Raw genomic sequence first — 125,890 nt, 5'->3', positions numbered from 1 at the left:
GAAAAAAAGTCTCATTCTGTGCTAGATACAAGTTTTAATAAAATTGCTAAAGTTGCTGTAAATGGAATAATTTGTAAGATATTATTAGTAAAAAAAAAGTGGAATGAACGTATATTACTAATTAAAAATTAGAGTAAAAGTACAATTTATAATAAGTAAATATAAGAGAAAATGTAGGATGTGCATGTTCTAGTTCAAAAAAAGAAGTGAAACTCTTTTTCATAGACAAATAAAAATGGATATGTGAGACTCTTTTACCTGGACGTAGAGAATATATATTAATTCAATATATGAGTATAATTAAAATAATACTTTAATAATTAAATTAACTCCACAGTATTATTTTTTGTTATAATTTATAAATTTTAAAATTGTTTCACATGACAAACACTCAACACAACTCATTAAGTCATTATTTATATGTATATCATTATGACTCGTAAATAATTATTCCACTTCACCATAATTAATTCATGTCAATAGTACTATACTATTTATGCAAGTTGAACCAATGGGTGGACTGTGGAGTATGATCTACAAATAATGGCTGCGCACGCCGCCGGTAATTAGCGGCGGCAATGATACTGCCGGTAATTAGCGCTGGCAGTGGTGCCGCCGGCAACTTTAACCGGCCGCCGATGTCGGACCTTAGCTTGACGATTACCGGCGGCCTACTGTCGTCGCCGCTAATTCTATAATTTCATTTTTAATTATTCATTTATTTATTTATATATACAAGTATTTCCGTATTTATACACTATTTCAAATCTTAGACGAACTTTCCAGTGGGTCACCATTTTAGTTGTGCTTTAAGTCAAGCACGCTTAACTACATAGAGTAGTAAAGAAACAAAAAATTTATTGTTATCGGAAATTAAATTTGAATCGTGAAGAAAAAGATAAAATGGTACCTTAACTTCTCAGAAGTGAGAAGAAGTCTGTAAGATTCCGCGCGCAAATTGCTCTATTTTCTCGGGAGCTCAACAAAGGGCAAACAATTTTAAGAGTGATGAAAAGTTTAGAATTATTTGAGATGCAAAATTAAGTCAACGGCTGAAGGTCGCCCCACTCCCACACCCACTCTTCCTATAAAACACAACTAATTAAGCAATTTCATTATTTCATGATTGAACATTTCAAAGTCCTCTATAATTTTTTACTAGTACGCACATCCGTGCGATGCGCGGCGAATATCGAAATTAAACAGCATGTTTAAATAAATAAGTATAAAAATTAAATAGAATTAAAGTATAAATATTAAATAAAATTAAAATATAAATAAATGCAAAATATATTTTAAAAATAAAATAAAATAAAATAATCCACATCAGTTACTCAATAAAATTTCGAATTTAAAACATAAATTTTCAGCTCGATACAAAGTGTAAAATAATTATAGTTATTAAATAATTTCAAATCATTGGGTAAAATTAACATTACACATTATTATTATAGAGTATTACATGTCATAACGGAAAAAAAAAAATCATACGCAGACAAAAATAAAAAGTTGTAAAATTTTAACGAAGAGAGAGCAAATGAAATATTATAAAGTTTTCAGAACTTATTCGTTTTAAATTCATTTGTGATTATTTTTATACCATATTAAATATTTTCTCACAAAATTAAATTTAAGAAGTAGATTAAATATTTATTTATTAAATAAATTTGACGATTTTTAGAAAATAGTTAAATTATATATAAAAATAAAGATAAAGATTGGTGGGAGAAAAGAGAGAAAAAAAGAAGGAAAAAATTAGAGGCGAAAAACTCCACTTTTATATATTATATAGATGAGAGAATCTTGTGTGAGGTCGCCTTAAATACTCCATACGTTTCATTATAAATGTTTTGTTTCTTTGAACACGATTATTTAGGAATAGATTAATTAGAAAAAGAGCTCAACAAATTGATATAAACTGATTTACATGCAATTAACCCTTCTTAAAACTCGTGTAATCGCAGAAAAGTATCACAATGTTTGGGAATTGGGAGGGGATGTTCATGACTAATATATGCATATACTCCCTCCGTCCCACGAGTCTTGACAAATTTAGTTTGGGCACGGGAATTAAGGAATTGTAGATTAGTATTTTAAGTGTGTAGATAATCTATTTAATATATTAAAGGATTACATGTTGAAGAGCTCACAATCATTATCTATCCTAGGTGGCACTCTAGAATGCTTATATTTCTAATTTTCTAAATCCTTCATATTTCATGCCTCTAAAATCCAAAAAATCCCAAAAAAATATAAACAAAATATAATCATAACCGTTACTTTTTATACATTTAATATCAATAACTATTTTCTTCAAATTTATCATAGAAAGTCAAATGTTTATATAATGCAATACTTTTTATACATTTAATATCAATAACTATTTTCTTCAAATTTATCATAGAAAGTCAAATGTTTACATAATGCAATGTAATTAATGGTTGGAATAAAAAGTAAACTACACCATATACTATTTTCAAAAATCTCTATTCTCCTTCATTCTCATTTTTTCATAAGTCATGGTATCTCTTATCCACAATAATTTTTAATCAAACTCCGTCATGACTAAAGACTATATAAATACTTGTGTAATATCTCATCCTTTATATATTTGCACCATCAATTTAATTTGATCAATTAGTCAAATTAGATTAAAATTTTGATTAAAAAAAACTATTTATTTGGCCAACTAATTAACTAATTAGTCAAATTGTCTTATTGTAAAGAAGATGTTTAGTTGGCCAATAAATAGTTATATTTAAAATAGATCAAATAATTAAGTTTTGTTATTTATTATACAATCAAATCAACCAACTACAATACGAATTAATTATTATTGCTTTTTTTTAGATCTAAATATGTTACTTTGTTTAACTAGATTAACCAATAACCGGATTGAAAAATTCAATTATTTGAAGTAGGTTCGAGTGAAATTTAGTTTGACTTAAATGTGAAAACTCTAAATGTTAGTTATCTAATTCAATTTTAAAAGAATGACAAGTTTACCACAGTACTAGCATTGAGAAACCTGAAAATTCTAATCTATTTAATATATTAAAGGATTACACGTTGAAGAGCTCACAATCATTCTCTATCCTAGGTGGCACCCTAGAATGCTTATATTTCTAATTTTCTAAATCCTTTCATATTTCATGCCTCTTAAATCCAAAATATCCCAAAAAAATATAAACAAAATATAATCATAACCGTTACTTTTTATACATTTAATATCAATAACTATTTTCTTCAAATTTATCATAGAAAGTCAAATGTTTATATAATGCAATACTTTTTATACATTTAATATCAATAACTATTTTCTTCAAATTTATCATAGAAAGTCAAATGTTTATATAATGCAATGTAATTAATGGTTGGAATAAAAAGTAAACTACACCATATACTATTTTCAAAAATCTCTATTCTCCTCCATTCTCATTTTTTCATAAGTCATAGTATCTCTTATCCACATTAATTTTTAATCAAACTCCATCATGACTAAAGACTATATAAATACTTGTGTAATATCTCATCCTTTATATATTTGCACCATCAATTTAATTTGATCAATTAGTCAAATTAGATTAAAATTTTGATTAAAAAAACTATTTATTTGGCCAACTAATTAATTAATTAGTCAAATTGTCTTATTGTAAAGAAGATGTTTAGTTGGCCAATAAATAGTTATATTTAAAATAGATCAAATAATTAAGTTTTGTTATTTATTATACAATCAAATCAACCAACTACAATACGAATTAATTATTATTGCTTTTTTTAGATCTAAATATGTTACTTTGTTTAACTAGATTAACCAATAACCGGATTGAAAAATTCAATTATTTGAAGTAGGTTCGAGTGAAATTTAGTTTGACTTAAATGTGAAAACTCTAAATGTTAGTTATCTAATTCAATTTTAAAAGAATGACAAGTTTACCACAGTACTGGCATTGAGAAACCTGAAAATTCTAATTGTCTGTTAAACATAAGATGATTTTCTACATACTAATATTAATATATAAAATAAATTAAAATATAGTAAATTTTTTCTTGATATATTTAAAACTAATTTATTTTAATATGCTTGCATAAGTTTTTTATTTATTCAACGTTGCAAAATTATCTTTTGTATTAAATTAATGATAATATAATGACCAATTGATTTGTAAGCATTTCTGCTAGGTATATAATTTTTTATAGCTCTAGACGAGATGAGTCTCAAAATTAACTTTTGATCTTTCAAACTCTAGATTAGATAATCTTAAAAATTCATAGGTGATCTATCAAACTTCATACGAGATGTACTTAGAAGTAGATTTTGCTCCAAACAATGTGATGCTCATAAGTTAGAAGTGGTTCGCGAAACTCCAAACGAGATAATACTTATAACTAAATTTCGATCCTTTAAGCTTCAAATGAGATACTCAGCTACGGTCTTCAAACTCCAAATGAGTGATGCTTATAACTCAATTCCGATCTATCAAACTATAGACAAGATGATGGTTACAAGTCTGTTATAGTTTTTCAAGCTCCACACGAGATGATGCTCACAAGTCAGGTTTTATCTTTCAAGTTGAAGATGAGATGATACTCATAAGCCAAATCTCATATAACAAGCTTCAGATAAGATAATAATTATAAGTTCGACGTACAAAAATCAAATGTGATATTTCAAGTTACAGACAAGATAATGCTCAAAAGTTTTGTAAGGTTCGAATGAGACGATGTTCGTATATAAGATGGTTTTCCTATATCCGATTAACAATAAATAGATGTGTCAATCCTTCATCATATTCTATGTTAAATTTACCTAAATATTTTCTTATTTTTCTAAAATCTCCAACCTCAATTTTTATGTTATTTCATCACATAAAAATTTATATAAAAAGACAATCTGTTTTAATTCTCAACAAAAAATTAACATATAACTGACAAAAATTGTTAAGATTATTATAGTTTGAACAGTACTAACAATTTATTTTAGTTAAATAAAAATAAAATTTAAAAATAATTAATATAAAAACCATTTTATATGCTATAATGAAAAATAATGTACAAAGTTTCCCGTCGAAATTCGACGGGTTACACACTAGTAAAGTATAAAAATGATAAACTAGTAGATGAAATGTGATAAAGTAAGAGAGATAAGGTGATAAAGTAGGAGAGAGAATACAATAGTTGTTAGTACGTGCCAAGACTCGTGGGAGGGCCCAAAAAGGAATACGTGTCCAGATTCGTGAGACGAATGGAGTATTTCATTAATCCCAACTCAATTCTTGACATGTTTCAATTCTCAAATTTCTTAATTTATTCATTCCTATATACCATCCATCCCGTGTGTGTTTTTCAAACTCAATTTTATCTATTTCTATACTCTGAGTTTGAATCTTTCTATGCAGTAGTTAGAGATTCCCTTAAAAACTAATTCGAGAAACTTCTTCTTCCATTCTTCTTTCCAATTTTATCGATATATGAAGCCTCATTGACTTAAAAGAGGCATCTCAAAAGCTACAGTCAATTTTGTGGGATTCTTGGTTTCATCCATTTCAGCACGCAGCTGTAGTACCAAGAGCATTTTCTGTTGTACTTCGTGGGATTCTTGGTTTCACTATCCAGGTAATAAACTATTTTCTTACCGCGTTTTCCAATTTTTTTGCGATGACGAACTTGAATTTGGAAATTATGTTGCTATGCAGTTTAAGAAGATTTACTTCGAATTCTTTATATGGAATACAACACAAGATTAAATAACATAAAAATAGTTGATTTTCTTGCTTGTTGGCGCTGCCCAGATTTTGGTAAAAGATTTTCATCGTCAACAAATTATTTGATTGGGTTTGGCGGGTAAATTTTATCTAAATCTCATCACAACGAGCTTCGATGTTTATTTATATCTTTTTTTTAACTCAAAGGGAGAGATTTTATTACTAGTTCTAGTCTCAAACATATAGTATAACAGCACTCACAAATTATCTAAATATGTTTGAATGTATAAATATAATTGTTATAATAATTAGATATTTATCACAATAACAACTCGAACATTTTTAAGCAACATTAGTAATAAGTAGAATAAATGACAAAAGATTACAACTTCGCGTAGCCATGATTCATTTTAAAAAATAATTTTAGTACAAGTTTCCTTTTAAACTCGTATGGTAATACACACTAATTATCCAAACTCATTACGAAGTTTGTAATATAAGTACGATTTTCTTGGTATATTATGTGAAGAGTTGGTCTCATGTATGGTGCGGACGGATCCTTCTCGCCCATATAGCATAACCCGATTCGAACCCGCCTAGTTTTTTCTGCCCAATTTTTTTAAAACGAGGGCTTGTTTTTTTTTTTTTACTTAAATTTGTCCCAATTAAAAACTTTGTAAATTCACAACTAAGGAATTTCATGGTCATGAATGAGAGTAAACTTGTAATGCTGACCATTTCTTATCCTTTTATCTTAATGATTATTATTTTTATAATATAATAAGAAATACTCACTTCCCCATATTTATGCATATGTTTCATTTTTGGTATGTCCCTCAAATTTATGCATACTCTATTTTTTGAACACTATTCCACACATAATTTTTACAATTTTACCCTTGTAACTTACACTATTTACGCACAATCTACTTAATAATACTCTCAATGTGGAACCTTTTTTCCACTATCAATACTTACAAACAACTTTTTATTAAAACCCATGTCGTGATCAACCATGCATATTTATAGGGGACGAAATGGAGTAGTATTTCATTACCCCTTCTATCGACGTGTGGTTTAAGGGTACGAGTTCTCATAATTGGTTGGGAAATGTGTATAAAGTGGATAAAGGAACTCATCCAAATGAAATGTAGATCAGGATTGTCCACCAAAATTGATGTGTTGAACAATTGAATTTTTTTTTATATAAATATTGAATGTGAATAAGATTCAAAACACAAGGGGTTAGTTTAGACTACAAATTTTATGGACAGACTTCAAATCTGTATGTATTTACCCGCAGGATGGAGGAGGCGTTGACATTGATAGCTCAAAGTTCTGGTGCTGTGTACAACGGTACAAAAGACCTTGCGCGGTACATAAAGGGTGAGCGCGAACACGGCAAGAAATTGGAACGACGAATAAGTCAGCTGATTCCAAATTTGGAGTTCTTACTGTCAGAGAAAAACAGAATTGATCAATCCTTGAGAGCTTCAGTCTCCACAGAGAAATCCGATTTTTACCAAGTGATGATGGCAGAAATCGGCGTCATCGATAAGGACTGTATCGAGCTCCTCAGCAAGTACACGAAGCTCACCAAAAACGAACTAAGCCCAACAACTTCGAGCTTGAGCATTGAAATGCTCAACGATGTGAAATCGAATCTGCTGACGCTCAAATTCCGCAAGCTGGCGAAGCTGAGCCGAGACGTGGCCAAGCTGAACAAGCGTGCATTGGAGGCTGCCGTAAAATTGAAACCGAATCAGCAGAATCTGGATGAAGATACTTATGTTCTCCCCGTTTTTGATGAATACGTCGATGATATTATGTATCACCTGTTTGAGGATGAGGGATGCAACTGTGTTGGGATCCTCGGCTGTGAAGGAGCAGGGAAAACAACCGTGCTGAAAAAGCTGTATAATCGGCTGCTTTCCGGCGACGAGGTGGATCATGATCATATCATCTGGATAGATAATTACCCTGAGACAGATGAAGAAGGTTTGGAGAAATTGCAGAATGAGATGATGGAGCAGCTGGAGATACCTCATGAGGGCTCCAAGAGTAGAGTTAGGAATGCAAACACAATCTCCGCATTTCTGTGTGACAAGAGATATGTGTTGCTCATGGATCACGTCTCCAAATTCATCGATTTGGAGGACCTCGGAGTGAAACAAAACCACAAGTATAAGAAGGTGGTGGTTTGTTCATCGGAGAAGGAGGTGCTGCGCAAGATGACGGAGCACAACGTGGAGATACGGAGGCTGGACGAGGGCGAGGGGATGGAGCTGTTCCAGAAAATCTGCGGGCAGCTGAATTTCCGGAAACGTTATGTCGCCTCGATGATCATTAACTGCTGCGAAGGGATACCGCTGCTGATTCACCTTGTGGCTGTTGAGCTCAAGGACAAGAAAGATGATTACTCGTGGGTTTGTATGCTGCAGAGCTTGCAGTCCAAGCCCAAGTCTGCTGAATTGATCAGCCTAGGGCCTTATGCCAAGGTTTATCAGATCAAATACAAAGGGCTGACAGAAGATACCAAGAAGTGCTTGCTTTACAGTGCATTGTTTCCGCTTCAGCACAAAATCCACACAGATTATCTTGTGGAATGTTGGATTGCCGAGGGGTTCATTGTTAAAGAAGTAGACCAGAAAGTAAGGATTGGTAGGGAGCTTGGACAGGTGATTCTGGACAAGCTAACAGATGCTTACCTGCTGCAATGGTGTTCTGGTAAAAAGTGGGTCATGATGCGACCGACTTTCAGGAGGGTTGCCTTGCTGCTGGACTATCTCGCTGTGGAAAAATACATGAATTGGGTGCCATCCAAGGTTCGCAAGCCCAATAAGGCAGCTTGGGCAACGGTCACAAGGATGTCGTTGATAGGTTGCAAGATGGAGCTGCCAAAGAGTCCAAGATGCCGCAACATCTACACCTTGCTGCTGCAGTCCCTCAAGCAGGAGGCGGAGTGCCTTCCTGATTCGTTTTTTACTCACATGGAGAGTCTTCAAGTGCTGGATTTGAATAATACGGGGATAAAGGCGCTGCCAGGGTCAATCGGCAAGCTGGTGAACCTCAAAAGTCTGTACCTGAATGGATGCCTTGGCATTGTTGCTCTTCCGCCTGAAGCTGCTAGTCTTGAGAGGCTTGAGTTCCTCGACATCTCTGGAACTTCAATTTCTACTCTGCCGAAAGAGATAAGGCACATGGTTAACATGAGATGCTTGAGGGCTTCCCACAAGGTGATAATCCCAGAAGGTATCATCAGCAACTTGAGAAATCTTGAAGAGCTGAGCATAGTTACAGACTTTGATTTCCAAGGTGAGAATGGGATTTCTGCGGCTGAGAGACTGGCGGAGGAACTGGCTAGCTTGGAGCATTTAAACACTCTATGCTTCAACTTCCCAAATGTGAGCAGCCTTGAAACATTTGTCACTCATAGCAAGGCCTTGAACAATAAAAGAACATTTTGGGAAACTCAGACTTTCCGATCCTTCAAAATTATTGTTGGTCGTCATGAGCCACCACGACGCTCTCAGGAACCAGAGTTCTCAGGGATGCTAGATGAGAGATGGTTGAGATATTCCACCAATGAGGGATTTGCCCCATCTTGCCGTGCGCTACTGAAGCAGGCCAGTGCTTTAGAGATAATAGGCCATGATGGTCTCATGACCTTCACCGGCAGCCAATTCGACTTGGATCAGGTGAAAGTCTGCGTGATTGAACACTGCAACCGTTTGGAAAATATCGTGGACTGGTGGTACATAACCAGTGAGAATCGAGAAAGTTTGCTTTCCAACTTGGAGAAGCTTTACTTGTATGATCTTGAGATGCTGAAATGCATTTGGGACGGGCCCGTTCTTCGCAAAAGTCTTGTTAACTTGACAACCATAACAGTAGATGGCTGCCCCAAGCTAACAAAGATTCTTGATCCTGCATTGGCTCAGTCTCTGGTGAAACTAGAGTATCTCAAAGTGGAGAACTGTTGTCAAATTTCAAAGATCGTAGAGGGGCGTGATGAACCTTCTAAGATACTAAAAAGTTTGAAGAGGATTGAAGTGTCAAACTTGCCAGAGCTGGAATGCATATGTGAGAATCCTTCTTCAATAAGCTGTAAATCACTGAAATCCATCATTGTCAAGAGGTGCAGCAAGTTGAGAGATCTGTCTTTGGCTCACACAAATGCCAGAAAGCGACCATCAATCCACTGTGAAGAGAGTTGGTGGAACACAATATCTTCAGATGATCAACTGAAGCTTCGTGTTTGTTTCTTAAAGGAAGAGTCCGTTGAAGCCGGAGCCCAATCAAGACGAGGAGAAGCATTGACCGGTGCCAGTGGGAGGCCAAAGTCAAGTTCAGAAATGAATATAGATTATGAAGTATTGAGGGATGATCTCATCACACTGGAAACTAGTGATGATGATGAGATGATGTATGATAGACCTATTCATGACATCATTTGGAAACCAGAGTCAAGTTCAGAAGAACTTAGAAGGTTTCGGAAACCAAAGTCAAGTTCAGAAAAACCTAGTAGAAGGTTTCGGAAACCAAAGTCAAGCTCAGAAAAACCTAGTAGAAGGTTGGAGGAGAAATACGAGATTGAAGAATGGCCTTTTGGTACTTTGAGTGGTGATGATGATCAGCCTTCTGCTGGTGCAAGCTCGCCAGAAGTCGAGCTGCAGAAGGAAAATGTTGCCGCCACTCCTGTAGAAAATCAAGGAAGCGAACCAATATCGACTTCAGAAAGTATGCTGGTGCCTGATGCGGTGGTTCCAAAGACTTTCCCAGTCGACTCAAGCTCTTCTTCCCTTTCAATATTCGAAATCAAAGATATCTTGGCGAAGACCAGTGAAGCAAAGATTCCCAGAGAAATTCGGGAAGTGGATGAACCGAGGACTTTGACAGATGCAAAGTACTCTGGCGAGCAACGAGAAACTGAACCTACTTCATCAAATGCAAAAAGAAGTATGCATCACGAGGAGATTATTGCAAGCCCTATTTATTTTCAAGAGGAGGGACATTATGTGGTTGTTCTAAAGGATAACAAGCAACTGCGGCTCGAATTCAATAACCAGAGTTTCTCCATTGCTGATCATCCATATGCGGTGAATCCTATGCTAAGTTTGGTAGAAAAAGACTTGCACGAGCTACCTGAGAAGCCAAACTACCCAAATTCGTTGATTTTACTCCTACAGAGAAACAAGCGTCTAAGCCTCATTCATCGATCATTCTTCAACACAATGCCAGATTTGAGTTTTCTGGACATGTCCGATACCAAGATCAGGAACTTACCTACTTCGCTCTTCGAGCTCTCGAAGCTTAAAGTGTTGCTGTTGAGAAACTGCATTTGTCTCGAAAAGCTTCCCCCTGAAGTAAGAAAACTCAGCAGTATGGAGGCGTTGGATCTTTCGGGTAGTGAACTTTATGAACTTCCTGATGAAATCAGTGAGCTTACAAGTCTGAGGAGCATGCAGCTGTCTTTTTATGGACCTGATGATGAAAGTGAATACGAAGATTTGCCATCTCGATTGGTTTCTCCCAGTTTTTTATCAGAGCTCAAAGCAGTTGAAGCACTAAGCGTTAGCGTGCACCCTGAAGATCAACGATGGACAGAATCAGTTGCAGGCATATTAAAGGATATCAGCAGGTTAGAGAGGTTGAGTTATCTTCACTTCTACTTTCCTCAAGTAGAAACGTTTGAGAGTTTCATTCAAACGAGCCCTTCGTGGAAGAAGCAGAGCTTAAGGAAGTTTGAATTTACTGTCGGCCAAAATGTGAAGCGAATTGCCTCTCGAGTCCCAGATGAAGTGGAATCTTTGTTCAGTCAAGAAGAGAGATGCTTGAGGTATGTCAATGGCGATAAGGTGTCGCCATTGATTCAATCTGTACTCACTCATGTCACGTCGTTCTACTTGGATCATCACACTGAAGCCAGAAGCTTGTCTGAATTCGATAATTCTAACTTTGATGGATTGAAATTCTGTCTCGTGAGAGAGTGTCCGAAAATGCTGGCGATTTTGGACGAGGAAAATGCAGGAAGTGCATTTCCATGTCTAGAATATTTGGGAATCTACTTTCTTTGGGAGCTGAAGCAAGTTTGGAAGCCGGCCCCACAAGCGGGGCGAGTGAAGAGAATCTTTAAGACGGCCACGCCTTTGAGAAGCTTTGAAGCTCTTAGGTATCTTACAATCAGCACATGTCCTAAGCTATGCTTCATACTTCAGGAATCCATGCTTCAGTGTTTTGCCAATCTAGAGGAGCTTGTTGTTGAAGACTGCGAGCACGTGGAGAAAATAATTAAAGAGGAAAACAAGAAGGCGAAGTGCGAAAACGTCCTCCTTCCCCGTTTAAGGAAGCTCGTTCTTCGCTATCTGCCCGAGCTGGTTGGTCTTGGATGTGGCATTCGTTTGCCCAAAGAAGAAATCAGTGTTTATGGTTGTCCTAAGTTGATTCCCAACTCTTAGCTTGTGATGTAGTTTTTTGGTTCCTGATACTTTTAGTGTATTATTATTGTTGATTTTCAATGTATCTGTATATGCAAGTTTTTATCAACGTGATCAAATTCAAGAATTTCTTGCATTTATCATTAATGTCCGACCCTCAAACTATGCAACAACAACAAAAATCCTGACTTTACAACATTTTTTTTGGTTGCATGAGCTGAAATAACTTTTGGTAACCAGCAAAGATGAGAAGTTGATTTTAAAAGTATAAAAGTTGAGCCTCATTAAAATCTATCCTTACAAAAATCCAATGGAAAAAAACATTAGAACAGAGAAAAAATTGTGTTACTATTAGAAACTCCAAACAACAGGAAAACCAAAAGCATCCCAGAGAAAAACACTAAACAAAGTGCAAATGACTTGGACAGTTATGGTGACAATGAATCGCCACTTAATTGGTAAGACGTTTCCCCTGTAATTATTAGATTGGGGTTCGAGTCACCACAGAGAGGAAATAGAGAACCATTAAAAATAAAGGAAAAAGGTGCTGGAAACGCCCGAGCCTACATGGGAGCGGATCCTCTACTGTGCTTAGAAACATAACACGAGATGTTGTGCAACCAACCGCGTCGTTGCAGTTAGGAATCCATCAAGCTCATTGTGGGAAGCCGATAAATGAAATTGACAACATCTCTGCTGCATCAGAAAGGGCCTAAAACATAAGATTCATTAAGATCACAGTAATGGAATCTGAGACTTTCTGATTTAGAAATCAACATCTAGTTTTCTCTCCTTTGAGAAAATAATCTATACCTATTATAAAAGAGCCTTATTTTACAAAATTTGATTTGCCTAATATGTCCCTATTTCTTAATCTATTTTAAGGACAAATTTTGATTTGCCTAATATGTCCCTATTTCTTAATCTATTTTGAGGACAATAGTGTAATATCATATTATTATTATTATTATTATTATCTTTTTTATTTAGTTGATTATTGTCATAATAATGAACATAAAAGAATTCAACTCCAATCCCAATTCTAAACAAGTTCGATTTTATCTATATTTATCACATATAAATCTATTATTTAAATCCAAGACTTATTATTTTTTTTAAACAAATTTACTATATAAATTCAATAAATTTATAAAGAAAAACTAAACGAAGTATGTTATTAAGTCCTACTAAAATCTAAATCTATATACACAAAAAGATTCGAAAAATACATAAACACATTGAGGAAATATTTTTTAGTTACATAAATAATATCAAATAATAGTATTAATTGTTATCCTTCTACGAAAATAAAATTAGTAAAGTTAAATTACATAAATAATTTGATTTGATAAAAAGGCAAAAACATGGGTGAGACTGATCGAGTGTATGGATGAGCGGGGTCTGGGCGCAGGTCGCGGGTTTCAGGCCAATTGAAAAATACGGATAATTCAAAGTAATTATTGTTGTGATAAAAAAAATAATTTTTTTTTCCGCGATGATTGTCATTTTTATCCACGAGAACTCGTACTTTTCATTTATTTGGTCAAGTAATTATTATCGTAAGATAAGGTAACCATTGATATGAAGAAATGTAATGTTTCAATAAATATCATAATATATATAAAAAAAAGCAAAAAAATATTGCTGCAACTAAGAATTGAACCAACGAGAGATGATAGATGAAGGAGCGTACCACTGAGCTAACAAATGTTATTTGTAGAGTAGCAAATACTTTTTATTTATTCGCTCCTGGTGAGAACCAGTCTCATGTAAGACCAACTCATATAGAAAAGTTACACATCAATATAAAGGATATTTCATTTAATTCTATTCATCTAATTAATTCGCAATTTGGATTTGAAGTTTTTATACTGACTTCTAGGGTGTTAATTTAAGTTCTATTTTTATTCCTACAAAAATTCTATTATTATTACTATAGATATGATTTTAATTTAATACATTCGTATATATTAAAAGTTTTGAATATGATTACATTACTATATATTAAAAGAAAAAATAATTTAAACCCTCAAAATAAAGATTTAAAAAAATGTAAATACTTAAGGATATGATTATTAATATATAGGATAACATATCTTCAAAATGTGCACTTAAAAAATTATTATGGATAAATAATATTTCTCTAATTTTGACGTAGATACCATTGGAAGAAGATATGGAAAATAATGCATTAATTAGTTTGACATACAATAATGCACGACTATTATGATATATTAAAAAATTACTTTAAGCAAGATTTGTACATTAATTCATCAAGTAATCGTACTAATTTTTTTGTTCAACTTTCAACTTTCAAATTAAATTAATTCATTAGTTTGACAATTTTTTTTATGTGGAGTTATGTATTCATTTATAGCCTACATACCTAATTCTTTCAAAATAATTAAGAGCATCTATAAATATTACTCTTAGGAGGCCCTTGCTACCTTATAGATCCATCAAATTATAAAAATATGCATAGCATTTGTTAGGAATGAGACTTTGGGAAGAAGACATAATTTTGATAGTGTAAGGGGGGGTTTACTATCGAGGGTTAACTTAATAGGGAAAGATAGCATATACTCCCTCCGTCCCGGTCAAGACGATACATTTGTTTTTCGGCACGGAATTTAAGGAGTTGTATATTAGTGTTTTAAGTGTGTAATAATAAAGTGATAAAGTAGGAGAAAGAATGTAATAAAGTGATAAAATAAGAAAGATAATGTAATAAAGTGATAAAATAAGAAAGAGAATGTAATAAAGTGACAAAGTAGGAAAGAGAAGGTAATAAGAGAATACTTAATTAGTGTTAATTAAGTGTTTAAAATTCCTTATTTTTGCCAAATATAGAAATGTATCATCTTCGCTGGGATGGCCTGAAAAGGAATATGTAGCATCTTGGGCGGGACAGAGGGAGTATATGTTAACTCATTATTTATTAAGATGAATTCAAATTTTAAGATATCTCGATACCCTTGATAATTTCTATAGTTTAAGATAACCGGCTTGAGTCTTATCCAATTGAAAAGGGATTGGAGAAATCCCATTAATAAGGATAAAAATTCTCAATTATGTATATATATTTTAAATCATGAAAAGTAAATGCATCTTAAATTATCTACAAATATTAAAATAACCATTTTACTTAAGCAAATATTGATTCTAATAACAAAAATAAAAACATAATAATGCTAACCACTACTACCCAAAATGCTCTTTTATAAATATATATTTTTTGAACTTTTACAAAACAAAATTTTGAAAATTTGATAGATTTTATAAAATTAGTTTTTACAAAGTTATATTTGTAAAAACAAATCAAAAACCTTCCATCACGTTTAATCAAGTGTTAATGGTGTGAAACGTACAAAATTTGGATAGTATGGCTACAACTTAATTTGTTCACATTTACTCTATGGACAATTTTGTCTAAAGTGTTAAGCAAAATGATTATTTAAAGGTATTGACACAAAAGAAAAATGGGACATAATAATAGCTAGCCATAATAACAATTAGTAATTATAGTAATTATAGCTAGCCATAATAACAATTAGTTTTACGATTTAGAAATATTTAATTGGATTAGTGGGACTATATAAGATGATAGTAAAACAACTTTTTTTGTCTTGTAATTAGAAAAATATAATATGTGCATTTTCTTCGTCTAATCTTACTTAATTATATTAATTATATTATAATATATTATCATTATAACCACAAAACAATTTTGATGGTCAAAATTCTACACATGTATATGATTTTATTTTATTTTTTATTTATTTCTTTCTACCTTCTTGCAAACATTTACTGTATTAAACTTAATAATCAATAATTAATAGTATTATAATATTTTTATCTTTAAATATATTATTATTTTTAATAAAGAGGTAATACGTGCAACGCACGTAAACTCTGCTAGTATGATGAAATTACCCAAACATGTTTCAAATTTTACTGCTAATTTAAAAAAGGAGCTACCATAAATTAGAGGCTAACTGTTAACAACTCAGATATGGACTTAGGTAAACAAATTAGATTCAACTAGCAGATTACAGTCATGAATGATCATATTTCTATTAGGTTCAAATTTAAACCTTTTCATCTTCAAAACACCAAAAAGGGAAAGAAATCAACATCTAAGTTTCTCTCCTTTGAGCAAATAATATGATGAAATCACACCTAACAGATTTCAAATTTTATTGCTAATTTCAACAAGGAGCTGTCCATAAATCAGATATAGACTTAGATAGGTTAAGACTAACATCAAATTACAGTCATGAATTAGTGATCATATTTTTATTTAGGTTCAAAATTTAAACCTGTGATTTCTAAAGCAAGATGCTCAACATCAAGAATTTGTAGCAGAACAGTAGTACTAACCTTTTACTTGCCATCAATCAACAATCTCTGTCAAGATAAATGTCACTAATGAGAGGATATCGAACTATCCACCGGAAGGGATGACGATGCGTCTGTGTTTAGTGGAGTGTTGGTGTTCTTTGGCTTATGAGAAACAGGCTCTATGCCGTGTGATGATGATGATGATGATGATGGTGATTCCGGCAAGTCTTGATGGTCTTGATTAACCGAATCTATGTTTTTCTCATTTCTTGGCACTACTTCACCATTAGAAACACTGGCATTTGATGCCACAAGATCAGTTGATCTTCCATGTGAAGACGACTCTCCTTCGTGATAGACTCCATTGGCCGATGTTTGTTCCAAAAGAAACTTGCAATGAGGAAGGAAACGTTGTTTTTCTTCCTCTGGCAACTGAAGTGCAATCCACCAACTCTCTTGACACCCAACCGTTTCCAACTTCTCCGCGTTTCTCAAACTCAAATGAATATCTCTCAATATGTTGCAACTTGCTATGACAATTGTCATCAGTGACTTCCAGTTCATGGAGCCAGTCTTGCATATGCTTCTCAGCATTGGCAAGTTTACCAGTTCGACAGTCTTCACCTTGTTTATGATATAAGATAGATCAACATGCTCTGGTATATTGCGGATTTCTTCATTGATGATCTCCACAACCTTGGAGCAATTCTCAACCTTTATATATTCTAAGCTTGAAAGAGCTCTCACTAGTTCATGATTGAAAACCGTAGTTAATTCCGTGCAACCGAACAATGTAAGATCCTTCAAGTTTGCAAGGCTTCCTGAGGAAATAGGCCCTCTCCAAATAGAGTCCAGTTTTTGAAGATCAAATAAATGCAGTTTCTCCAAACACTGAAGTACAGCACAGTCTGTTTCTTCCATGATTTCCGTCTGCATCTCATCGATTTTACGGCCATCCACAAGATTCGTCATATTTGCACAACGTCCAACCACACAAACTTTCAATGTTCCAGCATTTTTTAAGTCGAATTCACTCAAGCTCTCTACAGCAGAGTGACCAACGAATTCAAATGAGGAGGCTTGTCTTAGCACTTCTTTCACCGAGGAAATTTCTTCAATCTTGGAGAATCTCAACCGTCTTTCTGGTGAGACTCGAGAGATTTCTAAACCATATGGAAGTTTCATCTCACAACAACCAACAGAAATATTGAAGGACCTTAAAGTATTTGGACCCCAGTGTGTCTCTGTATTCAGCAGTGATCGGCTCTCAGCAGCGAATTTTTCAAGACTACTCACTTTTGGGAAGTGAAAATTAAGAGTACTCAGCTTTTCCAAACTTGCAAGCTCGATGACTATGTGATCAGCAATATCATTCCAGCCTCGACTACAGCAGCCTGCCTCAATGGTCAGCTCTTCCAGCTGATGAAGACTACTGATCATATCAAGAGGAATCCTCATTGCCACCTCTGTAGAAGCCACATCGCGTCTGCACTCCGTTTTGCTAAATGAGATTCGCAAACACCTCAATTTAGCCATTTCACTCATTCCATCTGGCAATGAACGGATTGAAGTTCTCCGAATATCAAGGAGTTCGAGCTCCTTCAACATTTTTACTCCCGGTGGTAACGCCTCAAGTAGAGGACAACCATTCAGATATAAACATCTTAGCTTAACCAAGAAAGAGATAGAATTTGGAAGAGATTCTATCTTTGTGTTGTGCAGGTCCAAAATGAGAAGCATATTCATTTCGCGAAAGCACTCATCTTCAAATGACACCAAGCCACGATTGTGTTGCATCAACAATGTTGAGATGTTGTCACATTTTAGATCATTTGGTAGATTGGACTTACTACCTATCAACTGCATCCTCTCACGTGGGCCATCGTTTTCACCTACACATTCTTGCTGAGCAGCCACTTTTCTGAAGAATTCTGGCATCTTAACATGCTTGTCCGAGTGATTTTCCACAAGATATCGATCTGTTAGCTCCCTCAACGTTGTTGCTCCACGATCTCGTGCACTTCTAAGTAGTGGATCGACTTCGAGAAAGCGCTCAGCATTCCAACATTCCACAAGATAATCTTTGTATATTTTGTAGTTACTTTTGAACAAGGCCACAAAAAGCAGACACTTCTTGCAACTGTCGTCTAACTTATCATATGCTAGCTTGTAAGCATGTCCGACGCCTTGCAAATTCTGCAATTTGGCTTTAGTTTCGGATTGCAAAAGGCTCTTCACATCACTCCACTCCTCTTCATTTCTCTGCCCTTTTAAATGATAAGCTACCAACTTGATCACCAATGGCAGCCCTCCACACGACCTTACTATGCACTTAGCAAAGAATTCAATGCGCGTGTCATCGATTGTACCACAAATTTGTTTGAAGAGGCCGAACGCCTCATTCTCCGACAGCGGCTGGATTTCAACATGCTCATCAATCATCGGTGCGATAACTTTCCTGTTACTTGATGCGACCACAACTTTGCCATGTTTGTGGCCTTTAAGAATCCCCACTTCGTCTAAATTGATGGTTGATGAGACTTGATCGATCAACAGAATGTATTTCTTATCCCAAAGGAACTTCGAAATCATTTCTGCATTTTGCTCTGCACTTTTTGCTTTCTCTAGCTTCAGTCTCCCCATGATCTCATCTTGAATCAGGTCTTTTGCATCCCGTTGTTTATCACAATCTATCCAAATGACATACTCAAACTTCATCTTCATTGATGAATTTTTGAGTTGATTATTCAACGTTTTGAGGATAGTTGTTTTTCCTACTCCAATGGCCCCCAAGATACCCATTGATCTGATGCCGTCTTCACTGAGATACCTCAAGATTCTTTCAACATATCCAGTGGACGAAGGAAGATCAATATCGTCGTGCTTCACTTGAACCGACTCAATCTTCTTGTCGCGCAACACATCCTCTTGCTTCATTTTCTCAGTGACCTCTGAGATGTCAGCAAGCAGCTCACTTATCTTTCTACTGAGCTTTGCAAGCTTGAAGAACTTGCGCGTCAAGATGATTGGCTTTCTCTCCTGCAGAGCCTTGATCACGTCTGTTGCACTTGAGACGTCGTGAGCCTCAAAATTCGGGAGATCATTGTGGCAGAGTCGTCGGTAGTTATTGATGTACTTGAAAGATCTTTTCTCCAAGACTTCAAACTGCGTGATCCTAACATTGTATAGATCACTTCTTTCTTTAGACACACTTTCTTCAAGTGTTTGATCAATTTGGCGCTTCCTAGAATAAAAGTTAGCCAACTCTGCAACGATCTTTGTTAAATTGTCTTCTAATTTTTTAACATATTTTGCCTTGCCCTTCATGTATGAAACCCCGTCTTTAACAGGCTGGTACAACGTTTGCAAAATTTGCCACACCATCCTAATAAAATAGATGTTAGCTTGTGAGATTCCATCGATCATTGATAGACACAACACAAGAAATGAATGTAGATAAAGTTTTGCAAATGTACATAAACCTAGTACTTTAGATTCTATCGACAACACATATGTTACAAGATTGTACTATTTGGAACCACAAAATCTATGAAAACTATATTTGATATGAGTTTGAGAGTAAAATTCTCACAGCTAAATGGCGCTAATAATCTTCATTGATTACTAAGATCATTTTACTGGTCAAAACTTGCAAGATAGGGTCAAATATTCAAATTCAAGTCTATGATATATCAAAAGATAAAAGATACTATGCAAAACTAATAAGAGAGAAAAAAAAAATAGCTTGTGACTTCTTACTTTTAATAAAATTATACTTTTAATATGCATATCAAATTTAAAATCATGATACGAGCTTTAATTTGATATATTTTACGGTAAATATTTGATTTAAAATATAAAAAGTTATTATTTATTTAAAAATTAAAATTTTTAAAAAATCTCTTTCCTCTCTCATATTTTTTTGAACAAATCTAATTTTTTTTATATATTTTTATTAGTTAACTATTCTTTTGCCTTTTCATAATATCAATTTTTATTATTATGAATTTTTCTTTATTTTTATATTCAATTCAAATATAATAGGCCCAGTCTAAAATTAGAAATAATTAGGGACTTCTTGATTCTTATTTTATTTTTATTTTATTTTATTTTAAAAAAATAAAAAGTTACAAAAAATAATTATAAAGTGGACAATACAATAAAATAATTATTTTTCGTAAAATAAAATCCTTTCTTAAAATAAAAAATAAAAGTGGATACACTATAAAAAAAAGTTTCTATTAGTGACATGAGGCTTGGTAGCTAATATTCGTGTCACAAAAATTAGTGGCGTTTGAAAGTGTAATTATTAGTGATTTGCTACATCAACAAATGTCACTAATTTTTATGACATGCATAATAGCCACCAAACCTCATGTCACTAATGAAAAATTTTTTTGTAGTGATAATTTTTCTTAAAATAAAATCCTTACAAAAAATAAATATTTTTCGTAAAATAATTATTTTTACTAAAATGAGATAAGGGAAGCCAAGGTAATTAACCAAAATTAGGGATGTACTTAAAAGCTTAAAATTGTGTGGATCACACCATTTATCTATCAAAAAGTGAGTTTCTTAATCCCCGTACAGAAAAGAACTGAGCCTATTGGACTGTGACGAATGGAGTATTATAGAATATTGTTTCATTGATGTTTACAGATCTTAGAGTGTAACAGATCTCGACTCATTAGACCGCTTTACAGAAGATTTTCTGGCTCATTAACCATTTTATAATCAGACTCTTCAGGATAATAGCAGAATATCCAAATATTTCAACCAAAAATAATAAGGCTTGGAAATTTCACATCACATTCTACTACTCTAACTGTAACTGACATAGATGAAACCAGTAAAGTATCTCGATTATATCAGCTTAATTTCTTACCTAATTAAACAAAATAAAAGATAAAAAAGCATATTTGAAAATAGATGGTTACAGCAGCATGAATTCCTAAAAATACTATTCCAAATGCTTAACAAAATAAAACAAGGTTGTGTATATAATGTGTACTGAAGAAACGAAAACTTATTTGGTTTCGGAAAATAAATCGAATCATGAAGAAAAAGATAAAATGATACCTTAACTTCTCAGAACTAAGAAGGAAGTCTTTCAGATTCCGCGCGCAAAAGGCCCTATTTTTGATTTATTTCGACAGAGAGAGCATTTTCAGGAGTGATGAAAAGTTTTACTAGGATTTTTTGAGATGCAAAGTTGAGTCAATGGGCGAAGGTCGCTCTCCACAGTCCACAGTCCACACCCACCACCCATTTTTATTTATCCATCCCAATTTGTTTTTATTTTTTTAAAAAAAATACAAGAAAACAATTTCATTAATTCAGGAATGAATATTTCAAAGTCATATTCATATATTCCTTATTCCTTAAGCACTACAAAAAAAAAAAAATTGAATGATCGGCGGTAATTCCCGCAGCTAAAAATGAGGCGGCAGCCGGCAATGGAATTAGCGGCGTTGTTTCGCAGCCGGCAATTATCTCGTCGGAGATGTGATTTCCGACGGCAAAATGAAGCCGCCGGCGATTACCGGCGGCCACTACCGCCAGTAAACGTTGTCGGCCAAGTCGGGTGGTTGGCCGGACTTTTACCGGCTGCGCACGCCGCCGGCAACTTTGACCGCCGATGTCGGACCTTGGCCGGACGATTACCGGCGGCCTACTGCCGTCGCCGCTAATTCTATAATTTCATTTTTAATTATTTATTTATTTATATTCACAAATATTTCCGTATTTATACAGTATTTCAAATCTTAGACGAACTTTCCAGTGGGTCACCATTTTAATTGTGCTTTAGGTCAAGCACGCTTAACTACATAGAGTAGCGAAGAAACAAAAAATTACTCCTTGTTATCGGAAATTAAAATTTGAATCGTGAAGAAAAAGATAAAATGGTACCTTAACTTCTCACTGCGCGCAAAATGCTCTATTTTCTCGGTAGCTCAACAAAGGGCAAACAATTTAAAGAGTGATGAAAAGTTTAGAATTATTTGAGATGCAAAATTAAGTCAACGGCTGAAGGTCGCCCCACTCCCACACCCACTATTCCTATAAAACACAACTAATTAAGCAATTTCATTATTTCATGATTGAACATTTCAAAGTCCTCTATAATTTTTTACTAGTACGTACATCCGTGCGATGCGCGGTGAACATCAAAATTAAACAGCATGTTTAAATAAATAAGTATAAAAATTAAATAGAATTAAAGTATAAATATGAAATAAAATTAAAATATAAATAAATGCAAAATATATTTTAAAAATAAAATAAAATAATCCACATCAGTTACTCAATAAAATTTCGAATTTAAAAACATAAATTTTCAGCTGGATACAAAGTGTAAAATAATTATAGTTATTAAATAATTTTAAATCATTGGGTAAAATTAACATTACACATTATTATTATAGAGTATTACATGTCATAAAGGAAAAAAAAAATCATACACAGACAAAAATAAAAAGTTGTAAAAGTTTAAGGAAGAGAGAGAAAATGAAATATTATAAAGTTTTCATAACTTATTCGTTTTAAATTCATTTGTGATTATTTTTATACCATATTAAATATTTTCTCACAAAATTAAATTTAAGATGTAGGTTAAATATTTATTCATTAAATAAATTTGACGATTTTTAGAAAATAATTAAATTATATATAAAAATAAAGATAAAAATTGGTGAGAGAAGAGAGAGAAAAAAGAAGGAAAAATTAGAGGCGAAAAACTCCACTTTTATATATTATATAGGTGAGAGAATCTTGTGTGAGATCGTCTTAAATACTCCATGCGTTTCATTATAAATGTTTTGTTTCTTTGAACACGATTATTTAGGAATAGATTAATTAGATTATTGGTGTTGTATATATAGAGTTGAAAATGTGACGTGGAATTAACACTTCTTTAGATTAATTTTTTCTATTAAGGGTAATAAGATATCTGAAATGAGACAACACAGAAGGGAAAATAAGACACTTGAAGTGGAAGATATTGTTGAAAATTGTGATTAGTTTAAATATAAAAAAATGATAATGGTTTGAAATCATATTAGAATACAGGATACAGCTAATTACTGTTTCTTTTTTTCTTTTTTTGAGTTTGCAGTCGCACCCACTAATTATTGTTGATTAAAAGGTACAATATAATTGTTTAAAGTTTTTTTTTTTTTTTTTTTTTTGAGGAAATTATAATTGTTTAAAGCTACTCATAGTAAGTATTTGTTTAGAACGACTATAAAAGCTGCCAGGTCAACGGTCGGAATCATGAAGAAATAGTCAATTTATTTTTGTTTATATCTTTTCGCATTGATCATTTATTAATTTCTATAAGGCTTAATTAGAATTCAGCTTTTAAATTTTAAAAAGGAAAAGATTGTGGAAAAAAGAGCTCAGCAAATTGATATAAACCGGTTTACATGCAATTAACCCTTCTTAAAACTCGTGTAGTCGCAGAAAAAGTATCACAATGTTTGGGAACGGGAGGGGATGTTCATGACTAATATATGCATATACTCCCTCCGTCCCACGAATCTTTACACATTTGGTTTCGGCACGGGAATTAAGAAATTGTATATTAGTGTTTTAAGTGTGTAGGACCGTAGGTAATAATTAAAGTATAAAAATGATAAACTAGTAGATGAAATGTGATAAAGTAAGAGAGACAAGGTAGCAGCTGGAGCTCCTTGAGCAGAGGCAGCAGGCCTAGTGATGGTAGTTCCTCGCATCCACAATCTGTAATGGAAATTTTTACTATATTGTTGATGGATGAGATCCACTGAGGAAACTCAGAACCCCTGTAGCCTCTTAAATCAAGAACTTCGAGTTGTTGATTTGGCTGTAAAAGTTCCAGAACTTCATCATCATCACCATCGTCACTTTGGCTCCAGGACAGTTCCAAACGTTGAAGTCTTTTACTGTCTAGCTTTGCATCTCGGGCTTCAATAACTTCCATCACGTTCTCAAGATTTCTGATCTCCAATCTTCCCTAGAGCTGATTTAATGGCCCAAATTCTCGTAATCCAGCAGAATCACGATCCTTTCCCAAAACAAACAGTGGCATTGAGCTAAGAGATGTGAGAGAGCCAATCCCAGATGGAATGTAAGATAATGGAGTGATACAATTATCCCTACTTGAACTTCTCTTTTGTACTCCCTCTGTCTCACGAATCTTGACACGTTTGGTTTCGGCACGGGAATTAAGGAGTTGTAGATTAGTGTTTTAAGTGTGTAATTAATAAAGTATAAAAGTGATAAAGTAGGAGAGAGAAGAAGATAATAAATGTGATAAAGTAGGAGAAACGTATCAAGATTCGTGAGAAGGAGGGAGTAGAAAATAAAGGAAAATAAATGAGACATTTAAAAACATAAATTTTTGTTAAATATTAAATAAATTCAACAAACTTCCACGTCTCTAATTTAATTATATAAAAGAGAACACTCAAGTCTTAATTATTAATTATTAATCATAGCTGAAGTTGATTACTATATTATAACTCAACCAACTTCCACGTCTCTAGCTAATTTAATTATACTACTTTTATTCCTAAAACATCTTTATAAGGGAAGGTCAAACGGGTTTTAATAATGAACCAATTAAAATGAAAAGTGGTGAGTCTAAATGGAAATATACAGGCACGGTGCCAGGCCAAACACCCTCGGCTACCGCCCGATCAATTTTTTATTTTATAGTAGTATTTTTTATCTATAATATTTTATGTGATTTAAAAAAAAAATTACTCCCTCCGTCCGCCAAAAGTATGACACAATTACTATATTTGGCGTCCGCAAAAAGTATTCCACTTTCCTTTTTAAGTCATGGTCCCACCATCCACCTTTATATTTTATCCTTACAAACACTTTTTATTTACAAAAAACCCACCTCAAATTCAATTTCCACCACACATCTCAAAAAGTGGTGGGACCATTTCTCCACTACATCAACATCATCACCAATTTTATTAATCTCCGTGCCCAGCCAAAGTGCCATACTTTTGGCGGACGGAGGGAGTATATAATTTGCTCGGTCATAAAATTTCGATGAAATTTCGCTCGGTAATAATTAAATTCCTAGATCTGTGACTGGAAATGTATGCAAATATATGTGAATTTAAGGGCAATATTAGTGAAATTGTTTTAAAAAATGAAGTAGGAAGATGGGAGTATTTGATTTTGATTACTATAATTCAACAAGCTTTCACGTCTCTAATGTAATTATAGTTGATGTTGATTATATTATGACTCAGACAAGCTTCTCTCTTCTCTCTCTGTCTCTCTCGGTTGACTTTTACATCTGCTTCCGGTGCTCTCAGCCATGGCGGCGTTCATGACTAGCAATATTATCGGAAACTCCGCCAGCTTTATGGGTCAGTTTCCCTCTCATACTTCTTTTCCTGCTAAATTGAGTGGTAGTAGTCTTAATTTCTTGTAATATAATGAAACGATCTTCTTGCTTTCTTTTACACTTGCACCACTCCTCACCAAACTTCAAATTCTATACCAATAGATAGAAAACTTTGTGTTAAATTTAGATGGTTTGGCGTCTATTTCGAATGATACTTCTATAATTACCCATAATAGTTGCATAAAGAATTATGATATGATGTGATTATTTCTTCTAGTTCGAATGTCAAAAGTTAAGCCAATTTCAAGATATTGTTAGCGCTGATGGGATTCAGTATTACATAATTTTGAGTGAGCCACCGTGTATCTATTACTTTAAGGATACTTTTATCAAAATAAAATTTATTGCCCCTTCTGTCCATATAACATCTTTTTTGATAAAGTGGACATCGATTTTAAAAAAAGTTAATTAGTTGTGTATTTGATGAGTGCAGAAAGCGGGAATAGTTGATGGGTTTATGTGGGTTCATTAATGATACTATGTGTAAATATGTGGAATGAACCATGATTGAAAATCGTTAAATTAAATTATACTTCATCCGTCTCCCATAAATATGTATAGTTAATTGACCACGACATGAGTTTTAATAAAAAGTTATTTAGAGTACTGATAGTGGAAAAAGAATCTCACATTGATTGTATTGTTAAGTAGATTGTAGATAAATAGTGTAAGTTACAAAGATAAAATTGTGAAAATTATGTGTGGATAGTGTCTAAAAATAGAGTGTATATGAATTTAGTTTATGTACCAAAAAGAAAATATATGCATAAATATGAGGGACAGAAGGAGTAGCATACAAAATTGAAATTAACGATAAAAATATAGAAAGTTGAAAATGGGACATCGAGTGTGATATACTACATTTCAAGTCTTTTTAGCGACGGTTGTTCTTACATGGTACCTTTTTTCTCCTTTGAAAAATTTGGGTAATTTTACTTTATTTTGTTTAAACGGAAAACAAGTAGGGGCATTTACTTTGCATGATTGATAAGATGCGTTATTGAGTATTTTCATCTTTAATAGTATGATTTCTTCAATCTCATATTTTCAATGGGATAAGAATCAAACAAAACTAGCTTACATGATATAAATAATCAAGGGCTTTTGAATATCCCAAAATTTCAACCCATCAAAGTAAACAAATGATTAATTTTACTATTTTTATCTATCAAGGTTAATCATTAAATTTAAACTCCCCCATGATTGGAGAATCTGCCCAAATTATTATACTTAGATGGTGTTTAGCTAAGTTTAAGATGTAAACATCTCAAAAGATTATTAGTTATCAAAGCATTTGAATAATTGAGTTTATAAGTTATAAAAAGAATTGTAAGTTAGAAAGAGAAAATCCTAATTAAAAAGAGAAAATTAAAGAGATAATGAAATTAGAATGGTTAATGGTAGGTCTATTTTTCTAAATTAGAAGGTTTTTTAGCTTATAAGTTGGTGAACCTTATTTTTACAACTTATAAACTGTTTAGGGTGTGTTCTCTTTGGTTTTAAATTTATCATGAAAAAATGAGGGATAAACAAAATTTCACCCATGAAATCCTTCATTTATTTTCCCTCATTTCCTACAAAATAGAATTTGACCCTTAATCTTCCTCATTTTCACTACAAATGAGGGATACTATTATCTGTCCTTTGTAGTGGAAAGAAGGAATGAGAATTAAAGGTCAAATTTTATTTTGTAGGAAATGAGGGAAAAGAAAGGAAGGATTTCACGAGTGAAATTTTGTTTATCCTTCCTTTTCTCCACATGATAAATTTACAATCAAAAGAAGGCAATCTTGGGAGTTTATTTTGCCAAACATTCTTCAAAAACTTACTATAAGTTATTTTAATAAGTTTATAAGCTTAGCCAAAACCCTTTTAGTACAGTGTGTACAGTGCATAATGATAAGACGCATGCATAATTTTCAGATGAAAACCATGCATATTTTTTTTAGAAATATGTAACTGTATCTAAAAAAATTTATGCATGTGCCTTATCATTATCATTAAAGCATGCGTGAAATGTTTTAGAAATATGATACATGAAATGCTAAGTGAGAAGATACTAAAAATTTAGGTGAAAATTAGTGGTATTCATTTGGTATAGTTTGAATGTTTCAACTTTTAAAATCACACAGATGTATATATGTGAAAGGATCTCATGTGAAGCTCTGCTAGAATCGAGTGTCACTTAAAAACTTATACAGTTGAGATGATTTTTTCTTGATATATAATGCCAAGAATATGTTTACAGCTAAAGGCCTTGTGCGGTACATAAAGGGTGAGCGCGAACACGGCAAGAAATTGGAACGACGAATAAGTCAGCTGATTCCAAATCTGGAGTTCTTACTGTCAGAGAAAAACAGAATTGATCAATCCACAGAGAAAACCGATTTTTACCAAGTGATGACGGAAGAAATCGCCGTCATCAATAACGACTGTATCGAGCTCCTCAGCAAGTACACAAAGCTCACCAAAAACGAACTGAGCCCAACAACTTCGAGCTTGAGCATTGAAATGCTCAACGACGTGAAATCGAATGCGCAGACATTCAAATTCCGCAAGCTCGCGAAGCTGAGCCGAGACGTGGCTAAGCTGAACAAGCGTGCATCGGATGCTGCGGTTAAACTGAGACCGGAGCACATGATACAGAAGAAGGCGAGGCCGAATCGGGAGAAGCTGGATGAAGATGCTAATGCTCTCCCCGTTTTCGATAAATACGTGGATGAGATTATGGAGTACCTGTTTGACGATGAGGCATACAACTTTGTTGGGATCCACGGCCGTGAAGGAGCGGGGAAAACAACCGTGTTGCGAAAGCTGTATAACCGGCTGCTGGAAGAGTCGCTTTCCGGCGACGAAGAAGGCCTCAAGTTGGACCACATCATCCGGATAGATTATCCACCAGTTTCGGAGACAGAAGAAGATAAAAATATTGTGGAGATTTTGCAGCAGGAGATCATGGAGCAGCTGGAGATACCTCATGAGGGTTCCAAGAGTATAGTTAGGAATGCAAACACAATCTCCACATTTTTGTGTGATAAGAAATATGTGTTGCTCATGGATCACGTCTCCAAATCCATCGATTTGGAGCACCTCGGAGTGGAACAAAACCACAAGGATAAGAAGGTGGTGGTTTGTTCATCGGAGAAGCAGGTGCTCCGCAAGATGACGGAGCACAACGTGGAGATACGGAGGCTGGACAAGAGCGAGGGGATGGAGCTGATCCAGAATATCTGCGGCAAGCTTTACGACCGGAAAAGTGATATTGCCAAGAGGATCATCGAGTGCTGCGAAGGGATACTGCTGCTGATTCACCTTGTGGCTGTTGAGCTCGAGGATAAAAAAGATGATGACTCGTGGAATTATATGCTGCGGAGCTTGCAGTCCAGGCCCAAGTCTCCTGAATTGATCAGCCTAGGGCCTTATGCCAAGGTTTATGAGATCAAATATGAAGGGCTGACAGCAGATGCTAAGAAGTGCTTGCTCTACAGTGCGTTATTTCCACTTCAGCACAAAATCAGCACAGATTATCTTGTAGAATGTTGGATTGCAGAGGGGTTCATTGCTGAAGAAGCAGACCAGAAAGTAACGGCTAGTAGGGAGCGTGGACAGGTGATTCTGGACAAGTTAACAGATGATTACCTGCTGCAATGGCATTCTGGGAAAAAATGTGTCGTGATGCAACCAAGTTTCAGGAGGGTTGCGCTGGAGCTGGACTATCCGGGCGAGGAAAGATGCGCGAATTGGGTGCCATCCAAGGATCGGAAGCCTGATGAGGCGGTTTGGGCAACGGTCAGAAGGATGTCGTTGATAGGTTGCAAGATGGAGCTGCCAAAGTGTCCAAAATGCCCCAACATGTACACCTTGCTGCTGCAGTCCCTCAAGCAGGAGGCGGAGCGCCTTCCTGAGTCCTTCTTTGCTCACATGGAGAGCCTTAAGGTGCTGGATTTGAATCAGATGGAGATAACGACGCTACCAGGGTCAATCGGGAAGCTGGTGAACCTCAAGAGTCTGTACCTGAATGGATGCCTTGGCATTGTTGCTCTTCCGCCTGAAGCTGATCGTCTTGTGAAGCTCGAGTTCCTCGACATCTCTGGAACGTCGATCTCTACGTTGCCAGAAGTGATCGGGTGCATGGTTAACATGAGATGCCTGAGAGCTTCTTTATCTGCAAAAGGAGGCAAACAACTGGAGGTGATAATCCCACCCGGTATCATCAGCAACTTGAGAAATCTTGAAGAGCTGAGCATTGTTACAGATTTTGATTTCCAAGGTGACAATGGTATTGCTGTGGCTGAGAGACTGGCAAAGGAATTGGCTGACTTGGAGCATTTAAACACTCTATGCTTCAACTTCCCAAATGTGAGCAGCCTTGAAACATTTGTCACTAATAGCAAGGCCTTGAAGAACAAAAATACATTTTGGGAAACTCAGACTTTCCGATCATTCCAAATTTTTGTTGGTCGTCATGAGACACCACGACGCTGTCAGGAACCAGAGCTCTCAGGGATGCTAGCTGAGAGATGGTTGAGATATTCCACCAATGAGGAGTTCTCTCAATCTTGCGAGGAGCTACTGAAGCAGGTCAGTGCTTTAGAGATAATAGGCCATGATGGTCTGAAGAGCTTCACCGGCAGCCCATTCGACTTGGATCCGGTGAAAGTCTGCGTGGTTGAACGCTGCAACCGTTTGGAAAATATCGTGGACGGGTACATAACCTGTGAGAATCCAGAAAGTTTGCTTCCCAACTTGGAGAAGCTTTACTTGTATGATCTTGAGATGCTGAAATGCATTTGGGACGGGCCCGTTCCTCGCAAAAGTCTTGTTAACTTGACATCCATAACTGTGGATGGTTGCCCCGAGTTAACAAAGATTCTTGATCATGGATTGGCTCAGTCTCTGGAGAAACTAGAGTATCTCAAAGTGGAGAACTGTGGTCAAATTTCAAAGATCATAGAGGGGTCTGGTGAAATTTCTGAGGATGTGGAGCTACTAAAACGTTTGAAGAGGATTGAAGTGTCAAACTTGCCAGAGCTGGAATGCATATGTGAGAATACTTCTTCAATAAGCTGGAAATCACTGAAATCCATCATTGTCAAGAGGTGCAGCAAGTTGAGAGATCTGTCTTTGGCTTACACAAATGCCAGAAAGCTACCATCAATCCACTGTGAAGAGAGTTGGTGGAATACACTTATTTCGGATGATCAACTGAAGCTAATTAGGGTTTATTTCATCAAGGATGAATCCATTGAAGCCGGAGCCCAATCAAGACGAGAAGAAGCATCAACCAGTGCCAGTGGGAGGCCAGATGCTATAACTGCGGTGTCAAGCATGAATATAGATTATGAAGTAGTGATCGATGATAGACCGACTTCAAGTTCAGAGAAATACGAGGATGAAGAATTGTGTTTAGAAGGTAAGAAGATGGAGCATGAACACCCGGCCGGAACTTCTGCTGGTGCAAGCTCGACAGAAGTCGAGCTTCAGAAGGAAAACGTTGACGCCACTCCGGCAGAAAATCAAGGAAGCGGACCAATATCCACTTCAGAAAGTAAGCTGGTTCCAAAGACTTTCCCAGTCGACTCAAGCTCTTCTTCCCTTTCAATATTCGAAATCAAAGATATCTTGGCGAAGACCAGTGAAGCAAAGATGCCCAGAGAAATTCAGGAAGCAGATGATCCGAGGACTTCGACAGATACAAAGTACTCTGGCGAGCAACGAGAAACTGAACCTACTTCTTCATCAAATGCAAAAAGAAGTATGCATCACGAGGAGAGTATTGCAAGGCCTATTTATTTTCAAGAGGAGGGACATTATTTGGTTGTTCTAAAGGATAACAAGCATCTGCAGCTAGAATTCAATAGCCAGAGTTTCTCCATTGCTGATCATCCATCTGCAGTGAATCCTATGCTAAGTTTGGTAGAGAAAGACTTGCACGAGCTACCTGAGAAGCCAAACTACCCAAATTCGTTGATTTTACTCCTACAGAGAAACAAGCGTCTAAGCCTCATTCATCGATCATTCTTCAACACAATGCCAGATTTGAGTTTTCTGGACATGTCCGATACCAAGATCAGGAAATTACCTAGTTCGCTCTTCGAGCTCTCGAAGCTTAAAGTGTTGCTGTTGAGAAACTGCATTTGTCTCGAAAAGCTTCCCCCTGAAGTAAGAAAACTCAGCAGTATGGAGGCGTTGGATCTTTCGGGTAGTGAACTTTATGAACTTCCTGATGAAATCGGTGAGCTTACAAGTCTGAGGAGCATGCAGCTGTCTTTTTATGGACCTGATGATGAAAGTGAATACGAAGATTTGCCATCTCGATTGGTTTCTCCCAGTTTTTTATCAGAGCTCAAAGGAATAGAAGCACTAAGCGTTAGCGTGCACCCTGAAGATCAACGATGGACAGAATCAGTTGCAGGCATATTAAAGGATATCAGCAGGTTGGAGAGGTTGAGTTATCTTCACTTCTACTTTCCTCAAGTAGAAACGTTTGAGAGTTTCATTCAAACGAGCCCTGCGTGGAAGAAGCAGAGCTTAAGGAAGTTTGAATTTACTGTCGGCCAAAATGTGAAGCGAATTGCCTCTCGAGTCCCAGATGAAGTGGAATCTTTGTTCAGTCGAGAAGAGAGATGCTTGAGGTATGTTAATGGCGATAAGGTATCGCCATTGATTCAATCCGCGCTCACTCATGTCACGTCGTTCTACTTGGATCATCACACTGAAGCCCAGAGCTTGTCTGAATTCGACAATTCTAATTTCCATGAGTTGAGATTCTGTCTCGTGAGAGAATGTCCGAAAATGCAGGCGATTTTGGACGAGGAAAATGCAGGAAGTGCATTTCCATGTCTAGAATATTTGGGAATCTACTTCCTGTGGGAGCTGAAGCAAGTTTGGAAGCCGGCCCCACAAGCGGGGCGAGTGAAGAGAATCTTTAAGACGGCCACGCCTTTGAGAAGCTTTGAAGCTCTTAGGTATCTTACAATCAGCACATGCCCTAAGCTACGCTTCATACTTTGGGAATCCATGCTTCAGTGTTTTGCCAATCTAGAGGAGCTTGTTGTTGAAGACTGCGAGCGCGTGGAGGAGATAATCAAAGAGGAAAAAAAGAAGGTGAAGTATGAGAACAACGCTCTTCCAGGTTTAAGGAAGCTCGTTCTTCGCTATCTACCTGAGTTGGTTGGTCTTGGCTGTGGCATTCGTTTGTCTGAAGAAAAAATCAGTGTCTATGGTTGTCCTAAGTTGATTCCCAACTCTTAGCTTGTGATGTAGGATTTTGGATCTCTTCGGCGGTGATGAGGCTTCAGCACGATATTCGGGAAATTTGTTCAAAAAGTGTGGTTGATGGAGGTTGACGCTCTCCTTGATCCTAAACCTCGAACCGAGCTTGATGGTTGAAGCTCCCTTTAATCCTAATGGTTGAAGGGGAAGAATCTTACTAATTGTGTTGTGTTTCGTTGTCAAGTTGGAAGTTCACATGTTAGGTGAACTGTTAATGAAACTGTGTTCTTCTCTTGGAAAACTTATGCATTAAAAATGACATTCATTGTAGTATATACTATAATTGTTGATGATTGATAAGATCCATGATTGTCAAGAAGTTTTTTTTAACGGGGCTTTTGCTTCTATGATTGAGTATTTTTATCCTTAAGACTACGTTTACTTTGATGGATAAATTTATCCATAGAAAAAAAAAAGGATAACAAAAATTTATGCTTTAAAATGTCTCATTTCTTTTCCAACATTTGACACACAAAAGATGTTCCCCATTTTTCTTTCCTTATTTTCACTTCATGGATAGATAATATTATCCATCCATTTTTTGGTGGATAATATTATCCATCTTTGAAATGAAAATAAGGAAGGAAAAATGATGAACATCTCTTTTGTGTCAAATGTTGAAAAAGAAATGAGGCATTTTAAGTCATAAATTTTTGTTATCCATCATTTTTCATGGATAAATTTATCCATTAAAGTAAACGCAGCCTAAGAGTAGAATTTTTTCAATCTCACTCTTTCATTGACATAAAAATCAAACAAAACTACCTTAAATGATAGAAATAATCAAGGATATTGAGATATATATCCAAAGTTTGAATCCATCAAAGTAAACAAATGATCAACGACCTTACTATTTTATATATCAAGGCTTGTTGGGCTATTTACGAGCCGGTCAGAGCAACACTCCGTCGTGGTTCTTCGTGGTTGTATGTGTGCATGATCGAGAGGATTGTACCTGAGCCGAGTGCCTGATTCTTATCGGTGCTTCTTGTTCCCTTTTACTTATCACTTTCTCTATCTTCTTTGTGGTATTTTGTTGTTGTTCTTTATTGCTTTGTGTAGGCTAGTTGGTGTCCGAAATTCGCTTTTTTATTGCTACTGTTGATGCAACTCTTTTGGAGACAATAGCATGGTTTCACAACTGTCTGAAGCTCCGGAGGAGATTATGTGAAGACAATAACGAGAATAGCCAAAATTACTTTTGGTAACCGGCAAAGATGAAGATTAAATTGATTTTATCTTAAAACGATGCAGAAAAAACCAAAAACTCAAGTGAATCACATGCCTGAAGAATATAAGTTGCGCCTCATTAAAATCTACTCTAATGGTCTCTTCTATTTGGATGACAAATTTATTATGAGAAAATGAGGCATCACAAAAAATTTCTTCCTTTAACATACGGCTGAGTTTTCCTCCTCATATTCTACAAAAGATAATTTTACCATTTCCCTTCCTTTATTTTTACTTCAAAGTGAGATAATATTATCACACCAAAAATGGAAGGATAACATTATCCCTCCTTGGAATGAAAAAGAAGGGATGAGAATGATAGAATTCTCTTTTATAGAAAAATTGGAAAAGAAAGAAAATTTTGTTATCCTTCATTTTCTCATGATAAATTTATCAAAGTAAACACACACTAACAAAAATTTAAAGGCAAAAACATTAGAACATGAAAAAGAGTGTTATGTCTAATACAAGCAAAGAAACTCCAAACAGCAGGAGAACCAAAAGCTAAAACACATCTTTAAAACATGTTGTCCCAAAAATAGACTTGGACAGTTATGGTGATAACAAATCGCAGCTTAATTGGTAAGACATTTCCTCTCTAATTATGAGATTGGGGGTTCGAGTCACTGCGGAGGAGAAATGGAGAACCATCGAAAAAAGAAGGAAAAAAGTGCTGGAAACGCCCGAGCATACACGGGAGCGGATCCTCTACTGTGCTTAGAAACACAGCACGTTGTCGCAGTTAGAAATCCGATAAATGAAATCGACAACATGTCTGCTGCATCAAAAAGGGCCTAAAACACAAGATTCATTAGATTCACAATAATGGAATTTGAGGCTTTGTCATTCTCAAACCAAAAAGGCGAAGAAATCAACATGCATCAAAGTTTTCTCTCCATTGAGAAAATAATATGATGGAATTACCCAAACATATTTCATATTTTATTGCTAATTTCAAAAAGGAGCTGTCCACAATAAATTAGATGCTAACTGTTAACAACTCAGATATGGACTTAGGTAAGGAAACTAGATTCAACTAGCAGATTACAGTCATGAATGATCATATTTCTATTCAGGTTCAAAAATTTAAACTTCTGGTTTCTTAAGCCTCACACCTTTGCTACTTATTCATGATAGTATTAGACTTCTTAGAGTGCGTTTACTTTGATGGTAAAGGAGAGAAAAGCTATATTTTCACCAATTTTTCATCATTTTCACATGTTCACTATGATAGAAAATTTTCTCAGAACAGACTTGAATATTTTCTCAGACAACTCATTTTCACTCAGTTTATCTCCAATGTTGGATAATTTATCTTTGGGTAGTGGTGTGAAAATATTTTCCAACATTTCCTCATCTTTTCGTCTCTAGTAAACATATGATGAAAAATGAGAAAAGGATAATATTTTCTAATTTTTCTTATCCATCATATTCCAATGAAAATTTTACAACCAAAGTATATTAAACACACCCTTATCTAAAAGAGATATAAAAGAAAAGGACCACACAAAGCAGTGATTACTGATTAGCATATTGAGTTGTTAGGGAAATGAAGTTTAAATTTCATATTTTCCAAGGAAATTGCATGTTTAACGAAGTCATAAAACGAATAAAAGAATAATGATACTGCTTGAAATAGATGACTGATCTTCTAAAGCAAGATGCTCAACATCAAGAGTTTGTAGCAGAACAGTAGTACTAACCTTTTACTTGCCATCAATCAACAACAATCTCTGTCAAGATAAATGTCACTAATGAGAGGATATTGAACTATCCACCGGAAAGGGACGACAATGCTTCTGCGCTTGGTGGAGCGTTGGCGTTCTTTGGCTTATGGGAAACACGCTCTACGCCCTCTGATGACGATGATGATGATGATGGCAAGTCATGATGGCCATGATTAACCAAATCTATGTTGTTCTCATTTCTTGGCACTACACCATTAGAAACACTGGCAAGAACAGCTGATCTTCCATGTAAAGATGACTCTCCTTCGCGGCAAATTCCACTGGCCGATGTTTGTTCCAAGACAATAAACTTACAATGAGGAAGGAAACGTTGTTTTTCTTCCTCTGCCAATTGAATCCACCAACTCTCTTCACACTCAACCGTTTCCAACTTCTCCGCGTTTTTCAAACTCAGATGAGTATCTCTCAGTATGTTGCAACGTGTTACGACAATTCTCATCAGCGACTTCCAGTTCAAGTTCATGGAGGTACTCTTGCATATGCTTCTCAGCATTGGCAAGTTCACCAGTTCGACAGTCTTCACCTCGTTTAGCACATAAGATAAATCAACATCCGCATCAATGATCTCCACAACCTTGGAACAATTCTCAACTTTTACATGTTCTAACCTTGAAAGAGCTCTCGCTAGTTCATGATCGAGAACCGTAGTTAATTTCGTGCAACCAAACAATATAAGATCCTTCAAGTTTTCAAGGCTTCCTGAGGAAACAGGCCCTCTCCAGATAGAGTCCAGGCTTTGAAGATCAAATAAATGCAGTTTCTCCAAATACTGAAGTACAGCAAGACTCGTTGTAAGTTTTGTTTCTTCCATGATTTCCGTCTGCGTCTCATTGATTTTATTGCCATCCACAAGACTCCTCATATTTGTACAACGTCCGACCACACAAACTTTCAATGTTTCAGCGTTTTTCAAGTTGAATTCACTCAAGCTCCCTTCCCCAGAGTAACCTACTAGTTCAAATGAGTTGGCCTGCCTTAGCACTTCTTTCACCGACGAAATGTCTTCAATGGTGGAGAATCTCAGCCGTCTTTCTGGTGAGACTCGAGAGATTTCTACACCATATGGAAGTTTCATCTCACAACAACCAACAGAAATATTGAAGGACCTTAAAGTGTTTGCACCCCAATGTGTCTCTGTATTCTGCAGTGATAGGCTGCGAACAGCGAAACTTTTAAGACTACTCACTTCTGGGAAGTGAAAATTTAGAGTACTCAGCTTTTCCAAATTTGCAAGCTTGTCGAGTATCTGATCAGCAATATCATTCCAGCCTCGACTACAGCAGCCTGCCTCAATGGTCAGCTCTTCCAGCTGACAAAGACTACTGATCATATCAAGAGGAATATTCTTCATTTCCATTTCTGTAGAATCCCCATCGCGTCTACACCCCGTTTGGCCAAATGAAATTCGCAAACACTTCAATTTAACCATTTCACTCATTCCATCAGGCAATGAACAGATTGAAGTTCCCCGAATATCAAGGAGTTCAAGCTCCTCCAACATTTTTACTCCCGGTGGTAACGCAACAAGTAGAGGACAACCATTCAGATATAAACATCTTAGACTAACCAAGAAAGTGATAGAATTTGGAAGATATTCTATCTTTGTGTTGTGCAGGTCCAAAATGAGAAGCTTTTGCATTTTGCGAAAGTGCTCATCTTCAAATGACACCAAGCCACGATTGTGTTGCATCAACAATGTTGAGATGTTGACATTGTTTGGATCATTTGGTAGATTGGACTTACTACATATCAACGACATCCTCCTACGTAGGCCATCGTTTTCACCTACACATTCTTGCTCAGCAGCCACTTTTTTGAAATATTCTGGCATCTTAACATGCTTGTCCGAGTGAGTTTGCAATAGATACCGATCTGTTAGCTCCCTCAACGTTGTTGCTCCACGATCTCGTGCACTTCTAAGTAGTGGATCGACTCCGAGAAAGCGCTCAGCATTCCAACATTCCACAAGATAATCTTTGTATATTTTGTGGTTGCTTGGGAACAAGGTCACAAAAAGCAAGCACTTCTTGCAACTGTCGTCTAACTTATCATATGCTAGCTTGTAAGCATGTCCAACGCCTTGCAAATTCAGTAAATTGTGTTCAGTATTGGATTGCAAACGGCGCTTCACATCACTCCACACCTGTTCATCTGTCTCCCCTTTGAAATATGTAGCTACCAACTTGATCACCAGCGGCAGCCCTCCACACGACCTCACTATGCACTTAGCAAAGTCTTCAATGCGCTTGTCATCGATTGTACCACAAATTTGTTTGAAGAGGTCGAACGCCTCATTATCCGATAGAGGCTGGATTTCAACCTGCTCATCAATCATCGGTGTGATAACTTTTCTGTTGCTTGATGCGATCACAACTTTGCCGTGTTCGTGGTCTTTATGAATTCCGACCTTGTCCAAATTGATGGTTGATGAGACTTGATCGATCAACAGAATGTATTTCTTATCACAAAGTAACTTCGAAATTATTTCTGCATTTTGTTCTGCACTGTTTGCTTTCTCTAGCTTCAGTCTCTCCATTATCACATCCTGAATAGCTTGAGTGGCCTCGTCTTTTGCATTCCGTTGCTGATCACAATCTATCCAAATGACATACTCAAACTTCATCTTCATTGATGAATTTTTGAGTTGATTATTCAACGTTATGAGGATAGTTGTTTTTCCTACTCCAATGGCCCCCAAGATACCCATTGATCTGATGCCGTCTTCACTGAGATACCTCAAGATTCTTTCAACATATCCAATGGATGAAGGAAGATCAATATCATCATGTTTCACTTGAACAGACTCAATTTTCTTGTCGCGCAACACATTCTCAGGTTTCATTTCGACAGTGAGCTCTAAAATGCCATCAAGCAGCTCAATTGTCTTTCTACTGAGCTTTGCAAGCTTGAAAAACTTGCACGTCAAGATGGTCGGTTTTCTCTCCTGCAGAGCATTCATCACGTCGTTTGCACTCGAGGCGTCGTGAGCCTCAAAATTCGGGAGTTTCTGGCAGAGTCGCTGGTACTTGTTGATATACTCGTCGTATCTTTTTTCGAAAAATTTATACTGCGTGATCAAAAGATCGTATTCATCACTTTTTTCTTTAGACAAATTTGCTTCCAGTGTTGCATCAATTTGATTCTTCTTCGATCGAAAGATAGCCAACTCTGCAGTGATTTTTGTCAAATTGTCTTCTAATTTTTTGACATATTTTGCCTTGCCCTCCATGCATAAAACCGCGTCTTTGAGAGGTGTGTACACTGTTAGAACACCTTGCAACACCAGTTTAAGAACTTCATAAATCATCCTAGTAAAAAAGATGTTAGCTTGTGAGATTCCATCATGATCGACATGAGCTATTGAATCTTCAAACACAAAATCTAAAGCACAGTAATCAAGAAATGAATGTAGATAACGATTTTGCAAATGTAAATAAACATATTGCTTTAGATCCTATCGACAACATATATGTTGATTGTATTTGCAACCACAAAATCTATGAAAATTATACTTATTCCGTCTACAAAAAATAGTTCTAGAAGGGTACGACACGGGTTTTAATCAAAATAATTGAATGTATTGTGAGTGGAGAACCATCCACAAAAAATAGTCGTGGAAGGGGACGACACGGGGTTTAATGAAAATGATTGAGTGTATTGTGAGTAGAGAGAGAGTTTCACTTAAAAAGTAATGTTAATAATGATAATTAATTATATTATGAGTGGAGAAAGAGCCCACAAAACAATCACTGATCTTCAACTAATAGCTTAGTGATTCTTCATATGAGTGGCAGAGTGAAAAAAATGATACTACCTCAGTCCACAAAAAACTTTGGGTTTGACACTTGTTTTAATAAAATAGGGTTAAATTCATGTAAAACACAAATTTTGGTCGAACTACGTTTTGTCCCTTAACATTTAAAATTTTATTTTTTATCAAAAACATTCACATTTGTTCAATTTTCCCACCGTCTCTATCTTAGATAACCGTAAAGTTGACGTGGCACTAATGTGGATGTAATTTTATACTTAATACTGACGTGGATTCAACATAATCTAATTAATACCTAAAATCATAAATAATCCTAAATCCATAAATCACATCTAAATCCTTAAAATAACACCTAAAGCCATCGACTGTCGTCCATGCGGACCGGAATCTCCTTTGGTGGGAATTATCACATATAGTCATCTTTTATAAAAACATAAGTTTTATAGCCATAGTTTATAGTAGTAATAGATAAGTTATATAGCCATTTTAGACTTAAAAGACTATAAAACCCTTTGACTTTTTTGTACTCGATGGTGCCATCGAGTACACCATCGAGCAATGAAAAGACTGAAAATTTTCTATAACACCATCGAGTACAAAAAAGTCAAAGGGTGTTATAGTCTTTTAAACTTAAAAAGCCTATATAACTTATCTATTATAAACTAGGGCTATAAAACTTATGTTTTTATGAAAGATGGCTATAATAAGATTTCCCTCACCATTTTGCCACCGACGGCAACCCCCGCCTCAATTCCCTTTCTTCCTTCCTCCCCAATTCCTCCTTCTTCCCCATGGCCTCTTGATCTCATATGCGATCTCGTCCTGCATCTGTAGAACCCGATGACCGGTCGAACAAACGTTGTGTTCTTCCTCCTATTGGCATCCTCTTGCATGGTCAATGCTCGACCTAGTTGCAGAATGCGAGGATGAAGAAGGAAGAAGGAGAAGAACGTTTCTTTGGTTGTAGGACGTGAGGATGATGAAGGAAAAAGGATAATTTAGGGTTTCTGATTTTTCATTCCAGGAATTTAAACATAAATGGGTACAAAACAATGTAGTTTGGTACAAGAACCAAACTCTGTGTTTAAGTTATCGGAGGACAACAATTGTGGCACGTGCTGACGAACCACATCAACGCCAATGTCGATTTTGAATTGGGAGAAAATGAAAATGGTGGGGAAAATGAAAAAATATTAAAGGTTTTTATAATAAATAAAATTTTCAAAGTCCGGGGGCAAAGCGTATTTCGACCAAAATTTATTATTTTACATGCATTTAACCCAATAAAATAGTTGATGTGTGTGTATTTAGGGGATGTCTAGGATGAAAACAACTCTTAGAGTATAAATATTTGAATTGTGAAAATTAAATTTTTCACTACTTATGGATTTCAAACTTAGGACCATGATCTTGATGATCAAAAGACTGAAAATAGTTCATATTTTATATTTTAAGAAGTGTTTTTATTTTATGTTTAATAGGTCAAGGGTCCCACCATATAAAAAATGAGTGATTATGATTGAATTAAATATTTTGATAAATAAAGGATATTTATAAGGGTGAAATATAAAAAAGAAAATGTGGAGTTACCACGTGTTGTCACTAGTATTCAACCCGGCTCATTTACAGCCGTAACTGAATTCTATTTATAGTATTCAATCTGAATCACGTTTAATAAATCTTGACCTATTAGACGAACTTATAATGAGACTTTTTAGGATAATAACAGAATATCCAAATATTTCAAGCAAAACAATCGAGGCTTGGGAATTTCACGTCACATTATAAAGTCCAAAGTTTAAGTCAAACACAATGTTTGATTCGAAAACAAGGTGGCTATCAATGTTATAAAGTTCGAAGATTAAGTTCAAGAACATCGAAAGCATATTTCTCTAACAAATCTCGAGGATTATTCAAATATTATCCAAGAATCAATTTAAAGGGAAGAATCAGATAATCAAATAGAAATAACAATTCCAAACATACATTTGATCTTCGTTCAAATATTAGAATTGTGTGCAATTTTGTATTTATTAAATTAAATGTAGAGTTTTGTGTTTACACCTGTAAATCTATATCTGATAAACAGAGATGAAACCATAAAGTAATCTCATATATCCGCTTAATTTCTTACCTAAATTAAACAAAAATAATAATCAAAAAGCATATTTGAAAATAGATAGTTACAGCAGCATGAGTTCCTAATAATACCATTCCAAAAGCTTAACAAAATAAAGCAAGATTGTATGTATAATTCTACTAACTACAGAGTAGTGAAGAAACAAAAAATTACTCTCTGTCCCTGAAATAAGTTCCTCTTTTTTCTTTTTGGGACGTCTCCCAAATAAGTTCCTCTTTATTTCTTTTCATTTTTGGACAATTACCCCACCACTAATAATACTTTATTTATTTTTATTTTTCATTTTTTCACCCCTCCCAATACTAATTATAACATATTTTTCTCTACTATCAATACATTTTATCACTTTTCCTTAAAATTCATGACGTTCCCAAAGATGAACTTATTTCAGGGACAGAGGGAGTATATGTTATCGGAAATTAAATTCGAATCATGAAGAAAAAGATAAAATGATACCTTAATTTCTCAGAACTGAGAAGAAGTCTTTAAGATTCCGCGCGCAAAATGCTCTATTTTCTCCGGAGCTCAACAAAGAGCAAACAATTTTAAGAGTGATGAAAAGTTTAGGATTTTTTGAGATGCAAAATAAAGTCAACGGCTGAAGGTCGCCCCACTCCCACCCACTCTTATTTATCCAATAATTAAAACACAACTAAGCAATTTCATTAATTTTTTTTTTTGTCAAAAGCAATTTCATTATTTCATGATTGAACATTTCAAAGTCTTCTATAATTTTTTGATGTGGTCTCTTGTACACTCGGGTGCACCGTACACCTAAGTTGTACCCGATCCGGATCCTAACCTAGTTGGACTATTATGATCCATTTTTTTTAAATGACACTAACACTAACACGAAATAAAACTTACACTAACATGATCTTAGAATGACACTAACATTATTTTGTTTTACAAATAATATTATTTCGAAAATAACACTAACACTATTTTGTTTTACAAATAACACTATTTCAAAAATGACAGTAAATCTATATTGAAATGACACTAACACTATATGTAAATGACACTAACTCTATATCGAAATGACACTAACATTTGACATTCGGGTAAAATAGTCCAATTTTGTGTAATTTTTTATGAGAGAATCTCTTTTGAGAACGTTGATCATATCAGAAATCGAGCTTAAATACTACTGATAATATTACAATTACAAATATGTCATACTAGAATACAGGATACAGCTAATTACTGTTTTTTTTTTGTGAGTTTGCAACCCACTAATTATTGTTGATTAAAAGATACATTATAGTAATTGTTTAAAGCTCCACATAGTACTTGTTTAGAACGACTATAAAAGATTCCAGGTCAACGGTAGGAATCATGAAGAAATAGTCAATTTATTCTCGTTTCGATCTCTTCACATCGATCATTTATTTCTATAAGGCTTAAATAAGAATTCAGCTTTTAAATTTTAAAAAAGAAAAAATCATGGAAAAAAACAAATTGATATGTATCCGAATTTATTTTTAATAAACAAATGGGAAATGTTTGACAATATTATTTTATAATGAATGGAAAATGATGGAAATTATCTTTTTGTAGAAAATGAGGAAAAAGAAATGAGGTATTTAAAGAAGTTTTATTTTTAATTATTCCTCATTATCCTATGATAAATTTATCAATCAAAGAGAACACATTCTAGGATGTGTTTGCTTTGATGTATAAAGAATGGATAAGCTACATTTACCACCTTATAATACTTTGTTTCCTTTGATGTATAAGAACATTCGGGCAGATTGTATAATTTTTCGGGCAATTCCTTATCCTTTGGGAAATGGATAATTTTATACCTACGAAATGGTGGTATAATTTTATATCACTTTATAAGAAGTGGATAAATATATTATCCTTCAAACCAAACAAGATACTCCCTCCGTCCCACTGTAAGTGAGACTCTTTCTATTTTGGGTGTCCCACCATAAGTGAGACTCTTTCCCTTTTTGGTAAAAGTTTTACTCTTTAAACACCTTTTCACTTTTTCACCTACACACAAAATACACTTTTCTTAATTTTCGTGCCCAAAAAAAAGGTCTCACTTACCTTGGGACGGAGGGAGTATAAAAAATATGATCTCCACTTTAAGTGATAAATTTATACCTTATTATATTATCCCTCCATTTAGAGGGATAAAAAACAAACACACCCTAAAAGTATAGCCCATAAGACAATTAATGATTTTCTAAAAACTCATCAATAATCCATGATTCACAAAATTCAATAATAGTTATAACAAAATCTAGAGCTGATATCATAATTGTTTTTTTTCCAAAAAAGTACAGTTATTGAAAGAATGTTTTGAATTTCTGAGAAGAGCTCATTATATATTAAAATTACAAAATATTGAATACTAGTGTTTTAATAATAATAATAATATTAATAAACGACGTTGGTCCAAGACTTGCTTTTCTTTTTTACTGATCATTTACTAACACACTTTTATTTAAATCTTTAATCATTTTAGTATTAATGGATTGTTAAAAAAAATATAGACACATTAGAAAGTTACTAATACATAATTTTCTCTTTTGATAAATTTTTTAATCCTTGTGCAAAATTCAATCAACCTATATAATTCGAACGGATGAAGTATTTGAAATCGTGATTGATGAAATAAGATAAATTTCATACAATCATCAAATTAATTACTAATTGCTAATTATGAAAAAAAAAATTACAAATCTCCATTCACTTCACTCAACTCAAATTCCTAAATTTATTTATTTACCAGTCATCCCGTGTGTTCTTTTCAAACTCAGTTTTATCTATTATCCCTCTGTTTCTACACCAACCGTGCATACGCGTTCTATACTCTGAGTTTGAATCTTTCTAATGCAGCAGTTAGAGATCCCCTTAAAAAATAATTCGAGAAACTTCTTCTTCCATTCTTCCGTCCAATTTCATAGATATATATATATATATATATGAAGCCTCATTCACTTAACAGAGGCATCTCAAATTCAAAAGATACAGTCAATTTTGTGGGATTCTTGTTTCATCAATTTCGGCACGCAGCTGTAGTACCAAGATCATTTTCTGTTGTACTTCGTGGGATTCTTGTTTCGCCATCCAGGTAATAAAATATTTTCTTAATTACCACGTTTTCCAATTTTTGTGATGACGAATTTGAATTTGGAAATCCATGGTGTTATGCAGTTTAAGAAGATTTACTTCGAATTCTTTATATGGAATACAACACGTGCAAGATTAGATAAAATAAATATAGTTGATTTTCTTGCGTGTTGCCCAGATTTTGGTAAAAAGATTTCCATTGTCAACAAATTACTCCCTCCCTCCCATTGATCTTGATCTTGTCCTATTTTTTTTTTTTTTTTTTTTGAAGTGTTTCATTGATCTTGTCATGTTTCTATTTTAGTAATGACATCACACCTCTATACACTTTTACTATACACTAATTTAACTCTTCTTAATAATTGTGCTCAAAAAAATGGGACAAGTCTAATGGAAGAGAGGAAGTATTTGATTGGATTCGGTGTTAGAATTTCTGAATCATTTCGTATATGTCATTACATTTCCCAATCTTGGTAAAGTTTTTTTTGAAGGCAGCAATCTTGGTAAAGTTAGTAAATACTTCATTCGTCCCACACTAATAGGCTTGTTTTACTTTTTGGAATGTCCCACTAACACAGACTCGTTTTTCATTTTGAATATAAAATAATGTACTTAATTAGCGTGTATTATACTACTTTCCTCCTAAAAAGTAAATTTTTCTTAATATCCTTCCTAAAAAGAAGTGAGCTTATTAGAATAGGATGGAGAGGGAGTAGAATTAACACAACAATCTTGGTGAAGTTTGTAAGCCATCGATTTTTGATGAGATGTCACTTTATGTAATAATTTATAAGAAAAAAAATTATAAAAATAATTTTATACTTGGGTAGGGTTTTGTCATATGAAATTGTAATGATTGTGCTGGAACATGACAATGAACCAAAATGATGAGGCTGGTATGATTCAGTCATCCACACTCATAAAAATCTATGTATTGTACTCATCCCAAACATAATTAATAAGTGATTTTATTACTCGTTTTAGTCAAACATGTATAACATTACTACTAATTAACGGCCCAAATCCATTCGAATATATAAACATAATTGTTGCAATAGATAATTATTTGTCACAATAATAACTCAAATCTATAATTTATAATTTATAATCTATTTAAAACAACTTCCAGTTTGAAATCAATTTGAAAACTGAATTACAATTTTGTAGTTATAATAAAATTGAAGGTTTATTTGTATACTATTTTTTTCTTTTTCTTTAATTTCTTATTTTTTGTAATATTTCTTTCCAAAATTATGAAATTCGATTAATTTTAAAATACTTAATATGCATATCAAATAAAGATCACAATAAGAGCTTTAATTTGATATATTTTATGCAAATATTTGATTTAAAATGTAAAACTTATATTTATTTAAATATTAAATTTTTTAAAATTTCCCCCCTCATCTCTCATCTTTTTTGAATAAATTTATTTTTTAATTATTTTTATTATTTTAACTTTTTTTTACTTTTCATAATATCGAATTTTATAATTGTGAATTATTTTTTATTTTTTATTTAGTTTCAATATTCAACTCAAATATATTCAATTAAAATTAATTTTTTCTATTATATTTATAAGTATGATAATTGAATTAGTATTAATTTTATATAAATATAAAAATTTTAAAATATTTTTCCGTGCATTTCACGGGGTGCAAATGCTAGTATATTAAAAAAGACAACTTTCAATTGGAAATCAATTTCAAAATTGAGTGGCAATTTTAAAATTATAATAAAATTGAAGGTTTATTTGTAAACTACTAGTCTACTACGTCATCCATCTCATTACAAATGTCTCACTTTCCATAATGGGACGTCTCATTACAAATGATTCATTCCTTTTTTGACAATATATTCTCTCTCTATACCTAATATTTAAATAACTTTCATCAACCCACTTTATCTACTACTTTCTATACATTTCTGAATCTTCGTGCCCAAAAATAATGAGACATTTGTAATGTGACGAAGGGAGTACTATTTTTTCTTTTTATTTATCTGTTTTTTTTTTATGTTTCCTTCTAACATTACGAAATTCGACTAATTATAAAAAATATTTAATATGCATATCAAATTAAAGATCACGACAAAATCTTTAATTTGGTATATATATTTTATGTAAATATTTGATTTAAAATGTAAAAGTTATATTTATTTAAAGATTAAAATTTTTGAAAAATTCCCCCTCATCTCTCATCTTTTTTTGAATAAATCTATTTTTTAATTCTTTTTTTGTTGCATTTTTTAAACTTATCTCTTTTTTGCCTTTTCATAATATCAATTTTTATTATTGTGAATTCTTCTTTATTTTTTATTTTTTAATATTCAACTCAAATATATTCAACTAAAATTAATTTTTTATTATATTTATAAATATGATAATTGAATTTGTATCAATATTCTAAACTACTTTTCATCAAAACTCGCATCGAAAGCACCTGTGCATATTGTTGGGGGATTGAGGGTGTATTATTTTGAAGAGGTTTTATTATAGTTGTAGAATCAAATAAACCAAATTATTAATTAAAAAATTAAATATAATAGATATTATCTATATATTTTGTTTAATTATGCATGCAACGTACGCTTTTTTGCTAGTACTAAAATTGAGTAGAGAAGTCGATTCATCAAATTAAAAGAAAAAAATCTCACTTATCTATTTTTCTACTAACACTATCCCTACAAATTATACATTTATTTTACTTACAAAAACTTTAATAATTTTATTAAAAGTCGCCTCCAGCATGATATGAGACTTTTTTTCGTGAACGAATGGAGTATAGGTTAGAATGATAATTTAATTACTTAATTTAGATTTAAATTTAAACTACCAAATAACTAATTCATACTAGTATATATTTTAATTTTACTCTACCAAACAATAAAACACATCAACTATACATATCTTAAATTTTGGTCTTAGGCATTAACTTCTTACCGCTTGACCAACACACGCACACTTTAAATATGGTTATTCAACACTATATATTGTCTTATACATGACTTATTCATTAGTCTCACTTCTCACAAAAAATAGCAGCGTCCCTATAACCTAACCCCTCTTGAATTTTATCTATCTTGCTTATTTCAATAGGACTGTCAAACATGCCATTTTTTTCTGGTCTGTACCCCCTTGGCAAAGACCTTTTCCTGTACATGAAGGATCGGGGACAAGCCGTCGAGGATTTGAAAATGCGAATGGAACTGATGATACTAAATGTGTCGTTCATAAACTCAGAGAATAAAAGAATCGAACGATCCTTGAAAAATTCGGTCTCCACAGAGAAAACCGAATTTTACGAACCGATGAAAGAAATGATCGCCGGCATCAATAAAGAGACAAACAAGCTCATCAACAAGTACACGAGGGTCAGCAAGAACCAACTGAGCCCAACAAATCCGAGTTTGAGCATTAAGAAGCTCAACGATCTGAAATCGGAGATGCAGGCATTCAAATTCTTCAAGCTCTCGTGGCTGAGTCAGGACGTCGCCAAGCTAACCGCGCACGCGTCGGAGGCTGCCAAAAAATTGAAACGGGACCACATGATACAGCAGAAGGCGAAACCGAATCAGCAGCAGCTGGATGAAGATGCTAATATTCTTCCCCTTTTCGATAAATACGCCGATGAGATTATGGAGTACCTGTTTGAGGAAGAGGGATACAACTGTGTTGGGATCCTCGGCTGTGAAGGAGCGGGGAAAACAACCGTGCTGAAAAAGCTGTATAATCGGCTGCTTTCCGGCGACGAAGAAGGCCGCGAGGTGGATCACATCATCTGGATAGATAATTACCCAGGGACGGAGGAAGAAGTTGTGGAGAAATTGCAGAATGAGATGATGGAGCAGCTGAAGATACCTCATGAGGCTTCCAAGAGTAAAGTTACGAATGCAAACAAAATCTCTGCATTTCTGTGTGATAAGAAATACGCGTTGTTCATGGATCGTGTCTCCACATCCATCGATTTGGAGGACCTCGGAGTGAAAGAAGACCACAAGTATAAGAAGGTGGTGGTTTGTTCATCGGAGAAGAAGGTGGTCCTCTCGATGACGGAGCACAAGGTGGAGATACGGAGGCTGGAAGAGGGCGAGGCGATGGCGCTGATCGAGTACGTATGTGGGAAGCTGTACTGCCGGAAAAGTGAGATCGCCAAGAGGATCATCGATTGCTGCGGAGGGGTACCGCTGCTGATTCACCTTGTGGCTGTTGGGCTCAAGGACAAGAAAGATGATTACTCGTGGAATAATATGCTGCGGAGCTTGCAGTTCGACACCAAGTCTCCTGAATTGTTCGACCTCGGGGCTTTGGCCAATGCTTATGAGAGCAGATATGAAGGGCTGAGAGAAGCTGCTAAGAAGTGCTTGCTCTACAGTGCGTTGTTTCCGATTCAGCACAAAATCCACACAGATTATCTTGTAGAATGTTGGATTGCCGAGGGCTTCATTGTTGAAGAAGCAGACCAGAAAGTAAGGATTTGTAGGGAGCGTGGACAGGGGATTCTGGACAAGCTAACAGATGCTTACCTGCTGCAATGGTATTCTGGTAAAAAGTGTGTCATGATGCCGCCGATTTTCAGGAGGGTTGCCTTGATGCTGGACTATCCCGGTGGGGAGAAATGCGAAAATTGGGTGCCATCCAAGGATTGCAGGCCCGACGAGGCAGTCTGGGCAACGGTCAGAAGGATGTCGTTGATAGGTTGCAAGATGGAGCTGCCAGAGAGTCCTAACTGCCCCAACATCTTCACCTTGCTGCTGCAGTCCCTCAAGCAGGAGGCGGGGCGTCTTCCTGATTCGTTCTTTACTCACATGGAGAGCCTTCGGGTGCTGGATTTGAATCAGACGGAGATAACGGCGCTGCCAGGGTCAATCAACCGGCTCGTGAACCTCAAGAGCCTGTTCCTGAATGGATGCCTTGGCATTGTTGCTCTTCCGCCTGCAGCTGCTAGACTTGTGAAGCTCGAGTTCCTCGACATCTCTGGAACGTCGATCTCTACGTTGCCAGAAGTGATCGGGTGCATGGTTAACATGAGATGCCTGAGAGCTTCTCTATCTGCAAAACGAGGCAATCACAAGGGGAAACAAGTGGAGGAATATGTGGAGATAATCCCAGAAGGTATCATCAGCAGTCTGAAAAATCTTGAAGAGCTGAGCATAGTTACAGATTTTGATTTCCAAGGTGAGAATGGGATTTCTGCGGCTGAGAGACTGGCAGAGGAGCTGGCTAGCTTGGAGCATTTAAACACTCTATGCTTCAACTTCCCAAATGTGAGCAGCCTTGAAACATTTGTCACTCGTAGCAAGGCCTTGAAGAACAAAAATACATTTTGGGAAACTCAGACTTTCCGATCCTTCAAGATTTTCATCAGTTGTCATGAAACACGACGATGCTCTCAGGAACCAGAATTTTCAGGGATGCTAGCTGAGAGATGGTTGAGATATTCCACTAATGAAAAAATCTCTCAATCTTGCGAGGAGCTACTGAAGCAGGTCAGTGCTTTAGAGATAATAGGCCATGATGGTCTGAAGAGCTTCACCGGCAGCCAATTCAACTTGGATCAGGTGAAAGTCTGTGTGGTTGAACGCTGCAACTGTTTGGAAAATATCGTGGACGGGTACATAGCCAGTGAGAATCAAGAAAGTTCGCTTCTTCCCAACTTGGAGAAGCTTCACTTGTATGATCTTGAGATGCTGAAATGCATTTGGGACGGGCCCGTTCCTCGCAAAAGTCTTGTTAACTTGACGACCATAACAGTAGATGGCTGCCCCAAGCTGACAAAGATTCTTGATCCTGCATTGGCTCAGTCTCTGGAGAAACTAGAGTATCTCAAAGTGGAGAACTGTTGTCAAATTTTAAAGATCATAGAGGGGTGTGATGAAACTTCTGAGGTTGTGCAGCTACTAAAAAGTTTGAAGATGATTGAACTGTCAAACTTGCCAATGCTAGAATGCATATCTGAGAATACTTCTTCAGTAAGCTGGAAATCATTGCAATCCATCATTGTCAAGAGGTGCAGCAAGTTGAAAGATCTGCCTTTGGCTCACACAAATGCCAGAAACCTACCATCAATCCAGTGTGAAGAGAGTTGGTGGAACACAATCACTTCAGATGATCAACTGAAGTTCCGTGTTTGTTTCTTCAAGGAAGAACCCGTTGAAGCCGGAGCCCGATCAAGACGAGAAGAAGCATCAACCAGTGCCAGTGGGAGGTCAGAGGCAATAACTGCGGCGTCAAGCATCCCAGAGGAAGATGAAAAAGATGATGATATCAAGTCCATTGAGAACCATCAAGATCCTGGTAGGTCAGCTAGCTCCATCTATGTGAGACTATCAAAAGAGAAAAGGAAATCCAACAAAGGAGTTCAAAGGTTTTTTAGGATAGTAACTTAGGCTGATTTGGAAATTAGGATAAAAACTTTTGGACTTGTAAAAATAGGACACTAATTTTTTTTTAGAGTAAAATAGGACACTAATTAATAAGCGTCGTAAAAATAGGACATTTCTCAACCGATAATTGGCCGAGAGAAATGTCCTATTTTTACGACGCTTATTAATTAATGTCCTATTTTACTCTAAAAAAATTAGTGTCTTATTTTTACAAGTTCGAAAGTTTTTGTCCTAATTTCCAAATCAACATAAGCTACTGTCCTAAAAAATTCTCTACTCTCCAACAAAGGTTAGTAGAAATATATTGATGTTTTCACTCATTTACAGCCTTATAATTAAAACAATTCCATGTGATTCATGTTGTTTAATTTTCTCCTGTAGGGTGGTCGCCATTTATGATGCTAAGGCTATAGCCTACATATTGAAAGTTTGTTACTTTAGCAGGAATGATGGGAGTTGGGGATTATATGCACGAAACAGCACATTATAGTAAACAAGTCTATATTGATAGAAAAAGTGTCTTAGACACAACATATAAATTGTCTATTTTATCCTTATTATATACTCCATTCGTCCCAATAATAAATACACATTTCTTTTGGGCACGAAAATTTAGGAGAGTTAAATAGAGAGTAAAATGTATTAGTCCATGTATTTAATACATTTAATTAAACTTATTTAATTCTTCTTTTTCTCTCTCCTCTCTTTTCTCTCTCCTCCCTTTCTCAATTTCTCACAACCTCTCTGCCCCTAGGGGTGTAATCGAACCGAGTCAAACCGAATAGTGGTGTGCTCAAGTTTGGTTTGTTTAGTATCGAATCGAATCCCGAACTTTACTTACCGAATACTTTGAGGCTCGCGAGCGGCTCATGAGCCTATACGAACTTTCTAAATTTATATTTATATTCAAAATATTGATTATTTTATTTTAAAAATAAATTATTTTATTTAAAATAGTAAATATATTAATTATTTTCTTATGACAAATAAAATTAATTAGAGATTTAATACAATTTTTATTAATTTTAGTGGATAAATATAAGTTGTATATATACTAATAATTTATATTTTTCAAGCTGAATCACTTGACGAACATGTTCACGAGCTAACGAGCCGAATACTACTAAGCTCAAGTTTGGTTTGTTTATATATCGAGCTTCTCTAAACGAACTTGAACGAGCTTTTTTTGAGCCGAGCTCCGAATAGTTCGCGAGCGGCTTGGTTTGTTTACACCCCTACAGTGCCGCCCCTCCTCCATTTTTCTCTCTCCTCCCTTTCCATCCTCCACCTTCACAACCTCCTTGCCGCTACTCCTCCATTCTTCTCTCTCCTCTCCTTTCTCAATTTCTAGCATTGATTCCCTCTGATTTCAATCCAATTAACCAGCTGCATTGATTCCCTCCACGGACGGTGGCGGAGGAAGAAGGTAAAATTGAAAACGGAAGAAAGGACGGAGGGAGGCGGCGGCTCATTCTTGCTATCAGCAGTTAATAGAGGGAAAATCATTATATACAATTCGTGAAACATGATTCTCGATAGCGAATTGAATAAGTGGTGATGATTGGAGTATGTGATCTCTATAACATTCGTTAGTAGTTTTGTGTATTAAAGAGTTATTAGTTGAAATTTGGGATTGATGCATTGTTGAACTACTAAAGCAAACAAGTGGTCAAACTTTTTCTGTTAGAGTAGAATTAGTACTCTATTATATTGTCATTGTATAGATAAGTGATAGTATCTACAGATGTTATTCTCAGAGTTAGTACAATATCTTATACAATATCTTCTGATGTACTAAGTGGCAACAGAGACATAAAATTAAGCTATCAACATGCGATTTTAGCATATAACTTTCAAGTTATCTTATGCGAGTTTACAGATTTTGTGAAGTATTATTGGTCAATAATTACAGATAAAAACTTCATCGTTATCCTATCATCAGTCCCATTCGAGCTTGGAATCTACTAGGATTTGTTTATATATATGCAAAGAAGAGGACCAGTTAGGGCTGCCACTTTTTGTAACAAGCACGTCATTTTTACGGCTCCATATAGGATGTCATGTGCTTGATCTGTACGGGAAAGTCTGAAAATTTGATAATTGATCGAGAAAAGTTCTGCTGGTGCAATGCTTATTAATTAGTATCCTATTTTTACAAATCAACCTAAGTTATTGTCCTAAAAAATCTTTTAACTCTTATAATGACTTGCAATCTAGAGTGGAAAGAAATACTACAAGAATCATCATATGATGGCCAAACAGCTCAAGATTGTCCAAACTAATTAATTATAAAAGTATTTTGAGCAAAATTGCAAGACTTGAGAGATCAGCTATTTAAAAGTAAGATTTTTGGATATGTATACCCATGTTAATGTAGTTGAATACTTGAATATGTCCACATGTTGATACCTTTTAAGTTTGAGTATAAGTTTGTAAGTGTTGAACTTTCCAATCAAGAAAACAATTATGAATTGGTGAAAAAACATACTCCCTCTATTCCATAAGAAATAATTATATTTTTTATTTCTGTTTGTCCTATAAGAAAGTATTACTTTCATTTTAGGATATAGCTCAATTTTCTCTTTTTAACCACAACCATTCATTTCTACATAACCTTACAATCAATTCAACCACAACCATTCATTTTCACTCAACACATTATATACTATACTCCCTTTGTTCCGTTAAAAGTGGCCACGTTCTTTTAGGCACATAGATTAATTAAGAAGGGGATTGTTATGTTTTAATTAAATGTTGTCCACCAAAATTAAATAATTAATTAAGTTTTCTTCTCATATCGTAAATCGCAAACCAGTTCTGTTTTATGGCCGCCGTCGCCGTCGCCGCCGGCGGTGACTTAGATCGTAAAAATCACCTCAAATCATCTCCCAAACCAAACCTGAAATCATCTCTCAAAATCAGCTCAAATCATTTCCCAAAAATCTTCACAAAAACCATCTCAAATCATCTCCCAAAATCTTCAAGAAATGAAATTAGAAGCGAAGAGAAATGAATTAGGGCTAAAAAATAAAGCATCTCAAATCAGTTTCCCAAACCAAATCTGAAATCGCTACCCACCATCCCCACCAAACCGGCAACAAAGATTTGTCGCCGTCCCAGTGGTAAGGCCGCCCTCCGTGACCCCGCGATCCGGCGACTTGCTCCGTTGGGCGGCGCTGTTATGCGTGTTTGTGTGTGTGTGCAACGAGAGAGAGAGGGATAGAGCAAAGATGAGGGAGGGAGGTGAAGGGGCGGAGCGGCGGCCGGCGCTATTGTCGGCCGCCGGAGAAGAAGAGAGAAGGGAGAGGTTTTGGGTATGTGCGTGTGTTGTGTGTGTTTTGTGTGTGTTTTTATTTAAAGAGGGGGGTTTAGGTTTAATTAGAAGTTTTACTTAAATTAATTAATTGGACTTAATTAAATTAAATGTTTCCATCTCATATGTGATACTTTCCTACAAAACAAAGGGAGTATGATGCATGGTCCTTGTGGAGAGAAGAATCCAAATAACCCTTAATTATATGGTGAAAGTTCACGACCATATTGTGAAAGCACACAAGGTAAAGATATGGATATCCAATTTATAGAAAAAGAAAAAATTGATCAATTGTACGTGTGCGGAATGAGTTGTACCATACGATGCACATCTATTGTCTATATACAATTATCATATTAATGTCGAGGAATGCTCTGATAACACAACTATTAAGTATTTATATAAATATATCTATAAGGGACATGATAGAGTGGCAATATTCATATAACTCAAGACGATCTGTCGCATCAAATTGATGAAGTTAAACAATTTCAAGATGCACGATTATCTGCACAAAAGCAATATGGAGAATTTATAAATTTGGTTTGAATGATATTAATTTATCTAGTTATCAACTTACAGCTTCATTAAGCACACAAGCATACATAGAAATATGCTTTATGACGATACTCAAGTCTGTAAAATTTGACCATTGGAAAAATCTGAATATTATATCCAATGCAATCCAAACGGCACAACATTATGTACATTTTTACAAATTTCAAGACAATACTCCAAAATATAGTAATTTTTTTTTTTTAATTTAAAATATACTGTTTCGATCGGTTTGGAACCGTGAACCGTGAACTGTGTGACCGATCATCCGAGCCGGTTTCAGTTCCATATTTTCGGGATCGTGAATCGGCGATTCCGAACCGATTCGAACCACCGAAACTGGAACCATGAAAGCCTCTAGATCTGGGCAGAGGCACAGATGGTGAAATATCCCTAAATGAAAAACTCGAAAGTTTCTTCTTCAACTCCCTAATCCTGCTGGGGCCTTCACTCGTGATGAATTTGGGACAACACTGAACTTTGATGACCTCTTTCGCATGAAACAAGCCTCTTCCCAGAGCTACCAACTCAGGCAAGTGGCGAAGCAGCATCGTCTTCAATCGAGGAAGCAAGGCGGCGGCGGCACCCTTCACCGTCGCATCCTCTTTAACAATGGATTTAAGCGATTGACAGTCTTCAACGATGAACGTCTCCAAATTAGAGAGACATTGAAGCACAGAATGAGACGCAACGTATTCCAGCTTCCCGCACGTGCTTATCCTCAGATATTTAAGCGCTCCATAGCTTCCTGGCGTCGGATCATCCCCCCAGATCTTCTCCAGCTTCCACAGATAATGCAACCCTAAATACTCGAGTTTCGGGAAAAAACTCGCATCTCTCTTCTCTCCGATGATCACGACCTGCATATTAGGGCACTCTCTCAACACGCAGAACTTGAGCCCCACGAAGCTAGAAACGCCTAATTCCGACAAGCTCTGGATCTCCACTTGATGGTCCAAGTAAAAAGCCGTGACGGATTCGAGAATCCCCTTGATCAATCCAGGTGCTTTGTTGCCACTGTTCACCAATCTCAAGCACTGATCATACTTTTCGTACTCGGTCTCAACCTCCTCAGGAACACGAGATATGATCCGTTTAATGTTTTGGCCGACGACGAAGCTGAATCGCCTCAACGGAAGGCTCGCTCGGCTGAATCGAACGAGCGCCTCCACGCTCGGGAAGTAGAACTGGAGATAGCTCAGCTTCTTCAGCTTCACAACTTGCTCGATCACGTCCCCGACGATTCTCGCCCAATGCTGATCCTTCGGGTGCACGGATATGCTCAGCCCTTGCAGAGCCTGCAGTTCAGATATCGAAACCAGCTCGGATTCAGAGCTACCGCAGTCGGGCTGATAAAACGACATCTGCAAGTGGCGTAGTTTTGTTAATCCGCCAACCTCTTTGGGGAGGTTCGGGAGATCCGTTCCTAAAAGATCGAGCACTTCTAGGTTCGTGAGATTCCCGACCTCGGCGGAGAGGGTGTCGAGGCAGACGCAGCTGCGAAGAAGGAGAATTTGGAGGTTTTTCAGCTTGAAGAGCGAACCAGGCAAGGTCTTGATTCTGGTATATGATAGGTCGAGGAAATTGAGACGGGGCATTTCGTCAAAAAACGAGGAAGGGATACGAGTTAAGCGGCTGTTTCTTTGTAGGAACAAGATCAAAAGATTAGGGCAATTTGGTGCCTCATCGTTCAGCAACATGTTTTTTCTCTCAATCAGATTCACGACACGAGCTTCGCCCCATTCTTCGGCTGTCGGCATCTCTCTCGGCTGCTTCGAACCGTTTCTGTTCACAATTACACCATTTTTATCCAACACCGCCACCTCTCTCGTAGCGGAGAACAAGCGGTAGTTGTCCATGGCAGTGCCCAAATTTAACGCCGTCTCTTGCGTTTGTCTGGACGACATGCTTAGCGTCTGCAGTCTGATATTTAGGCCCTCGGACTCGGACATGCTGAGTACGAACTTAAAGGTCATGCCTAATTCGGATTCGCCCACACGTGCAAAGCCAATATCATCAACACTTTGATCTTGCTGGTGTTTGCTCACCTCTGGTGGATTCGATGTCATCTTTTCATATTTTGGTTCTTTCGATTTGTTCTCATGTTCTTGGATTTGTGAAGTCACAACACCGAGCACTTTTGGTGCATCCCATTTGTTCTCATATTCTTGGACTTGCGAAGTCACAACATCATGCACGTGAGGAGATTCGACAGCCTCACGAGTTTCACCGCCGCCGCCGGACCTTTCTGAAGTGGGGCTAATCATTTTTAGTATTGGAGCTCTGCTATAAGATCTTCACATATAACAATATCATATATTGAATTAGTGCTTATATATAGATCTTCATATGAGATGCATAATGTGTTGGGAGATAGTGGACACAAAACAAAGATAATTCTTTGAGGAAGAGAAAGTAATTAAACAACTCTTTTAGGATTGCAAATGGCTTGATTTTCCATCTACACGATGGCATCCAATCTTTCATGAAAGAAGCAAGCATATTGATACAAGGTATCATTACATTCGAGAGTGCGTTGAAAAGAAACAAATTGAGCTAGAGTACGTTAACTCGATGGATCAAGTTGCTGATATTTTTACAAAGCCACTCAAATTCGATGTTTTTCACAAAGTGCGATTCATGCTTAATTGGAGTTCGGAAGAATAAAGTTTAAGGGTGAGTGTTGAACTATAAACTTGATTAATTCCTAATAATGTTTATGTATTTGAAGATTGAGGTTCTTAATCCTGCTTTGTTAGAGTAACTAGCATTTGCACATGCGTGCAATACGGGAAACATTTTTGTATTTCTTTATATATAGAAAACTGATATTAACTCAATTATTATGTTTATAAATATAACAAAAGATAATTTTAGCTGAATATATTTGAGCTTAATATTGAAAAAAAAATCACAATAATAAAAGGTTTAATTGCATATAAATTACTGAACTTTCAACAAATTCTCATTTTGTATACAAACTTTAATATCTTTATTAAAATTATTCAACTATTACTTTTTTCTCATTTTGCATATTTACCATTTTTTCATCTTGGTGACAAAGCATAAATATACTCGTTTGGTATATGAAGATACTTGTGTAGCATAAGTATGATCGTGTGGAAAAATAGAACGGCATCATATCGTATAATTGAATGGAAATATGCAAAATGAGCAAAAAAAAAAAATATTAATAGTTGAGTCATTTTAATAAAGATTTTAAAGTTCATGTGCAAAATTAGAATTTGTTAAAAGTTCAGTAATTTATATGCAATTAACACATAACAAAAGCTAATGTTATGAAAAAGCAAAAAAAAGTTAAAAAAGATGATAGATGATGAGAGAATTTTGTAAAGTTTTAATCTGTAAATAAATATAACTTTTACATTTTAAATCAAATATTTACATAAAATATATCAAATTAAAGCTCTTATGGTGTTCTTTAATTTGATATGCATATCAAATTAATGTTTTATAATTAGTCGAATTCACAATTTTAGAAAAGAAATAAAAAGGAAATAAAAAGAAAAAAGATATAATTTACAAATACACCTTTAATTTTATTATAAGCACAAAATTGCCACTCAATTTTGAAATTGATTTCAAATGAAAAGTTGCATTTTTAATATATACGAGTTAAATTACTTATCCTATGATAGAGTGATAATAACGCTTACAATAACTCTTTGTTTAGAAATAAACTTTCAATTTTATTATAACTATAAAATTACCACTCAATTTTGAAATTGATTTCAAATTACGAGTTGCCTTTTTAATATAGTATAAATTATAAATTATCATACTTTCCGTCTAATACCAATCTACGGTTGTTTCTATGTTGATGTTTTTGTGTTCATGTAATTAATCAACGACACCATAATGAAAGTAACTTTGCTCTAACATGTATATTTCGGAGGTGTTTACTCTGATTGAGTATTTTTATTCTTACAAGTATAAAATTTCTAATCAGACCCTTTCGATTAATCAAACAAAATTAGTTCAAATGATAAAAATAATTAAAGACATTGAGCTATATCAAATTTTAATCCATCTAAACATAAGGAACTATTTGTACTATTTTTTATCTATTAAATATTAATACTAAAAATAAGAGGCGACCGGAAAAGTCAATAAATAAAGAAGAAAGATTTGAGATGAACCTTTACCGCCAAAGTTCTGCATCGATATCTCCTTTAGTAGTTAGCTTACAATGCCTGCCAAATGTATTCTGCAAGGATTGCTTGAGAGTCGAGGTACCCACTGTGATTAGCAATGTTGTGCTACTATGCTACATATATGATGATACTTATGGTAAATAATAATGTTGGCTAGCGACAACAATTTATACTTTGGAGGGCGCGTTATTCCACATTTTTTATACATATTTTTATAATTGCTCATTGTAACGTTATTGAATTGGTCAAATTAAAGTTATGAGATCATTAACTTCATGGAGGATGGTTGTCCTCGAGGGGACACCAAGAAATGCGAACTCCTGTCTACGAACAGCGAGGTTTAAGGATCAAATTCCACCGTTCGCTCTCCCCCAAAGTCAACAAAAAAAAAAAAAACTTCATGAAGGAAATTTTAGAGTTCCTATCTTAATTATCACAAATCTCTTGTCGGGTACTGTACACCCGAACTAATCCGTACCCAGGTGTTAATCTAAACTCTTATCATGATCTAAATCGTATAAATAATATTATTCAGTTATACAAATAAGATTGAGTCAGGATCTGAGTAATCTGAGTACGGGTCAACCCGAATGTACCCAAGACCACCTCCTTAATAATTTCAAAAAAAAATTATAAGCTTGCGAGCGTGGTGGGTAGTGCCGTATAGTAATTGATTTAACAATACAATCATTATAACAACAAGTGGTGTTTTCATAGAGCTACGGCATTGACTTTGAAGATATGATAAGCATGGAAATTACCAAGTTAATTAATTTAATAGTTTATTGAATAATTGGAACTCTTTTTCATATCTAAATTTTAAATACTCTTGATTTTCCTTATCAAAATTATGTTGATTTTTCAAATAAACTTATTTGCATAATAAATAAAATATTACTCCGTCCGTCCCAAAAAGTTTGCCCCAGTTTTGATTTAGTTTATTATTGATTCAATAGTTTTTTAATAAAAGAAATTTTGTCCATGCTTGGGTTATAATGTTAGTAGAACCAGTACTCATCATGGAAGTTTCTTACTATTTGTTGGAAACTAATCCAGTTGTTTCAAAATACATGTTGCAGAATGCGAAAAAACCTATGTGCATATAAAACAATGACTTCATTTAGGGGATCTAGATTATTATTTAGACAGACATATATACCTAACATAAAGACATGACCAGTTCTTTTTTCTGTATATATATGATATCAATATTGAGAGTACCAATATAATCACGTATTATTGTAGATGTCACGTAACTTGTCTTTCCCTAGCATTCAAGAAAATACGCTAGCGTAGTAGCGTGTCACACGTGTGTGTATATATGTACAACTTATACAAGTTCAGCGGTTCTAGGTTATTTTTACGCCTACGCGAGATTATAATATACTCCCTCCGTCCCTCTTTGGAGACGGCACGAGTTTTTAAAAAATATTGTAAAGTGTATTGATAATGGAGAAAAAATATTATAATTAATATTAGAAGTTGTGAAAAGGTATTGGGAGTGGTGAAAAAGTAAAAAATAAGAATAAATAAGTATTATTAGTGGTGAGGTAGTTGTCCAAAAATGGAAAGAAAGAAAGAGGAACTTATTTGGGGGACGTCCCAAAAAGGAAAAAGATGAACTTGTTTCAGGGACGGAGGGAGTATACTATATATACAGGGAGCGCGGTCCACGAGGACCTAGTTAGGGGGCAGTGGGCCCTACTGGAATTTTTAATTTTCAAAATTCAGACATTTACAAATTAAGTGAATCCGTACGTTTTTATATATAGAATTCATACATTTACATATGATTTCTCTAAGATTAAATCTCAACCGTTAGATTATAGATAGATCAATAATAGTGAAATATATTCCTATTTTATATTCTAAGAACTATTTTTAGCCTAGCCTTCTCATATATATAGGGTTATGTTATTGTGAGAATGACAGATAAGTCAGTATATAAGATTGAATATATAAGCTGCTTATAATGTATAAATATAGTCGTAAAGCAGTTAATTGGTGAAATTTTCTCTCCCCCCCTAGCTAGGATTAACATTCAGGATAATTAAATTATTATTCTTGCATTACAAATAGCTTATTCAACTCTATATATTGACTTATTCATATTAATTATCATTCTTACCAAAGATAACATTGTTACGGGATCTTTTCTCTATATATGTGGACCTTGTGAAATAGACATGCTAATATAATATACTCCAACTTGTGTTTTTCTAGAGTCGGAGAAAATTCAGAAATTCATGTTTCATCAACATTGTTTGGGTCCAAGTCCAACCTGTTTCACCAGATCTTTTAATTAAATACTTGTGTCACATATATAATTTCCACATGTGCTTCGTGAAAGCCACACATATTAAGTTATTAACATCTGTTAGACCGGCTAACCTGGATTAGGAATCTATTGCTGTCAGTGGAATAAAGAATTGAGTCAATTTGTAATTTTATATCTTCTTAATTATTTTTGAAATTTCATGAATGATTCTTTTATAAATTAATAAGTAAACATAGTAATTTAATTAAGTGTCAATATAGCAAACTAAGTCTTGTTTTGATATTGATATCCAGATTTAACATTTAAAAATAACTTTATTTTTGTGGTTAAACTTGATTCAATCGAATTAGTATAGTTACTATTCTTAAATCGGTTGCGCATACCAGGAGCAAGATTGGGCTCACTGGCTCTTTTGCGCAAATCTGAAGCCAAAATTTCAGTGATATTTTCGGCTGATTTCAATTTTGAAAGCAGGTCGGAAGCCATGGCTAAGTCCATTTTTTAGCGATATTAATTAACGCTATTTTTATGGTGGGACCTTTTCTCCACTCATAACATAATTAATCACTTTTATGAAAATTTGTTACACTCAAATAAAAGAAAAACACATTCACACTCTAGCCTTCTAGGTGACTCAAACTCCCGACCTATTGGTTGGAGGAGAAGCGTCTTACAGACAAACTGCGCTTCATCATCAAAAGTATAATTTATAAATAAATATTCGAGAATACTCCCTCCGTCCCTAAAAAATTATGACTCAATGGAGGTGGCACAGGTTTTAAGAAAAAAATGTGGTAATTGTATTTTTGTGAAGTTGAGTCTCACATCTTTTTGTAAATAGTGAGAGAAAAAGTTTATGGGATCATTTTCAAATATGAAAAAAATCACAATTTTCAAGATGTGATATAATAATGTCACAATTTTCAGGGGAGGAGTACTATATAAGATGTGAAGTGAAACTTTTTTTTATAGACAAATAAAAATGGTTAAGTCAAACTCAATTTTATTTGTCATTGGACGGCACGGGTTGAGTGTTTGTCAATACTCACTTATATGTACATAACAAACACTCAACTACTATCAATAAAAGTGGTACATAACAAACACTCAACATCATTGTTTATAGTGAGTATTGTTGTAGATAGTATCAATAAAAGTGGTAGATAAAAGTGGTAGATGAGTGTTTGTTATATCATATACTCAACATTAATGACTTAATGAGTTATGTTGAGTGTTTATGTCATGACTCGTGAATAATTGATATTTCACTTCACCCATACTTAATTCATGTCAAATTTTATACTCTATTGAAATAGAACGAAAAGAGTATTACTGTTTGTGCAAGTTAAACCTATGGATTGGAGTATGATCTTCAAATATGTAATTAAAAAACGCCCAACAGTCGGTTTAATATAAATTATAATTAGCTTCGGTAGATACAGATTGATGGCGTGGAAAATGTCTGCTACTGATTTTATTAATCATTTAAATGAACAAATAATACTCTCTCCGTCTCATTACAAATGTCCTACTTCCTCCGTCCACAAAAAATAGGGCACAATTACTATATTTGGCGTCCACAAAAAATGGGGCACTTTCCCTTTTAAGACATGGGTTCACCTCTTTTTCTTATATTTTATCCTTATAAATACTCCTTATTTACAAAAAAAATCAATCTTAATTCAATCTCAATCACTCATTTCAAAAAATGTTGAGACCCTTTCTCCACTAATCACTCATTTTATTAGAACCTATGCCTAAGGAATGTGTCCCATTTTTAGTGGACGGAGAGAGTATTACTTTTGAACACCGAGATTAATAAATATGTAGAAAGTAGATAAAGTGGATCGGTGAAAATTATTTAAATATTAAATATAGAGAGATAATATATTGCCAAAAATAAAATGAGATATTTGTAATAAAATATCTCATTATAGAAATTGAGACATTGACGGAGTGTGTAGGTTAGATGAGAAATCACTATGCATTTGCGCTGGCGCGACAGCAACTCAAAACGTCGGTTACAAGGGCCAACTCAGCGGAATAAATTAACCGAGTCTTTGTAAATAACGTGGGTGTGATTATTATACAATTTTTCTAGGCAAGGAACATAACTAGCTGTCGACATTTAACTAAGTTAACGTATTTAATTGACAAATGAACAATTACGTATTTTCGATAGAAATTCGGCTATTGAATATGCTTAAAACATGACTTAAAAACTTTCGACTTTTGTAACTTTGACATTAATCTCAGACTTTCAAATGATGCAAATTCATGTATGTGAATAGAGAATTCTAAAATTCAAATTCCATCACTCCTCTTCCTCAAATAAATAAATTAATTAAATTGACTCATTGTTTCTTGAATCAATTTTTATGTTATAGTTTCAAATTGTATTTCACATTTCACTGTACTAATGATATTTACCCTCAAACAATATACAAAAATTACCTTACAAAAAAAGGTTTCCAATGCAATAAAAGAGCCTAGGAAACTAATTGGGCCGGCCCAATCCAAATTTGAAAATTGAAACCAATTTCCAAATTTGAAAGCCAACTTCTTCTTTTTGGGGGGCTAATTGTAACTTTTTTAATTGAGTTTATAAGTTTATTATAAAAGTTGAGTTTGTGGATTTAATAATTACTCCCTCCGTCCCACGAATCTTGACACGTTTTCCTTTTTGGGCCGTCCCACGAATCTTGACACGTTTTCTTTTTTGGGTAATAATTTATTACATTTTCTCTCCTACTTTATCACATTTATTATATTCTCTCTCCTACTTTATCACTTTTATTACCTTCTCTCTCCTACTTTATCAATTTTATACTTTATTAATTACACACTTAAAATACTAATCTACAACTCTTTAATTCTCGTGCCGAACCCAAATGTGTCAAGACTCGCGGGACGGAGGGAGTAATATTAAAGAAAAAAGTAAAATAAAATTTAGTAAAATAAAATTTGGTAAATTTTAGAAAGTTGACGTGGTATAGGGGAAACCCATATAAAAATTGAGATTGTAAGCTCTTAAATGTAGACACCCTTACCAGCATGAAACGTAAGTGGTATAGTTGTCAAATTCGGCCCAACCCAACATTTCAGCCCACTTTAAATTAAAAAATAGGTGAGTTCAAGAAAAATCCGGTCGGCTGGCCTAAATCATTAAATCTCGGGCTCACTTACTAGCCCAAAATATAGTTGTGAGCAAAATATCTGAAATTAAATAATCGAACTGCTTCAAACCAAAATATTAAAATATAATTTAATTTTACTTTTCAAAATAATTTAGTTTTACTTAATAAAGCTCTATGCAAAGGAGAATATTAAACAACTACCAACTCAATTAAATATCTCAAAACTATGACAAATAGTCAAATATATCACCCTAACTTCCGTTGTATCATCAAATTTCAAATACAGACTCAACCAACAAACTCGTGACACTCCTGTCACTAGAAGACACCACGAGTTTTTTATACTCGTGGTGCTCTCGCAACCCGACCCTACCCAAATCGACATTTCTCAAGACCTTATCCATGAGCAAAATATATTTCTTGTGACGAAGAAACACGGAAATTCTATCTCCATTCATGTGGGCACTCATCGTAGCCTCGTGATCTAGACTCAGTTGCCCCATGACCTCATTCTGTAGCTTCTCGACGACCTCGGCCTCTCCCTCGACCTCTTGCGGATACTCCAACCAGATAATAAAATCCAACTCCAAACCCTCGTCGGAGCCCGAAAACGACGACTTAAGTTCAATAAGTCGATTAAACAACTTCCTCAACACAATTGTTTTCCCCATTGATGATCCTCCCAAAATCCCAACTTTGCTCCCATTTTCACATAGATGCTTCAAAACCTCATCAACATATGCATTGTAAAATGCAAGATCATCACCATCAACATCAAACTTCTCTTGATTCAACTCCAATCTCTTGCAAATCATGTGCTCCGGATTCAACCTCTCTAAAACCACACAAGCTTGTGCAACCATCTTGGCAACATCTCTACTAAGCTTTGCAAGCTTCAAGAAATTGCACGTCAACACTCTCGACCTCAAATTCTTGAGCTCTTGAATTATGCTGCGCGCGTCTGCTGATGAGCAGAGGCCGCGGCGGGTGATCTTCGTGTACTTGTTGATGAACTTGGTGCACTTGCCATCGATATCCGCGATGATTGTCACGAGCATTTCGAACTCTTTGGTCTTCTTTGAGAGGACTGAATTTCTCAGACATCGCTCGATTTCGTCTTTCCTCGACATTATCGACGCCATGAGAGCTATGAGCTCACTTAATCTGTTTTCCAATTTCTTGATGTCTCTTCCTTGAGATTTAACGTGCAAGAACAAATCCTTGCATGCAGGGTAGAGTTCAACCACGGATTGGGCTATGAATGTTGGGGCGACTTGGAAACGTGCCATATCCTTGCACCAAAAATATAAATCACAAGAAAAAATGTATGATTTCGTATGTATAGAGAATAGGGTAATAGCGCCTAAATACACGAATTTCACAAATTTCCGATTTTGTACATAAACTTTCATTTTTATTTTATTCTTACACTTTTGGCGAGTAAATGCTGAAGTGAAAAATCAGAGCTGTCTGTGTGGCTTAAACGAAAGTCTTCCTAAAATGGGTAGTTGGACTAGTTAATTCCATCATACAATAGTTCCTAAATTGTTAGGTTATCATTTAAGGCATTACTTTTTTTCGGAATTTAGGGCTTAGAAATCGGTGAGTTCACAACTCACTACTATAGTTCGCGATTAAAGTAGGCATGACTTATAGTGCAAAATCAGAAACATGTGAAATAAGTATTTGCATTATCAATCCTAAAAAGTAATTAAGAAATTTAATAAGGGAGATTTGGCGAATTTTATAACTTATATAAACTTGACACGGAGCAAGATCATACGTAAATGAAGTATGTAAGAAGACAGCAAGTGGTGCGAACTCTTGTCTGTGAATAGTGGACATCTACAGGTTTAAACCTCACCGCTCCCCCGATCTCCCACTAAAAAAAAAGAGAGAGAGAGAGAGAAATTGCAACCAATAAAATCACCAAATTCAAAAATTCTCAACCGAAACAAAAAAAAAAGGATAAAAGAAATTTGTTACCTGGATGAAACCCAATGCGAAAGTACAACTCAAAATGCTCTTAGTACTTCCCAAAGCAGCTGATTAACTCTAATTAAACTCTCTCTCTCTCTCTCTTAAAGAGAGCTATCTGCTGGCAAACTGCATGAGAAAACTGTCATACTAAATATAGAGTGTCGTGTTTGGAATAGAAATTAAATAGAGACAAATTAAAGATTAATTAGTACGCGCTTTTGTTAATTAAATACGAAAATATATAGTCGGAGAAAACAATTTTGAGATATGGCTGATGTTTGCATTAGTGATTCAGTGTTCCACTTATTTTATGGCCTGCAGATAACAGATTATATATAGCATTTTGTTCTTGTTTTTATTTGTATTTTAATTTTTTGTTAGAATCCAAATTATAAATAAACACTCGTATGCATTGATAAAGTGAAACACAACATACAAATATTATAGCTAGATTAATCAAATTGCATCATTTCAAAAAGGACCGGATGCAGAAAAAAATGGAGTATCTTTTTACAGTCAAATAGTATATATCATAGTATAAAAAATAATAACAATAATACCGATAAAAATATATAAATACTCCCTCCGTCCCATGAAGCAAGACCAAGTTCTTTTCGGCACGAAAATTAAAAAATTGGTGTTTTGTGTGTTAAGTGTGGTAGGTTAAAAAGTGAAAAGGTGAATAAAGAGTAAATTTTTTATTACTTTTAGAAACTGGTCTTGTTTCGTGGGACAGATCAAAAAGAAAACTTGGTCTTGCGCAATGGGACCAAGGGAGTATTTGATATAGTAAAGTTAGGTTTCAATCACCACTAATTTTATGTTAGGAATTTTCTGCTTGTCTAGTTTCTATCGAGGATTATTTTGTTTTTTATTAGTTCAGTGGCTGTTTGTAAAAATATGAAATTGTATTATTTAAAAAAAAGATATAGTGCAAAACAATAGTACTCAAGTTATTATTTATTGTAAAAAAACAATGAATTAGATATACACGTTGGTGTTTCGACTGATGATAAACATCAAAAAATTTGAGTCTTTAATTAACCAATGAAGGGACCTCAAGAAATAAATTGGGCCCAAATCAGATTAGTGTATGTTTCAAGATAAACCCCTCTCGTTAGTAAGCCCACTCAAACATGGGCCTTTTGAGTAAGAATATATCTTAATTTCATTTTTTTCGTTACAACTCACATACGCATATCAGGTAATTCGAATGTTGAATCTTTTGGTTTCGTTATTTTGTATCAAAACATATTTGTAAAATTTTAATTTTGACATATCACGTAACGAAATAATCTCATGAAAATTTATGTGATGACTATTATAGTGACCTAGTGTGCTGCTTCATAGCATCAACTTCTAGAAGAGATATTAAAGGGTATTGTTAGATATTACTAATTTGGATTAATAGCCTTTTATATCCTAAATTTTCAGTATTTTTCATAAAATCTTTTGAATTTCGTTTTACCTAAAAAATCTAAACTTTTAGCATTTTTCATAAAATATCTCGCATAAAATATCTCGAACTTTCATTTTCTCCTAAAAAACCCCAAACTTTCAGCATTTACTATAAAATGTCTCGTTACACAAAATTCGATAACCGAAAGATGACTCTTCTCAAATTGATTGTTGTCAAATTGTGAATCTTATACCACTTAATTGATAATTTGAGACTTCTCGGGTGAAATGAGTCATTTTTCGGTCACCAGATTTTGTGTAGCAAATGAAAGTTTGGGACATAAAATACTATTTATTTATTTTTGATAAATTATATAAGTAAATAAAAAAATTCAAAGTTCGCGCGATATAAAATTCAAACTCAGGACCTCAGATCATATGCATTAACCTCCTGTCGCTAGGCCAACACAGACGTGTGTGTGCGCGAGAAATAAAACGCTATTACCCCTTACTACTTTAGTAGTATGAAGAGATTGGAAGCTGAAATTAGATCGGTCAAACACGACTTTTCTCAAAATTCCAATTATATAGTCAATGAACAATTGATTTGTCTTGGGATGTGGTTTGCGTTGTTGAGCTAACCCCAATTAGAAAGCTTTTATATTAGTATAATTAATAACGATAACGTTATTACTTTATTTAATCGAATATTCCCTGTATTTTCTTTTGGGCCAAAGTAATTATTTTATATAAAAAAACTGTTATTGCTAAAAATGTAACCCTTTGAAAGTTTCGATTATTTTTATTCTCCTAAAACTAGAGGAAATCCATTTTCTAAGTTAGAACACCAAAACACCTTCTTGAGTTAAATATCTCATTGAGATTTTGTTGGTATGCAATATATATATTAAAGAGTTGACGTAATTTGCAAAACTAGAGATTAAAAGAAATTGAGTGTATTCTACTTGTAGCTAAGGGTTTATTTCACTAAACGAATAAACTAAATGGCACTTTCGAAACCATTAATTTGGTAATTAATTAATTGAAACCATCAAAAATATATTGTACATGAACAATTTTTTAGATAAATTAATACAGTGTAACAACGGACTTTAAATTTAAAATCTTTGACACTAAATATTAAAAATACAATTTCATAGATTATTTTTATATAAAAGTATACGAAGTGAATCGCGAGCATCGCAATAGACATATCTCGTTCAACATTAATTATATACAATTATACATTATACATATAATATATATGCAACATATATGTAATATATACCTATATATTATATACAATTATTGAATATCAATTATGTGAGTAAGATAAATAATGGAGTTCTCATCATATATCTTGTAATTAACATGATATTGCTGGCTGAGAAGGACTGCCCCTGACATTATAACTTAATTATCATTATTTTTTAACTAATATTCCCATGATTGTAGATCAAGTTGATAATGACACAAATACATAAATTAATTTAGCTTTAAAAAACACCTATATTGTTCTCTCATGAATTAATTAAAAATCCATAAATTAATTTAGTATTTCGGGTAAATCCATGCAAATCCTAGTGGATCCATATATTGTTCTCTCATGAATTATAAAAAAATTGACAGACAATAACAAAATAAATTAATTAAGCAGACATGTTTGAACGTCTGTTTGGTTTTATTTTCTGTATTTATTTATTTTTACCTTATTTAGGGTATTGTAGTGTTTTATTACATCAGTTATTCTCAGTATATATGAGGATGACTTGTATTTATATAATTTTTTTCTATTTCTAATATTAAAGAATAATTAAAAGCCCATTAATCATAAAAAAAATTGATACAAAAATGAAGTTAAACAAACATGCCCTTATTATTTCTTTCTTATCCAATTGGTCTCCCAATCCTTATTGCAATAAATATTATATATATTACAGCAAATACTATAATAATTAAAACAGTATTTTGAGCTGCACGGCTAATGATGTGTTCCCCACAATTTCTTAATCATAATCATAAAGTCTCCTTCCACTATACAAAAATGCAAGATTTATAAAATATGAGATAAACATCACCATCTATCTTATCCCTTTTCTCTCTCCTCTACTTTATAATTATAAGGATCATGTGCATATGCACATTATCTATTTAAGGAGAGAGATACTCACAAAAAAATTTAGTTTATTTATTTTTAGTTTTGGGAGACTTACCCAACCCACTTGATATGTCAAGTTGATCTCTTTAATTTCCTTTATTGTCCCTTCTTGTTATTGCAATGACAAATTTAGTCAATACAACTATACAAGTATACCTATATATGTGCCTACTAAGTACTAATAGTATGATTAGTAAAATAGTCCATTCTAATTTTCTTGCATGAATTGTGAGAAAAAAAATTAATATTTTTTCGGCACTAAAATTCAAAATTAATTGATATATATTGAGACTCATTTTGTTGGTAATTGCGGCATTAAATATTGAGTATTGCAATTTAAATTACTCCATCGCACCAATTTTCGATGTAAGAGCATTTATATCGGGCTGACTCATCCGTCGATTCAAGTCAATCTTAGCGATGAGTCAGTCAATGTAGGATGGGATGATTCGAGTCAACATAATAGCTAACTGAATACAACATTTGACTCATAAATAGGCTCAAAGCATGAATGAGTCAAGTATTGACCCAATCAATGTGAATGCTATAATTATTCGATAATCGGACGATAAAGAAAATTAACAACACGAGGATTTGGCTTAAAGTATTCTATTATGGAGTAGTATTTAAATGTTTTTATTCTAATATCAAAATACTTATGGTATTGAAATGTTTTTCTTATTTGGTTTTACTTGAAAACAAATTAAATCTCATGTATCATCGTTTTGATCATTATCGTATTTTAAACAATAATAAAGACTTACAAAATTTTATTATTGTTACTAAAAACCATCTAAATTATAGAAATCACTATCTTACTCGAAAATATGTTATGGATTTTCATTCAAGGTTATTAATTTTAATATCCCTGATAAAATGAAGGGTTAATAGCCGTTAAATCCTGTAACTATTTTCATTTTCGCGTTTTGCATCGATTTCAGAAATTCTGCCTCAGTATATCACAACTAATCCTCCTGTCGCGATTTGCATCCGGCGAAATTTTCCGGCAACATAACTTAATCTACGTGGCATTTTATTTGCTGACAAGGGTGATTATCATCTACATGGCAATTACCTGTTAATTTTTTTTTTTTTTTTAATGACGTGTAGTGAAACGACGTCGTTTTCAAGTTCCGCCCACCTCTCTCTCAAGCTCCACCGGCGAAGTTGTTGTCCGCACCCCCCCAAACTTAAAGCGTTGTTTGTCCCTAAACAACGAAGAGAAGAGAAATAAAAGATAACAAACATGTGAGAATGAATTGGTGTCATTTCAAGGGCTTCAATTTTTTCAAAATATTTCACTAGTGTATCACAAGTAGATATGCATTTCAAGAAGTCACAAGTGATAGTAAGTTCAACATTATAGCCTCCAAGCTTGAATCCTCACAAGGTGAATGTTTCAATGATGCACTCGACTCTCAAGTGTTTAGAATGGACGTGTTTACACTCAATTCGAAACAATGCATGCAATCTACCATAGGCTTGCCATTTGTCCTAACTCTCTATGCTTCAATGTGTTATAAATAGAGATCAAAAAGGGCTTTCATTGGGTTGTAATGAGGGCTCTTTGGTAAGGTGAGTAGTTTTTTTAGGCAAAGTGACTCATCCCACAATCCATCAATCACAATGAACAAATCAACTTCATCATTTCTCTTATCAATCAAAAACCAAAATCCCTACATTTCATCTTTTCATCCTTAGTGATATCTATCATGGCTATGATTCGAAAGGCAAATCACTCCCCTTTATGCTCTTTTATTCACATTCATTTTCATTTCTTTTTCTTTTTGAGCTCATAGGGGATTAGTGATTTTCACACAATCAAAGCTTGATAAGCAATTTCAATCATTTCCCAAACTTTTTTCTTCATCAAAGCAACCACTAACACTCTAAGTTCTACCCCTTTATCATTGGTTCATTCAAAGAAAGGCTACAAGGCACAAAAGGGGTAAACTAGGATCATATGAGAATTTGGCACAATTGGGGTCAAGTGGCTAACAAAGATGGCCTTAAATCACTTCAATATTAACAACACATCTACTTTTATTTTCAAGAGAGGACTCATGGCAAGTTCTAGAGACCAACATACATGCTCAATCGATTTACACTCAAGAACAAAATGAGATTGTGATAATATGACAATCAATGGCTCAAATCTTACAAGCTCATCATCAAGTTCTTGGAGGCAAAACATTTAACTCACTTGTCACAAGTTCAAACTTTTCATGCATAATCCACAAGTGATACACACAATTTCTTTTCAAAAGCAACATTCATATCATAAGCCCAACACACATTTCATCCAACTCATGTTTTTCAACAATCAAGCTCAAAAACAAAAGACAAGGAAAAGCTAAAAAAACATAGACAAAACTAATTATTGTAACATAACTAAACTAACTAAATAAATAAACAACGGATAAATGAGATAAGTAACCCATCTTCACCCTCCCCCCAAACTTATTTCACACAAAGGAGAAATAAGTTTGGATGAAGGAGAAAATGGTTACTTGTCTCGTACTCACAAACGAGGTGGAGGCTTAGGCGGTGGCCATTTCTCATCAAATTTGCATGCTCCATCCACCGCGACCCAAAAATATGGTGGCTTTGCAATTCTTGAGACATCACGGGCGTCATGATAATCTCGTTCACCATCTAGAGTACCACCACACTCAAACAATTCCTTATTAGACAAATCAAAGTGAAAATCAAAAGATGAAGATAAATAAAAGTGAAAGAAGCAAGCCTTCATAGAATCGCCCATGTCGAGGTAAGGATCGACAAAATTTTTGACTTTGCTTTCTTTAAAGCTTGTGAAATCTTCATCTTTTTGAAATTGTAGAGGTTGTGTCGGAAAAGTTGGGCTCTCGACTTCAAGGGGTTTGGAGAATTGATCCTCATCTTCTTCATACTCTTCTTCAACTTCTTGAGGCTCTTCACTTAGCATTGGCATTGGTTCCTCATACAAGGTTCCATTTTGAAGGCTAATGGCCATGCACAAATCATCAATTCGCTTTTGATTTTCCATAGTGGTAGCCAAAGACCTCCTTTGCTCATCTAGCATAACCTCCGATTTTGCTAGACTTTTTTCTATCCAAGCTTGTGTAGTTAAGAAGCATTGTAGGAGATCGTCTTTCGAATTCGATTTCTCCTCTTGATAGTATCGATTTCCCCCTTGGAAGCCTTCTTGAGTGGAATAAGAATTTTCATAATTCCAACTATTGAAATGGTCCTCATACTCCAATGGTGATTGCCACTCCATGGCATTGCACCCCATGTCATAATACTCACCATAGGAAGGTGTTGGTTGGAAGGCTTTTTGGATCATTGGTTGCCTACAATTTCTTTTGGCTTCCAAAACACGCAACTTAAGTTGCATCAACGCCAATTGTAGTTGGAGTTGCTCAACCAACTCATTCATTTCATCATCCATTTTTGGTGCCGCTTTTACGGTTGTGGAGCAATTTTCTCTAACAAAAATAAATAAACATATAAATAAACAAACATAAAAACAATATCTAAATTAGATAAAAACAACTTTTCACAATATCAAAAGTAAAAACTCAACCAATCCCCGGCAACGGCGCCAAAAAACTTGTTCGCTATTATTTTCACCACGCCGCAAGTATACGGTGTAGTTGCAATAAGTGGAAGCAAGGTCGTATTCCACAAGGATTGGTGAATTTAAACTTCTAAATATTATTAATAAGTTGTTTTCAATCTATTTAGACAACCAAAGTTCAAGAGGTATTGAAAACTAAAACAAAGCTAAATTAAAGCAAGCAAAGTAAATAACAATAACATAAACTTAGTGAATAAATTGGGGAATGACTTGAATGAAAGTTATCCTAGGGACTAGATTTCGATGGATCGTAATGAACTTCAATCTAAATCAATATAAATCTTGATATGGCCTACTTATCTAGGGCGATCTCCCCACTAGTTTTAGCCCCCTCCCGGACGACTAAAACAGTAGATTACGGGTCATAATTGCCGTCCCCGGTCAATTTCTAACCTATAACTCCCAAGAGCACAAAAGATCAACAAGCCCTCACCCACCTCTCAACCTCCCGGTTTATTGAGATGATATGTATCAAACTCCTAATCTATTGTAATTATCCTCTCCCGATTCAAATCACAAATTAGAAATGCACAAAAGGTGGCCAACCAATCATACAAGAGATAAATCTAGGACTTGAAAAGATAACAATAAGCACAATCAAGATATATATTGAACAAAGAAATCAATCCATTACAAATCCATCTAATCTAATCCCTAAGATAAGAGATTTTAGCCAAGCATATTCATAATAAAAGCAAATCTCAAGTCATAAGAAAACATAAATAAAGATATAGAGAGATAAAGATTCATAGACAAATCCTATAATCTTGATCTTCAATCATGTAGTCTTGATGAGCTCCTTTCCAAGTCTTCCCCTTCTTTATTTGATTTTGGTGTTGTTTTTGTGTGTGGAAGAGAGAAAAAATGGTAGAGAATGGAGGCTAGGGTTTGGGATTGGAGAGTTGGGGAAGATGAAGTGGGTGTGTGTGGTGAATGATTGGGGAAAAGAAGAGAAAAATGGAGTTTTGAGGCTAAAATCGCGTTTGGGGTCCATTTGGGGGAGCCCCGCCCTTTTCCCGCGGTCACGGCCCGCGTCCGCGGCCTTCAAACGTGGGGGATGCTCAGGGGACCCGCGGTCCCGCCCCGCGGCCGCGGGTGGTGACCGCGGGTGTCTCCTGAGTCGGGAACAGCTGACCCGCGGTCTTACCCCGCGGCCGCGGGTGGTGACCGCGGGCTACTGGGCGTTATGCGCAGTCCGCTCGTTTTGCTCCGTTCTCCCTCGTCCGGACTCGGATTTGATCGCCGTTTGCGCTCACGGATTCCTCTCGAGACGTACTTCAATATAATATCTTCAAAATCCTCCAATTAATCCTTGATTTTTCCTGAAATTACTCCAAAACTACACCAAGACATCAAATCTTCATAAAACTCAATATTATGGTACAAACACGCATTGGCAAGCAAAATATGAAGGGAAATGACAACAAATCATGTGGAATTGAGGTACGAAAACCATGTTTGTCATCCGCCGACCGGAAGGCCGCAGCCCTCGTTCCCATCTCACAGACCCTCATCTGTGGACATATCCGTCTCACCATTTCCCAATCCAATCCCACTTCACCGTGCGCCGTTGCCACCTCTCTCTCAAGCTTCGCTGGTAAAGTCGCTGCTCGTCGGTCGGAACCCTAATTCAACAGATCTCATCTATCTCTCTGTTCTTCTCCCTCTGATCTGGGTTGACGCCGCCCTACGCAGCACCGTCTCCTTCCTCGGCGATGGCCGAGATGCCGCTTCCTCCCTCTACTCTCAAAACTCTCATCCGTGGTCATATCCGCCTCACCATTCCCCAATCCAACCCCACTTCACTGTGCGCTGCCGCTACCTCTCTCTCAAGCTCCGCCCACCTCTCTCTCAAGCTCCGCTGGCGTCGCTGTTCACCGGCCGGAACCCTAATTCAGCAGATCTCATCTATCTCTCTATTCTCCTCCCTCTGATCTGGGTTGACGCCGCCCCACGCAGCACCATCTCCTTCCCCGGCCACGGCGGAGACGCCGCTTCCTCCCTCTCATCTATCTCTATGTTCCCAATTCCAACCCCAGAACCCTAATTCAACAAAACGACGTCGTTTTGTGACTAATAATTTCAAAGAAACGTAAGGCAAAACGACATCATTTTGCCTATCGGAATTCTATGCCACGTAGATTAGTCCGGCTGCCAAGTCATCTTCAATTTTGCCGGAAAATTTTGCATGATGCAAATCGCGACTCCTTAATTAGTTGTGATATACTGAGGCAGAATTTCTGAGAACGATGCAAAACGCGAAAATGAAAATAGTTGAAGGATTTAGCGGCTATTAACCCTAAAATGAAACCCGCTAAATATAGAGAAATAGAAAATGTTTCTCCTTAAACAATAATGTGTAGTTTATATTCTATATAATGTTAAATCGAAATATATTATTCACTACAATAAAATATTTTCCACTAGTGGGCCTCTGTGAACAAATAATATTTGAAAGTGAGTTAATTTATTTTTTTAGATCCTATCGACAACATATATGTTGAGAGATTGTATTTGCAACCACAAAATCTATGAAAAGTATACTTATTTCGTCTACAAAATATAGTTCTAGAAGGGTACGACACGGGTTTTAATCAAAATAATTGAGTGTATTGTGAGTGGAGAACCGTCCACAAAAAAGAGTCGTGGAAGGGGGCGACGCGGGGTTTAATAAAAATGATTGAGTGTATTGTGAGTAGAGAGAGTTTCACTTAAAAAGTACTCATGTTAATAATGATAATTAATTATATTATGAGTGGAGAAAGAGCCCACAAAACAATCACTGATAACTGATAGCTTAGTGATTCTTCATAGAGTGAAAAAAATGATACTACCTCAGTCCACAAAAAACTTTGGGTTTGACACTTGTTTTAATAAAATAGGGTTAAATTCATGTAAAACCACAAATTTTGGTCAAACTACGTTTTGTCCACTAACTTCTAAAATTTTATTTTTTATCAAAAACATTCACATTTGTTCAATTTTCCCACGGTCTCTATCTTCGATAACCGTAAAGTTGACGTGGCATTAATGTGGATTTAATTTTATACGTAATACTGACGTGGATTCAACATAATCTAATTAATACCTAAAATCATAAATAATCCTAAATCCATAAATCACATCTAAATCCCTAAAATAACACCTAAAGCCATCGACTGTCGTCCATGCGGACCGGAATCATTTTGCCACCGACGGCAACCCCCGCCTCAATTCCCATTCTTCCTTCCTCCCCAATTCCCCCTTCTTCCCCATGGCCTCTTGATCTCATATGCGATCTCGTCCTACATCTGTAGAACCCGATGACCGGTCGAACAAACGTCTTGTTCTTCCTCCTATTGGCATCCTCTTGCATGGTCAATGCTCGACCTAGTTGCAGAATGCGAGGATGAAGAAGGAAGAAGGAAGAAGGAGAAGAACGTTTCTTTGGTTGTAGGACGTGAGGATGATGAAGGAAAAAGGATAATTTAGAGTTTCTGATTTTTCATTCTAGGAATTTAAACATAAATGGGTACAAAACAATGTAGTTTGGTACAAGAACCAAACTCTGTGTTTAAGTTATCGGAGGACAACAATTGTGGCATGTGCTGACGAACCACATCAACGCCATGTCGATTTCGAATTGGGAGAAAATGAAAATGGTGGGGAAAATGAAAAAATGTTAAAGGTTTTTATAATAAATAAAATTTTCAAAGTTTGGGGTCAAAGCGTATTTCGACCAAAATTTGTTATTTTACATGCATTTAACCCAATAAAATAGTTGATGTGTGTGTATTTAGGGGAGGACTAGGATGAAAACAACTCTTAGAGTATAAATATCTGAATTGTGAAAATTAAATTTTTCACTACCTATGGATTTCAAACTTAGAAAACCATGATCTTGATGATCAAAAGGCTGAAAATAGTTCATATTTTATATTTTAAGAAGTGTTTTTATTTTATGTTTAATAGGTAAAGGGTCCCACCATATAAAAAATGAGTGATTATGGTTGAATTAAATATTTTGATAAATAAAGGATATTTATAAGGGTGAAATATAAAAAAGAAAATGTGGAGTTACCACGTGTTTTCACTAGTATTCGACTCGGCTCATTTACAGCCGTAACTGAATTCTATTTATAGTATTGAATCTGAATCACGTTTAATAAATCTTGACCTATTAGACGAACTTATAATGAGACTTTTTAGGATAATAACAGAATATCCAAATATTTCAAGCAAAACAATCGAGGCTTGGGAATTTCACGTCACATTATAAAGTCCAAAGTTTAAGTCAAACACAATGTTTGATTCGAAAACAAGGTGGCTATCAATGTTATAAAGTTCGAAGATTAAGTTCAAGAACATCGAAAGCATATTTCTCTAACAAATCTCGAGGACTATTCAAATATTATCCAAGAATCAATTTAAAGGGAAGAATCAGATAATCAAATAGAAATAACAATTCCAAACATACATTTGATCTTCGTTGAAATATTAGAATTGTGTGCAATTTTGTATTTATTAAATTAAATGTAGAGTTTTGTGTTTACACCTGTAAATCTATATCTGATAAACAGAGATGAAACCATAAAGTAATCTCGATTATATCCGCTTAATTTCTTACCTAAATTAAACAAAAATAATAATCAAAAAGCATATTTGAAAATAGATAGTTACAGCAGCATGAGTTCCTAACCAAAAGCTTAACAAAATAAAGCAAGATTGTATGTATAATTCTACAAACTACAGAGTAGTGAAAGAAACAAAAAATTACTCCCTCCGTCCCTGAAATAAGTTCATTTTTTTCCTTTTTGGGACGTCCCTCAAATAAGTTCCTCTTTATTTCTTTTCATTTTTGGACAACTACCCCACCACTAATAATACTTTATTTATTCTTACTTTTCACTTTTTCACTATTACCAATACTAATTATAACATATTTTTCTCTACTATCAATACATTTTACCACTTTTCCTTAAAACCCGTGACGTCCTCAAAGATGAACTTATTTCAAGGACAGATGGAGTATATGTTATCGGAAATTAAATTCGAATCATGAAGAAAAAGATAAAATGATACCTTAATTTCTCAGAACTGAGAAGAAGTCTTTAAGATTCCGCGCGCAGAATGCTCTATTTTCTCCGGAGCTCAACAAAGAGCAAACAATTTTAAGAGTGATGAAAAGTTTAGGATTTTTTGAGATGCAAAATAAAGTCAACGGCTGAAGGTCGCCCCACTCCCACCCACTCTTATTTATCCAATAAATAAAACACAACTAAGCAATTTCATTAATTTTTTTTTTTGTCAAAAGCAATTTCATTATTTCATGATTGAACATTTCAAAGTCTTCTATAATTTTTTGATGTGGTCTCTTGTACACTCGGGTGCACCGTACACCTAAGTTGTACCCGATCCGGATCCTAACCTAGTTGGACTATTATGATCCATTTTTTTTAAATGACACTAACACTAACACGAAATAAAACTTACACTAACATGATCTTAGAATGACACTAACATTATTTTGTTTTACAAATAATATTATTTCGAAAATAACACTAACACTATTTTGTTTTACAAATAACACTATTTCAAAAATGACAGTAAATCTATATTGAAATGACACTAACACTATATGTAAATGACACTAACTCTATATCGAAATGACACTAACATTTGACATTCGGGTAAAATAGTCCAATTTGATCAGATCCGGGGGTGTACCGTGCTCCCGGGTTTACAGGAGATTTTGTGTAATTTTTTATGAGAGAATCTCTTTTGAGAACGTTTATCATATCAGAAATCGAGCTTAAATACTACTGAATAATATTACAATTACAAATACTCCCTCCGTCCACGAAATGAGTACCCATATTTCCTTTTTGGTCCGTCCACCAAATGAGTACCCATTTCCTTTTTTGGTAAGTGTACCCACACATCCCACTCACAATAAAAGTGGGTCCCTTATTCCACTTACACACACTTAATCAATTTCTTAAAACCCGTGCCACCCCCAAATGGGTACTCATTTCGTGGACGGAGGGAGTATGTCATACTAGAATACAGGATACAGCTAATTACTGTTTTTTTTTTGTGAGTTTGCAACCCACTAATTATTGTTGATTAAAAGATACTCCACATAGTACTTGTTTAGAACGACTATAAAAGATTCCAGGTCAACGGTAGGAATCATGAAGAAATAGTCAATTTATTCTCGTTTCGATCTCTTCACATCGATCATTTATTTCTATAAGGCTTAAATAAGAATTCAGCTTTTAAATTTTAAAAAAGAAAAAATCATGGAAAAAAACAAATTGATATGTATCCGAATTTATTTTTAATAAACAAATGGGAAATGTTTGACAATATTATTTTATAATGAATGGAAAATGATGGAAATTATCTTTTTGTAGAAAATGAGGAAAAAGAAATGAGGTATTTAAAGAAGTTTTTTTTTTAATTATTCCTCATTATCTTATGATAAATTTATCAATCAAAGAGAACACATTCTAGGATGTGTTTGCTTTGATGTATAAAGAATGGATAAGATACATTTACCACCTTATAATACTTTGTTTCCTTTGATGTATAAGAACATTCGGGCAGATTGTATAATTTTTCGGGCAATTCCTTATCCTTTGGGAAATGGATAATTTTATACCTATGAAATGGTGGTATAATTTTATACCACTTTATAAGAAGTGGATAAATATATTATCCTTCAAACCAAACAAGATATAAAAAATATGATCTCCACTTTAAGATAAATCAACATCCGCATCAATGATCTCCACAACCTTGGAACAATTCTCAACTTTTACATGTTCTAACCTTGAAAGAGCTCTCGCTAGTTCATGATCGAGAACCGTAGTTAATTTCGTGCAACCAAACAATATAAGATCCTTCAAGTTTTCAAGGCTTCCTGAGGAAACAGGCCCTCTCCAGATAGAGTCCAGGCTTTGAAGATCAAATAAATGCAGTTTCTCCAAATACTGAAGTACAGCAAGACTCGTTGTAAGTTTTGTTTCTTCCATGATTTCCGTCTGCGTCTCATTGATTTTATTGCCATCCACAAGACTCCTCATATTTGTACAACGTCCGACCACACAAACTTTCAATGTTTCAGCGTTTTTCAAGTTGAATTCACTCAAGCTCCCTTCCCCAGAGTAACCTACTAGTTCAAATGAGTTGGCCTGCCTTAGCACTTCTTTCACCGACGAAATGTCTTCAATGGTGGAGAATCTCAGCCGTCTTTCTGGTGAGACTCGAGAGATTTCTACACCATATGGAAGTTTCATCTCACAACAACCAACAGAAATATTGAAGGACCTTAAAGTGTTTGCACCCCAATGTGTCTCTGTATTCTGCAGTGATAGGCTGCGAACAGCGAAACTTTTAAGACTACTCACTTCTGGGAAGTGAAAATTTAGAGTACTCAGCTTTTCCAAATTTGCAAGCTTGTCGAGTATCTGATCAGCAATATCATTCCAGCCTCGACTACAGCAGCCTGCCTCAATGGTCAGCTCTTCCAGCTGACAAAGACTACTGATCATATCAAGAGGAATATTCTTCATTTCCATTTCTGTAGAATCCCCATCGCGTCTACACCCCGTTTGGCCAAATGAAATTCGCAAACACTTCAATTTAACCATTTCACTCATTCCATCAGGCAATGAACAGATTGAAGTTCCCCGAATATCAAGGAGTTCAAGCTCCTCCAACATTTTTACTCCCGGTGGTAACGCAACAAGTAGAGGACAACCATTCAGATATAAACATCTTAGACTAACCAAGAAAGTGATAGAATTTGGAAGATATTCTATCTTTGTGTTGTGCAGGTCCAAAATGAGAAGCTTTTGCATTTTGCGAAAGTGCTCATCTTCAAATGACACCAAGCCACGATTGTGTTGCATCAACAATGTTGAGATGTTGACATTGTTTGGATCATTTGGTAGATTGGACTTACTACATATCAACGACATCCTCCTACGTAGGCCATCGTTTTCACCTACACATTCTTGCTCAGCAGCCACTTTTTTGAAATATTCTGGCATCTTAACATGCTTGTCCGAGTGAGTTTGCAATAGATACCGATCTGTTAGCTCCCTCAACGTTGTTGCTCCACGATCTCGTGCACTTCTAAGTAGTGGATCGACTCCGAGAAAGCGCTCAGCATTCCAACATTCCACAAGATAATCTTTGTATATTTTGTGGTTGCTTGGGAACAAGGTCACAAAAAGCAAGCACTTCTTGCAACTGTCGTCTAACTTATCATATGCTAGCTTGTAAGCATGTCCAACGCCTTGCAAATTCAGTAAATTGTGTTCAGTATTGGATTGCAAACGGCGCTTCACATCACTCCACACCTGTTCATCTGTCTCCCCTTTGAAATATGTAGCTACCAACTTGATCACCAGCGGCAGCCCTCCACACGACCTCACTATGCACTTAGCAAAGTCTTCAATGCGCTTGTCATCGATTGTACCACAAATTTGTTTGAAGAGGTCGAACGCCTCATTATCCGATAGAGGCTGGATTTCAACCTGCTCATCAATCATCGGTGTGATAACTTTTCTGTTGCTTGATGCGATCACAACTTTGCCGTGTTCGTGGTCTTTATGAATTCCGACCTTGTCCAAATTGATGGTTGATGAGACTTGATCGATCAACAGAATGTATTTCTTATCACAAAGTAACTTCGAAATTATTTCTGCATTTTGTTCTGCACTGTTTGCTTTCTCTAGCTTCAGTCTCTCCATTATCACATCCTGAATAGCTTGAGTGGCCTCGTCTTTTGCATTCCGTTGCTGATCACAATCTATCCAAATGACATACTCAAACTTCATCTTCATTGATGAATTTTTGAGTTGATTATTCAACGTTATGAGGATAGTTGTTTTTCCTACTCCAATGGCCCCCAAGATACCCATTGATCTGATGCCGTCTTCACTGAGATACCTCAAGATTCTTTCAACATATCCAATGGATGAAGGAAGATCAATATCATCATGTTTCACTTGAACAGACTCAATTTTCTTGTCGCGCAACACATTCTCAGGTTTCATTTCGACAGTGAGCTCTAAAATGCCATCAAGCAGCTCAATTGTCTTTCTACTGAGCTTTGCAAGCTTGAAAAACTTGCACGTCAAGATGGTCGGTTTTCTCTCCTGCAGAGCATTCATCACGTCGTTTGCACTCGAGGCGTCGTGAGCCTCAAAATTCGGGAGTTTCTGGCAGAGTCGCTGGTACTTGTTGATATACTCGTCGTATCTTTTTTCGAAAAATTTATACTGCGTGATCAAAAGATCGTATTCATCACTTTTTTCTTTAGACAAATTTGCTTCCAGTGTTGCATCAATTTGATTCTTCTTCGATCGAAAGATAGCCAACTCTGCAGTGATTTTTGTCAAATTGTCTTCTAATTTTTTGACATATTTTGCCTTGCCCTCCATGCATAAAACCGCGTCTTTGAGAGGTGTGTAGACTGTTAGAACACCTTGCAACACCAGTTTAAGAACTTCATAAATCATCCTAGTAAAAAAGATGTTAGCTTGTGAGATTTTATCATGATCGACATGAGCTATTGAATCTTCAAACACAAAATCTAAAGCACAGTAATCAAGAAATGAATGTAGATAACGATTTTCCAAATGTAAATAAACCTATTGCTTTAGATCCTATCGACAACATATATGTTGAGAGATTGTATTTGCAACCACAAAATCTATGAAAAGTATACTTATTCCGTCTACAAAAAATAGTTCTAGAAGGGCACGACACGGGTTTTAATCAAAATAATTGAGTGTATTGTGAGTTGAGAACCGTCCACAAAAAATAGTCGTAGAAGGGGACGACATGGGGTTTAATGAAAATGATTGAGTGTATTGTGAGTAGAGAGAGAGTTTCACTTAAAAAGTAATGTTAATAATGATAATTAATTATATTATGAGTGGAGAAAGAGCCCACAAAAATTATACTCCCTCCGTCCACAATTTAAAGCCCTACTTGCTCTTAAATTTTTGCCCACAAATTAAAGTCATATTCTGCTTTTTGTATTTTTTTTACTCTTCTTTTTTTCCTATATTTACTACCTTTTGTTACTAATGGACCCACCTTAAAACACCTTTATCATTTTTATGTTCTATATTTACTATACTTTATTATTAGTGGACCCACTCACAACACCTTTATCACTTTAGTCAATTATCTTTATCACTTTAATCAACTACCCTTATATTTCATTCACATAACCTTTTTCAGTTTTCTTAGTCTCCGTGTCCACACCAAAGCGACCCATCAAATGTCTAACCCAAGACTTTTCATTTTTTCAATTTCTTGTTTTTTTTTATGAAATTAAATTTTATAAAGAAACAAAAAAAAAAAAAAAAACTGATATTCAAGTGTATATACACTGAATCACTGATCTTCAACTGATAGCTTAGTGATTCTTCGTATGAGTGGTAGAGTGAAAAAAATGATACAACCTCAGTCCACAAAAAACTTTGGGTTTGAGACTTGTTTTAATAAAATAGGGTTAAATTCATGTAAAATCACAAATTTTGGTCGAACTACGTTCCACTAACTTTTAAAATTTTATTTTATTTATCAAAAATATTCACTTTTGTTCAATTTTCCCACCGTTTCTATCTTCGATAACTGTAAAGTTAACGTGGCACTAATGTGGATTTAATTTTATACGTAGTACTGACGTGGACTCAACATAATCTAATTAATACCTAAAATCACAAATAATCCTAAATCCATAAATCACATCTAAATCCGTAAAATCACACCTAAAGCCATCGACTGTCGTCCATGCGGACTAGAATCATTTTGCCACCAACGGAAACCCCCGCCCCGATTCCCTTTCTTCTTCCTCCCCAATTCCCCTTCTTCCCCATGGCCTCCTTATCTCATACGCGATCTCGTCCTGCATCTATAGAACCCGATGACCGGTCAAACAAACGTCGTGTTCTTCCTTCTGTTGGCATCCTCTTGCATCATCAAAGGTGATCGACGCTTGCCCTAGTTGTAGAATGCGAGGATGAAGAAGGAAGAAGGAGAAGAACGTTTCTTTGGTTGTAGGACGTGAGGACGATGAAGGAAAAAGGATAATTTAGGGTTTTCGATTTTTCATTCTAGGAATTTAATCATAAATAGGTACAACAATGGATTTTGGTAACCAAATTTAGTGTTTAAGTTATTGGACGACAACAATTGTGGCACGTGTCGACGAACCACATCAGCGCCACATCGATTTCGAATTGGGAGAAAATGAAAATGGTGGGGAAAATGAAAAAATGTGAAAGTTTTTATAATAAATGAAATTTTCAAAGTTCGTGGGCAAAGCGTATTTCGACCAAAATTTGTGATCTTACATGCATTTTTGACCCAATAAAATAGTTGGTGTGTGTGTATTTGGGGGAGGACTAAGATGACAACAACTCTTACAGTATAAATATCTGAATTGTGAAAATTAAAATTTTCTGTGTCTATGGATTTCAAAGTTATGACCATGAATTCATCCAACAGGATGATAAATGACCCGTAGATCTTAATGATCAAAATGCTAAAAATAGTTCATATTTTATATTTTAAGAAATGTTTTTATTTTAGCCTCCTCCTGTGTGTTTAATAGATAAAGGGTCCCACCATATAAAAAATTAGTAATTATGGTTGAATTAAATATTTTGATAAATAAAGGATATTTATAAGGGTGAAATATAAAAAAAGAAAATGTGGAGTTATCACGTGTTGTCACTAGTATTCGACTCGGCTCATTTACAATCGTAACTGAATTCTATTTATAGTATTGGATCTAAATCGCGTTTAATAAATCTTGACCATTAGACGAACTTACAAAAGATTTATCCGCTCATCAACCATTTTATAATAAGACTTTTTAGGATATAATAACATAATATCCTAATATTTCAAGCAAAACAATTAAGGCTTGGGAATTTCACATCACATTATAAAGACCAAATCTTAAGTCAAATGTCTGATTCGAAAACAAGGCGCAACTATCAATATTATAAAGTTTGAAGATAAAGTCCAAGAACATCATAAGCATATTTCTCTAACAAATCACGAGGACTATTCAAATATCATCTAAGAATCAATTTAAAGGGAAGAATCAGATAATCAAATAGAAATAACAATTTCAGACATACATTTAATCTTCAAATATTAGAATTATGTGCAATTTTGTATTTATTAAATTAAAGGTAAAATTTTGTGTTTACACTCCTATAAATCTATATCTGATGAACAGAGATGAAACCATAAAGTAATCTTGATTATATCCGCTTAATTTCTTACCTAAATTAAACAAAAAAAAATCAAAAAGAAAATTTGAAAATAGGGTTATTAGCCGGTAAATATACGAACTTTTTATATTTTCTGAAATTTAACATAACATTTATTTTTTGCCCACAAATACATGAACTTAGTTTTTTTTTTATGGCATCAACAAAGAAAAACTCTAATTTACTATTAACATGAAGGCCGAAATACCATGTCATTCACTCTCCAATCAAAATAATGAATAAAACTACTCTATTCAAGTGCATATTTCGTAGTCCACGCCATGTATTCTGGCATCCACCACAACAATAAATAGAGTTTTTTTCATGTTTTTGAAAATAGATGGTTGCAGCAGCTTGAGTTCCTAACAATACCATTCCAAAATCTTAACAAAATAAAGCAAGATTGTATGTATAATTCGACTAACTACAGAGTTTGTTTTTTGGGGGTGATAGTGGAAAAGTTAAGTACTGAAGAAACGAAAAATTACTTGTTATCGGAAATCAAATTCGAATCATGAAGAAAAAGATAAAACGGTACGTTACCTTAATTTCTCAGAACTGAGAAGAAGTCTTTAAGATTCCGCGCGCAAAATGCTCTATTTTCTCGGGAGCTCAACAAAGAGCAAACAATTTTAAGAGTGCATGATGAAAAGTTTAGGATTTTTTGAGATGCAAAATTAAGTCAACGGCTGAAGGTCGCCCCACTCCCACCCACTCTTATTTATCGAATAAAACACAACTAAGCAATTTCATTATTTCATGATTGAACATTTCAAAGTCCTCTGTAATTTTTTATGAGAGAATCTTGTTTGAGAACGTTTATCATATCAAAAATCGAGCTTCAAAACTACTGAATAATACTATTACAATTAGAAATATGTCATTGGGGTTTATTTTAAATATACCATTGAGATATGTAGTTGTCAATTGTGATTAGTTGAAATAAAAAAATGTATAATGGTTTGGTATCATATTAGAATACAGGATACAGTTAATTTTTTTTAGAATTACAAGAGGTATCTAATCTAATATATAATCAAATCAGCAACCCGCATGCAGGCGGAACCTCTACACCACACAAAGGTGGAAAAACGGTCGCACGCAGGCAGAACACTATCTACACAAAGGTGGGAACACTATCCACACAAAAGTGAGAAAAACTACCCGCATGTAGGTGGGATTGAATCCCAAGACCTCTCACAAATGAGAGTTTTTTAGTGTCTCACCTTTGCCACTTGAGCTAGGCCTCATCCGCAGTTAAAAACTGTTTCTGTTTTTTGAGTTTGCAGTCGCACCCACTAATTATTGTTGATTAAAAGGTACATTATACAGTAATTGTTTAAAGCTACACTTTTAGTATTTGTTTAGAACGACTATAAAAGCTATCAGGTCAACGGTCCGAATCATGAAGAAATAGTCAATTTATTTTTGTTTCGATCTTTTCTTATTCATCATTTATTTCTATAAGGCTTAAATAAGAATTAAGCTTTTAAATATTAAAAAAAATCATAAAAGAAGAGCTCAACAATTGAAATGAAACCGATTTTTCTTTGTTAAACAAATGGGAAATGTTTGACGATAAAAGTATAACACATATGACGATTAATGATTTTTTAAAAGCTCATCCATAAGCCATGAATTTACAAATTAAATTCAATAATAGTTACTCTCTTCGTTCACCGTAATTTCGTTCACCATAAGTATAACACTTTGGTTGGATATGAATTTTAATAAAAAAAAGTTAGTGAATGTATTTTTTCTATAGATAAAGGGTTTATTATGATCGATGTTTTTGTAAATAACGGATATTGTAAGATTAAGGAGGTAGATGGTGGGACCGTTTTTTAAAAAAGAAAGTAGGAGTATTATACTTTTGATGAACATAAAAAATGATAAAAATGCTATACTTTTAACAGACAGAGAATATAACAAAAGCCAAAGCTGATATCATAATTTTTTCCCGAAAAATTACAATTACTGAAAGAATATTTGAATTTCTAAAAAGAGCTCATTATATATTAAAATTACAAAATATTGAATACTAGTGTTTTAATAATAATAATAATAATAATAATAATAATAATAATAATAATAATAATAATAATAATAATTTCCATCTCTCCCAATTATATAGCCTTGTTTTTCTTTTTAAGATGTCCCAAATATATAGGTCGATATATTTTCATAAAATTTCTTTATTTAATATTGTTAATTTATCTAAGAAAAAATAAAAATATACCCTCTCCATTCCAGCAAAGTATGCATACTTGTCATTTTAATTTGTCTCACGAAAATGTGCTGTTTCTATTTTTGAATATTATCCCTTAATTTTTTTAACTTTGATACCTCAATTTCTTTACAGCATATGCCAAAAATTGTAATCATCTTTCTCCACTCACGACACTATAAATAATGTGAATCACTTTCTATATTCACAACACTCAACTAACATTTTTTAAACTCGTGTTGAAAAAAGTGTGGGCACTATTTTATTTTTTGGATAAATTAATAGTATTAAATAAAGAAATTTAAAGATCGCACCACATAGGACTCGAACCCTGACCTTAAGCATTAACCTCTTACCGCTTAGTCAACACACGCACACGTGTGCGGGCACTATTTCGAGACAGGATCGGAGGAGGTACTCATGACTAATATATTTATTCATTTTTCATTTCATATGACATGTTTCAATTCTCAAATCATAAATTTATTTATTCCTATGTACCAGCCATCCTTGTGATTTTTACAAACTCAATTTTATCTATTATCCCTCTCTTTTCACACCAAACGTGTCTACGCGTTCTATACTCTGAGTTTGAATCTTTCTAATGCAGTAGTTAGAGATTCCCTTAAAAAATAATTCGAGAAACTTCTTCTTCCATTCTTCCTTCCAATTTCATACATATATAAAGCCTCATTGACTTAAAAGAGGCATCTCAGAAGATACAGTGAATTTTGTGGGATTCTTGTTTCATCAATTTTGGCACGCAGCTGTTGTACCAAGAGCATTTTCTGTTGTACTTCGTGGGATTCTTGTTTCACCATCCAGGTATATAAACTATTTTCTTACCGCGTTTTCCAATTTTTTGCGATGACGAATTTGAATTTGGAAATTATGGTGTTATGTAGTTTAAGAAGATTTACTTCGAATTCTTTATATGGAATACAACACAAGATAAAATGACATAAAAATAGTTGATTTTCTTGCGTTGCCCAGATTTTGGTAAAAGATTTCCATTGTCAACAAATCATTTGATTGGGCTTGGCGTGAAAATTTTATCTTAATCTCATTTCTGAATCATTTCCTATATGTCATTACCACTTACGACCATATATCCACCGTGGGCAAGTATAACGTGCCCATCACCACTAATGTGACAATTGTAATTAGAGTATTTTTTTTTAATTTTCTTCCTAATTAAAGTTGTCACATCAATGGTGGGCACGTTATGCTTGCCCACGGTGGATAGATAATCGGTTCTCATTACTAGTTCTAGTCTCAAACATATAGTATAACATTACTCACTAATTATCTAAATCATTTTGTATGTATAAATATAATTGTTACAATAGATATTTATCACAATAACAATTCGAACATTTTTAAGAAGCATTGATAATAAGTAGAATAAATGACAAAAGAATACAACTTAAAGTAAAGTTTGCGTAGTCATGTCAATTATTATTCAAACTTGTTTTAGAAAATAATTTTAGTACAAGTTTTCAACCAAACTCGTATAGTAATACACGGAGTCAGGGGATTTTTTAGGACAATAACTTATGTTGATTTGGAAATTAGGACAAAAACTTTTGGATTTGTAAAAATAGGACACTAATTTTTTTTAGAGTAAAAATAGGACACTAATTAATAAGCATCGTAAAAATAGGACATTTCTCGGCCGATAATTGGCCGAAAAATGTCCTGCGGATGCAACACTTATTAATTAGTGTCCTATTTTACTCTTAAAAAAAATTAGTGTCCTATTTTTACAAGTCCGAAAGTTATTGTCCTAATTTCCAAATCAATCTAAGTTACTGTCCTAAAAAACCCTCGAACTCGTAATACACGCTAATTATCCAAATTTAACTCATTACGACGTTTGTAGTGTAAGTACGATTTCCTTGGTATATTATATTAACAAAGAGTTGGTCTTATGTATGGTGCGGACGGATCCTACTCGCCTATATAACATAGCCCGATCCGACCCACTAGGTTTTTTTTATTCGCCCACAAAAGAATTTACTACATATTTTTAGATTATAGCCCACCACTTATAAATATTTCATTACTATTATTTTTACCTTTACACCACTCAACAATTTTTTTTTTTTAAACCCGTGACACCAGGGACGGAGCCAGGGGGGGTGCCCGGGGCTCCCAAATTTTGAGATTTTTTTTTTTAATTTATAAATTTATTTTCAAAAATATATATAGATATATGTCTTAACTTTGTTATACAAAAGTTGATTTGCTTGTTATATTCACCTGTATATACTTAATTTAAGGATAATCGTGTTATTTAAAACTATATAATCTATTAAAATATTGTTCATTATTATTATTATGCTTGTCTTGTAATAGAAAGTGTATGAAATGCCCAAAAAAAAATTGTTTGTTATTTAGAACTTATCTTTTAATAAAAAATATCTAAAATATATGAAATGTTCAAAAAAAATTGCAGTGTTTTGAAACTAATTTGTAATATATTGAAACTATATAATCTATGAAAATATTGTTTGTTATTATTACTATTATGCTCATATTTTAATAAAAAAAAATGCTTTAAATATACGGAATGCCCAAAAAAAATGCTATTTCTGCTAGTGATAAGGAAAAAGTGTGGAGTCGTGTTTTAAAAAGGAAAGTAACATACGGATACCAAAAATAGCAAAAGTGACATACGTGTTTGACGGACATAGTGCATAGTATTTTATTACTCTTAAAAAAAGAAAGACTACATATTTTATGGACAAACAAAAGAAGAAATAAAATTACAAATTTCGGTGTGCGTGTGTTGGCCAAGTGTTAGAATTACAATTTTCATCGTGCGGAGCTTTAAATTTCTTTATTTAATACTGTTAATTTATTTTAAAAAATCACTATTACAATTTTTGTACTTAGATGTTCAGTCTAACTTCAAATCCATATATATTTACCGGCAGGATGGCGGCGGCGGAATCATTGTCGGCTCAAAGTTCTGGCGCTGCGTACAACTTTTTTAAAGACATGTACCTGTACCTAAAGGGTGAGCGACAAGACGCCAAGGATTTGGAAAAACGAATAAGTGAGCTGATAGAAAATCTGACGTTCTTACACTCAGAGGATGAAAAAATCGAACGATCCTTGACAAGTTTGGTCTCCGCAGAGAAAACCAAATTCTACGAAACGATGAAAGCAAGGATCGCCGGCATCGATAAACAAACAAGCAAGCTCATCAACAAGTACACGAGGCTCACCGGGAACCACCTGAGCGCAACAACTCCGAGCTCGAGCATTGAAACGCTCAACGATCTGAAATCGAAGATGGCGACACTCAATTTCTTCAAGCTCGCGGGGCTGAGCCAAGACGTCGCCAAGCTGAACAAGCGCGCACTCGATCTTGCGGTTAAACTGAAACCGGACTACATGATACAGAAGAAGGCGAAACCGAATCAGCAGAAGCTGGATGAAGATGCCAACGCTCTCCCCGTTTTCGATCAATACGTCAACGAGATTTATCACCTGTTTGAGAATGAGGGATGCAACTGTGTTGGCATCCTCGGCTGTGAAGGAGCGGGGAAAACAACCGTGCTGCGAAAGCTGTACAACCGGCTGCTGGAGGACTCGCTTTCCGGCGACGAAGAGCACCTCAAGCTGGATCACATCATCCGGATAGATTATCCACCGGTTTCGGAGAAAGAAGAAGATAAAAATATGAATGTGGAGAAATTGCAGAATGAGATGATGGAGCAGCTGGGGATACCTCATGAGGCTTCCAAGAGTAGATGTAGGAATGCAAACACAATCTCCGCATTTCTGTGTGATAAGAGATATGCGTTGCTCATGGATCACGTCTCCAAATCCATCGAATTGGAGGACCTCGGAGTGAAAGAAGACCACAAGTATAAGAAAGTGGTGGTTTGTTCATCGGAGAAGGAGGTGGTCCGCAAGATGACGGAACAGAAGGTGGAGATACAGCGGCTGACGGAGAGCGAGGCGCTGGATCTGTTCGAGAACGAATGCGGGAAGCTGTACGGCCGAAAAGGAGAAATTGCCAAGTTGATCATCGAGAGCTGCGGAGGGGTATGGTCGTTGGTTCGCTTTGTGGCTCGTCAGCTCAAGGACAAGGAAGATGATGACTCGTGGAATTATATGAAGAAGAGCTTGCAGTCCGACACCAGGTCTCCTAAATTGATCGACCTAGGGCCTTATGCCAAGGTTTATGAGATCAAATATGAAGGGCTGCCACCAGATGCTAAGAAGTGCTTGCTCTACAGTGCGTTGTTTCCACTTCAGCACTCAATCCGCACAGATTGTCTTGTAGAATGTTGGATTGCGGAGGAGTTCATTGTTGAGAAAGCAGACCAGAAAGTAAGGGCTAGTAGGGTGATTGGACAGGGGATTCTGGACAAGCTAACAGATGATTACCTGCTGCAATGGTATTCTGGTAAAAAGTATGTCGTGATGCCGCCGTTTTTCAGGAGGGTCGCCCTGGAGCTGGATTACCCCGGTGAGGAGAGTTGCAAGAACTGGGTGCGGTCCTGGGATAGTAAGCCTGACGAAAATATTTGGGCGACGGTCACGAGAATGTCGTTGATAGGTTGCAGGATGGAGCTGCCAAAGTGTCCAAAATGCCCCAACATGTACACCTTGCTGCTGCAGTCCCTGAAGCAGGAGGCGAAGAGCCTTCCTGAGTCCTTCTTTGCTCACATGGAGAGCCTTAAGGTGCTGGATTTGAATCAGACGGAGATAACGACGCTACCAGGGTCAATCAACAAGCTCGTGAACCTCAAGACCCTGTACCTGAATGGCTGCCTTGGCATTGTTGTTCTGCCGCCTGAAGCTGCTAGCCTTGTGAAGCTCGAGTTCCTTGACATCTCTGGAACGTCGATCTCTATGTTGCCGAAAGAGATAAGGCACATGGTTAACATGAGATGCCTGAGAGCTTCTTTATCTGCAAAAGGAGGCAATCACAAGGGGAAACAAGTGGAGGAATTTGAGGTGATAATCCCACAAGGTATCATCAGCAGCCTGAAAAATCTTGAAGAGCTGAGCATTGTTACAGACTTTGATTTCCAAGGTGAGAATGGGATTGCTGTGGCTGAGAAACTGGCAATGGAACTGGCTAGCTTGGAGCATTTAAACACTCTATGCTTCAACTTCCCAAATGTGAGCAACCTTGAAACATTTGTCACTAATAGCAAGGCCTTGAAGAACAAAAATACATTTTGGGAAACTCAGACTTTCCGATCATTCCAAATTTTTGTTGGTCGCCATGAGACACCACGACGTTGTCAGGAACCAGAGCTCTCAGGGATGCTAGGTGAGAGATGGTTGAGATATTCCACCAATGAGGGATTCCCCCCATCTTGCCATGAGCTACTCAAGCAGGCCAGTGCTTTAGAGATAATAGGCCATGATGGTCTCACGAGCTTCACCGGCAGCCAATTCGACTTGGATCAGGTGAAAGTCTGCGTGGTTCAACGCTGCAACCGTTTGGAAAATATCGTGGACATGAATGGAGAGATTGTGGAAGAAAACTTACTTCCCAACTTGGAGAAGCTTTATTTGTATGATCTTGAGCTGCTGAAATGCATTTGGAGCGGGCCCGTTGCTTCTAAAACTCTTGTTAACTTGACATCCATAACAGTGGATGGTTGCCCCAATTTAACAAGGATTCTTGATCATGGATTGGCTCACTCTCTGGAGCAACTAGAGTATCTCAAAGTGGAGAACTGTTGTCAAATTTCAAAGATCATAGAGGGGTGTGATGAAACTTCTGATATACTAAAAAGTTTGAAGAGGATTGAAGTGTCAAACTTGCCAGAGCTGGAATGCATATGTGTGAATCCTTGTTCAATAAGCTGGAAATCACTGAAATCCATCAGTGTCAAGAGGTGCAGCAAGTTGAGGGATCTGTCTTTGGCTCACACAAATGCCACAAAGCTACCATCAATCCAGTGTGAAGAGAGTTGGTGGAACACAATCACTTCAGAAGATCAACCGAAGCTTCGTGTTTGTTTCTTCAAGGAAGAATCCGTTGAAGCCGGAGCTCAATCAAGACGAGAAGAAGCATCAACCAGCGGCAGTGGGAGGCCAGATGCTATAACTGCGGTGTCAAGCATGATTATAGATTATGAAGTAGTCAGCGATTATCTCTCACAGGAAGGTGAAGATGAGATGTACGATATACTGACTCCCGTCATCATTCGTGATCCGGAGTCAAGTTCAGAGAAGTCGAGTAGAAGGTTGGAGGGGAAATACGAGGATGAAGAACCGCGTTTAGAAGGTAAGAAGATGGAGCAAGAACACCCGCCCGGAACATCTGCTGGTGCAAGCTCGACAGAAGTCGAGCTGCAGAAGGGAAACGTTGACGCCACTTCTGTTGAAAATCAAGGAAGCGAACCAACATCCACTTCAGAAAGTAAGCTGGTTCCAAAGGCTTTATATCAGAGCACCGTAGAGAAATTCAGGAAGTGGATGAACCGAGGAAATTGACAGATGCAAAGTACGCTTGCGATAAATGCAGAAAGTGTTAAATGAGATAACTTGAGTTTTGATCTTTTGGATACTAATCCATATTTAGTGCTTGGTTAGATTGAGAGTCACGTTCATAAGTATAGTATCTTGAAAGTCTCATGCATCTATTAATCTAGAGTGTCTCTAGATCCATATCCATTGTTAAGTATAAATAAGACTCATCTTGTAATAGTGAAATATCCAAGAATGAAGTAAGCTAAGGATGTAGTTGCCGAAAGAAAAAATCAGACTATCGTCGAGATGGCAAGAAGCATCACTTCAGATGATCAACCGAAGCTTCGTGTTTGTTTCTTCAAGGAAGAATCCGTTGAAGGCCGGAGCCCAATCAAGACGAGAAGAAGCATCAACCAGTGCCAGTGACTGCGGAGCGCCTTCCTGAGTCCTTCTTTGCTCACATGGAGAGCCTTAAGGTGCTGGATTTGAATCAGACGGAGATAACGACGCTACCAGGCTCAATCAACAAGCTCGTGAACCTCAAGACCCTGTACCTGAATGGCTGCCTTGGCATTGTTGTTCTGCCGCCTGAAGCTGCTAGCCTTGTGAAGCTCGAGTTCCTTGACATCTCTGGAACGTCGATCTCTATGTTGCCGGAAGAGATAAGGTACATGGTTAACATGAGATGCCTGAGAGCTTCTTTATCTGCAAAAGGAGGCAATCACAAGGGGAAACAAGTGGAGGAATTTGAGGTGATAATCCCACAAGGTATCATCAGCAGCCTGAAAAATCTTGAAGAGCTGAGCATTGTTACAGACTTTGATTTCCAAGGTGAGAATGGGATTGCTGTGGCTGAGAAACTGGCAATGGAACTGGCTAGCTTGGAGCATTTAAACACTCTATGCTTCAACTTCTCAAATGTGAGCAGCGCCTTGAAACATTTGTCACTCGTAGCAAGGCCTTGAAGAACAAAAGAACATTTTGGGGAACTCAGACTTTCCGATCATTTGAAATTTTTGTTGGTCGTCATAATCCACCACGACGCTCTCAGGAACCAGAGCTCTCAGGGATGCTAGCTGAGAGATGGTTGAGATATTCCACCAATGAGGGATTCCCCACATCTTGCCATGAGCTACTCAAGCAAGCCAGTGCTTTAGAGATAATAGGCCATGATGGTCTCACGAGCTTCACCGGCAGCCAATTCGACTTGGATCAGGTGAAAGTCTGCGTGGTTGAACGCTGCAACCGTTTGGAAAATATCGTGGATGGGTTCATAACCAGTGAGAATCAAGAAAGACGTTCGCTTCTTCCCAACTTGGAGAAGCTTTACTTGTATGATCTTGAGGTGCTGAAATGCATTTGGAACGGGCCTGTTCCTCGCAAAAGTCTTGTTAACTTGACAACCATAATAGTAGATGGCTGCCCCAAGCTAACAAAGATTCTTGATCATGGATTGGCTCAGTCTCTGGAGAAACTAGAGTATCTCAAAGTGGAGAACTGTGGTAAAATTTCGAAGATCATAGAGGGGTCTGGTGAAATTTCTGAGGTTGTGGAGCTACTAAAAAGTTTGAAGAGGATTGAGGTGTCAAACTTGCCAGAGCTGGAATACATATGTGAGAATAATTCTTCAATAAGCTGTAAATCACTGAAATCCATCATTATGAAGAGGTGCAGCAAGTTGAGAGATCTGTCTCTGGCTCACACAAATGACAGAAAGCTACCATCAATCCACTGTGAATGTGAAGAGAGTTTGTGGAATACACTCACTTCAGATGATAAACAGAAGCTAAGGGTTTGTTTCATCAAGGAAGAATCCATTGAAGCCGGAGCCCAATCAAGACGAGAAGAAGCATCAACCAGCGCCAGTGGGAGGTCAGAGCCTATAACTGCGGCGTCAAGCATGATTATAGATTATCAAGAAGCAAGCGATGATCCCACAGAGGAAGGTGAAGATGAGATGATATATGATAGACTGATACACGAAGCCCTAGCTTTAGTTTAGCCCACTTATGCATAGCCCATAGCCCATTAGGTTATCATCATCAATGTTATAAATATTGTAATCTCTAAAGTTATTACTTATGGAATGAATATTTGAGTTGATGTTTATCAAATTTATCTCTCTTCTCCCTTGATTTCTGGAGTTGAGCTACTCGAATTGCTCCACCATTGATCGTGATCGTATCAATTGGTGCTTTCATTGAGAGAATTTCTCTTTGAATATCAAAAAAAAAAAAATGTCCAGATCAGAAATTCTCGCCGCCCTTGAAAAGCTTCGAATCTCCATCTACAACCTGCAATCCTCCTTCGAGGCAAATTTTCCGGCCACCAACAAGTTCCCTCCGGCTACTGCTCCAGATGTGTGTTGGTCTCCATCCTCTTCGCCACCACCCTCAAACGTGCCGCCTTCACTTCCAATACTGCCAACACCACCGCCGCTGTACCGGCCACCGCCACCTCCGGTCGGGCACACCCTTGCCACATGGTCGTTCTCACCGCTGCTGCTGTCAACACCACCACCGCTGCCACCGCTAGCTCTCCAACCTCCGCTGCAGACACCCCCTGATGTACCGCCTTCACTCACAATACCACCAACACCACCATCGATAACTACTTCGGTGAGTCCTCCGCCAATTCTTGGCAGCCGATTTTGGTTACTCGTCGGTTCTAAGGACGAGATTGTGGTCGATGTTTTTGGACCCATATCTGATGCTATTGCGAAAGTTTTAACTGCCGGCGTCTCTAGTTTTTACCGGTCCATGGCTGTTTTCGCCGGTCAAGAGGTTCGGCTAGATGGTGAACCGCCGCCGGATCCGTTAGGCGTATCCAGCCGATCAGTTCTTGAGTTAGTTTGCTGGAACTTTTGTCGAGCACGTGGTGGGCATAAATGTATCAAGCTTTCCAATCAATTCACCTTGCGGACAAGGTGATTGTGAAGGAGTGGGGAATGATACACGAAGCCCTAGCTTTAGTTTAGCCCACTTATGCATAGCCCATAGCCCATTAGGTTATCATCATCAATGTTATAAATATTGTAATCTCTAAAGTTATTACTTATGGAATGAATATTTGAGTTGATGTTTATCAAATTTATCTCTCTTCTCCCTTGATTTCTGGAGTTGAGCTACTCGAATTGCTCCACCATTGATCGTGATCGTATCATAGACCGACTCCTGACATCATTCGGAATCCGAGTACAAGGTTGGAGGAGAAATACGAGGTTGAAGAATCGTGTTTAGAAGGTAAGAAGATGGAGCATGAACACCCGGGAACTTCTGCCGGTGCAAGCTCGACAGAAGTCGAGTTGCAGAAGGAAAATGTTGCCGCCATTCCCATGGACCTACTTCATCAAATGCAGAAAGTAAGCATCATGAGGAGAGTTTCTCAAGCCCTATCTATAATTAGTAGAAAAGTGACAACAAAGGTTAGTAGAAATATTGATGTTTTCACTCATTTACAGCCTTATATAATTAAAACAATTATATGTGATTCATGTTGTTTAATTTTCTCCTGTAGGGTGGTGCTCTCCACTTGTGAAGCTAAGACTGCAGTGTGCAGATTGAAAGCTTGTTACTTTCGGTGGTTTTCGAGTTTAAAATTGTAGGTTAGCTTGGTTTGCAAAAATATGCCCTTTTTTTAGGTTTTAGAATTTGGCTAATTATTTTGAATTTCGTTCGTAAGCCATATTTGGACCCAATTCAATGTTTGCATTCCACATTTCAGCCCATCTTAAGTGCAAAATAGTTCGATTGGACCCAAATATGACCCACGAACGTTCAAATTTAAAATAATTGGTCTATTTCTACAAGTAAAAAAAATGGCCTATTTGTACACATCATTCTAAAACAATGGCCTAAAAGTTTTACTATTGAGATTGAGACGTAGTTTTGCAACTGAGATTGAGATAGAAGTAGCCAGCTGCACACAAACACTTCAGCAGGAATAATGAGAGTTGGGGATTTTATGCACGAAAGAGCAAGTCATCGTAAACAATTCTATACTAATAGAATGCTAAAGAATGCATTGCTCAAGTAAAAGACAAAGATGAAGAACAACAATCTGCAAGAACAGGGGTAATGTTATTAGGTGGCTAATCAGGAGTGCAGCAGATCCAGTTTATGGTCTTTGTTTGGTAGTCTAGTCCTTTACTTTATTGTTGGAGTTTTGAATAAAATCTCTGCATGTACTAGCTATAGCAATAAATTGATATATATATACTGATATACATATATAGCTATTAGAGCATCCACAGTGGAGGCGCTTAGGTAAGGCGCTAATTGATGATCCCCACCTTAGCGCCTCCCCTCTACAGTGTATTGGCTCTATGAGAGGCGCTATAATCTTCATTTTCATTTAATTTTATTTTCACTTTTTTATTTTAAAATTAAATATTTCATTATAATCAATAATGTCGTAAAATATGCATTTTTAACATTAGATTCTTCTTATTGTACTACACTCATCTTCACACTTACATTGGAGTGGGATATTGTAGTTCATGCTCATTCCGATGACAGACATAAAATAAAGCTTTATTACACATTGCTCCCACGTCTTCACTTCGTAACAACAATTTTGTTTCTACTTCTACTTTATTAGCAAGAACCATAATTGCAGGTGATATTATATATCTCTAATGAAGAACAAGGAATCTCTATATCTTTTTTTTAGTTTTATTATGTTTATAATTGATTTTACTAATTCGGAAAATTGTAGTATTAAACTTTTGAATTTATGCGTGTGAAAAAAAAAATACTTTGAAGTTCCTCCTCTTACCACTAACTACTGATACATGCATGACTTGAATTGATAAAGTGTTTGATTTGTATTTAGAGTGTTTAGGTGATAATGAATACATTTAATTAAATTCCTAAACATGGCAAAGCTTGTCAGTTTCAATTTACGAAAGTGGGTTGTAGCTAGCATTTTTTTTAGTTAAGAAAATGTTGATTGGTTCTTTTTTGTATTTGTCAATTTAAACAAGCAATTTAGAAATAGTATTTTGGTTAAACACACACTAGTATAGATGTGAAACACATTAATTGTCTCAATCATCTGATACTTTACCCTTTTGTTCCATCATGTTGTTCTAGGTTTTCAAAACTACAACTTATAATTAAATAAATAAATAAAACCACACAGACGATTAATTATCTTGTAGAATGTCGGATTGCCGAGGGGTTTGAAGAAGCAACCAGAAGGTAAGGGTTAATATGGAGCTTCTGGTTGCTTCTTCAAATGTGAAGTTTCTGTAAGGCATAAGAATTAACATAATTACATATGCTGCAAATTAAGGTATAATGTAGTATTGTATTTATTAGTATATTTTGTATGAAGGACTGTATTACTGTATGTTATGCTTTAATGAGTGATTTCAGTGGTACACACTTAAACTTCGTCTATACTATATTTACACTTAATTAAGTTGCATTTTATTTGTTATGTGCCTGCACGAAGCTAGCTTTGTATGTGCATTTAATTTGCAATGTGAATAGTGTACAATTTAATTTAAAAATTGCTATTTCTATATTGATACTAGGGTTAATAGCCGCTAAATACATCAGAAAGTTTTATTTTCTGGTATATATCATGACCCCTAATTTTGGCGGCACCAATTTTTAATTTGTCCGATTTTTCCCATAAATTCAAAGTTTTCCCAAATTAAAACTGGCGTGGCAGTCGTAATGCCAACGTGGCCACCGGAATGCCAACGTGGCATCGGAATTGCCAAATCACACCCGCACACACTGTTCACTCTCTCTATCTCTCACGCTGTATCGCCGAATTCCAGGAATTGAGACTGAGGATGGCGATTTCTCGTCGGTTTTCCAGATGCGGGAGCTCGCCGAATCTCTTCGCGACTCACCGAAGAAGGAGTCGCCGCAGCGACGGTGCTAGGGTTTCAGTAGCGGCGGCGGCTGGAATCAAGGAGAACATGAAGGATCGGGGCTCGAGTACTTTGCGGACTTCAGGTTGCAGCGGCGGGATTTCGTAGGGAGGGGGGTGGCCGGCGTCCGATGAGGAGCGTCGTTCTCGGCTGGGCCTGACCTCACCAGAGGAGGAACGACGGCGGCAAGATTGGAGAAGAGAGAAAGGACTGGCTTGCGATCTCTGATTTGGAAAAACGGTGGTGGCGTCGGGGTGGAGAAGGGGAGGGTTTTGCGCAGGGGGTGGGGGAAGGGGGAGGGGGTGACATGGCTAGATTAGGGGATATAATTAATAATTTTATTCTTAATTAAATATAAACTAATTTTAATTAATAATGAAACGACGTCGTTTTGTCTAAGTACTTGCCACGTCAGTTTCGATTTCGCCGGAGTCCTTCGTCGTGGGAAAAATCAGACAAATTAAAAATTGGTGTATTTAGCAGCCAAAATTAGGGGTCATGATATATACCAGAAAATAAAACTTTCTGATGTATTTAGCGGCTATTAACCCTTGATACTATATATATGTTTCAATTTATTAGGTGACAACGATAAAGCATAACAACTGCATGACAAAACGCCGAGCAAAAGATATGGGAATGAGGACAACATGTATTGGATAGAAAAATATATTGGAAGAACTACAATAATCCACAATTTTATGTGGCATTTCTTATATCTTTATTTTTATCTATCTCACACTAAACTTCAATCATTTACAATCTAAATAAAAGTATCAATCTCACTCTCACATCTAATTCCTATTAAATTTCAACTAGTTACAACCTAAATAAAAGGGTCAACATTACGTACATTTTTTTTCAAATTAATTTCAAGCCAATATACCGTCTCAATCGGTTTGGAACCGTGAACCCTGAACTATGTGACCTGTCATCCGAGCCGGTTTCAACTCCATATATATTGTTGGGACCGTGAATCCGCGATTCCGAACCGATTCGAACCGAAACTGGAACCATGAACGCCTCGGTGGGCAGACGCGGAGATGGCGAAATATCCATAACTGAAAAACTCAAAATTTTCTTCTTCAACTCCCTAATCCTGCTGGGGCCTTCGCTCATGATGAATTTGGGACAACACTGAATTTTGATGACCTCTTTCGCATGAAACAAGCCTCTTCCGAGAGCTACCAACTCGGGCAAGTGGCGAAGCAGCATCGTCTTCAATCGAGGAAGCAAGGCGGCGGCGGCACCCTGCACCGTCGCATCCTCTTTAACAATGGATTTAAGCGATTGACAGTCTTCAACGATGAACGTCTCCAAATTAGAGAGACACCGAAGCACAGAATGAGACGCAACGTATTCCAGCTTCCCGCACGTGCTTATCCTCAGATATTTAAGCGCTCCATAGCTTCCTGGCGTCGGATCATCCCCCCAGATCTTCTCCAGCTTCCACAGATAATGCAACCCCAAATACTCGAGTTTTGGGAAAAAACTCGCATCTCTCTTCTCTCCGATGATCACGACCTGCATATTAGGGCACTCTCTCAACACGCAGAACTTGAGCCCCACGAAGCTAGAAACGCCTAATTCCGACAAGCTCTGGATCTCCACTTGATGGTCCAAGTAAAAAGCCGTGACGGATTCGAGAATCCCCTTGATCAATCCAGGTGCTTTGTTGCCACTGTTCACCAATCTCAAGCACTGATCATACTTTTCGTACTCGGTCTCAACCTCCTCAGGAACACGAGATATGATCCGTTTAATGTTTTGGCCGACGACGAAGCTGAATCGCCTCAACGGAAGGCTCGCTCGGCTGAATCGCACGAGCGCCTCCACGCTCGGGAAGTAGAACTGGAGATAGCTCAGCTTCTTCAGCTTCACAACTTGCTCGATCACGTCCCCGACGATTCTCGCCCAATGCTGATCCTTTGGGTGCACGGATATGCTCAGCCCTTGCAGCGCCTGCAGCTGAGATATCGAAACCAGCTCGGATTCAGAGCTTCCGCAATCGGGCTGATGAAACGAGATCTGCAAGTGGCGTAGTTTTGTTAATCCGCCAACCTCTTTGGGGAGGTTCGGGAGATCCGTTCCTAAAAGATCGAGCACTTCTAGGTTCGTGAGATTCCCAACCTCGGCGGGGAGGGTGTCGAGGCAGACGCAGCTCCGGAGCAGGAGAATTTGGAGGTTTTGGAGCTTGAAGAGCGAACTAGGCAAGGCCTTGATTCTGGTATATGATAGGTCGAGGAAATTGAGACGGGGCATTTGTGTGAAAAACGAGGAAGGGATACGAGTTAATCGGCTGTTTCTTTGTAGGAACAAAATCAAAAGATTAGGGCAATTTGGTGCCTCATCGTTCAGCAACATGTTTTTTCTCTCAATCAGATTCACAACACGAGCTTCGCCCCATTCTTCGGCTGTCGGCATCTCTCTCGGCTGCTTCGAACCGTTTCTGTTCACAATTACACCATTTTTATCCAACTCCACCGCCACCTCTCTCGTAGCGGAGAACAAGCGGTAGTTGTCCATGGCAGTGCCCAAATTTAACGCCGTCTCTTGCGTTTGTCTGGACGACATGCTTAGCATCTGCAGTCTGATATTTAGGCCCTCGGACTCGGACATGCTTAGCACGAACTTAAAGGTCATGCCTAATTCGGATTCGCCCACACGTGCAAAGCCAATATCATCAACACTTTGATCTTGCTGGTGTTTGCTCACCTCTGGTGGATTCGATGTCATCTTTTCATATTTTGGTTCTTTCGATTTGTTCTCATGTTCTTGGATTTGTGAAGTCACAACACCGGGCACTTTTGGTGCATCCCATTTGTTCTCATATTCTTGGACTTGTGAAGTCACAGCATCATGCACGTGAGGAGATTCGACAGCCTCACGAGTTTCACCACCGCCGCCGCTGCCGCCGCCGGACCTTTCTGAAGTGGGGCTAATCATTTTTAGTAGTGGAGCTCTGCCATAAGATTCTACACATATAACGAGATCCCACTTTTATGATAAGAACAAAAATTTAACTTAAAAATCCTGTTGAGTTTAAAATGATAATTACTTCTTTCTCATATAGTATCATATATTGAATTAGTGCTTATATATAGATCTTCATATGAGATGCATAATGTGTTGGGAGATAGTGGACACAAAACAAAGATAATTCTTTTGAGGAAAAGAGAAAGTAATTAAACAACTCTTTTAGGATTGCAAATGACTTGATTTTCCATCTACACGATTGCATCCCGTCTTTCATGAAAGAAGCAAGCATATTGATACAAGGTATCATTACATTCGAGAGTGCGTTGAAAAGAAACAAATTGAACTAGAGTACGTTAACTCGATAGATGCAAGTTGCTGATATTTTTACAAAGCCATTCAAATTTGATGTTTTTCAAAAAGTGCGATTCATGCTTAATTGGAGTTCGGAAGAATAAAGTTTAAGGGTGAGTGTTGAATTATAAACTTGATTAATTCCTAATAATGTTTATGTATTTGAAGATTGAGGTTCCTAATCCTGCTTTGTTAGAGTAACTAGCATTTGCATCTACGTGCAATACGGGAAACATTTTTTATTTCTTTATATATAGAAAACTGATATTAACTCAATTATTATGTTTATAAATATAACAAAAGATAATTTTAGCTGAATATATTTGAGCTTAATATTGAAAAAAAACATCACAATAATAAAAGGTTTAATTGCATATAAATTACTGAACTTTCAACAAATTCTCATTTTGCATACAAACTTTAAAATCCTTATTAAAATTATTATTCAACTATTACTTTTTTCTCATTTTGCATATTTACCATTTTTTCATCGTGGTGACAAAGCATAAATATACTCGTTTGGTATATGAATATACTTGTGTAGCATAAGTATGATCGTGTGGAAAAATAGAACTGCATCATATCGTATAATTGAATGGAAATATGCAAAATGAGCAAAAAAAATATTAAAGACATTGAGCTATATCAAATTTTAATCCACCTAAACATAAGGAACTATTTGTACTATTTTTATCTATTAAATATTACTAATACTAGAAATAAGAGGCGACCGGAAAAGTCAATAAATAAAGAAGAAAGATTTGAGATGAACAGTTACCGCCAAAGTTCTGCATCGATATCTCCTTTAGTAGTTAGCTTACAATGCCTGCCAAATGTATTCTGCAAGTATTGCTTGAGAGTTGAGGTACCCACTGTGATTAGCAATGTTGTGCTACTATGCTACATATATGATGATACTTATGGTAAATACTAATAATGTTGGCTAGCGACAACAATTTAAAATTTGGATGGCGCGTTGTTCCACATTTTTTATACATATTTTTATAATGGCTCATTGTAACGTTATTGAATTGGTCAAATTAAGTTATGAGATCATTAACTTCATGGAGGATGGTTGTCCCCAATGGGACACCAAACGGTGCGAACCCAGATTTTGATCTGCATGCTAATCCAAACTCGTATCATGACCAAAATTGTGTAAATAACACTATTCAATTATACAAATGAGATTGAGTCAGGATGCGGGTCAGGATCTGAGTACGGGTCAACCCGAGTGTACCCAAGACCACGTCCTTAATTATAAGCTTGCGAGGGTTTAAAAAAAATTATAAACTTGCGAGCGTGGGTAGTGCTGTATAGTAATTGATTTAACAATACAATCATTATAACAACAAGTGATGTTTTCATAGAGCTACGGCATTGACTTTGAAGATATGATAAGCATGGAAATTACCAAGTTAATTAATTTAATAGTTTATTGAATAATTGGAACTCTTTTTCATATCTAACTTTTAAATACTCTTGATTTTCCTTATCAAAATTATGTTGATTTTTCAAATAAACTTATTTGCATAATAAATAAAATATTACTCCGTCTGTCCCAAAAAGTTTGCCCCAGTTTTGATTTAGTTTATTATTGATTCAATAGTTTTTTAATAAAATAAATTTTGTCCATGCTTGGGTTATAATGTTAGTAGAACCAGTACTCGTCAAGGAAGTTTCTTACTATTTGTTGGAAACTAATCCAGTTGTTTCAAAATACATGTTGCAGAATGCGAAAAAACCTATGTGCATATAAAACAATGACTTCATTTAGGGGATCTAGATTATTATTCAGACAGACATATATACCTAACATAAAGACATGACCAGTTCTTTTGTCCTGAAATAAGTTCCTCTTTGGAGACGGCACGAGTTTTTAAAAAATATTGTAAAGTGTATTGATAGTGGAAAAAAAGTATTATAATTATTATTGGGAGTTGCGAAAAAGTGAAAAATAAGAATAAATAAGTATTATTAGTGGTGAGGTAGTTGTCCAAAAATGGAAAGAAAGAAAGAAAGAGGAACTTATTTGGGGGACGTCCCAAAAAGGAAAAAGATGAACTTATTTCAGGGACGGAGGGAATATACTATATATACAGGGAGCGCGGTCCACGAGGACCTAGTTAGGGGGCAGTGGGCCCTACTGGAATTTTTAATTTTCAAAATTCAGACATTTACAAATTAAGTGAATCTGTACGTTTTTATATATAGAATTCATACATTTACATATGATTTCTCTAAGATTAAATCTCAACCGTTAGATTATAGATAGATCAATAATAGTGAAATATATTCCTATTTTATATTCTAAGAACTATTTTTAGTCTAGCCTTCTCATATATATAGGGTTATGTTATTGTGAGAATCACAGATAAGTCAGTATATAAGATTGAATATATAAGCTGCTTATAATGTATAAATATAGTCGTAAAGCAGTTAATTGGTGAAATTTTCTCTCCCCCCTAGGATTAACATTCAGGATAATTAAATTATTATTCTTGCATTACAAATAGCTATATATTGACTTATTCATATTAATTATCATTCTTACCAAAGATAACATTGTTACGGGATCTTTTCTCTATATATGTGGACCTTGTGAAATAGACATGCTAATATAATATACTCCAAATTGTGTTTTTCTAGAGTCGGAGAAAATTCAGAAATTCATGTTTCATCAACATTGTTTGGGTCCAAGTCCAACCTGTTTCACCAGATCTTTTAAATACTTGTGTCACATATATAATTTCCACATGTACGGTCGTGAAAGCCACACATATTAAGTTATTAACATCCGTTAGACCGGCTAACCTGGATTAGGAATCTATTGCTGTCAGTGGAATAAAGAATTGAGTCAATTTGTAGTTTTATATCTTCTTAATTATTTTTGAAATTTCATGAATGATTCTTTTATAAATTAATAAGTAAACATAGTAATTAATTTAATTAAGTGTCAATATAGCAAACTAAGTCTTGTTTTGTTATTGATATCGAGATTTAACATTTAAAAATAACTTTATTTTTGTGGTTAAACTTGATTCAATCGAATTAGTATAGTTACTATTCTTAAATTCACGATGAATTCACATGCAATTACATAAGTTGTGAATTAAAGTTTTAAAACTCGAATATATATTGATTATATGAATTCAAGTTCTAAAGTTGGAATTCACAATAATTAATTGTGGTTATGAATTCATATTTTAAAGTCAGAATTCACAACCAAATTACAGATTGATTGTGAATTGCCGACTTAAAATAGTAAGCATGAAGTTTTTTTTTTTTTTATCTTAGTGAATAGTTTTTATTTTTGCTATTTTAATTTGAACATTTTTAAAATTCATTCGTATATTTAAGTATTTTATACTTCACGAGATTTTCTTTCTATCTCTTTTCTTTTCATAGAGTTTTACGTAATAAATTATAGTTTACAATTTTATTGTCATTTCTTTTCCTTCACATTTCATGGTGATGAGTGATTGGTCGAGGTCGGGAAGATGAAGGTTTTTTGGTGCGGAAATGAGAGCAGAGTGCGCAAGGTTCTTGGGTCGTGCAGTTGTTGAAATGAGAGTTTGCATCCACGGCCGAGACGCAGCCAATCTTGTCCTTGAACACGACTTCTGCGATTTGTTTAGTGTATTTGTGGATGACGCTAGGCATCCGTGCCTCGACGATCTCATCGGATCGTCGTGGACGAGGCGGGCGAGGGTCGTCTCCCCGATCCCGCCAGGCCGGACGATGGGGATCACGGCGAGCTGCTGTTGTGCCCTAATCTCCTTATTTGTGGGCACCAGTTGAGATAATTAACAGCTTCTCCCTCTCCGCGCCACGACCGAAGACTTTCGGATTTCACGGCGCAGGAGCTCTCCGGCGAGGGATCTCGCTCGTTCGTGGCTGCCGATTCCGTCTCCGACACGTCGACGTCGGACTCGGTTGCGCAGACCAGGAGCAAGATTGGGCTCACTGGCCCTTTTGCGCAAATCGGCTGATTTCAATTTTGAAAGCAGGTCGGAAGCCATGGCTAAGTCCATTTTCCAGTTATATTAACGCTATTTTTTACGGTGAGACTCTTTTTCCACTCATAATATAACTAATTATTTTTATTAAAATTTGTGACACTCCATTCTATGACTATTTTTACAGGACAGAGGGGATAAAATAAAAGTATAATTTATATATATATTTTTTAAATTTGTTACACAAAAAAAAAACACACTCACACTCTAGTCTTCTAGGTGACTCAAACTCTCGACCTATTGATTGGAGGAGAAGCGTCTTACAGACAAACTGCGCTTCATCATCAAAAGTATAATTTATAAATAAATATTCGAGAATACTCCCTCCGTCCCTAAAAAATTGTGACTCAATGGAGGTGGCACAGGTTTTAAGAAAAAATGTGGTAATTGTATTTTTGTGAAGATTGAGTCTCACATCTTTTTGTAAACAATGAGAGAAAAAGTTTGTGGGATCATTTTCAAATATGAAAAAAATCACAATTTTCAAGATGTGATATAATAATGTCACAATTTTCAGGGGAGGAGTACTATATAATATGTGAAGTGAAACTTTTTTTTATAGACAAATAAAAATGGTTAAGTCAAACTCAATTTTATTTGTCATTGGACGGCACGGGTTGAGTGTTTGTCAATACTCACTTATATGTACATAACAAACACTCAACTACTATCAATAAAAGTGGTACATAACAAACACTCAACATCATTGTTTATAGTGAGTATTGTTGTAGATAGTATCAATAAAAGTGGTAGATGAGTGTTTGTTATATCATATACTCAACATTAATGACTTAATGAGTTATGTTGAGTGTTTATGTCATGACTCGTGAATAATTGATATTTCACTTCACCCATACTTAATTCATGTCAAATTTTATACTCTATTGAAATAGAACGAAAAGAGTATTACTGTTTGTGCAAGTTAAACCTATGGATTGGAGTATGATCTTCAAATATGTAATTAAAAAACGCCCAACAGTCGGTTTAATATAAATTATAATTAGCTTCGGTAGATACAGATTGATGGCGTGGAAAATGTCTGCTACTGATTTTATTAATCATTTAAATGAACAAATAATACTCTCTCCGTCTCATTACAAATGTCTTATTTCCTCCGTCCACAAAAAATAGGGCACAATTACTATATTTGGCGTCCACAAAAAATGGGGCACTTTCCCTTTTAAGACATGGGTTCACCTCTTTTTCTTATATTTTATCCTTATAAATACTTCTTATTTACAAAAAAAAAAATCAATCTTAATTCAATCTCAATCACTCATTTCAAAAAATGTTGAGACCCTTTCTCCACTAATCACTCATTTTATTAGAACCTATGCCTAAGGAATGTGTCCCATTTTTAGTGGACGGAGAGAGTATTACTTTTGAACACCGAGATTAATAAATGTGTAGAAAGTAGATAAAGTGGATCGGTGAAAATTATTTAAATATTAAATATAGAGAGATAATATATTGCCAAAAATAAAATGAGATATTTGTAATAAAATATCTCATTATAGAAATTGAGACATTGACGGAGTGTGTAGGTTAGATGAGAAATCTCTATGCATTTGCGCTGGCGCGAAAGCAACTCAAAACGTCGGTTACAAGGGCCAACTCAGCGGAATAAATTAACCGAGTCTTTGTAAATAACGTGGGTGTGATTATTATACAATTTTTCTAGGCAAGGAACATAACTAGCTGTCGACATTTAACTAAGTTAACGTATTTAATTGACAAATGAACAATTACGCATTTTCGATAGAAATTCCGCTATTGAATATGCTTAAAACATGACTTAAAAACTTTCGACTTTTGTAACTTTGACATTAATCTCAGACTTTCAAATGATGCAAATTCATGTATGTGAATAGAGAATTCTAAAATTCAAATTCCATCACTCCTCTCCCTCAAATAAATAAATTAATTAAATTGACTCATTGTTTCTTGAATCAATTTTTATGTTATAGTTTCAAATTGTATTTCACATTTCACAGTACTAATTATATTTACCCTCAAACAAAAAGAAAAAAGGCTTCCAATGCAATAAAAGAGCCTAGGAAACTAATTGGGCCGGCCCAATCCAAATTTGAAAATTGAAACCAATTTCCAAATTTGAAAGCCAACTTCTTCTTTTTGGGGGGCTAATTGTAACTTTTTTAATTGAGTTTATAAGTTTATTATAAAAGTTGTATCCGTATAAAAGTTGAGTTTGTGGATTTAATAATTAATATTAAAGAAAAAAGTAAAATAAAATTTAGTAAAATAAAATTTGGTAAATTTTAAAAAGTTGACGTGGTATAGTGAAACCCATATAAAAATTGAGATTGTAAGCTCTTAAATGTAGACACCCTTACCAGCATGAAACGTAAGTGGTATAGTTGTCAAATTCGGCCCAACCCAACATTTCAGCCCACTTTAAATTAAAAAATAGGTGAGTTCAAGAAAAATCCTGTCGGCTGGCCAAAAAGGCCCAAAATATAGTTGTGAGCAAAATATCTGAAATTAAATAATCGAACTGCTTCAAACCAAAATATTAAAATATAATTTTATTTTATTTTTCAAAATAATTTAGTTTTACTTAATAAAGCTCTATGCAAAGGAGAATATTAAACAACTACCAACTCAATTAAATATCTCAAAGCTATGATAAATAGTCAAAGATATCACCCTAACTTTCGTTGTATCATCAAATTTCAAATACAGACTCAACCAACAAACTCGTGACATTCCTGTCACCAGAAGACACCACGAGTTTTTTATACTCGTGGTGCTCTCGCAACCCGACCCTACCCAAATCGACATTTCTCAAGGCCTTATCCAAGAGCAAAATATATTTCTTGTGACGAAGAAACGCGGAAATTCGATCCCCATTCATGTGCACACTCATCTTAGCCTCGTGATCTAGACTCAGTTGCCCCATGACCTCATTCTGTAGCTTCTGAACGACCTCTGCCTCTCCCTCGACCTCCTGCGGATACTCCAACCAGATAATAAAATCCAACTCCAAACCCTCGTCGGAGCCCGAAAACGACGACTTAAGTTCAATAAGTCGATTAAACAACTTCCTCAACACAATTGTTTTCCCCATTGATGATCCTCCCAAGATCCCAACTTTGCTCCCATTTTCACATAGATGCTTCAAAACCTCATCAACATATGCATTGTAAAACGCAAGATCATCACCATCTACATCAAACTTCTCTTGATTCAACTCCAATCTCTTGCAAATCATGTGCTCCGGATTCAACCTCTCCAAAACCACACAAGCTTGTGCAGCCATCTTGGCAACATCTCTACTAAGCTTTGCAAGCTTCAAGAAATTGAACGTCAACACTCTCGACCTCAAATTCTTGAGCTCTTGAATTATGCTGCGCGCCTCTGCTGATGAGCAGAGGCCGCGGCGGGTGATCTTCGTGTACTTGTTGATGAACTTGGTGCACTTGCCATCAATATCCGCGATGATTGTCTCGAGCATTTCGCACTCTTTGGTCTTCTTTGAGAGGACTGAATTTCTCAGACATCGCTCGATTTCGTCTTTCCTCGACATTATCGACGCCATGAGAGCTATGAGCTCACTTAATCTGTTTTCCAATTTCTTGATGTCTCTTCCTTGAGATTTAACGTGCAAGAACAAATCCTTGCATGCAGGGTAGAGTTCAACAACGGATTGGGCTATGAATGTTGGGGCGACTTGGAAACGTGCCATATCCTTTCACCAAAAATATAAATCACAAGAAAAAATGAATGATTAATTTCGTATGTATAAAGAATAGGGTAATAGTGCCTAAATACACGAATTTCACAAATTTCCGATTTTGCACATAAACTTTCATTTTTATTTTATTCTTACACTTTTGGCGAATAAATGTTGAAGTGAAAAATCAGAGCTGTCTGTGTGGCTTAAACGAAAGTCTTCCTAAAATGGGTAGTTGGACTAGTTAATTCCATCGTACAATAGTTCCTAAATCTTTAGGTTATCATTTAAGGCATTACTTTTTTTCGGAATTTAGGGCTTAGAAAGCGGTGAGTTCACAACTCACTGCTATAGTTCGCGATTAAGGACTGTGGGTTCGCCGTTCAGGTTGATTTAGGGATTCCGGTTGTAGGTTCGCACAATTAGGGCTTCGAGCTGTAGGTTCACGGTTGAGCTTTGAACTTTGGAATGTTAGTTGTATGCAAAATAAAAAAAAGTAGGCATGACTTATAGTGCAAAATCAAAAACATGTGAAATAAGTATTTGCATTATCAATCCTAAAAAGTAATTAAGAAATTTAATAAGGGAGATTTGGCGAATTTTATAACTTATATAAACTTGACACAGAGCAAGATCATACGTAAATGAGATATGTAAGGGGACAACAAGTGGTGCGAACTCTTGTCTGTGAACAGTAGGCATCTACAGTTTAAACCTCACCGCTCCCCCGATCTCCCACTCAAAAAAAAGAGAGAGAGAGAGAGAGAGAAATTGCAACCAATAAAATCACCAAATTCAAAATTCTGAACCGAAACAAAAAAAAATAAAGGATAAAAGAAATTTGTTACCTGGATGAAACCCAATGCGAAAGTACAACTCAAAATGCTCTTAGTACTTCACAAAGCAGCTGATTAACTCTAATTAAACTCTCTCTCTCTCTCTCTCTCTTAAAGAGAGCTATCTGCTGGCAAACTGCATGAGAAAACTGTCATACTAAATATAGAGTGTCGTGTTTGGAATAGAAATTAAATAGAGACAAATTAATTGTTCAATAAGCTGTAAATCACTGAAATCCATCATTGTGAAGAGGTGCAGCAAGTTGAGAGATCTGTCTCTGGCTCACACAAATGACAGAAAGCTACCATCAATCCACTGTGAATGTGTAGACAGTTTGTGGAAGACACTCACTTCAGATGATAAACAGAAGCTAAGGGTTTGTTTCATCAAGGAAGAATCCATTGAAGCCGGAGCCCAATCAAGACGAGAAGAAGCATCAACCAGCGCCAGTGGGAGGTCAGAGCCTATAACTGCGGCGTCAAGCATGATAATAGATTATCAAGAAGCAAGCGATGATCCCACAGAGGAAGGTGAAGATGAGATGATATATGATAGACCGACTCCTGACATCATTCGGAATCCGAGTACAAGGTTGGAGGAGAAATACGAGGTTGAAGAATCGTGTTTAGAAGGTAAGAAGATGGAGCATGAACACCCGGGAACTTCTGCCGGTGCAAGCTCGACAGAAGTCGAGTTGCAGAAGGAAAATGTTGCCGCCATTCCCATGGACCTACTTCATCAAATGCAGAAAGTAAGCATCATGAGGAGAGTTTCTCAAGCCCTATCTATAATTAGTAGAAAAGTGACAACAAAGGTTAGTAGAAATATTGATGTTTTCACTCATTTACAGCCTTGTATAATTAAAACAATTATATGTGATTCATGTTGTTTAATTTTCTCCTGTAGGGTGGTGCTCTCCACTTGTGAAGCTAAGACTACAGTGTGCAGATTGAAAGCTTGTTACTTTCGGTGGTTTTCGAGTTTAAAATTGTAGGTTAGCTTGGTTTGCAAAAATATGCCCTTTTTTTTAGGTTTTAGAATTTGGCTAATTATTTTGAATTTCGGCATTCGTAAGCCATATTTGGACCCAATTCAATGTTTGCATTCCACATTTCAGCCCATCTTAAGTGCAAAATAGTTCGATTGGACCCAAATATGACCCACGAACGTTCAAATTTAAAATAATTGGTCTATTTCTACAAGTAAAAAAAATGGCCTATTTGTACACATCATTCTAAAACAATGGCCTAAAAGTTTTACTATTGAGATTGAGACGTAGTTTTGCAACTGAGATTGAGATAGAAGTAGCCAGCTGCACACAAACACTTCAGCAGGAATAATGAGAGTTGGGGATTTTATGCACGAAAGAGCAAGTCATCGTAAACAATTCTATACTAATAGAATGCTAAAGAATGCATTGCTCAAGTAAAAGACAAAGATGAAGAACAACAATCTCCAAGAACAGGGGTAATGTTATTAGGTGGCTAATCAGGAGTGCAGCAGATCCAGTTTATGGTCTTTGTTTGCTAGTCTAGTCCTTTACTTTATTGTTGGAGTTTTGAATAAAATCTCTGCATGTACTAGCTATAGCAATAAATTGATATATATATATATATATATATATATATATATATATAGCTATTAGAGCATCCACAGTGGAGGCGCTTAGGTGAGGCACTAATTGATGATCCCCACCTTAGCGCCTCCACTCCACAGTGTATTGGCTCTATGAGAGGCGCTATAATCTTCATTTTCATTTAATTTTATTTTCACTTTTTTATTTTAAAATTCAATATTTTATTATAATCAATAATGTCGTAAAACCACCTGTAAAATTAGAGAGAATACCTTTATATGCCTTTTTAACATTAGATTCTTCTTATTGTACTACACTCATCTTCACACTTACATTGGAGTGGGATATTGTAGTTCTTGCTCATTCCGATGACAGACATAAAATAAAGCTTTATTACATATTGCTCCCATGTCTTCACTTTGTAACAACAACCATAATTGCAGGTGATATTATATATCTCTAATGAAGAACAAGGAATCTCTATATCTTCTTTTTAGTTTTATTATGTTTATAATTGATTTTACTAATTCGGAAAATTGTAGTATTAAACTTTTGAATTTATGCGTGTGAAAAAAAAAATACTTTGAAGTCTTCCTCAGTTCCTCCTCTTACCACTAACTACTGATACAGGCATGACTTGAATTGATAAAGTGTTTGATTTGTATTTAGAGTGTTTAGGTGATAATGAATACATTTAATTAAATTCCTAAACATGGCAAAGCTTGTCAGTTTCAATTTACGAAAGTGGGTTGTAGCTAGCATTTTTTTTAGTTAAGAAAATGTTGATTGGTTCTTTTTTGTATTTGTCAATTTAAACAAGCAATTTAGAAATAGTATTTTGGTTAAACACACGCTAGTATAGATGTGAAACACATTAATTGTCTCAATCATCTGATACTTTACCCTTTTGTTCCATCATGTTGTTCTAGGTTTTCAAAACTACAACTTATAATTAAATAAATAAATAAAACCACACAGACAATTAATTATCTTGTAGAATGTCGGATTGCCGAGGGGTTTGAAGAAGCAACCAGAAGGTAAGGGTTAATATGGAGCTTCTGGTTGCTTCTTCAAATGTGAAGTTTCTGTAAGGCATAAGAATTAACATAATTACATATGCTGCAAATTAAGGTATAATGTAGTATTGTATTTATTAGTATATTTTGTATGAAGGACTGTATTACTGTATGTTATGCTTTAATGAGTGATTTCAGTGGTACACACTTAAACTTCGTCTATACTATATTTACACTTAATTAAGTTGCATTTTATTTATTATGTGCCTGCACGAAGCTAGCTTTGTATGTGCATTTAATTTGCAATGTGAATAGTGTACAATTTAATTTAAAAATTGCTATTTCTATATTGATACTAGGGTTAATAGCCGCTAAATACATCAGAAAGTTTTATTTTCTGGTATATATCATGACCCCTAATTTTGGCGGCTAAATACACCAATTTTTAATTTGTCCGATTTTTCCCATAAATTCAAAGTTTTCCCAAATTAAAACTGACGTGGCAGTCGTAATGCCAACGTGGCCACCGGAATGCCAACGTGGCATCGGAATTGCCAAATCACACCCGCACACACTGTTCACTCTCTCTATCTCTCACGCTGTATCGCCGAATTCCAGGAATTGAGACTGAGGATGGCGATTTCTCGTCGGTTTTCCAGATGCGGGAGCTCGCCGAATCTCTTCGCGACTCACCGAAGAAGGAGTCGCCGCAGCGACGGTGCTAGGGTTTCAGTAGCGGCGGCGGCTGGAATCAAGGAGAACATGAAGGATCGGGGCTCGAGTACTTTGCGGACTTCAGGTTGCAGCGGCGGGATTTCGTAGGGAGGGGGGTGGCCGGCGTCGACCTAATGGTAAAAATAGGACCGTAACTTTCAGGATTTTTAGAAAAAGGACTATAAGTTACGGATTTTGAAAATAAGGACCATAATTTTTTTTTTTAACATTTACACTCCTGTTTCGGGCCCAAAATTAATTATTCGGACTTTTGATGCCACGTAGAGCCCGTTGCTGACATGGACTGCCATGTCAACTTTTTTGCAAAAACAAAATTTTGTTTCTTTTTTGTATTCTCGTTTTAACAATTAACAAGTATATATTTTTTTAGGAAAATTAACAATTATATTTGTTTTATCTTAATTAATTTAATATCCTAGAAGAAAGCTACATACGTTCATTATAATGTTAAAAGACATGTATTATTTCTCTTTTAAATTTAATTAGAAGAATAAATTATAAAAAAATATGCCATCAATTTTTGACTCAATAAGAATATAAAGTACATCAAATTCACTATTAGGCTTCGCATGACAGCAAAATGGATTATAGTGTGCTATTCAAATAAGGCTTACAGTAGCATGACACAAAAAATGGCCAAAAGTGCCATTCAAATAAGGCTTCGCAGAACCATGACAACAAAATGGCTTATAGTGCCATTCCAAAAATGCCAAAATATTTCAGGTTTTCTTCACAAAAAAAATGTCTTTAAATATATTTAGATATCTTCACAAAAAATAAACAAATTTTTTTTTTTGCAAAAAAGTTGACATGGCAGTCCATGTCAGCAACGGGCTCTACGTGGCATCAAAAGTCCGAATAATTAATTTTGGGCCCGAAACAGGAGTGTAAATGTTTAAAAAAAAATTATAGTCCTTATTTTCAAAATCCGTAACTTATAGTCCTTTTTCTAAAAATCCTGAAAGTTATGGTCCTATTTTTACCATTAGGTCGGCCGGCGTCCGATGAGGAGCGTCGTTCTCGGCTGGGCCTGACCTCACCAGAGGAGGAACGACGGCGGCAAGATTGGAGAAGAGAGAAAGGACTGGCTTGCGATCTCTGATTTGGAAAAACGGTGGTGGCGCCGGGGTGGAGAAGGGGAGGGTTTGCGCAGGGGGTGGGGGAAGGGGAGGGGGTGACATGGCTAGATTAGGGGATATAATTAATAATTTTATTCTTAATTAAATATAAACTAATTTTAATTAATAATGAAACGACGTCGTTTTGTCTAAGTACTTGCCACATCAGTTTCGATTTCGCCGGAGTCCTTCGTCGTGGGAAAAATCAGACAAATTAAAAATTGGTGTATTTAGCAGCCAAAATTAGGGGTCATGATATATACCAGAAAATAAAACTTTCTGATGTATTTAGCGGCTATTAACCCTTGATACTATATATATGTTTCAATTTATTAGGTGACAACGATAAAGCATAACAACTGCATGACAAAACGCCGAGCAAAAGATATGGGAATGAGGACAACATGTATTGGATAGAAAAATATATTGGAAGAACTACAATAATCCACAATTTTATGTGGCATTTCTTATATCTTTATTTTTATCTATCTCACACTAAACTTCAATCATTTACAATCTAAATAAAAGTATCAATCTCACTCTCACATCTAATTCCTATTAAATTTCAACTAGTTACAACCTAAATAAAAGGGTCAACATTACGTACATTTTTTTTCAAATTAATTTCAAGCCAATATACCGTCTCAATCGGTTTGGAACCGTGAACCGTGAACTATGTGACCTGTCATCCGAGCCGGTTTCAACTCCATATATATTGTTGGGACCGTGAATCCGCGATTCCGAACCGATTCGAACCGAAACTGGAACCATGAACGCCTCGGTGGGCAGACGCGGAGATGGCGAAATATCCATAACTGAAAAACTCAAAATTTTCTTCTTCAACTCCCTAATCCTGCTGGGGCCTTCGCTCATGATGAATTTGGGACAACACTGAATTTTGATGACCTCTTTCGCATGAAACAAGCCTCTTCCGAGAGCTACCAACTCGGGCAAGTGGCGAAGCAGCATCGTCTTCAATCGAGGAAGCAAGGCGGCGGCGGCACCCTGCACCGTCGCATCCTCTTTAACAATGGATTTAAGCGATTGACAGTCTTCAACGATGAACGTCTCCAAATTAGAGAGACACCGAAGCACAGAATGAGACGCAACGTATTCAAGCTTCCCGCACGTGCTTATCCTCAGATATTTAAGCGCTCCATAGCTTCCTGGCGTCGGATCATCCCCCCAGATCTTCTCCAGCTTCCACAGATAATGCAACCCCAAATACTCGAGTTTTGGGAAAAAACTCGCATCTCTCTTCTCTCCGATGATCACGACCTGCATATTAGGGCACTCTCTCAACACGCAGAACTTGAGCCCCACGAAGCTAGAAACGCCTAATTCCGACAAGCTCTGGATCTCCACTTGATGGTCCAAGTAAAAAGCCGTGACGGATTCGAGAATCCCCTTGATCAATCCAGGTGCTTTGTTGCCACTGTTCACCAATCTCAAGCACTGATCATACTTTTCGTACTCGGTCTCAACCTCCTCAGGAACACGAGATATGATCCGTTTAATGTTTTGGCCGACGACGAAGCTGAATCGCCTCAACGGAAGGCTCGCTCGGCTGAATCGCACGAGCGCCTCCACGCTCGGGAAGTAGAACTGGAGATAGCTCAGCTTCTTCAGCTTCACAACTTGCTCGATCACGTCCCCGACGATTCTCGCCCAATGCTGATCCTTTGGGTGCACGGATATGCTCAGCCCTTGCAGAGCCTGCAGCTCAGATATCGAAACCAACTCCGATTCAGAGCTACCGGAATCGGGCTGATGAAACGACATCTGCAAGTGGCGTAGTTTTGTTAATCCGCCAACCTCTTTGGGGAGGTTCGGGAGATCCGTTCCTAAAAGATCGAGCACTTCTAGGTTCGTGAGATTCCCAACCTCGGCGGGGAGGGTGTCGAGGCAGACGCAGCTCCGGAGCAGGAGAATTTGGAGGTTTTGGAGCTTGAAGAGCGAACCAGGCAAGGCCTTGATTCTGGTATATGATAGGTCGAGGAAATTGAGACGGGGCATTTCGTCGAAAAACGAGGGAGGGATACGAGTTAATCGGCTGTTTCTTTGTAGGAACAAAATCAAAAGATTAGGGCAATTTTGTGTCTCATCGTTTAGCAACATGTTTTTTCTCTCAATCAGATTCACGACACGAGCTTCGCCCCATTCTTCGGCTGTCGGCATCTCTCTCGGCGGCTTCGAACCGTTTCTGTTCACAATTACACCATTTTTATCCAACTCCACCGCCACCTCTCCCGTAGCGGAGAACAAGCGGTAGTTGTCCATGGCAGTGCCCAAATTTAACGCCGTCTCTTGCGTTTGTCTGGACGACATGCTTTGCGTCTGCAGTCTGATATTTAGGCCCTCGGACTCGGACATGCTTTGTACGAACTTAAAGGTCATGCCTAATTCGGATTCGCCCACACGTGCAAAGCCAATATCATCAACACTTTGATCTTGCTGGTGTTTGCTCACCTCTGGTGGATTTGTTATCATCTTTTCAAATTTTGGTTCTTTCGATTTGTTCTCATATTCTTGGATTTGTGAAGTCACAACACCGGGCACTTTTGGTGCATCCCATTTGTTCTCATATTCTTGGACTTGTGAAGTCACAGCATCATGCACGTGAGGAGATTCGACAGCCTCACGAGTTTCACCACCGCCGCCGCCGCTGCCGCCGCCGGACCTTTCTGAAGTGGGGCTAATCATTTTTAGTAGTGGAGCTCTGCCATAAGATTCTACACATATAACAATATCATATATTGAATTAGTGCTTATATATAGATCTTCATATGAGATGCATATTGTGTTGGGAGATAGTGGACACAAAACATAGATAATTCTTTGAGGAAGAGAAAGTAATTAAACAACTCTTTTAGGATTGCAAATGTTGATTTTCCATCTACACGATTGCATCTGGTCTTTCATGAAAGAAGCAAGCATATTGATACAAGGTATCATTACATTCGAGAGTGCGTTGAAAAGAAATAAATTGAGCTAGAGTACGTTAACTCGATAGATGCAAGTTGCTGATATTTTTACAAAGCCATTCAAATTTGATGTTTTTCAAAAAGTGCGATTCATGCTTAATTGGAGTTCGGAAGAATAAAGTTTAAGGGTGAGTGTTGAATTATAAACTTGATTAATTCCTAATAATGTTTATGTATTTGAAGATTGAGGTTCCTAATCCTGCTTTGTTAGAGTAACTAGCATTTGCATCTACGTGCAATACGGGAAACATTTTTGTATTTCTTTATATATAGAAAACTGATATTAACTCAATTATTATGTTTATAAATATAACAAAAGATAATTTTAGCTGAATATATTTGAGCTTAATATTGAAAAAAAATCACAATAATAAAAGGTTTAATTGCATATAAATTACTGAACTTTCAACAAATTCTCATTTTGCATACAAACTTTAAAATCTTTATTAAAATTATTCAACTATTACTTTTTTTCTCATTTTGCATATTTACCATTTTTTCATCGTGGTGACAAAGCATAAATATACTCGTTTGGTATATGAATATACTTGTGTAGCATAAGTATGATCGTGTGGAAAAATAGAACTGCGTCATATCGTATAATTGAATGGAAATATGCAAAATGAGCAAAAAAAAAATATTAAAGACATTGAGCTATATCAAATTTTAATCCACCTAAACATAAGGAACTATTTGTACTATTTTTATCTATTAAATATTACTAATACTAAAAATAAGAGGCGACCGGAAAAGTCAATAAATAAAGAAGAAAGATTTGAGATGAACAGTTACCGCCAAAGTTCTGCATCGATATCTCCTTTAGTAGTTAGCTTACAATGCCTGCCAAATGTATTCTGCAAGTATTGCTTGAGAGTTGAGGTACCCACTGTGATTAGCAATGTTGTGCTACTATGCTACATATATGATGATACTTATGGTAAATACTAATAATGTTGGCTAGCGACAACAATTTAAAATTTGGATGGCGCGTTGTTCCACATTTTTTATACATATTTTTATAATGGCTCATTGTAACGTTATTGAATTGGTCAAATTAAAGTTATGAGATCATTAACTTCATAGAGGATGGTTGTCCCCTTGGGGACACCAAGCGGTGCGAACTCCTGTTTACGAACAGCGAGGTCTAAGGATCAAATTCCACCGTTCCCTCTCCCCCAAAGTCAACAAAAAAAAAAAAAAAAAACTTCATGAAGGAAATTTTAGAGTTCCTATCTTAATTATCACAAATCTCTTGTCGGGTACTGTACACCCGGATTAATCTGTACCCAGGTGTTAATCCAAACTCGTATCCTGATCCAAATCGTATAAATAACACTATTCAGTTATACAAATGAGATTGAGTCAGGATACGGGTCAGGATCTGAGTAATCTGAGTACGGGTCAACCTCAATGTACCCAAGACCACCTCCTTAATAGTTTCAAAAAAAAATTATAAGCTTGCGAGCGTGGTGGGTAGTGCCGTATAGTAATTGATTTAACAATACAATCATTATAACAACAAGTGATGTTTTCATAGAGCTACGGCATTGACTTTGAAGATATGATAAGCATGGAAATTACCAAGTTAATTAATTTAATAGTTTATTGAATAATTGGAACTCTTTTTCATATCTAAATTTTAAATACTCTTGATTTTCTTATCAAATTTATGTTGATTTTTCAAATAAACTTATTTGCACAATAAATAAAATATTACTCCGTCCGTCTCAAAAAGTTTGCCCCAGTTTTGATTTAGTTTATTATTGATTCAATAGTTTTTTAATAAAAGAAATTTTGTCCATGCTTGGGTTATAATGTTAGTAGAACCAGTACTCGTCAAGGAAGTTTCTTACTATTTGTTGGAAACTAATCCAGTTGTTTCAAAATACATGTTGCAGAATGCGAAAAAACCTATGTGCATATAAAACAATGACTTCATTTAGGGGATCTAGATTATTATTATTCAGACAGACATATATACCTAACATAAAGACATGACCAGTTCTTTTGTCCTGAAATAAGTTCCTCTTTGGAGACGGCACGAGTTTTTAAAAAATATTGTAAAGTGTATTGATAGTGGAAAAAAAGTATTATAATTATTATTGGGAGTTGCGAAAAAGTGAAAAATAAGAATAAATAAGTATTATTAGTGGTGAGGTAGTTGTCCAAAAATGGAAAGAAAGAAAGAGGAACTTATTTGGGGACGTCCCAAAAAGGAAAAAGTGGAACTTATTTCAGGGACGGAGGGAGTATATTATATATACAGGGAGCGCGGTCCACGAGGACCTAGTTAGGGGGCAGTGGGCCCTACTGGAATTTTTAATTTTCAAAATTCAGACATTTACAAACTAAGTGAATCCGTACGTTTTTATATATATAATTCATACATTTACATATGATTTCTCTAAGATTAAATCTCAACCGTTAGATTATAGATAGATCAATAATAGTGAAATATATTCCTATTTTATATTCTAAGAACTATTTTTAGCCTAGCCTTCTCATATATATAGGGTTATGTTATTGTGAGAATCACAGATAAGTCAGTATATAAGATTGAATATATAAGCTGCTTATAATGTATAAATATAGTCGTAAAGCAGTTAATTGGTGAAATTTTCTCTCCCCCCCTAGGATTAACATTCAGGATAATTAAATTATTATTCTTGCATTACAAATAGCTTATTCAACTCTATATATTGACTTATTCATATTAATTATCATTCTTACCAAAGATAACATTGTTACGGGATCTTTTCTCTATATATGTGGACCTTGTGAAATAGACATGCTAATATAATATACTCCAAATTGTGTTTTTCTAGAGTCGGAGAAATTTCAGAAATTCATGTTTCATCAACATTGTTTGGGTCCAAGTCCAACCTGTTTCACCAGATCTTTTAATTAAATACTTGTGTCACATATATAATTTCCACATGTGCTTCGTGAAAGCCACACATATTAAGTTATTAACATCTGTTAGACCGGCTAACCTGGATTAGGAATCTATTGCTGTCAGTGGAATAAAGAATTGAGTCAATTTGTAATTTTATATCTTCTTAATTATTTTTGAAATTTCATGAATGATTCTTTTATAAATTAATAAGTAAACATAGTAATTTAATTAAGTGTCAATATAGCAAACTAAGTCTTGTTTTGGTATTGATATCCAGATTTAACATTTAAAAATAACTTTATTTTTGTGGTTAAACTTGATTCAATCGAATTAGTATAGTTACTATTCTTAAATTCACGATGAATTCACAATTACATAAGTTGTGAATTAAAGTTTTAAAACTCGAATATATATTGACTGTGAATTCAAGTTCTAAAGTTGGAATTCACAATAATTAATTGTAGATATGAATTCATATTTTAAAGTCAGAATTCACAACCAAATTACAGATTGATTGTGAATTGCCGATTTAAAATAGTAAGCATGAAGTTTTTTTTTTTTATCTTAGTGAATAGTTTTTATTTTTGCTATTTTAATTTGAACATTTTTTAAATTCATTCATATATTTAAGTATTTTATACTTCACGAGATTTTCTTTCTATCTCTTTTCTTTTCATAGAGTTTTACGTAATAAATTATAGTTTACAATTTTATTGTCATTTCTTTTCCTTTCACATTTCATGGTGATGAGTGATTGGTCGAGGTCGGGAAGATGAAGGTTTTTTGGTGCGGAAATGAGAGCAGAGTGCGCAAGGTTCTTGGGTCGTGCAGTTGTTGAAATGAGAGTTTGCATCCACGGCCGAGACGCAGCCAATCTTGTCCTTGAACACGACTTCTGCGATTTGTTTAGTGTATTTGTGGATGACGCTAGGCATCCGTGCCTCGTCGTGGACGAGGCGGGCAAGGGTCGTCTCCCCGATCCCGCCCGGCCCGACGATGGGGATCACGGCGAGCTGCTGTTGTGCCCTAATTTCCTTATTTGTGGGCACCAGTTGAGATAATTAACAGCTTCTCCCTCTCCGCGCCACGACCGAAGACTTTCGGATTTCACGGCGCAGGAGCTCTCCGGCGAGGGATCTCGCTCGTTCGTGGCTGCCGATAATTCCGTCTCCGACACGTCCACGTCGGACTCGGTTGCGCAGACCAGGAGCAAGATTGGGCTCACTGGCTCTTTTGCGCAAATCTGAAGCCAAAATTTCAGTGATATTTTCGGCTGATTTCAATTTTGAAAGCAGGTCGGAAGCCATGGCTAAGTCCATTTTTTAGCGATATTAACGCTATTTTTATGGTGGGACCTTTTCTCCACTCATAACATAATTAATCACTTTTATGAAAATTTGTTACACCCAAATAAAAGAAAAACACATCCACACTCTAGCCTTCTAGGTGACTCAAACTCCCGACCTATTGGTTGGAGGAGAAGCGTCTTACAGACAAACTGCGCTTCATCATCAAAAGTATAATTTATAAATAAATATTCGAGAATACTCCCTCCGTCCCTAAAAAATTGTGACTCAATGGAGGTGGCACAGGTTTTAAGAAAAAATGTGGTAATTGTATTTTTGTGAAAATTGAGTCTCACATCTTTTTGTAAACAATGAGAGAAAAAGTTTGTGGGATCATTTTCAAATATGAAAAAAATCACAATTTTCAAGATGTGATATAATAATGTCACAATTTTCAGGGGAGGAGTACTATATAATATGTGAAGTGAAACTTTTTTTTATAGACAAATAAAAATGGTTAAGTCAAACTCAATTTTATTTGTCATTGGACGGCACGGGTTGAGTGTTTGTCAATACTCACTTATATGTACATAACAAACACTCAACTACTATCAATAAAAGTGGTACATAACAAACACTCAACATCATTGTTTATAGTGAGTATTGTTGTAGATAGTATCAATAAAAGTGGTAGATGAGTGTTTGTTATATCATATACTCAACATTAATGACTTAATGAGTTATGTTGAGTGTTTATGTCATGACTCGTGAATAATTGATATTTCACTTCACCCATACTTAATTCATGTCAAATTTTATACTCTATTGAAATAGAACAAAAAGAGTATTACTGTTTGTGCAAGTTAAACCTATGGATTGGAGTATGATCTTCAAATATGTAATTAAAAAACGCCCAACAGTCGGTTTAATATAAATTATAATTAGCTTCGGTAGATACAGATTGATGGCGTGGAAAATGTCTGCTACTGATTTTATTAATCATTTAAATGAACAAATAATACTCTCTCCGTCTCATTACAAATGTCTTATTTCCTCCGTCCACAAAAAATAGGGCACAACTACTATATTTGGCGTCCACAAAAAATGGGGCACTTTCCCTTTTAAGACATGGGTTCACCTCTTTTTCTTATATTTTATCCTTATAAATACTTCTTATTTACAAAAAAAAAAAAATCAATCTTAATTCAATCTCAATCACTCATTTCAAAAAATGTTGAGACCCTTTCTCCACTAATCACTCATTTTATTAGAACCTATGCCTAAGGAATGTGTCCCATTTTTAGTGGACGGAGAGAGTATTACTTTTGAACACCGAGATTAATAAATGTGTAGAAAGTAGATAAAGTGAATCGGTGAAAATTATTTAAATATTAAATATAG

At 35.6% G+C, this 125,890-nt stretch overlaps 12 protein-coding genes across 12 annotated transcripts; 4 read left to right on the top strand and 8 right to left on the bottom strand.

The window, feature by feature from the left end:
* Nucleotides 1–12,465: 12,465 nt before the first annotated feature.
* Nucleotides 12,466–21,748, bottom strand: LOC130999780 (probable disease resistance protein At5g47250). The gene is made up of 3 exons (XM_057925418.1): nucleotides 21,563–21,748; nucleotides 16,523–19,868; nucleotides 12,466–12,854 (listed from the first exon to the last, which is right to left on the bottom strand). Exon 2 carries the CDS (start codon nucleotides 19,865–19,867, stop codon nucleotides 16,568–16,570), a length of 3,300 nt encoding a protein of 1,099 aa, XP_057781401.1. The 5' UTR covers nucleotide 19,868; nucleotides 21,563–21,748; the 3' UTR covers nucleotides 12,466–12,854; nucleotides 16,523–16,567.
* A 6,382-nt stretch (nucleotides 21,749–28,130) lies between these two features.
* On the top strand, nucleotides 28,131–33,163 carry LOC130997018 (uncharacterized). The gene has a single exon (XM_057922296.1). It carries the CDS (start codon nucleotides 28,131–28,133, stop codon nucleotides 33,144–33,146), a length of 5,016 nt encoding a protein of 1,671 aa, XP_057778279.1. The 3' UTR covers nucleotides 33,147–33,163.
* Nucleotides 33,164–34,921: 1,758 nt separating this feature from the next.
* On the bottom strand, nucleotides 34,922–42,671 carry LOC130999781 (disease resistance protein At4g27190-like). The gene is made up of 3 exons (XM_057925419.1): nucleotides 42,514–42,671; nucleotides 36,101–39,453; nucleotides 34,922–35,191 (listed from the first exon to the last, which is right to left on the bottom strand). The coding sequence occupies exon 2, from the start codon at nucleotides 39,450–39,452 to the stop codon at nucleotides 36,168–36,170; it is 3,285 nt and encodes a 1,094-aa protein (XP_057781402.1). The 5' UTR covers nucleotide 39,453; nucleotides 42,514–42,671; the 3' UTR covers nucleotides 34,922–35,191; nucleotides 36,101–36,167.
* Nucleotides 42,672–48,252: 5,581 nt separating this feature from the next.
* Nucleotides 48,253–51,531, top strand: LOC130997017 (disease resistance protein RPS2-like). The gene has a single exon (XM_057922295.1). It carries the CDS (start codon nucleotides 48,253–48,255, stop codon nucleotides 51,529–51,531), a length of 3,279 nt encoding a protein of 1,092 aa, XP_057778278.1.
* A 3,791-nt stretch (nucleotides 51,532–55,322) lies between these two features.
* On the bottom strand, nucleotides 55,323–57,663 carry LOC130997015 (probable disease resistance protein At4g27220). Its single transcript, XM_057922294.1, has 3 exons — nucleotides 55,616–57,663; nucleotides 55,422–55,503; nucleotides 55,323–55,349 (listed from the first exon to the last, which is right to left on the bottom strand). Exons 1-3 carry the CDS (start codon nucleotides 57,661–57,663, stop codon nucleotides 55,323–55,325), a joined length of 2,157 nt encoding a protein of 718 aa, XP_057778277.1.
* Nucleotides 57,664–65,195: 7,532 nt separating this feature from the next.
* Nucleotides 65,196–67,121, bottom strand: LOC130999778 (uncharacterized). The gene is made up of 2 exons (XM_057925416.1): nucleotides 66,973–67,121; nucleotides 65,196–66,278 (listed from the first exon to the last, which is right to left on the bottom strand). The coding sequence occupies exon 2, from the start codon at nucleotides 66,273–66,275 to the stop codon at nucleotides 65,256–65,258; it is 1,020 nt and encodes a 339-aa protein (XP_057781399.1). The 5' UTR covers nucleotides 66,276–66,278; nucleotides 66,973–67,121; the 3' UTR covers nucleotides 65,196–65,255.
* A 13,763-nt stretch (nucleotides 67,122–80,884) lies between these two features.
* LOC130997014 (probable disease resistance protein At5g47250) lies at nucleotides 80,885–87,131 on the bottom strand. The gene is made up of 2 exons (XM_057922293.1): nucleotides 86,978–87,131; nucleotides 80,885–83,657 (listed from the first exon to the last, which is right to left on the bottom strand). The coding sequence occupies exon 2, from the start codon at nucleotides 83,654–83,656 to the stop codon at nucleotides 80,885–80,887; it is 2,772 nt and encodes a 923-aa protein (XP_057778276.1). The 5' UTR covers nucleotide 83,657; nucleotides 86,978–87,131.
* A 2,259-nt stretch (nucleotides 87,132–89,390) lies between these two features.
* LOC130997013 (uncharacterized) lies at nucleotides 89,391–97,113 on the top strand. The gene is made up of 4 exons (XM_057922292.1): nucleotides 89,391–89,486; nucleotides 91,601–95,125; nucleotides 95,491–95,863; nucleotides 95,992–97,113. The coding sequence occupies exons 2-4, from the start codon at nucleotides 91,602–91,604 to the stop codon at nucleotides 97,111–97,113; spliced, it is 5,019 nt and encodes a 1,672-aa protein (XP_057778275.1). The 5' UTR covers nucleotides 89,391–89,486; nucleotide 91,601.
* Nucleotides 97,114–97,398: 285 nt separating this feature from the next.
* On the bottom strand, nucleotides 97,399–97,815 carry LOC130997012 (uncharacterized). The gene has a single exon (XM_057922291.1). The coding sequence runs from the start codon at nucleotides 97,813–97,815 to the stop codon at nucleotides 97,399–97,401; it is 417 nt and encodes a 138-aa protein (XP_057778274.1).
* A 4,044-nt stretch (nucleotides 97,816–101,859) lies between these two features.
* LOC130997011 (probable disease resistance protein At4g27220) lies at nucleotides 101,860–103,944 on the bottom strand. Its single transcript, XM_057922290.1, has one exon. It carries the CDS (start codon nucleotides 103,942–103,944, stop codon nucleotides 101,860–101,862), a length of 2,085 nt encoding a protein of 694 aa, XP_057778273.1.
* Nucleotides 103,945–113,088: 9,144 nt separating this feature from the next.
* On the top strand, nucleotides 113,089–114,410 carry LOC130999777 (uncharacterized). The gene is made up of 2 exons (XM_057925414.1): nucleotides 113,089–113,692; nucleotides 113,785–114,410. Exons 1-2 carry the CDS (start codon nucleotides 113,363–113,365, stop codon nucleotides 113,803–113,805), a joined length of 351 nt encoding a protein of 116 aa, XP_057781397.1. The 5' UTR covers nucleotides 113,089–113,362; the 3' UTR covers nucleotides 113,806–114,410.
* Nucleotides 114,411–117,789: 3,379 nt separating this feature from the next.
* Nucleotides 117,790–120,026, bottom strand: LOC130997010 (probable disease resistance protein At4g27220). The gene has a single exon (XM_057922289.1). It carries the CDS (start codon nucleotides 120,024–120,026, stop codon nucleotides 117,939–117,941), a length of 2,088 nt encoding a protein of 695 aa, XP_057778272.1. The 3' UTR covers nucleotides 117,790–117,938.
* Between the last annotated feature and the right edge of the window lie 5,864 nt (nucleotides 120,027–125,890).

This window comes from Salvia miltiorrhiza, chromosome 8 (genome assembly GCF_028751815.1).
Source record: "Salvia miltiorrhiza cultivar Shanhuang (shh) chromosome 8, IMPLAD_Smil_shh, whole genome shotgun sequence".
Lineage (NCBI taxonomy): Eukaryota > Viridiplantae > Streptophyta > Magnoliopsida > Lamiales > Lamiaceae > Salvia > Salvia miltiorrhiza.
The sequence above is the reverse complement of the archived record's forward strand: the minus strand, read 5'-3'. Positions and strand labels throughout refer to the sequence as shown.

Bases quoted from the DNA above. Each gene is read 5' to 3' on its own strand.
- LOC130999780 (XM_057925418.1), bottom strand. From the start codon at position 19,867: ATGGTGTGGCAAATTTTGCAAACGTTGTACCAGCCTGTTAAAGACGGG.
- LOC130997018 (XM_057922296.1), top strand. From the start codon at position 28,131: ATGTTTACAGCTAAAGGCCTTGTGCGGTACATAAAGGGTGAGCGCGAA.
- LOC130999781 (XM_057925419.1), bottom strand. From the start codon at position 39,452: ATGATTTATGAAGTTCTTAAACTGGTGTTGCAAGGTGTTCTAACAGTG.
- LOC130997017 (XM_057922295.1), top strand. From the start codon at position 48,253: ATGCCATTTTTTTCTGGTCTGTACCCCCTTGGCAAAGACCTTTTCCTG.
- LOC130997015 (XM_057922294.1), bottom strand. From the start codon at position 57,663: ATGATTAGCCCCACTTCAGAAAGGTCCGGCGGCGGCGGTGAAACTCGT. The intron at 55,504-55,615 runs GTATATTTTAAA...TATAATATTCAG, and splicing joins GTTCCAAACCGATCGAAACA to ATTTTTCCAATGGTCAAATT. The intron at 55,350-55,421 runs GTAAGTTGATAA...GCTTTTGTGCAG, and splicing joins CTTGTGTGCTTAATGAAGCT to ATAATCGTGCATCTTGAAAT.
- LOC130999778 (XM_057925416.1), bottom strand. From the start codon at position 66,275: ATGGCACGTTTCCAAGTCGCCCCAACATTCATAGCCCAATCCGTGGTT.
- LOC130997014 (XM_057922293.1), bottom strand. From the start codon at position 83,656: ATGATTTATGAAGTTCTTAAACTGGTGTTGCAAGGTGTTCTAACAGTC.
- LOC130997013 (XM_057922292.1), top strand. From the start codon at position 91,602: ATGGCGGCGGCGGAATCATTGTCGGCTCAAAGTTCTGGCGCTGCGTAC. The intron at 95,126-95,490 runs AGGAAATTGACA...AATCCGTTGAAG, and splicing joins TTCAGGAAGTGGATGAACCG to GCCGGAGCCCAATCAAGACG. The intron at 95,864-95,991 runs GTGATAATCCCA...GGAACTGGCTAG, and splicing joins AACAAGTGGAGGAATTTGAG to CTTGGAGCATTTAAACACTC.
- LOC130997012 (XM_057922291.1), bottom strand. From the start codon at position 97,815: ATGGGTCCAAAAACATCGACCACAATCTCGTCCTTAGAACCGACGAGT.
- LOC130997011 (XM_057922290.1), bottom strand. From the start codon at position 103,944: ATGATTAGCCCCACTTCAGAAAGGTCCGGCGGCGGCAGCGGCGGCGGT.
- LOC130999777 (XM_057925414.1), top strand. From the start codon at position 113,363: ATGATAATAGATTATCAAGAAGCAAGCGATGATCCCACAGAGGAAGGT. The intron at 113,693-113,784 runs GTTAGTAGAAAT...TTTCTCCTGTAG, and splicing joins GTAGAAAAGTGACAACAAAG to GGTGGTGCTCTCCACTTGTG.
- LOC130997010 (XM_057922289.1), bottom strand. From the start codon at position 120,026: ATGATTAGCCCCACTTCAGAAAGGTCCGGCGGCGGCAGCGGCGGCGGC.